This window comes from Salvelinus sp. IW2-2015, linkage group LG13 (genome assembly GCF_002910315.2).
Source record: "Salvelinus sp. IW2-2015 linkage group LG13, ASM291031v2, whole genome shotgun sequence".
NCBI classification, from domain to species: domain Eukaryota; kingdom Metazoa; phylum Chordata; class Actinopteri; order Salmoniformes; family Salmonidae; genus Salvelinus; species Salvelinus sp. IW2-2015.
In genome coordinates, this window is record NC_036853.1 from 41579328 (window position 1) to 41686053 (window position 106726).

General features: G+C 42.0%; 2 protein-coding genes and 1 pseudogene across 5 annotated transcripts in view; all 3 read right to left on the reverse strand.

Moving 5' to 3' along the window:
- The window catches only part of LOC111971491 (V-type proton ATPase 16 kDa proteolipid subunit c), a 21037-nt gene extending 15853 nt beyond the window's left edge, over positions 1 to 5184 (reverse strand). Inside the window, exon 1 of the mRNA XM_023998290.2 lies at positions 4961 to 5184. Coding sequence (XP_023854058.1) covers positions 4961 to 5033 — 73 coding nt within the window. The 5' untranslated portion in view covers positions 5034 to 5184. The remainder of the gene's footprint in view (positions 1 to 4960) is intronic.
- A 16308-nt stretch (positions 5185 to 21492) lies between these two features.
- Positions 21493 to 46292, reverse strand: LOC111971264 (exportin-6-like; annotated as a pseudogene).
- Positions 46293 to 64686: 18394 nt separating this feature from the next.
- On the reverse strand, positions 64687 to 106288 carry LOC111971492 (BTB/POZ domain-containing adapter for CUL3-mediated RhoA degradation protein 1-like). Of its 4 annotated transcripts, none has more exons than XM_070446282.1 (7): positions 106220 to 106288; positions 92051 to 92312; positions 91247 to 91416; positions 90871 to 90960; positions 90473 to 90525; positions 77628 to 77823; positions 64687 to 66279 (listed from the first exon to the last, which is right to left on the reverse strand). In XM_070446282.1, the coding sequence occupies exons 2-7, from the start codon at positions 92283 to 92285 to the stop codon at positions 66043 to 66045; spliced, it is 981 nt and encodes a 326-aa protein (XP_070302383.1). In that variant the 5' UTR covers positions 92286 to 92312; positions 106220 to 106288; the 3' UTR covers positions 64687 to 66042. The 4 variants fall into 4 exon arrangements, with proteins under 4 accessions (XP_070302383.1, XP_023854061.1, XP_023854060.1 ...); XM_023998293.2 differs by lacking the exon at positions 106220 to 106288 and adding an exon at positions 106101 to 106189; XM_023998292.2 differs by lacking the exon at positions 106220 to 106288 and adding an exon at positions 105971 to 106088.
- Between the last annotated feature and the right edge of the window lie 438 nt (positions 106289 to 106726).

Below are 106726 nucleotides of genomic sequence, written 5' to 3' on the forward strand. Positions count from 1 at the left end.
AGTTAAACTGTTACATATGCATGGATAATTAACAGATTAGCAGCAGCGTAAAACTGGGGGTGGGTTTGGGACAATGCAAATAGTCCCGGTAGCCATTTGATTAACTGTTCAAGAGTCTTTTGACTTGGGGTAGAAGCTGCATTACTTTTTTGACCAAGACTTGGTGCTCCAGTACCGCTTGCCGTGTGGTAGCAGAGAGAACAGTCTATGGCTATGGTGGCTGGAGTCCTTGGCAATTTTTTGGGCCTTCCTCTGACACCGCCTGGTATAGAGGTCCTGAATGGCAGGAAGCTTGACCCCAGTGATGTACTACACTTTGAAGTGCCTTGCGGTCGGAGGCCGAGCAGTTGCCATACCAGGCAGTGATGCAACCAGTCAGAATGCTCTCGATGGTGCAGCTTGAGAACCTTTGAGGATCTGAGGACCAATGCCAAATCTTTTCAGTCTCCTGAGGGGAATAGGTTTTGTCGTGCCCTCTTCACGACTGTGTTGGTGTGCTTGGACCATGTTAGTTTGTTGATGATGTGGACACCATGGAACTTGACGCTCTCATCCTGTTCCAGTACAGCCCCGTCGATGAGAATGGGGCGTGCTCGGTCCTTCTTTTCCTGTAGTCCACAATCATCTCCTTTGTCTTGATCACGTTGAGGAGAGGTTGTTGTCCTGGCACCACACGGCCAGGTCTCTGACCTCCTCCCTATAGGCTGTCTCGTTGTCAGTGATCAGGCTTACCACTGTTGTGTCACCTGCAACTTGTTGACAATGTTGGAGTCTTGCTTGGCCAATTGTAACAACACAACTGTACCTTTAAAAAAAAAAAAAATTTACCTTTATTTAACCAGGTAGGACGTTGAGAACAAGTTCTCATTTACAATTGCGACCTGGACAAGATAAAGCCAAGCAGTTCGACACATACAACAACACAGAGTAAAACAAACATACAGTCAATAATACAGTAGAAAATAAGTCTATATACAATGTGAGCAAATGAGGTGAGATAAGGGAGGTAAAGGCAAAAACAAAGGCCATGGTGGCGAAGTAAATACAATATAGCAAGTAAAACACTGGAATGGTAGATCTCCCGTCAATTTAATCCAAGATGGCGTAGCAGTCGGATGTGTCTTTGTCTTGTCTTGTCCCGTGTAAATAGTATTCGTATTTTTCGTATACATTTCGTATATATTTTAATTTCACTTTCCATCTAGAACTGAATATACATTCCTACATTCCGCCTCACCCAATGTGGTACGGACCTGCTATTTTTTTATACTTTAGAACCGTAACCCCAATCAGAAGCTAGCCAGATAACTAGCTAGTAGTCAGTTAGCCACTGCTGCGGTCTTCGCCCTTAACTCGGACACAGCCAGCTTCAATACCGGGCCAATACCTGCCAGTCTGCAAGCGCGATATCAACCCAGAGGCATATAGGACTGCTTTTCTCTACCACATCACCGGATTCCTGACGCAAGCTCTGGACAATTACACCGTATCATCACAGCTAGCTAGCTGCAACCGAGTGGCTACTACTGGCTAACACCTCTGTCCCGAAGCAAGCACCAGTTAGCCTTGAGCTAGCCTCGAGCTAGGCCCATCTGCCGGCTAGCCGAAGAGGTCTACCAGCGAATTCTTGGGCTACAATACCTCTTTGCCAATTGGACTGGACCTTTTTTTTGCCGACACAGACCCTGCCAATCCATCACACCTGGTCTAAATCAACTACAAGCTAATTTAGCCATTTTTTTGCCGCTGCTAGTAGCTTTTACCTTCTGCACAGACACCAGCCCTGTTATTAGCCTGATATACTCACCAATTTACCAGCATCGGACTTGCTCTCGACAACAACGCCGGATTCCTGCCGTAATCCCTGAGCCACTACTTCTGATCCTCACAGCTAGCTTGCAGCTAGCGCAGTTAGCGCCACTGCCACGAAGCTAGCACCAGTTAGCAAACACAATCCTACAATTCACAACCTCTCTTTCGCCATTCGCTTGGATTCTCTGGATTCTCTGTCGACACGACCACGTCTGAGCAGACCCCTCCGTCTGAGCAGACCACCCCCCGGGCTACTAACTTTAAACGCCGCGTGCTAGCTTAGTGGAGGCCTCCCTGCTCCATCTACGGCTGCCCCTGGACACTATGATCACTTGGCTACATAGCTGATGCATGCTTGACTGTCCATTAATTCACGGTACTCCATTCTGTTTATTTGTGTTTTTATCTGTCGGCTCTGTGCTTTAACTCAGGATCTGTGTGTAGTTAATCCGACCCTCTCTGCCTAGTCGTCGCCATTTTTACCTGTTGTTGCTGTGTTAGACTAGCACCCTGTTATTGCTGCTGTTATCTTACCTGTTGTTTTAGCTAGCTCTCCCAATCAAGACTGCAATCACTTATGCCTTATTGTATGTCTCTCTCAAATATCAATATGCCTTGCATACTGTGTGTCAGGCTAGTTATCATTATCATTGTTTTGGTTTGCAATGGACCCTGTAGTTCCACTCTCCGTACCTCTGATACCCCCTTTGTCCCACCCCCCACACATGCGGTGACCTCACCCATTGAGACCAGCATGTCCAGAGATACAACCTCTCTTATCATCACCCAGTGCCTGGCTTGCCTCCGCTGTCCCGCGCCCCTCCATACCCCTGTCTGCACATATGCCCAGAATCTATTCTACCACGCCCATAAATCTGCTCCTTTTATTCTTTGTCCCCAACGCTCTAGCGACCATTTTTGATAGCCTTTAGCCGCACCCTCATCCTACTACTCCTCTGTTCCTCGGGTGATGTGGAGGTAAACCCAGCCCTGCATGTCCCCAGTCACCCTCATTTGTTGACTTCTGTGATCGAAAAAGCCTTGGCCTCATGCATGTCAACATCAGAAGCCTCCTCCCTAAGTTTGCCTTACTCACCGCTTTAGCACACTCTGCCAATCCTGATGTCCTTGCCGTGTCCGAATCCTGGCTTAGGAAGGCCACCAAAAATTCTGAGATTTCCATACCAACTAAACACTTTCCTCAAGATAGAACTGCCAAAGGGGGAGGAGTTGCAATCTACTGCAGAGATAGCCTGCAAAGTTCTGTCATACTTTCCAGGTCTATGCCCAAACAGTTCGAACTTCTAATTTTAAAAATTAATCTCTCCAGAAATAAGTCTCTCACTGTTGCCGCCTGCTACCGACCCCCCTCAGCTCCCAGCTGTGCCCTGGACACCATCTGTGAATTGATCGCTCCCCATCTAGCTTCAGAGTTTGTTCTGTTAGGTGACCTAAACTGGGATATGCTTAACACCCCGGCAGTCCTACAATCAAGCTTGATGCCCTCAATCTCACACAAATCATCAAGGAACCCACCAGGTACAACCTAAATCCGTAAACATGGGCACCCTAATAGACATTATCCTGACCAACCTGCCCTCCAAATACACCTCTGCTGTCTTCAATCAAGATCTCAGCGATCACTGCCTCATTGCCTGTATCCGCCACGGGTCCGCGGTCAAACACCACCCTCATCACTGTCAAACGCTCCCTAAAACACTTCTGCGAGCAGGCCTTTCAATCGACCTGCCGGGTACCCTGGAAGGATATTGACTCATCCCGTCAGTTGAGGATGCCTGGTCATTCTTTAAATGTTACTTCCTCACCATATTAGACAAGCATGCTCCGTTCAAAAATGCAGAACCAAGAACAGATATAGCCCTTGGTTCACTCCAGACCTGACTGCCCTCGACCAGCACAAAAACATCCTGTGGCAAACTGCAATAGCATCGAAGAAGCCCCCGCGATATGTAGTCCGTCCCCTCGCCCCGACCCGGGCGCGAACCAGGGACCCTCTGCACACATCAACAACAGTCACCCACGAAGCATCGTTACTCATCGCTCCACAAAAGCCGCGGCCCTTGCAGAGCAAGGGGAACGACTACTTCAAGGTCTCAAAGCGAGTGACGTCACCGATTGAAACGCTATTAGCGCGCACCACCGCTAACTAGCTAGCCATTTCACATCGGTTACACAGTCACTTTACCTCTACCTACATGTTTATATTACCTCAATTACCTCGACAAACCGGTGCCCCCGCACATTGACTCTGTACCAGAACCCCCTATATATAGCCTGACTACTGTTATTTTATTGCTGCTCGCTACTGTCATTTGTTCTATTCCCCCCCCCCCCTTTTCTTAAAACTACATTGTTGGTTAAGGGCTTGTAAGAATTTCACTGTAAGGTCTACTACACCTGTTGTATCCGGCGCATGTGACAAATGAAATTTGATTTGACCTTATTTGTGAAACAATCTTCAAAATGTTTTGGTGCAATTCAGAAGGGTGATTGAGGACCTTATTACTGATGAATGTGTTTTTTTTATGACCATGTCCTTTCTGCTTGCATTTTGTATTTACATCGATGTGTGTAAGTTATGTAATTCTGGGCTCATCTGTAAAATAAAGGTTAAATAAAATWAAAATAACCATATTTGGTGGTGAATGGAAATGCAACCGGATGCTTCAGATGTATGGTGAAACATCTGGCTCATTGTTCTATCTGTGGTTGAGCAGCCCAGGTGAGAAAGCTGATTAGCAGATAGGCATCTTGTTGCTAGTCGACACGATTACCAACCATCGTTATTTAAAGTATCGAATTGGATGTCTCCAGTTAACACAGAAATACCTACATCAAACTGTATCAATAGAAATTGGCCAGCTTATTACGTCAATGGCAACGTCATCTGTTACGATGGAAATCTCCATTCCGAATACCTACCCCCTCACATGACAGGAATGATAGCCAGTTATCTAACAACCAACCGCATCCTCTTGGCTTTTTTGACTTGCCCGCTCCATATTCAACACAAAATTCCTTAGTAGTAGACATTTCGGCCGAGAGTAATACGACCCACACACCCCTTGTGATTGAACGAGGCATGAGACATATAACTGAACGAGGGTGTTGTGATAGTTAACGTTACCGCTGAAGACCATAGCCGCAGAGGCTCCCATCACTGCGAAGAACGGGGAGTATTCGGGACTTTCTGACGACATTCTTACGCGTTCAGGGAAAAGCGCACTAACGTTCTTTTTAAAACCGTCAACGTTTCTGTCGATTCTCAACACTCAATTGCAAGGCCCTTTCGTGCAGAACAGGAACGACACCCGAAAAAGCCACCTCTTCCCTGGTGTAGCGGTAGAAAATGGCGAAACGGGAAATGTCACATGATCAGTCCACTGGCCATGTCCCATTATGTCGATGTAGGGGTGTCCAAAATATCCTGTGTGTCATGTCCATTTCGTTCGCGTAGAATACAAGTGAGAATAATTTGTTGCCAAGAAAGGTAGAACTTGTTTGTATATAATTTAATCAAATAAATGAGATGATATCCCTAATTTTGTAGTCATAATGGTATGGTCCGCTGAAGGCTGTCTATGGTCGTCTATTCATGCTTGCCTGGTTGTGGGAGGGGATGTGCCGCTACCATAGGTTACTATGGAACGCCGTTTGGGTCTTTGCGTGTCAAAAAAAGATATGAAAGTGATGCAGAAGGTTACAATTGGTGGAATTATGCCATGTTTAGACTAGATAATGTTAAACACGGTTGAACAAATTATTGTATTTTCTTGATTTTATATAACAACATTTCAACCTCGTTTAGCATGATCTATTCAATTAGCTAGGTGTCATCAACTAAAATAACCCTAATTTATAAAGCAGTTCTTATTTGATTAATGGTGATTGGACCCATCTATGTGAAGCTAGCCACAATAGTGGACTTTACGGTTAGCCTTCAAAATAAAAGCATGTCATTGACAGTGATGCAAATTAATACAAATTTAATTATGCCATAATTGAATAGGTCATGCTAAACGAGGTAGAAATGTTGTTATATCAAATCAACAAAAGATAATCATTTGTTCATTTGACAAAAAGCTGTTGAAATCACACTGGATGTATTAGACTTTAGAATTGCATTGGGGGCATACGTATTTCACTGTACAGCCTAACCTATGGATTGTGGATCAATGACATAGGGTATCAGTCTACTCAGTGACACCCAGAGAAACATTAGTGTCATAGCTCTTATTGCAGGACTCTGAAACAACTGTGAATTGAGCCACATTTATTGTCAACCCATGTGTATTGAACACCATTCCAAAGGAAAAACAATACGGCATGGATGTTTTGGAGTCTGATAACTCTAACGAGGACGTTGGGGAAAAACATATTGGATATTGAGTAGACTCATACCCCAATTCATTGATCTCCAATCCTTAGGTAAAGCTGTACAGTGCAATATGAATGTCAATACACACAATAGGCTGACTGGGGAGGTGATTTCACACAGTCACAGTACCGAATTACAACACTAATATTTGTGTAAACTCTTCACAGTTGTGTTCTGTGGGTGTCACCGAGTAGACTGGTAACCCATTTCATTGCTTCACATTCCAACCTTGTTTAATATTATCTAGTCTAAATATGGCATAATTCCACCAATTGTAACCTTCTGCATCACTTTCAAATAGGTACTTTTCTTTTAAAGGCAAACTGCAAATTGCACCATTGTGCCTTATCCTTATTGTGGCTACTTCACAACACATAACCCGGTCCGGTCGAGCGTCACTAACRTAAACTCACCCCATTCCGTACAAATGTGCGCAACCGCAACATTCATACGAGGCTACAAAGAAAACTAATGGGACTGTAGCGACTGTGTTGACTTCAAAATCGGGGGTGTGAACTACGTTTCTATTCAAGCGTTGATTGACATGGTAATGGCTCTATAGTATTGGAGAAAAGTTGAAAAAAAGGACCCTCCGTTACATCGTGACGTGTCATGTCGTAACGTACAGCATGCATAAAGCAACTATTTCTGTCTTACAATCTCTCTCCRCCAGGTGTAGCACTTCTCTCATCGTTTAAAAACAAGAAATGGACAGTGACGGGGGTAAGGGGGATACCTTAGTCATTTTTTGTGATCATGCATGTGATCATGATTCTCAAAGCCGCTGTTTACTTCTAAGATCACTTTTGCACCGCCCTAAAAACCCGATTCAAATTCGACACAAACCTTCAAATAGGTATGTAATGACACATTATATAAACTCTTTATAGTGTTTTATTGACATTTTAGAGGCGATAAGGTGATAAGTTGGACAGATCGAGTGAAAAAAAGCAATTTTACCACACAACATCTCTCCTTCTCACTATCACGCATTAGTTTCGCTTCTCCACCCGCCATTTTTTTTAAAGTCCAGACGGAGCTCATTGCATTGTTGAATTATGCAGAAACGGGCAGCGTGGGGGTCATGTAATTGATTCTGTTGGAAAGGGGAGAAATTGTGCTTTACAATGGTATTGACATTACAGTTGATCTGGAAGTATTATGTTTTTGGGGCGCTAAAATAAGGTCAATTGTACGGACCAAGGCGATGTACAAAAGTGAGTGAGTTTTCGTTAGCTAGATTAAGCTAGCTGGTTGCTTATAACGTTAGCTTTGGGCAACAGGGTTGAGTAGCTAGCTAGCTATTTATTTTCATGAACTGAAGTTCAATTTCAATAGGCAAACAACAAGTGGCTACGTAGCTAATACTTACTCACAAGAATTCCTAAATCGTTGTTAAGGATAATGAAAATGACTGCAATTTCTACTGGTCATTGTTTTCAGGCTGGTTGTATTGGTGCTAGCTAGCTACCCCAGAAGTTGCGGTTGAACAAATAATGCCTTATTACCATCGCGGTACTGTAAACACATCGTTCGGGGCCAGTGTGTGCTTGTTTGCAGACTTTTTTTGTACAGCTTTGACAGTGCTACTGATAGTGGTTGCGCTTGGCTTACACGTGCAAATTMWTCACACACAACATTGTAATAGAATTGTGTTATTTGACATGTCAAATTAAAAGCTTATTTAAAACGTCAAATAGTGTAATTTGACGTGTATCTTTTTAGACACGTAAAGACCCAAACGGTGTTCCATAGGGTACGGTCCAAACACTTAAAAGACACCCTATATCCCTTCAGCCCTCAAATTAAGTGGACACTTCTGATGACGTATCATGACGTCTGACGAATATACACTTGCAGGCAAGGCGTGAGGGAGGAAGGAATTATTTTTAAATGGACCAGCCTTGGCAGGAAATTCGTCACTCGTTGATCCGGCCATTGATTGTGTTTTCAGCCACCGGTAGCTTTATATGCGCTACAGTCAATTATGAGTGCATTTCTACGTTTATTAAATATATAATTATTAATATACGCTTACTGTACGATAGCTAGCAAATTAATTAGCTAACTAACGTTAGCCTGCCTACCTGGAACTTCTGAAGAAGGAAAATGTTTTATTTCTACAATTTCCAAAAGATAACCAAACAAAAACATTTACTTTTTACGAGACGTGTTTGTGCCGTCATGTGCATYAGTAGTACAATTTCTAACTTATTTGCATTCGTTTTAACTAACACTTGTATGTTGACTTCTCCATTGATGTTGTTTTAAAGTTTTCGCTGACTTTTCTTAGCGGATGTACAATTGCCAAAAATTGAATTATGGGGAGTTTCAGGCCCTGGAGTGAACATAATTGTACATTCGCAAAGCCTACTAAAAACGAGGGCTGAGGGGTTTACGTTGCAAACTTCCCTTGCTTGGCTAATAATTTGGACCACCCACTAAGATGGCGACGGGGATTCCCCAAAGGGCATAAGGCGAGGGTAAGTGGACGAGGATGTGTCTTTTAAGTGTTTGGACCGAATAAATAATCTTGCTACATGGAGGAGTTTTTGGAAACATCGCATGCACAGTTTGAGCGACTTTAGGAAGTGATGTTGCAGGGTAGCTCAGTGCTGCCCCCTCTTATTGAGTATGTCAAGTTGAAGGCCGACCAAGGTAAGGCAGGCTGCCATTAGCAACAAAATTATAATTTTAAGAATATGTTTTTGTTTCAGTCTCCTCCATCTCCACTAACCGAAAGTAATTGAATGGATTTTTTTCCTATTAATAATGTAAAATCAACATCTGTACAGAAAGACTCATGTGAAGGCCAAATTACAGAGGAGGATCTTCTTGATGCAATTAAAGCCTTTAAATCTGGGAAAACTCCAGGGCTGGATGGCATACCAGTGGAAGTATGCCAAACTTTTTTTGATATACTCAGGAGGACTATTATTAGCATGTTTAAACCACTCCTATATACACGGTAGATTATCGGATATGCAACAAGAAGGTCTGATTTCATTATTACAGAAACAGGATCCAAGTTGTATATATAAAGATCCAGTCCATTAAAAAAATTAGAGGCCTCTTACACTTCAGTGTTGTGACGCAATAATTTGAATTAAAAAGGTATTGTCAGATATTATTCAGACAGGTTTTTTACATGGATGATACATTGGAGATAATATAAGACAAGTACTGGAAAAATAGAATACTATGAAATATCAGGGACACCAGGCGTGGTTTTCATAGCTGATTTTGAAAAGGCTTCTGATAAAGTACGACTGGAGTATATATATAAATGCCTAGAATATTTTGTCTGATAAATCTCTTATAAAATGGGTTAGTTATGTATAGTAAACCTAGGTGTAAAATAGTAAATCATGGCTACAGCTCAGAAAGTTTTAAACAGTCAAGAGGAGTAAAACAAGGTTGTCCACTATCGGCATATCTGTTAATTATCGCCATCGAAATGTTAGCTGTTAAAATTAGATCCAACAATAATATTAAGGGATTACAAATCCATGGCTTAAAAACAAAGGTGTCATTGTACGCTGATGATTTATGTTTTCTTTTAAATCCCTCCACAGTCAGAGGATCTAGATACTTTTGCTAACCTCTCTGGATTAAAACAAAATATTGATAAGTGTACTATTTTACGTATTGGATCACAAAAAAATTCTACTGTTACATTACCGTGTAGTTTACCAATAAAATGGTCTGACGGGGATGTGGACTTACTCGGTATACAAATCCCAAAAGAAAGAAATTATCTCACTCCAATACATTTTTATAGAAAGTTAGCAAAAATAGATAAGATCTTGCTACCATGGAAAGGAAAATACCTGTCTATTTGTGGAAAAATCACCCTGATTAACTCTTTAATCATATCACAGTTTACCTATTTGCTCATGGTTTTGCCTACACCTAGTGACCTGCTTTTTAAATTATATGAACAAAAAATATTAGATTTTATTTGGAAAGGCAAGCCAGACAAAATTAAAAGGGCCTATTTATATAACGAATATGAATTTGGAGGCCAGAAATGATTAAATATTAAAGCATTAGACCTCTCACTAAAGGCATCAGTCATACAAAAGTTATACTTAAATCCGAAATGGTTCTCTAGTAAATTGGTAGGAATGTCTCACCCCATGTTCAAGAATGGCCTTTTCCCCTTTATTCAGATTACAACTGCTCACTTTCGGTTGTTTGAAAACAAAATMATCTCCAAAATATAGTTATTTTTTAAACAAGCCTTAGAAAGTTGGTTGCAATTTCAGTTTAATCCACCTGAAAAGACAGAACAAATAACACAACAAATATTGTTGTTAAACTCAAATATACTAATTGATTAAAAAAAAGTATTTTTCTATAAAATGTTTAAAAAAAGGTATAATTCTTGTAAATTATATCATACATTTTACATTTAAGTCATTTAGCTGACGCTCTTATCCAGAGCGACTTACAATTTGGAAAGTTCATACATATTCATCCTGGTCCCCCCGTGGGGAATGAACCCACAACCCTGGCGTTGCAAGCGCCATGCTCTACCAACTGAGCCACACGGGACCGTCCTATCATAAATAGGATTGGTGGAGTTATGTCACACATGAAGCTAACACAGACATATGGAAATGTCTGCTCTACCTAAAATTACAACCAACTAATTGCAGCATTACCACAAAAATGGAAGAGGCAAGTAGAAGGAGGAAAAAGTAAGGAACTTGTCTGTAACCATGAATGGTTAAAGAAAATTGTGATAAATAAAAACATATACCAATTTCATTTAAGGACAGCTGTGCCATATAAATTGCAAAATAGTTGGGAAGAGATTTGCGATGTACCGATTACATGGCACATTGTTTATGAATTGACAAGCAAAACAACGCCGGATTCAAAACATCACATTTTTCAATATAAATTATTATACATTTACATTACATTTTAGTCATTTAGCAGACGCTCTTATCCAGAGCGACTTACAGTAGAGTGCATACATTTTTACATACTGAGACAAGGATATCCCTACCGGCCAAGAGTAAGAGCGACTTACAGTAGAGTGCATACATTTTATAACATTTTTTTTTTTTACATACTGAGACAAGGATATCCCTACCGGCCAAACCCTCCCTAACCCGGACGACGCTATGCCAATTGTGCGTCGCCCCACGGATCTCCCGGTTGCGGCCGGCTGCGACAGAGCCTGGGTGCGAACCCAGCCCAGCCTGGGCGCGAACCCAGAGACTCTGGTGGCGCAGCTAGCACTGCGATGCAGTGCCCTAGACCACTGCGCCACCCGGGAGACAAAGTTCTTGCTACCAATAGAATGTTATATATATGGGAGATACAATCTTCCCAGCTCTGCAGATTTTGCTGCGAGGAGGCAGAGTCATTAGATAATTTATTTTTATACTGTCCATATGTAGCTCGTTTATTTTCAGCAAACTTAACATGTGTAAATATTTGTATGAACATAACAAGATTCAACAATTAAGACATAAACTGAACAAGTTCCACAGACATATGACTAACAGAAATGGAATAATGCATCCCTGAACAAAGGGGGGTAAAAATCWAAAGTAACAGTCAGTATCTGGTGTGGCCACCAGCTGCATTAAGTACTGCAGTGCATCTCCTCCTCATGGACTGCACCAGATTTGCCAATTCTTGCTGTGAGATGTTACCCCACTCTTCCATCAAGGCACCTGCAAGTTTTTATTGCTATCTAACTGTACTGTTAGTTTTTCAATTTCCTTTGTTAATATGGACTCTTTTGATCTAAATTGCTTTTGTTTTATAGATGAGTACTGAATTGCATGGCCTCTAAAGGCACATTTAAAAGTGTCCCATACAAGAAGGGGATCTGATATACCTATGTTATGTCGGAAAAAGTCAGTTATAAATTATTCTGTCTTAGTTATAAACAAGTTATCATCCAGTAGGCTTTGATTAAATGTCCAATATCCTCGCCCATGTGGAAATTCTGTAAGAGTAATATATATGCCAATTATGTGATGATCCGACCGCATTCTGTCCCCTATCAACACTTTTTAAAAACTTTTGGTGCCAGAGAGAATGACATAAGAAAGTAATCAAGACGACTAGCTTGATTAAGCCTCCGCCGTGTCTATCTCAATAGGTCAGTGTATTTAAGCCTCCATATATCCACTAAATATATCCACATATCCACATTCATGATTTCCTTAAGTGCTTGAGGGTGATAGTTTATAGTGTGATTTCCTTTACGGTCCATAGAGGTATTTAAAATCGTATTAAAATCCCCCACCATAATAATAGTCTAGTGTTGCTTGTAGAGTTGATAAATTCTTATATATATTTTCATTATTTTGACCGTATAGGTTAATAAGCCATATCTATTTATTGTCCAATAACATATTTAAAATAATCCATCTACCTTGATGATCTGTTTGGACACCGATCTACTACTCTGAGACAAGCCCGAGCATAGCCCACGAAGATCTCCTCCACGGCACGAACCCGTGGGGTTCACCAACCCGGACAGGAAGATCACATCAGTGACTCAACCCACTCAAGTGACGCATGGAAGAGCACCAGTAAGCCAGTGACTCAGCCCCCTTAATAGCGTTAGAGGCAGAGAATCGCAGTGGAGCGAGGTGAACCGGCCAGGCAAGTCTGGTTCATCCTTGGGAGCAATTTCCAAACGCCTGAAGGTACCACGTTCATCTGTACAAACAATAGTATGCAAGTATAAACACCATGGGACCACCCAGCCGTCATACCGCTCAGGAAGGAGACGCCTTCTGTCTCCTAGAGATGAACGTACTTTGGTGCGAAAAGTGCAAATCGTTCAACAGCAAAGGACCTTGTGAAGATGCTGGAGGAAACGGGTACAAAAGTATCTATATCCACAGTAAAACGAGTCCTATATCGACATAACCTGAAAGGCTACTCAGCAAGGAAGAAGACACTGCTCCAAAACCGACATAAAAATGCAGTTGCAAAACCGACATTTGCACCTGCACATGGGGACAAAGATCGTACTTTTTGGAGAAATTATGTGGATACATTGAAGCAACATCTCAAGACATCAGTCAGGAAGTTAAAGCTTGGTCGCAAATGGGTTCTCCAAATGGACAATGACCCCAAGCATACTTCCAAAGTTATAATAATAGAAATGTTTCACAATGATGTCATTAGGCAGAGCAGGCAACAGACTGTCTCTTATACACATCTAGATGTGTATAAGAGAATGGTATTGCTGTTGTGATTAATTGTGTAGTTTTGGGTACCGGTAGTTAGGAGTACGGCAAACACCTTATTTCTTTTCTAGGAGACAGACTGTGAGTCAGTTAGGGTGATGAAAGGGAAAGAGCCAGGGAGAGAGACTTCAGAGGACAGTGTCACAGCCACGGCAGGACCAAGTGTCACCCTTGTTGCCAGCAGCACCAGTATAGGGGACAGTGGCACAGCATTGTCCAGTTACCACAGTGATGGCACAAAACCATATCAGCCACACCTACAATTTATAGAACCGCAAACTCTTGCCAACAGAGTGTTGACGTTTCAAGAGAGATGGTTTCGCGATTTTCCCTGGCTACATTATAATCCATCAATAAAAGGAGTGTTGTGTTTTCACTGTAGCCAAGGGTTTTCAAGCCAGCCATCTTTTGGCCAAAGGGCGGGTGCTGCCTTCATTAGTGCTGGATTAGGAACTGGAGAAAAGCCATTGTAAAATTCACAGCTCATCAAAACTGCCAAACCCACCGCCATTTTGTAACTGTAACAGCACACCAGCTAAATCTAATCAGTGCCCAGTTATCCAGCGTGTGGGGTAAACAGCAGAAATGACGAAAGCTACCTTGCACTGTATGAGAAAGCAACAACATTGATTGACTCCATTGAATCCATTGAGACACACTCAATACGATTTGCTGGCAAAGCAGTGGATCACTATAGGGCAGAATTTTTTTAAGTGTTGGATGGTGTGGAGGTTCAGTTTGGCAACCATTTTGACCAAGACAGTCTAAATGTCCTGCAAAAGTTGGAAAGAGCGCTTCTCAYGGGGGAGTTGGATGAGTCTCTAGAGCAGTACTCTGAGCTGAACATAGATTCTCTTTTAGTGCAGTTGCCTTACTTTTGCAACAAATACCCCTGTAGCAGCAGTGGAGAGGCAGCAGAGGTCCTCAGGAGGCTTCCAGTGGCTTCCAGCTTCCCGCACCTTGGGGTTGGTTGAGCAAGTTGAGGTGCTGATCAGAATTTTGTTTGTGGTACCAGTGTCTTCATGTGAGGTTGAGAGGAGTTTCAGTGCACTCCGTAGGTTAAAGACTTGGCTACGGGCTAGCATGGGCCAAGAGAGACTGAATGGCATAAATGTCTGTAATGTACATAAAGACAGGCTGGACAGTCTCGAGGGAAATATCTGCCAGCAATTTGGTGGATCCGTTGAAACCCGCAAACATACGTTTGGTTATTTTGTTCAATAGTGTGTATAGCAGTGGTTCTCAACCTTTTTTTGGGTACAGGAACTCCTGCATATTTTGAGGTAAGGCAGGTAAGGTTTTGAGTGGTCCTCAGGGACCTCCACCCCATCTATATTATGTTATTTTATAAAAAAAAATAGCATACTTTTGTGACATACTTGTCCATAGCTGCTGTTTGAAGAGTTGAGACACTGACTGAACGATAAAACAGTATTTCTGAAGGATATTTTGGTTGATTTATTTTGGTTATTCATTGAAGTAGTTATTTTGCTTTTAGAACTGTACTTATTTTGAGCTTTTTGTTCTTGTAAAGCTATTGTAGTAGATTCAGGCTAGTGGCACATATTTAATGACTATATAAATGTATCAGAAAAAGTTAAATAAAAGGTTAATTCAATATGGAGACCAACTTTGTGATGGTTCTCAATGGAGATTCTTTTAGATAAGATCACACCATGTTCATTGTATTTACGAAAACTGCACCCATACAGTGTACAGTACCATTGCCACCTACTGGCCTTTCTTGGTATTGCTGGTTGTAAATACAAATACCTGCATACATACTGGACTGATAAGGAACACTGCTATAACTATTTTTATTGGTAGTATTATAATGATTTAAACATTTGAACAAGTTGGGACAACCCTTCAGATAACTACTGTACCTATCAATTATCCAGTTGTAGTAATTATGGTTCCTCAATATATATTTAACATATTACGACGTAGGCTGTGTGTYACAGCACTACTTTTGGTGTCCCCCTCAGGAATTGCTCTAATCCCCTCCAAAGTTGATATCAGATTTTCGCCCCTGAGCTCGCCAGCTTGTAGTCCTAAAACCCAGAAGTGATTTACTTCTGGGTTTGTTCAGCCATTCCCATTCCTGTGGCGAAAATGAATGGGGAAAGAATAGGGTTTTGTGATTAATGTAGAAAATACGGTCTGTTAACACAGGTTTAGGAGATCTTATTCGTTTTGTTCTATGAGATTATAATGTATCAGTCAGTTAATATGACCTTTATTAATTATGAAGCCTTCATGTGCTTTATGTGCTTTTTTGAATTACATAAATACTCATTCAAAAAAAGTGACGTTAGATGATGAAGATTCTCTCCTAGACAAAATGTATGAGATCTCCTAAGCCTTATTTTTGCAGTTTATCTAAAAACCCAACAAAAACTCCATTAATTTTCCCATAGGCATTGTCCAAAAAACCATGATGGAGTTAGTGCCTACAAAAGATGCCATTGCTATTGCTCTCCTATGAGTCTGATTCTGACTTAGGAATGTATGCCTTTCCTACGTACGCACACCTTTCCTACGCACTTCTCAGTATTTGGTATTCAGACTTACCTTATTCAGTTGCATAAAATGCTCTGCAAGTGGCTACCTTGCGCTCTCTGAATACGTTTAATTCAACCGCTGAATACCCTCCCACTTGCTGGACAACAGATTTTCTCGCAGAGTTTATTCAATAGGGTTTTCAATACATTTATCTTAAGCCATCCCTTTAAATACGGTGTACCTTTAATTCGAATTTTGTCCACAGACTCAATAGAATACATAGAGAGAACAGGTTCAGAATATATATGGATCAATGAAAGAATGCCATCTATACTGAACAAAAATACAAACACAACATGTCAAGTTTTGGTCCAATGTTTCATGAGTTGAAATAAAAGATCCCAGAAGTTTTCCATGAGCAGAAAAAGCTTATTTCTCTAAAATGCTGTGCACAAATTTGTTTACGTCACTGTTGGTGAGCAATTCTCCTTTGCCAAGAGAATCCATCCCCCTGACAGGTGTGGAATATCAAGAAGCTGATTAAACAGCATGATAATTACACTGGTGCTCCTTGTGCTGGGGACAATAAAAGGCTACTCTAAAATGTGCAGTTCTGTCACACAACAAAATGCCACAGATGTCTCAAGTTTTGAGGAAGCGTGCAATTGGCATGCTGACTGCAGGAATGTTCACCAGAGCTGTTGCCAGAGAATTTAATGTTCATTTAATGTGAAATCCATAGATTAGGGTCTAATGAATTTATAAAAATTTAGTAATTTCCTTATATGAACTGTAACAGTAAAATCCTAGAAATTGTTGCATGTAGCATTTATATTTTTGTTTAGTATATTTATCTTATTCTTTGTTTCAGCACCAACTGGTAGATTTAAAAGTACTCAGATTTTGTCGATTATTTAGGCACATTTGGGTTAGGAAAGTATGTATGAATCATAAAAAAATAGGTTTGGTTTTTGCTGTATTCATCCTGAAAGTTTTCAATTTGAAGTTCAATTTCAATCCATGAAATTTTGGAAGTTGGAAAAGTGTACAATAGGGGTTGAACAATAGTCCTATAACTCTACACTAATTCTCATTAATCATGGAACTGTATGACAACGGCCCAGTAGTCGTGAACCATGCTCCATGTTTAACCTGCTATGTGCGGTCTGAGTTTCATAATGATTCAAATAGGCTACATGTCCCAAATTATTGCACAACGTTAGCCTAATTCAACCCACTAATGCAAGTGACCCTCAGGAACAATTTACATGAACGTGACAGAGGAAAGAAAGGTAAATGGAAAGGAATGATGCAAAATGTGAGTTACAAATTGAAGAAAACTAACACTAAAGTGACAGTTATACATGTACAGTGGGGAGAACAAGTATTTGATACACTGCCAATTTTGCAGGTTTTCCTACTTACAAAGCATGTAGAGGTCTGTAATTTTTATCATAGGTACACTTCAACTGTGAGAGGCGGAATCTTAAACAAAAATCCAGAAAATCACATTGTATGATTTTTAAGTAATTAATTTGCATTTTATTGCATGACATAAGTATTTGATACATCCGAAAAGCAGAACTTAATATTTGGTACAGAAGAAGCCTTTGTTTGCAATTACAGAGATCATACGTTTCCTGTAGTTCTTGACCAGGTTTGCACACACTGCCAGGGATTTTGGCCCACTCCTCCATACAGATCTTCTCCAGATCCTTCAGGTTTCGGGCTGTCGCTGGGCAATACGGACTTTCAGCTCCCTCCAAAGATTTTCTATTGGGTTCAGGTCTGGAGACTGGCTAGGCCACTCCAGGACCTTGAGATGCTTCTTACGGAGCCACTCCTTAGTTGCCCTGGCTGTGTGTTTCGGGTTGTTGTCATGCTGGAAGACCCAGCCACGACCCATCTTCAATGCTTTTACTGAGGGAAGGAGGTTGTTGGCCAAGATCTCGCGATACATGGCCCATCCACTCCCCTCAATACGGTGCAGTCGTCCTGTCCCCTTTGCAGAAAAGCATCCCCAAAGAATGATGTTTCCACGTCCAGGCTTCACGGTTGGGATGGTGTTCTTGGGTTGTACTCATCCTTCTTCTTCCTCCAAACACGGCGAGTGGAGTTTAGACCAAAAAGCTCTATTTTGTCTCATCAGACCACATGACCTTCTCCCATTCCTCCTCTGGATCATCCAGATGGTCATTGGCAATTTTCAGACGGCCTGGACATGCGCTGGCTTGAGCAGGGGGACCTTGCGTGCACTGCAGGATTTTAATCCATGACGCGTAGTGTGTTACTAATGGTTTACTTTGAGACTGTGGTCCCAGCTCTCTTCAGGTCATTGACCAGGTCCTGCCGTGTAGTCTTGGGCTAATCCCCACCTTCCTCATGATCATTGATGCCCACGAGTGAGATCTTGCATGGAGCCCCAGACCAGGGTGATTGACCGTCATCTTGAACTTCTTCCATTTTCTAATAATTGCGCCAACAGTTGTTGCCTTCTCACCAAGCTGCTTGCCTATTGTCCTGTAGCCCATCCCAGCCTTGTGCAGGTCTACAATTTTATCCCTGATGTCCTTACACAGCTCTCTGGTCTTGGCCATTGTGAGAGGTTGGAGTCTGTTTGATTGAGTGTGTGGACAGGTGTCTTTTTTACAGGTAACGAGTTCAAACAGGTGCAGTTAATACAGGTAATGAGTGGAGAACAGGAGGCTTCTTAAAACTAACAGGTCTGTGAGAGCCGGAATTCTTACTGGTGGGTAGATGGATCAAATACTTATGTCATGCAATAAAATGCAAATTAATTACTTAAAAATCATACAATGTGATTTTCTGGATTTTTGTTTTAGATTCCGTCTCTCACAGTTGAAGTGTACCTATGATAAAAATTACAGACCTCTACATGTTTTGTAAGTAGGAAAACCTGCAAAATTGGCAGTGTATCAAATACTTGTTCTCCCCACTGTATGTGGGTACTACTGACTCTGGCTCCTGATAGTGACTAATATTTAACATAATACAAATTGTAAAATAAAACTGAGAAAAGTCCAGGCATAGGCTATAATTAAAAAATTCTAACTCGGCAGATTCAGCCCTTGTGAGAGCAAAATTACAAGATTATGTTATAATACTGATATTGCATCAAATGGATGCAATGGAATAGGAATAGAATAGGGTTCTTAGAACGCGGTCTAAGAAACTGCATCTCAGTCCCTTGGTTTGAATCCAGGCTGAATCACATCCAGCCGTGATTGGGAGTCCCTTAGGGCGGCACACAATTGTCCCAGCGTCGTCCGGGTTTGGCCGGGGTAGGTCGTCACTGTAAATAAGAATTTGTTCTTAACTGACTTGCCTAGGTAAATAAAGGTTACATTTAAGAAAAAGTTTCCAAAATTAAGACACTCATCTGTGCGTGGTCTTCTGAATTGAGCCTCTGGGGCTTAATAATGCTGACAGTGGATTTATGATGCCTTTGGTGATAAAACCTAAAGAAACCATTCCATAGCATGAGTTAGTGTTTGTGTATTGGGAAATACCAGGGTTGAGATGGCTCGGGTTTGGATAATTATGAGAGGAACCTTGTTTTAGTGACCAGACCTTGGTTTCCACACAATGAGAACAGTCTTTACAGCAGATACTGTCTGCTGTGAATTATTCATTTATTTTATACGAATCCTAACCTTGTGACCCATTCCACACATCTGTTGTTTGCATTGTAGACTAAGGGTGTGTATTTTTGCTAAATAAGATCTTTGTATCCTTTGTGTCGGGGCTCTCAACAAATCATCTAAAGGGTGGTTCGTCGACCAGCCATTGTTATTGCAGAGCACTCACATCATGCACTTGTGTGTGTGGTGTGACATGCTTTCCTTATTAATAAGTGAATAAAGATTTAGTTTAAGTATAACTCTGACTTGTGTGATATGTTTGTCTCGCCTCATTTGATAATAAAGAAATAACCACCACACCCTACAGAAGACTATAGCTTGGGCTAGTGGCCTGGGTTCGAGACCTGCAACAAACTTATTTTATAATGATATTAACATATATTGCTAAGAATGTGAGAGTAGGGTGATTCCCGTAGCAGGTCTTAAACCCAGGCCACCAGCACCAATGATGAACACCCTAACCACTGTCCCAATAAAGGATATCTCTATAGGACATGTGCTTATTGGGCCAGTATAGTTAGGCCCTGTCCTGTCCAGAAGAAACCCTACCCCCTCATCCCTAGGCACTTGTGTAGATCTGAAACAACTTGATAGGTGGAAAGGCATCCGCATGCTTCCCAGCTGAAACAGTTCGTAAGAGTTTGCATATTTTATGACTACATTTTGTGATGTTTTTGTTTGTTTTGGACTTCGGTAAGGTTTTTTCGGCTGTTCGGGCACACATTTTTTCTCTCGAGGCAAGCCGAAGTTGGTAGCTGAAGTCTACGCCCCTTCATCAGTGATTGGTCAATTAAGTATTTGTTKTATTTCAACTAGTGACGACTGGTTTTCATGCACATTTTTCATTGAGGAATACTGCACCAAACATTAGTTTGATGTAAAAAAAAAAAAACGTCAAAATTAATGATAGATTTGAGTTAAATTAATTCTGACTATTTTGAGTAAGTGTATATTGGCTACGGCGTCTCAAAATGGACAAACAGTACTATTGTTGCTTATTTCTCATTTTTCAATCGAAGCTCTTGTAGCCCTTTCCTGCAGTTAAATGACCTAGTGGCCTCATGGGTGGAACGTTAATATTTTTCATAATTAAATAACATTATTTACAAAAAATGCCGAACATCCTGTGTTTCTATGTGAAACAGTTTTGTTATTTCAGTCTTCTGTGATGTATTTAAAGTGTAATATTGGGATGCAAACAAAAAAAATTGTACATTTTAACTCTATATCTGACATCCTACAGGTCTCTTCTTTTTTTAATAACTTATTTACATAAATCAAATCAATTATGAAAATAGTCAGATTAACCGATGCGTCCGGCCAAACCCGGATGACGCTGGGCTAATTGTGCGCCGCCCCATGATTCTCCCAATCACGGCCGGCTGCGACAGAGCCTAAACTCGAACCAGGAACTCTAGTGGTACAGCTAGTATGCAGTGCCTTAGACCACAGCGCCACTCGGGAGGCCCGAAGTTCTATTTGATGTTATGTCTGGCCTATCTATCTACCTATCTCACCCTATCGCAGTGCATTTATCTGTGAACATCAGACAATAAATGCATCTCTTTTATAGTCTAATCCCACAAGGCATATTTTTTAAAACACTGAAATAGACCATTATGACCTTAACTGCACTAGGTTAAACAGTGAAAATATCCATAGCCTAATAAAATATATTTTAGAGTTTTAGTCTGTCTATGTGCTCTTAGCCAACTTCTTTGTCGTTGCTTAGTCAGATGAACTAATCCTGAATTATTGGAGCACACATGGGGCCGGTATCCCAGACACAGATTAGGCCTAGTCCTGGACTAAAAAGCATTTTTAATGGAGAAACCGGAAACCAGGGTGGTATTGTCAGTTTCATAGTCAGTTCTGGAGAACCCCCTGTGAATGCAGGTTTTTTATTTCAACCTTATAATCATTGTACATTGCTTTCTTTTGAAGTCTACTTTACATTTGAAAGAAATGCAAAAACATTGACATTGCAAGATTCATCATAGTTTTTTTGTGCTATGACATTGTGACACTAAGTTAAAAAAAAAACTTTATTAATTAAGCATAGTTTATTCTGTTTCAGAATGGAATGATATGAAAGACAAGTTGAAAGTCTGTCTCCTTTGGAAATTAAAAACTGAAGGCAAGATCAATAAAAACGTACACGTTTGTTTTAAAAACTCAAAATCGAGTTGGAAAGTGCTGAATCCCAGCCTGGCCCTGGCTCAGACCGCTTCAGTCTGGATTTAAATTCAATAGAGGGGGTAGATAGGAGGGGAGCGGCCAGCACTGGTTTGGACAGACCCCAATGTTGAAAATCTGAGCTGTGTGGAGCGTGCCCATGGGTGATGTGCTATAGCTTGACAGTGCCCGTAGGGAGGCTGCTATTACACAATCTGTAATAACGCAGGTCGTTTACCAGTCTGTGCACACTCTGAGTGAAGGAGGGCAAGTCCTAGAGAGAGAGAGAGAGACACTGGTTACAAAGAAATCAAACATTTGAAGTCATGCAAACATTCAATGTACCGTAACATCCATTGGAACCATCCCACCAGTGTGTGCTAGTGTGTATATATTGGAAAAGAGCCAATGTAAATTGCATGTTGCATATGGGAGTTTGTTTATAAGCCCTCCCCCATTCCCAAATATGGGCCATGGGAAGTTTAGACATTTTGTTGTACATATGTAAAGTCACATGCACAACAGATTGTATAGTAATTAAACAATTATATCCTGTCATACTGTAAGCATCCAGTTCAAATGGGAAAATCTGAGATACAACGATGCTACCACAGTTTTCCACTCGTATTTCTCAGTCCAGAGTCTCTGATAATTCCAAGAGCACATAACCATATAATATTGGGCTAATACCCCACCACCACCTCTTTTACTATGAAATACAGTATACCAAACCCTACCCCAGACTCCCACTCTATAAACCCATTCCCATTAAGTCTCACCCGCTCCAGTTTAAAGTTGCGGCAGAGCACCGCCCGCTGGTTGGCGTCCACGCTCTGGCAGCCATTGAGAAACTCGGTCATGAAGGAGGAGTAGAAGGCATCAAAGTCCACGGAKGCCATGTTGTACACTGCCAGGGCGATCTCCTCTTGGAGCAGGTTGTGACTTTTGTGGAGGAGCACCTGTAGGAGCACGTTGATGAAATGAAACAGCATGGAGGTCCGGAACAGCCTCTGGAATAGATAGACAGAAAGAACAGCGTGGCCAAACACCAATGTTAGAATCATTCAATTTCAAATCAAATCAAAGTTTATTTGTCACGTGCGCCGAATACAACAGGTGTAGACCTTACAGTGAAATGCTTACTTACAGGCTCTAACCAACAATGCAAAAAAGGTATTAGCGTTAGATTTCCCTTCATTGGAACTAAGGGACCTCCTGCACCAAACTTTACAGTTGGCACTATGCATTGGGGCAGGTAGCGTTCTCCTAGCATCCGCCAAACCCAGATTTGTCCGGACTGTCAGATTGTGAAGTGTGATTCATCACTCCAAAGAACAAGTTTCCACTGCTCCAGAGTACAATGGCGGTGAGCTATACACCACTCCATCCGAAGCTTGGCTTTGCGCATGGTGATCTTAGGCTTGGGTACGGAAGCTCCCGACGAACAGTTCTTGTGCTGACGTTGCAGTTTCAGCACTCGGTGGTCCTGTTCTGTGAGCTTCAGCAGTCGGTGGTCCCGTTCTGTGAGCTTGTGTGGCCTACCACTTTGCAGCTGAGCTGTTGTTGCTCCTAGACATTTCCACTTCACAATAACAGCACCTACAATTGACCTGGGCAGCTCTAGCAGGGCAGAGATTTGACAAACTGAATTGTTGGAAAGGTGGTATTCTATGACATTGCGACGTTGCAAGTCACGGAGCTCTTTAGTAAGGCCATTCTACTGCCAATATTTGTCTATTGAGATTGCATGGCTGTGTGCTCGATTTTATACACCTGTCAGCAATGGGTGTGGCTGAAAAAGCCAAATCCACAAATTGGAAGGGGTGTCCACATACTTTTGTATATATAGTTGAGAATTAGATAGAAATAGAATAGTAATCATATTTTCATGATGACAACCATATGAGGTGAGGTTATTATTAAGATGGACCATTCAAATAAAGTGTCACAAAGAAGAGACAAAGGGTCATTTTGGAGCTAATGGTATGGCAGATAAGAGCTGAACTCACTCTATGGTAGAGCTTGTGCTTGCTGTTGAGGGACTCCAGATAAGAGAGGTTCTGCTTGAAGATGTGGATGTCCGTCTGCAGGAAAGACTGCCCAAAAGCCTGGAGGAACAAATTTGAGCCCATGTCAGGGAATTCTACGGCCCTGTCCAAAAACAACCCATAACCAATTCCCACTAGACACCGAAATAACTGGATAGTTATAATCCAGGGTTGGTTGGGGTCAATTCGAATTGAAGGCAGTTCATTCAGAAAGAGGAAAAACATTTGAAATAAATAGCTTCTACTTTTCAGATTATTGTGACGTCATTTAATTTGAAGTCATGGAGAAGTCATTGAATGACTTCAATTCGAATTGATCACAACCCTGTAAGGAATATGGTATTCGTTTTTTCAACAGAACATTGTACAAATGGCAGCAACATGCTGAATTGTGAGTACAACTTACATTTGAATATTAAAAAGTCAGCAGGCAAACCATGAATTGTGATAGCTCTAAAACCGAAAGGCCAGGAGGTGGAATTCTCTGATTATAAGCTAATTATATCATGTACATGAGGTAAAAAAAAATATATATATTATTAACTTGGCGTTGCAGTTTCGTTTAGACATTTTTGGAAATGTATTGACAAATTCACTAAAGCTTTCACTGGTGTAACGGATGTGAAATGGCTAGCTAGTTAGCGGGTACGCGCTAGTAGCGTTTCAATCAGTTACGTCACTTGCTCTGAAACCTAGATGTAGTGTTGCCCCTTGCTCTGCAAGGGCCGAGGCTTTTGTGGAGCGATGGGTAACGACGCTTCGTGGGTGTCAGTTGTTGATGTGTGCAGAGGGTCCCTGGTTCGCGCCCGTGTCGGGGCGAGGGGACGTACTAAAGTTATACTGTTACATTGATGCTGTTGACCCGGATCACTGGTTGCTGCGGAAAAGGAGGCTGTTGAAAGGGGGGTGAGTGTAACGGATGTGAAATGGCTAGCTAGTTAGCGGGTACGCGCTAGTAGCGTTTCAATTGCTCTGAAACCTAGATGTAGTGTTGCCGAGCGATGGGTAACGACGCTTCGTGGGTGTCAGTTGTTGATGTGTGCAGAGGGTCCCTGGTTCGCGCCCGTGTCGGGACCAGCCAGACTCATAACCATGTATTTAGCTTGCTAACGTTAGCTAGCTAAACGGTTAGCGTCATCGCTAGCATAACAGGCAAGCTAGCTAGCTTAATTCCTACCTTGCTTGCCATGGCATTGGCTATTAGCTACCTAATTTAACCAAGCAAACAAGACAACAGCTTTGATATGTAGCTAGCTTTCAATATGACATGGCCAGCTAAAATTCCTGCTAGCTAGCTTGTTTCAACTCTGATTTGCTAGCTAATGTTAGGAGGCGGCAGGTAGCCTAGTGGTTAGAGCGTTGGGCCAGTAACCGAAAGGTTGCTAGAATCTAATCCCCGAACTGACAAGGTAAAAATCTGTCATTCTGCCCCTGAACAAGGCAGTTAACCCACTGTTCCTAGGCCGTCATTGTAAATAAGAATTTGTTCTTAGCTGACTGTTATCATAAAAGTTTGTGTAGTGCAAAAATGAATGAAGGATCCAGCTATGGTGGTAATTCGTGTCATGTGTGACTACCGCAGTACTTTTCCATGTGCTATCTAACATCAACAAGCCCAGACGAGTTAGCTAAACATGGTGTCAGCATCCAGCATCCCCCCCTCTTCCAAACACACCTGCATGGCAGCACTAAACTGGGCCTCGTTCTCCATGGCCTCCTCAGCCGACCCCCTCTGCACGCTGGCTAGGAGAGAAGTCTTGAAGAAGTACCTCCAGTTATGGTGAAGCACCTGGTATAGCAGCTCAAACATCTCTGCCTTGACGTCTGGAGAAGAACGCTGTGGGACAGACAAAGAAATCACAATAGACCTTTATTATCCATTGTTGATCAGAAATTCGTATTTTTTGCTGACCCAGTGTCCAACACAATCGATCGATATACCACACACAGTGTATCTATTTTTTTTATTTATCAGTGTGTACAAACATGTGTGAATGAGAGAGTGCACTCTCACCTCAGCCACAATAGGGTAGACCTGCTCCATGCAGAGAGATATTATACTGGGTAAGAAGGGTTTGAAGGACTGGCCGGGCTCCTGAACCACCACCTGGAGAATTTTTAGGAACTTCTCCACCACTCGGCAGCCTGCGCTGCCCTCCTGCAAGATACTGGCTGCCAGCTGCTCCCTGGGACGGACACACACAAGAACGTAAAACAAGTTATAGCTTCTAAATGTGTAAAACTATCACAGGGATGTTGAGGACAGCCAGTCCTTGCGTCTACAGCGCTGTCTATTAATTTGAGAGGGGTTACATTTTTCTAGCCTCATCCCTCAGCTGTATATCAAAACATGTGACAGGGCTGCTGTTTTGTTTTTTTCCGAGTCCCAGATTGTAGCTTTAAAATGGTCACTATATTTGTATCTAAGCGTGTGTGTCCTACCTGGTGAACATGCTGAGGAAGGTGTGTATAATTTGTCCAGTGAAGAGCACACCCATCTGAACATGCAGGCCTTGAAACAGTGTGAAGAAGAAGCTCAGCATCTCATCTGTCACATCTTGAGGAGAGGGAGTGACGGCGGGAAAGACAGAATGTCAGAAAGAGTAACTCAGCTTTGGCATTATATCAAATCAATGACTAGAATGTTGAGTGAAAATTACGTTTGAAGTGATAGAGAAAATTAAATCTGAAATCTGCAAACTACAAGCTTAACTCCGTTGATCTACCGTACGTGCGTGCATGTGGGTGGAGTGGGATTTTTGGAGTAGAGGAGAGGACATCCTTTGGTAACATGACATCCTCGCCGTCCCACTCACATTCACAAGGGGCGATAATTTTGTATTTTAATTTTGTGAAAGCAAGAGAGTCACCTTCCCTTACTAGAAGTAGCTAGCTGGCAGCCTGGCTAGCAACATAGCAAGCTAGCTAGCTTTTTTAGCTTCCCATATCTCCATGTGAAATAATCAATGATTCATAATGAAAAAATATGCCGTGCCAAAGATTATTTTACTTGCCGGTGTAACCTAAAACATTATCCCACTTTGATATGCTGCTCGCGTATTAACTCCCATATCAGCTAAACATAGAACGTCATCATGTTTTGGTCACATAGTAAAAAAGCACATGGCTAGCTAGTTGGCTACAGCAGGTTCTACCATTTCGAAATAGCCAACCTTTTGGATGGATTCTTGTTGTTTGGTTTACTGTTTTAACAGCTGATGAAATTATATTTGGTTATCGATGCTAAATAGACTACTTTGATGGATAGCCTATACAAAAAGTATTCACCCCCTTTGGCGTTTTTCCTATTTTGTTGCATTAAAACCTGTAATTTAAATTTATTTTTATTTGAATTTCATGTAATGGACATACACAAAATAGTCCAAATTGGTGAAGTGTAATGAAAAAATAACTTGTTTCAAAAAATACTGGGAAAAAAACTGAAAAGTGGTGCATATTCACCTCCTTTGCTATGAAGCCCCTAAATAAGATCTGGTGCAACCAATTACCCTCAGAAGTCACATAATTAGTTAAAGTCCACCTGTGTGCAATCTAAGTGTCACATGATCTGTCACATGATCTCAGTATTTTTACACACCTGTTCTGAAAGGCCCCAGAGTCTGCAACACCACTAAGCAAGGGGAGCCACCAAGCAAGCGGCAACCATGATGACCAAGGAGCTCTCCAAACATGTCAGGGACAAAGTTGTGGAGAAGTACACATCAGGGTTGAGTTATAAAAAAATATCTGAAACTTTGAACATCCCATGGAGCACCATTAAATCCATTATTAAAAAAATGGAAAGAATATGGCACCACAACAAACCGGCCAAGAGACGGCCGCCCACCAAAACTCGCGGACCAGGCAGGGAGGGCATTAATCAGAGGTGCAACAAAGAGACCAAAGATAATCCTGAAGGAGCTGCAAAGCTCCACAGCGAAGATAGGAGTATCTGTCCATAGGACCACTTTAAGCCGCCCCAGAGCTGGGCTTTACGGAAGAGTGGCCAGAAAAAAAACATTGCTTAAAGTGTTCACCAAAAGGCATGTGGGAGACTCCCCAAACATTTGGAAGAAGGTACTTTGGTCAGATGAGACTGAAATTGAGCTTTTTGGCCATCAAGATAAACGCTATGTTTGGCGCAAACCCAACACCTCTCATCACCCCGAGTTCACCATTCCCACAGTGAAGCATTGTGGTGGCAGCATAATGCTGTGGGGATGTTTTTCCATCGGCAGGGACTGGGAAACAGGTCAGAATTGAAGGAATGATGGATGGCGCTAAATACAGGGAAATTCTTGAGGGAAACCTGTTTCAGTCTTCCAGAGATTTGAGACTGGGACGGAGGTTCGCCTTCCAGCAGGACAATGATCCTAAGCATACTGCTAAAGCAACACTCGAGTGGTTTATGGGGAAACATTTAAATGTTTTGGAATGGCCTAGTCAAAGCCCAGACCTCAATCCAGTTGAGAATCTGTGGTATGACTTAAAGATTGCTGTGCACCAGCGGAACCCATCCAACTTGAAGGAACTGGAGCAGTTTTACCTTGAAGAATGGGCAAAAATCCCAGTGGCTAGATGTGCCAAGCTTATAGAGACGTGCAGCTGTAATTGCAGCAAAATGTGGCTCTACAAAGTATTGACTTTGGGGGGGTGAATAGTCATGCATGCTCAAGTTCAGTTTTTTTTGTCTTATTTCTTGCATCTTCAAAGTGGTAGACATGTTGTGTAAATCAAATGATACAAACCCCCCAAAAATCTATTTTAATTCCAGGTTGTAAGGCAACAAAATAGGAAAAATGCCAAGGGGGTGAATACTTTCGCAAGCCACTGTATATCAGATGAAGGAAACAAGCGACAACACTGCCCCCATGGCAGCAGAAGGAATGATACAGCGTCTACATTTTCAGGTAGTAAAAAGGTATGAACACCAGAGTGTATCACAAGGACCCGACCCTTTAGTAGACAAAAAAACAACATTGCAACACGCCGAATCTTGCGAATGTGTAGAGTTTGTAGTAAGCATTAAATATCATTCATAAAAGGTGAATGTCATTGAAAATGTGAAATGTCACATTGTTAGAATGGTTGAAAAAACAGTTGCACACTGTGTGTACTTGCAAATAAACATTTTGCTAAGTGCAACGTTTTTGTCACATACATTGACCTTGCTCAGGCATATCACACGTCTAACGTTACATTGTAAAATTACTTGAAATGTACTGTGGCGATGGAGTTGAGATTTTCATTTAATGCCTGTAAAATCAGTGAATGGGTAATTGTAAAATTACAACACGTCAGCTCTCTAGTATGACTGAAACTATTGTGCTAAAACACAATGTTACTTCTTCTGACCTGGCTGCTGGATGAAGACAGGAAAGAGGCCCAAGGAAACTTGCACAGACTCCTGAAGACTCTGGTTGCATATCTGTCGGGATTTGGTGGATTCCTCTGAGATGCTGTCCACTATGTCCCTTAGCACAGGCAATGTCTGGTGCAGCACTGCTTTCGCTAAGAAAGAGGCATAGGGGGTAAGAAAGATGCTTGGGTTTATGCTATAAGGCCAAACGCATAATGTCTCTAGTGTCTCTTACTTACAATCAGTGCATTAAACTTCAGGGTGAGACTACTACATTACTCTGGTGTGTTGATTATTGTGCATTGTCCCTGTCAAAAAGGGCTTTACTCAGTCTGAATTTTACTCTGTAGTTTTTTTAGGAATGCCATGGTAGAGTGGTATTATAATGACAGAATTATTCCCTCAATTACCTTTAATCAAACTTCGTTTGCATGGAATTACACACAAAGTATTCAGACACCCTAACTTTTTCCACATTTTGTTATGTTAAAGCCTTAGGCCAGACAAAATTGATTCACTGCTTAACGGATTTCCCCCCCCAGAAAAGTGAGGCGAGCGAGCGAAAAAATAAATAATTCGCTGGATAAGGAAAAACAGTACTTTACCACATTGTCCTAGGCTATATGGACATGAACAATAGGCAAAATATTTAATTTAAGACTGATTTTCAGATTATTATTATTATTAATACACAAATTAACATTATTCACAGAATATTGCATTCTATTATACATCCTATCATATTAAAAAATTATTGGGAAAAAAAGTAATATGAATATATGATCAGTTCATTAATCTACTTAATTGTATAGCCTAATAATAAATCATTGTAATCGATTTAAAATGTTGATGCATAATGAGTTCATTACCTGAATGCATCTCTATAGCCTAGGCGTTAACAAAATATTCATACAAATATGATTAGGCCTCTCATTGACCCTCTTTCTACAAGGCCTAGTCTATCAAGTTAGGTCTGCCAAATTAATGTAGCATTGGAAAAAAATACATAAATCCAGCCATAGAGTATAACCTTTCATCATCTAAAATGTGTTTTGTTTATAACATACACAATAAGAAGCATCAATCTATATAGAGCAAGCRTGACTAAATTCAAGCCCATTAACTTTGCTCACCGCATCCTCCTTCGATTGTCTCGTCTGGCTGCCCCGAAAAAACCCCACCTGTTGATCTGCACGAAGTGTGTGCGTGCCACTGGCGATGTACTTTGCTGGACATGCTAGCTGTTCTCGGCGGCGCATCATCACTTCAAATGCATTCCGTCATGGCGTTATCGGTTGGCCTACTACTACTGGTAGTACCGGTAAAATGTTCTGAATCGCAAATCACCATACAGCTGACACTTCAACTTCATCAATCATTTTGACTTCAATTTGGTTGTCAAATACTATTAGCTTGCACTGCGTCTTTGCTGATGAATTCATTGATCTCTGGCCAACAATTACATTAGTCTATTAATCGCTTCTAATAGATCTGAAAACGATGCAATAACCATGAATTTAACCAACTGTTTGTTTATAATGAGGGATGTCCCACATTTAACCTTGACACATAAATAGTAGGAATTTGTGCTGGCTTCAGCCATGACCGCATGACAAAGAAATGAAACATCTGCACGTCGCCTGCATGTGCCAGCATGAACATGATCTGAGCGTGTGATCTGAGGCTGTTTGGTCTCTTGGGCATCAACTTTGGAAAGCCTCAAGGGAGAGCGGACAGTGCATTATAAACAAAGAGCAGCATATATTGGACAAAAATTAACACATCTGATTAATTTGTGGGTGTGGAGAAAAGAGAGGCGGGGCATCCGTTAAACAGTAATCAAACCTTGTCTGGCCTTATTCTAAAATTGATAAAATAAATGATCAATCTACACAATACCCCATAATGACAAAGTGAAAACAGATTTAGACATTTTTGAAAATGTATTACCAATAAAAAACTGAAATAACTTATTTTTCTAAGTATTCAGACCCTTTGCTATGAGACTCGAAATTGAGCTCAGGTGCATCCTGTTTCCATTGATCATCCTTGAGATGTTTCAACAACTTCGTTGGAGTCCACCTGTGGTAAATTCAATTGATTGGACATGATTTGTCTGGAAAAGGTCCCACAGTTGACAGTGCATGTCAGAGCAAAAACCAAGCCATGAGGTCGAAGGAATTGTCCGTAGAGCTCCGAGACAGGATTGTGTCAAGGAACAGATCTGGGGAAGTGTACCAAAACATTTCTGCAGCATTGAAGGTCACCAAGAACAGAGTGGCCACCAAGACTCTTCCTAGAGCTGGCCGCCCGGCCAAACTGAGCAATCGGGGGAGAAGGGCCTTAGTCAGGGAGATGACCAAGAACCCAATGGTCACTCAGTTCCTCTGTGGAGATAGGAAAACCTTCCACCAATCAGGCCTTTATGATAGAGTGGCCAGATGGAAGCCACTCTTCAGTAAAAGGCACATGACAGCCTGCTTGGAGTTTGTCAAAAGGCATTTAAGGACTCTCAGTCCATGAGCAACAAGATTCTCTGGTCTGATGAAACCAAGATTGAACTGTTGGCCTGAAAATAGCTGTGCAGCGTGTAGCTGTCCCCATCCAACCTGACAGAGCTGGAGAGGATCTGCAGAGAAGAATGGGAGAAACTCCCCAAATACAAGTGTGCCACGCTTGTAGCGTCATACCCAATAAGACTCAAGGCTGTAACCGCTGTCAAAGGTGCTTCAACAAAGTACTGAGTAAAGGGTCTGAATACTTATTTAAATGTAATATTTTTTTATGTGCAAAAAATTCTAAAATACGTTTTTGCTTTGTCATTATGGGGTATTGTGTGTAGATTGATGCGAAAAACCCAGCAATTGAATCCATTTTAGAATAAGGCTGTAACGTAACAAAATGTGGAGAAAGTCAAGGGGTTTGAATACTTTCTGAATGCACTGTAAACCATTTGGTACAAAGCAGTTACCAATTGAGTTGAAATAGGTAGGTTTGGGCAGTATCCAAATGTCCATACCGTTCATGTACATATCGGGGTATACGGTATTACCTGCAGTGCTCACAAGGGGCTCAATTTCGTTCCAAACATTATTTATTTTCGCTAACAAGGTACTAGCAAATTTCCATAGGGGACGCTAGCTAAATGCTAATAAGAGCAAACAAACATAAACTAAATGCAAGGACAGACAATCCAGCTAATAAAGTCACATAACTATCTCAAAAAGGCTACTCACACTTGATCCAGGTGGGAATTGATTGTCTCTGCTGTAACCAATAAGCTTAAACTTGAAAGCTAGCAAGTTAGCAAACCAAATGCATAGCTGGAGCCCTGAGCTGGAGAAAATGTATTTGGCACATCTTAGATAGTTAACTTAAGATATAAGATATGTAGCTTGCAAACATTAGTAGTGCATTTCAAGTGTAACTTGATCACCTCTCTTGTGCTGCTCAACAGTGGATCGTCACATCATGTTGGCACCATGTGGTCTTTATAAACATACTTCATATAATTTCTGTAAAAAAAGGCTTTTGGCGGTATTGAAAATCATACCGTCGGTACTTCAAAATACCCCGGTATACCGCCCATGCCTAGAAATAAGTACTAAAAAGTACCCATTGTCATCACATCTTTTCTCCCACATTATTTCTTAGTAAATACCAGCTGAAACAGGACTGTAGAAGGAAGCGATATCAAAACTACAGGAGACGTAAGGATGATAAATGGCATGATTCCCAACTGACTTCCAGGCCAATGATTCCCAACTGTCTTCCAGGCCAAGGCGGTGTGGTGGCTGGTTGGCGGCAGTGCCCCTCAGTAGGCAGTAGTGGCGGGTAAGGGCAGCCAGCAGGCTGGCGTGGCTACTGGAGCGGGTTTGCCACTGCTGCTCGCTCTCTGGCAGGTTAGACCAAGGCAGCATGTTGGACAGAGCCCTGCACACAAGCATGTGGGCCTGGAGGAGTGGAGACACACACATTAGACAGATTCCTCCACGCATAACCATACACACTCCAGCAGGTGTGACTATAGGTGGAGGGGGCAGATTAGATAGCGCACTAACGTGGGACACCCCAGAATCCGGACAGAGAAAAGTTTTATTACTTCTAATCAGGAAATAGATTAAGGCCGGGCATTGACGACAACCCGCGGTCGGATTGAATCTCGGTCCTAAGCCTCAAAATAACGTTGAAACCATAATGGCGCACTCTGACCTCTTGGGGGAGCCTGTGAGTCTGGGTCTCTGTGATGCAGTTGAAGATGTTCTGCACGGCGGGCAACGTGACCAGGAAAACAGGATGCACGGTGGTCGCTATGGACAGCATGAGATGGCATGCCGACAGCAGCAATTTTTCGGGTACCTAGAACAGAAAGACAGTTTGACAATGAAATAGGTAACACAAGGAATTGACAAAGTCTGCAAAGATTCTTAGTTGACTTGCTAAAATGATCTGATAACCAGTTTTTGGCCAATGAGAACACAAACATGCAAGCTCAGTTGGTTGGCATAAAAATGGAAACACTGGGTGTCATATCATACCAATTGCACAACATCAGCAACTAGGTAAGATTTAACACAGACATATTGTTACTACCACATACTGTGTGTGTGTGTGTGTGTGTGTACGGTTACTTTGGCAGTGATGAGTGGTGTGGTGGCATCCATGGTGGAGGTGACGAGGCTGATGAAGCGGCTCTGGTTGTGCCTTGGACCTCACTGTAGAATTGAGCCAGCCAGTGGGAGAAGGCCTGCAACGCCGCCAAGGACTGGGCATGGCTGGACACAAACACACATTAACAACTGACAATACAGTTATATTTGCCAAGAGAATCAAATGCTCTCTGACTATTTTCTTGTCACAAATTGTTGGTTTAATAAAAGGGGTGAATTCTGAAGTTGTGTCTACAGTGCCTTCAGAAAGTAGTCATACCCTTTGACTTATTCCACAATGTTGTGTTACAGCCTGAATTCAAAATTGATGAAATAGATTTTTTTCTCATCCATCTACACACAATACCCTATAATGACAAATTGAAAACATTTTTCGAAATGTTGGCACATTTATTGAAAATGAAATACAGAAATATCTCATTTACATAAGTATTCACACCCCTGAGTAAATACATGTTATAATCACCTTTGGAAGCGATCACAGCTGTGAGTCTTTCTGGGTAAGTCTCTAAGAGCTTTGCACACCTGGATTGTACAATATTTGCACATTATTCTTTTAAAAAGTCTTCAAGCTCTGTCAAGTTGGTTCTTGATCATTGCTAGACAGCCATTTTCAAGTCATACCATAGACTTTCAAGCCGATTTAAATCAAACCTGTAGCTAAGCCACTCAGGAACATTCAACGTTGTCTTGGTAAGCAACTCCAGCGTATATTTGACCTTGTGTTTTAGGTTATTGTCCTGCTGAAAGGTGAATTTATCTCCCAGTGTCTTTTGGAAATCAGACTGAAGGTTCTCTATTCCATTTATTTGCCCCAAACATAACGCTTTGTATTCAGGACATAAAGTTAATTTMTTTGCCACATTTTTTACTGTTTTACTTTAGTGCCTTATTGCAAACCAGATGCATGTTTGGGAATATTTGTATTCTGTACAGGCTTCCTCCTTTTCACACTATTGTGGAGTAACTACAATGTTGTTGAATCATCCTCAGTTTTATCCCTTCACAGTCATTAAAATCTGTAACTGTTTTAAAGTCACCATTGGCTTCATGGTGAAATCCCTGAGCTGTTTCCTTCCTCTCCAGCAACTGAGTTAGGAAAAACGCCTGTATCTTTGTAGTGAATGGGTGTATCCAAAGTGTAATGAATTACTTAACCATGCTCAAGGGATATTCAATGTGTGCTTTTTATTTTTTACCCATCTACCAATAGATGCCCTTCTTTGTAAGGCAATATAACCTCCCTAGTCTTTGTGGTTGAATCTGTGTTTGAAATTCACTGCTCGACTGAGGGACCTTACAGATAATTGTATATATGTGGGGTACAGAGATGAGGTAGCCATTCAAACATCACATTAATCTCTAATAGAGTGAGTCCAGGCAACTTATTATGTGACTTAAGGAAATGTTTACTCTTGATCTTATTTAGGCTTGCCATAACAAATGGGTTGAATACTTGACTCAAGACATTTCAGTGTTCCATTTGAAATTAATTTGTAAAAATTTCAAAAAACATAATTCCACTTTGACATTATGGGGTATTGTGTGTAGGCCAGTGACACAAAATCAACATTTTATCCATTTTCAATTCAGGCTGTAACAACAAAATGTGGAAAAGTCAAGGGATGTGAATACTTTCTGAAGGCACTGTAGACAGTGGCAGTAAACGGTTGACACTCACACGTCGATGAGGTCAGGCTTGGGCACGGCAGTCTCCAAGTCATACAGGCTGATCTGAGAGCCATATAATGTGACTTCCACCAACCTAGAAACACAAGTGCAGATGCAATCTGAATTATTTCTTTATCAAAATTATCACTTGTAATGCAAGACAGGATTTGATTTCAATTCAGGAAGTACTGCATTGTCAACTCCAAATCAAGACTTATGAAATCATCTTGCCACTTTTCAATAATTAACATAGAATAATTAAATCTCAAGTGTAAGTGGTCAGTCTGGGAAATACATAATTTCATTTTGGCCAAAAGCTCTTTTCTCCCTTTCTCGCTCTTCTTCACATATTGGAGGCCACCAAAGGGGTAGGCGCTAGGAACCAAAATGAAGGTAGACACTGATGTTTGACAGAAGCAAGTTCCATTTTAATTAAGCCAATTCAGGAATTAAACTGACATTTCAATGGAAGTGACTGAAAGAAGCAGTGTGGCACACTAACCTCTTCACCACCGCTAGGGCATCGCTGAAGCGTGCGGTGAAAACATCCCCAATGAAATACGCAGCCAGCCTCCCGACAGCCTGAAGTAGGGAGCTGAGGTCTCTGAGAGCGCAGTGCAGCCTCCGACAATCATTCTCTGCTGTGATGTTCAGTCTCTGACCTGCCACAAATAAAAAGTCGAGATTTTTTAATTTATTTAATTTCACCTTTATTTAACTAGACAAGTCAGTTAAGAACAAATTCTAAATTACAATGACAGCCTACCAAAAGGCCTCCTGCGGGGACGGGGGCTGGGATTAAAAAAAAAATATATAAATATAGGACTAAACACACATTATGACAAGCGAGACAACACAACACTACATAAAGAGAGACCTAAGACAACAACATAGCAAGGCAGCAACACATGACAACACGGCATGGTAGCAACACAACATGGTAGCAGCACAAAACATTGTACAAAGATTATTGGGCACAGACAACAGCACAAAGGGCAAGAAGGTAGAGACAACAATACATCACACAAAGCAGCCACAACTGTCAGTAAGAGTGTCCATGAATGAGTCTTTGAATGAAGAGATTGAGATAAAACTGTCCAGTTTGAGTGTTTGTTGCAGCTCGTTCCAGTCGCTAGTTGCAGCGAACTGAAAAGAGGAGCGACCCAGGGATGTGTGCGCTTTGGGGACCTTTAACAGAATGTGACTGGCAGAACGGATGTTGTATGTGGAGGATGAGGGCTGCAGTAGATATCTCAGATAGGGGGGAGTGAGGCCTAAGAGGGTTCTATAAATAAGCATCAACCAGTGGGTCTTGCGACAGGTATACAGAGATGACCAGTTTACAGAGGAGTATAGAGTGCAGTGATGTGTCCTATAAGGAGTATTGGTGGCAAATCTGATGGCCGAATGGTAAAGAACATCTAGCCACTTGAGAGCACCCTTACCTGCCGATCTATAAATTATGTCTCCGTAATCTAGCATGTGTAGGATGGTCATCTGAATCAGGGTTAGTTTGGCAGCTGGGGTGAAAGAGGAGCGATTACGATAGAGGAAACCAAGAGTAGATTTAACTTTAGCCTGCAGCTTTGATATGTGCTGAGAGAAGGACAGTACCATCTAGCCATACTCCCAAGTACTTGTATGATGTGACTACCTCAAACTCTAAACCCTCAGAGGTAGTAATCCCACCTGTGAGGAGAGGGGTATTCTTCTTTCCAAACCACATGACCTTTGTTTTGGAGGTGTTCAGAACAAGGTTAAGGGCAGAGAAAGCTTTGTTGTAGAGTGTTTAACACAAAATCCGGGGAGGGGCCAGCTGAGTACAAGAATGTATCGTCTGCATATAAATGGATGAGAGCTTCCTACTGCCTGAGCTGTGTTGTTGATGTAAATTGAGAAGAGCATGGGGCCTAGGATCGAGCCTTGGGGTACTCCCTTGGTGACAGGCAGTGGCTGAGACAGCAGATTTTCTGACTTCATACACTTTGAGAGATAGTTAGCAAACCAAGCCAAAGACCCCTCAGAGACACCAATACTCCTTAGCCGGCCCACAAGGATGGAATGGTCTACCATATCAAAAGCTTTGGCCAGGTCAATAAACATAGCAGCACAATATTGCTTTGAATCAAGGGCAATGGTGACATCATTGAGGACCTTTAAGGTTGCAGTGACACATCCATAACCTGAGCGGAAACCAGATTGCATACCCGAGAGAATACTATAGACATCAAGAAAGCCAGACAGTTGATTATTGCCAAGTTTTTCCAACACTTTAGATAAACAGGGCGAAATAGGTCTATAACAGTTAGGATCAGCTTGATCTCCCACTTTAAATAAAGGACGAACCGTGGCTGCCTTCCAAGCAAGGTTGGAGATAGGCTTGGCGATGATAGGGGCAGCAACCTTAAAGAAGAAATGGTCTAAACCATCTGACCCAGATGGTTTTTGGGGGTCATGTTTAAGGAGTTCCTTTAGCACCTCAGACTCAGTGACTGCCTGCATGGAGAAACTTTGTAGTGGGGCAAGGGAAAAGGAGGGAGACGCATCGGGGATAATCGCATTGGAAGGGGTGGGAGATTAGACAATTTTGGACGGGCAAGGAGGCATGGCTGAGTCTTAATGACTTAATGAAGTGGTGATTAAAGAGCTCAGCCATGTGCTTCTTGTCAGTAACAACCACATCATCAACATTAAGGGATATGGGCAGCTGTAGGGAGGGTGGTTTATTCTCCAGCTCTTTAACCGTTTTCCAGAACTTCTTGGGGCTAGAGATGAGGATAAGCACATGCTCAATTCATGAAATAACCTTTTAAATGACCATCTAGTTTTTTTTAAACAGTCCACGACATGCATTGCATGCTGTTCAGAAGTCTTTTCCAGTACTTTTTCATGTCTTAAAATGAAAGGCAAACAACCCCTAGCCCCTGCCCCCTGAGAGAACTGGTTAGGTGTTAGAAAAATGGCCCAGCCTATGAGAGCAACTACCATATCACTTAGACCTATCCAATTCCTTAAAATCTACACCTGTACCAATGAGATAGGCACTAAAAGTTGTTTCTGGATACCACAATTATGATTTTCYCCCTACAGATCCTCTACATTTTTAAGATGTCTTGATTGTGTACATCTTCACACCCTAGAGCTAATACTTGGTGGAAGCACCTTTTGTAGCCAGCCAGCTGTGAATAATTTTTAATAAGATTCTACCAACTGCACAACTCTTAGGGCATCATACACTCAGTGGACAGTTTATTAGGTACATCACCCGTTCACATAAATGGTTTTCTCCTACAGACAGTGAGTCACGTGGCTTGCTATATAAAGCAGGCAGACAGGCATTTAGGCATTCAGTTACTGTTCAATGTAACATTAAAATGAGCAAAACTAGTGACCTAAGCTACTTGAAGCTTGGTATGATCTTCTGTGCCAGGCACGCTGGTTCCAGTACCTTAGAAAGGGCCGGCCTCCTGGGCTTTTCACGCACAAGTGTCTAGGGTTTACAGAGAATGGTGACATACAAAAAAACAGCTCATTGATGAGAGCTCGAAGGAGAATGGAAACAATCATGCAAGCTAACAGGCGGGCCACAAACAGGCAAATAATGGCACAGTACAACGTTGGGATGCAGAATGGCATCTTAGAATGCAAAACGCGTTGGTCCTCGTCACAGATGGGCTATTATTGCAGATGACCACACCGGGTTACAATGATATCAGCTAAAAACAAGAAGAAGCGGTGCCAGTGGCCACGCGATCACCAACACTGAACAATTTAAGAGTGTAAAAACATTGCTTGGTCCGACGAATCCTGGTTTCTGTTGCTGATGGAAGAGTCAGGATTTGGCGAAAGCAGCATGCGTCCATGGCCCCATCCTGCCTGGTGTCAATGGTACAGGCTGTTTTATTAACATTTATTTAATCAGGGGAACACAACTGAGATCAGAGTCTCATTTTCAATAGTGCCCTGAGACCATAAAGTAAAATATTTAAAAAACTATAACAAGATACAATAACAATGTAATGGTGTGGGGATTGTTTTCCTGGCACACGTTCGGTCCCTTCATAGCAATTGAGCAACGTTTGAATGCAAAACCTTGTAGAATCCATTCCCCAAAGAATTCAGGCTATTCTGGAGGCAAAGCGGTTCTGACCCATTACTAGATGGCCACTGAGTGGTATAATTGCCCAAGCTCAGTACAGTCGTGGCCAAAAGTTTTGAGAATGACACAAATATTAATTTTCAAAGTCTGCTGCCTCAGTTTGTATGATGGCAATTTGCATATACTCCAGGATGTTATGAAGAGTGATCAGATGAATTGCAATTAATTGCAGAGTCCCTCTTTGCCATGCAAATGAACTGAACCCCCAAAAAAACATTTCCACTGCATTTCAGCCCTGCCACAAAAGGACCAGCTGACATCATGTCAGTGATTCTATCGTTAACACAGGTGTGAGTGTTGACGAGGACAAGGCTGGAGATCACTCTGTCATGCTGATTGAGTTCGAATAACAGACTAGAAGCTTCAAAAGGAGAGTGGTGTTTGGAATCATTGTTCTTCCTCTGTTAGCCATGGTTACCTGCAAGGAAACACGTGCCGTCATCATTGCTTTGCACAAAAAGGGCTTCACAGGCAAGGATATTGCTGCCTGTAAGATTGCACCTAAATCAACCATTTATCGGATCATCAAGAACTTCAAGGAGAGCGGTTCAATTATTGTGAAGAAGGCTTCAGGGCGCCCAAGAAAGTCCAGCAAGTGCCAGGACCGTCTCCTAAAGTTGATTCAGCTGCGGGGATCGGGGCACCACCAGTACAGAGCTTGCTCAGGAATGGCAGCAGGCAGGTGTGAGTGCATTTGCACGCACAGTGAGGCGAAGACTTTTGGAGTATGGCCTGGTGTCAAGAAGGGCAGCAAAGAAGCCACTTCCTTGAATAAAGAATGGTACCAACACATCCTCCGAGAGCAACTTCTCCCAACCATCCAGGAACAGTTTGTTGAAGAACAATGCGTTTTCCAGCATGATGGAGCACCTTGCCATAAGGCAAAAGTGATAACTAAGTGGCTTGGGGAACAAAACATCGATATTTTGGGTCCATGGCCAGGAAACTCCCCAGACCTTAATCCCATTGAGAACTTGTGGTCAATCCTCAAGAGGCGGGTGGACAAACAAAAACACACAAATTCTGACAAACTCCAAGCATTGATTATGCAAGAATGGGCTGCCATCAGTCAGGATGTGGCCCAGAAGTTAATTGACAGCATGCCAGGGCGGACTGCAGAGGTCTTGAAAAAGAAGGGTCAACACTGCAAATATTGACTCTGCATCAACACTTATGAAATGCTTGTAATTATACTTCAGTATTCCATAGTAACATCTGACAAAAACATCTAAAGAGTCTGAAGCAGCAAACTTTGTGGAAATTAATATTTGTGTCATTCTCAAAACTTTTGGCCACGACTACATTTGGTTGGGAATCATTGATGGAGAGCAATATTCAAACCTGGTCTCTGATTATGAAGAACATTTTTGTCAGGAATGAGAATGGACCTCTCAACACCTCTAAAAAAGCCTTTCTGGCAAATTATTCTGGTGTGTCTTTGGCATTCAGTTTTCTGAAAACCTAGTCTCGCATTTCCTTATCTCAAAAATCACGTCGTCGTCACGCCTCCCTTGGAGGTCATGTAGAATGTTTTATTGCAAAAACAGTTTGAACGGTCTACTGGCTCCCAGTGGCAAGATTTTGATTGGATGTTACATTTTAATAATCCCCCCCACACGCCATTAGAATAAAAAAAAGATATATACATTTAACCTTTATTTAACTCGGCAAGTCAAGCATTTCGCAACACCCGCAATAACATCTGCTAAATATGTGTAAGTGACGAATAAAATTAGATTTTTTATTTGATATTTACTGAAATCGAAACACATTCTAAACTGCTCTTGAAAAAAAAACGTTTTGCCTCGTCTCCATTCGTTAGGCTGCTGGCTAACGTTATGCTTTGCTATCAGGATAATTTTTTTTGCATAATAATAATAATGCCCATGATTTCGTTTTGGTAAGAACACAAAAAAACTGAGGCAGTGCGAGAACCTATTCAAGAAAGTAAATACATTTTAAAAATGTAAGCGGGCTACAGTAGGCGCCTTTGTAGGCTAACTCAACTAAGCTGCTAGCGAGCTAACTTTACACTGTTTTGCTAGCTAAGTAAATTAAATCAGCTAGCTAACTTCCTTTTAGCTAGCTATCTTGATGTAATTAATAGTAAAATAAAAACAGTCTCCAAATGCATTTGTAAATAACAGCCATGAAAAGGGGTGAAATTGCAGCTCCAGCTCTCAGTAAAAGGAGTGTAGGATACGGCATAGCGCAGGTAATTTTGTGGGAGGACATTATGAAAAGATTCTCCAGTTTGAGTCCCTAGAGGGTAAAACTTTGAGAATGAAGAGATAATAGCAACATCTGATTTGAGTATAATGAAGCCTGTGTCTTTGTGATGTTTTCTGTCATCAGATATGGAAAGCTGTGAAAGCCTGTTTCCAAATGAAGATAGCACTCCTAATGAATGTCGCAAGAGACTAAGGGTATATCTTATATGCCATGGGTTATATAGTGCCTTGAGAAGAAATTCATACCCATTGACTTATTCCACATTTTGTTGTGTTACAGCCCAAATTCAAAATGGTTTAAATATATTTATTTTCCTCTCACTCATCTACACAAAATACCCCATAATGACAAAGTGAAAACATGTTTTTAGAAATATTTGCAAGTTAATTGAAAATGAAATAAATACATCTCATTTACATAAGGGTATATTTGAACACCCAAGTCAACACGTTAGAATTACCTTTGGCAGTGTTTACAGCTGTAAGTCTTTCTGGGTATGTCTCTAAGGGCTTTGCACACTTGAATTGTACAATATTTGAACAAACAAATTATCCAAGCTCTGTCAAGTTGGTTGTTGATCATTCCTAAACAGCCATAATCAAGAGGAAGACCAGGGACCATAGCTTTAAGCAGATTTCTTTTTATCATAAAAAAATCCTTAGTCCTTGTCGATGACAAGCATACCGATAACATGACGCAGCCACCACCATGCTTGAAAATATGAAGAGTGGTACTCAGTGATGTGTTGGATATGCCCCAAACTTAATGTTCTGTATAAAGGACATTAAATAATTTTTTTGCAGTTTTACTTTAGTGCCTCATTGCAAACAGGATGTATGTTTTGGAATATATTGTATTCTGTATAGGCTTCCTATAGGCTTGGAATATATTGTATTCTGTATAGGCTTCCTTCTTTTCACTTTTTTCTTTAACTAACTAAAATGTTCTAATTTTGGTCATTTTTCCTCTGTCCCGGTAAATTCCACCAGATGGCGAATGGATTCTTATTGCAAATGTACAAAACATCACCAATCATGACATGGCCATTTCTCCTAAACAAAAAATACTTTGAAGACGAAACTTGGTGAGCATAGGTTTGGCCTAATGGGCTGTTAGCCCAGAAACAAGATGGCGTCAAGGCCTCAACGCTTTTTGAGTTAAGGCAATTTTTCAAGGATTAAAGGTCAACAATGAAAATAGAGCGCTAATTTGACCGCTTCACGTCAAAGTACATGAACCTACAGTGTCAGGAAAAAAAAGAACCAGCCATTTATCTATCGTACTTTACGAGAAATCGCACAATGTATAATTGGTAATGGTCAAAGAAATGTGTTTTTTTCCCCMAARAAAGTTACAGATCCAGTTGCGGCATGTTCAGACGAATCCGTTAAAGTGGGTTTCGGAGCTCTACGTGATTTCTGTGATTTTCTGAAATAACACACTCATTCAACCCTCTGTAAATAAGTCAGTTCTTAACCTCTAACGAGCCTCTACCCCGGGTCCGGGAGCACCCCCCATCCCCCCACACACTGATTAGCATAGCTAGCATAGCTTCACAAGTAGATAGTAGCATCTAAATATCATTAAATCACAAGTCCAAGACACCAGATGAAAATAAACAGATCTTGTGAATAAAGCCACCATTTCAGATTTTAAAATGTTTTACAGGGAAGACAAAATATGTAAATCTATTAGCTAAACACGTTAGCAAAATACACCACTATTCTAACTCCATCAGTTTCTTACTCCTTCAGGTGCTATCACCAATTCGGCTCAACTAAGATATTGATATCCACTAACCAAGAAAAAACCTCTTCAGATGACAGTCTGATAAACATATTCATGGTATAGGATAGTTTTTGTTAGAAAAAGTGCATATTTCAGGTAGAAATCACAGTTTAAAATTGCACCGACCATCACAAATCGACTAGAATTACTAGATAGAGCAACGTGTATGACCAATTTACTCATCATAAAACATTTCATAAAAATAGACAAAGCATAGCAATGGAAAGACCCAGTTCTTGTGATTTCAGACCATATTTCAGATTTTCTAAGCGTTTTTTCAGCGAAAACACAATAAATCGATAAGTTAGCATACCACATGTGCAAACGTTACCAGAGCATCGATTCCAGCCAAAGAGCGCTATAACGTAATCACCGCCAAAATATATTAATTTTTTCACTAACCTTCTCAGAATTCTTCCGATGACACTCCTGTAACATCATTTAACAATATACATATACAGTTTGTTCGAAAAGGTGCATATTTAGCCATACAAAACCGTGGTTACACAATAAAAATACTAGGAAATCAAGCCTCAATATGTCTGACGTCATCTATCAGAGTGATCTAAGTTTAATTAAAGCTAATCATATACTTGACTAAAAAAATACAGGGTTGACAGCAATCGAAAGACAAATTAGTTCTTAATGCAACCGCTGATTTACATTTTTAAAAATTATCCTTACTTTTCAATACAGGGTTGGCCAAGTGAAGCTATACCAAACAAAATGGCGAAATATGCGGTTAAAATATTTCGACAGAAACACGATTTATCATATTAAATATTGCTTACTTTGAGCTGTTCTTCCATCAGATTCTTGGGCAATGTATCCTTTCTATGTTATAAACGTCTTTTGGTCGATAGATGTCCTCTGTCCTTCGAATATCCACTAACGATCGAACGGGACCCCAAAACGTGTCCAAACTTTCAGAGTGCACAACAAAGAAATTCCTCAAAATCGCACTAAACGGATATAAATTGCTATAAAACGGTTCAAATTAACTACATTATGATGTTTTTAAACAACTATAACGACTGAAAACATGACCGGAGAAATATTGCTGGTTAGACAACGATTTGGAACGAGGCAAGTCCGATGGCCTTCACGCTTCAGGCGCACGACGAGAAAGGGCGGTCCCTAAACATTTTGTGGTTTTATAATGGCTGGGATTGTGCAATAGATTTCATTCAAAACGTGATGACGTACAGACACCCAGAGGAAGACGTAGGCAGTGTCGGTTTCTTCATAGCATTCACTGTCGCCTTAAAAACAGACCCCAGATCAGGGGTAAAAATTTCTGAAATCTGAACCCTGTCATGAAAAGTGCTGTAGAAATTGTTCTGTGTACCACTCAGAGACAAAATTCCAACTTCTATAGAAAACTAGAAGGTGTTTTCTATCCAATAATAACAATAATATGCATATTGTACGATCAAGAATTTAGCACGAGGCAGTTTAATTTGGAGACCCAAATATGCTAATGCGGAACAGCACCCCCTATAGTTGCAAGAAGTTAACGTAAAGACTTAAAACTCAGTATTCTGTAAGCGGCTACCCCACGGAGGATATGTGTTCACTTTCAGATTCCTGTGTCAACTGGTAGTGCCTTAAATTGTGGTCATAGGGGCTGTTTCGAAGGGTTAAAAAAATAACATCTTTCCAAACTTCATATGTGTGATTAGGCAACCCTCATGAACTGTAAATCAGTCATTTCTCCCAACATTTCTCCCCAAATGGCATGCAATGGCATTACCATAATCTCTAGGCTGTGCCGAGTTCAACGAGATGCCCCGCTTGACAGTAGCTCGCTCGGTCTGAGCGTAGCGACCGTGATTAAAAAGTAGGCCCATAATGAAGCCTGGCCCTAAATCTCAAGTGCTTTTGGGTGACAGTGAGAGAACCGTTAGGGTTAGAAGCACAATTCGGCCTCAGGAACGTTCCTTGAAGTCCTCCCGATCTGTGCAAGCCTAACCTTGACTGTGTGGCATTAACCCTTAACAGTGAAAAGAAGGTGTTTACATCAAACAGTTTGCAATGACTTCTCTCCCCATAGGAATACATTGCCTGCTCCCCTAAATTCAACCTTAAGCCTATATGGGTCATGAATGCCTTATGAACCTGTCTTTGATGACAATTCATCAGGCCACTATGAGGTCTACCTGTGTTGATTCTACCGGTGTTGATTCGTTGTGCAGACCACACCAACCTCTGGAGAGCCTTGAGGTTGCAGGGGGTGCAGTTGCTGTACCAGGTGGTGATACAGCCCGACAGGACGCTTTCAATTGTGCATCTGTAAAAATTTGTGAGGGTTTTAGGTGCAGGCCAAATGTCTTTAGCCTCCTGAGGTTGAAGATGCTCTGTTGCGCCTTCTTCACCACACTGTCTGTGTGGGTGGTCCATTTCAGTTTGTCAGTGATGTGTACACCAATGACTTTGAAACTTTCCACCTTCTCCACTGTGGTCCCGTCGATGTAGATAGGGGGGGTGCACCCTCTGCCGTTTCCTGAAGGCCACGCTCATCTCCTTTGTTCTGTTGACCTTGAGTGAGAGCCCTCACCTCCTCCCGGTAGGCTGTCTTGTCATCGTTGGTAATCAAGCCTACTACTGTTGTGTCGTCTGCAAACTTGATGATTGACTTGAAGAAGTGTTTGGCCACGCAGTCATGGGGAGTACAGGAGGGGGCTGAGCACGCACCCTTGTAGGGCCCCAGTGTTGAGGATCAGCGGAGTGGAGGTAATGTTTCCTACCTTCACCACCTGGGGGTGGCCCATCAGGAAGTCCAGGACCCAGTTGCACAGGGCGGGGTTCAGACCCAGGGCCTCTAATGAGGAGCTAGGAGGGTACTATGGTGTTGAATGCTGAGCTATAGTCTATAAAACAACATTCTTACAGATGGGATAGGGCAGTGTGCAGAGTGATGGCGATTGCATTGTCTGTGGATCTATTGGGGCGGTGAGCAAATTGAAGTGGGTCAAGGGTGGCAGGTAAGGTAGAGGTGATATGATCCATTCTAGTCTCTCAAAGCACTTCATGATGACAGAATTGAGTGCTACAGGGGGATAGTCATTAAGTTACCTTTGCCCTCTTGGGTACAGGAACAATGTGGTGGCCATCTTGATGTGGGATAGGGAGAGATTGAATATGCCTGTGGCTGGTTTTCCTTTTGTAGTCCGTGATTGTCTGTAGTCCCTGCCACATACGTCTCGTGTCTGAGCCATTGAATTGTAACTCCACTTTCTCTCTATACTGACGTTTAGCTTGTTTGATTGCCTTGCGGAGTGAATAACTACACTGTTATTATTCTGCCATATTACCAGCTGCCTTGCCATGGTTAAATGCGGTGGTTCGCCCTTTCAGTTTCGCACGAGTGTTACCATCTATCCACGGTTTCTGGTTAGGGTAGGTTTTAATAGTCACAGTGGGTACTACATTTCCTATACACCTGTGACCTCAGTCACCGTATCCGTGTATGCATCTAGATTGTTTTCGCAAGCTACCCGGAACATATCCCAGTCCACGTGATAAAAACAATCCTGAGGAGTGGATTCCGATTGAATAGTACAAAGCACGGGCACTTCCTGTTTGAGTTTCTGCCTATAGGACGGGAGGAGCAAGATGGAGTCGTGGTCAGAATTTCCGAAAGGATGGCGGGGGAGGGCCTTGTAAGCATTCCGGAAGTTTGAATAGGTCAACATTCACAAGACCGCAGGGCCAGACAGATTACTAGGACGTGTGCTCCGAGCATGAGCGGACCAACTAGCAAATGTCTTCACTGACATTTTCAACCTCTACCTGACAGAGTCTGTAATACCTACAGTACATGTTTCAAGCAGACCCTGTATCGAAGGCGGCGAAGATAACCTGCCTAAATGACTACCGCCCAGTAGCACTCACGTCGGTAGCCATGAAGTATTCTGAAAGGCTGGTCATGGGTCACAACACCATCATCCCGGAAACCCTAGACCCACTCCAATTCGCATACCGCCCCAACAGATCCACAGATGACGCAATCTCAATTGCACTCCACACTGCCCTTTCCCACCTGGACAAAAGGAACACCTGTGTGAAAATGCTGTTCATTGACTACAGCTCAGCATTCAACAACAGTGCCCACAATGCTCATCACTAAGCTAAGAACACTGGGACTAAACACCTTCCTCTGCAACTGGATCCTGAACTTCCTGACAGGACGCCCTCAGGTGGTAAGGGTAGGCAACAGCACATCTGCCAGGCAGATTCAACCCGGGGTTGCGTGCTTAGTCCCCTCCTGTACTCCCTGTTCACCCACGACTGCGTGGTGAAGCATGACTCCAACACCATCATTAAGTTTGCTGACGACACAGCGGTGGTAGGCCTGATCAGTGTGGTGCCAGGACAACAACCTCTCCCTCAATGTGAGCAAGACAAAGATGCTGATCGTGGACTACAGGAAAAGGAGGACGCCGAACACGCTCCATTCACATCGACAGGGCTATAGTGGAGCGGGTTGAGAGCTTCAAATTCGTTGCTGTCCACATCACCAACGAACTCTTGGTCCAAACACACCAAGACAGTTATGAAGAGGGCACGACAACACCTTTCCCCCTCAGGAGACTGAAAAGATTTGGCATGGGTCCACAGATCCTCAAAAGGTTCTACAGCTGCACTATCGAGAGCATCCTGATCGGTTGCATCACTGCCTGGTACGGAAACTGCTCGGCATCCGACCGTAAGGTGCTACAGAGTGTAGTGCGTACGACCCAGTAAATCACTGGGGCCAAGCTTCCTGCCATCCAGGACCTATATACTAGGCGGTGTCAGAGGAAGGCCCAAAAAATTGTCAAAGACTCCAGTCACCCAAGTCAGACTTATCTCTACTACCGCACGGTAAGCTGTACTGGAGCGCCAAGTCTAGTTCCAAAAGGCTCCTTAATAGCTTCTACCCCAAACCACAAGACTCCTGAACAATTAATCAAATGCCCCCCAAATGCCCCCTGTTTTTACACTGCTGCTACTCACTGTTTATTATCTATGCATAGTCACTTCACCCCTACCTACATGTATAAATTACTTCGACTAACTTGTACCCCCGCACATTGACTCGTTATTGTGTTACTTTTTATTTAAAAAATTACTTTCGTTTATTTAGTAAATATTTTCTGAACTATATTTCTTGAACTGCATTGTCGGTTAAGGGCTTGTAAGTAAGCATTTCACAGTAAGGTCTACACCGGTTGTATTCGGCACATGTGACAATTTGATTTGATAATTACTCAGGTGCACCTTGTGCTGGGGACAATAAAAGGCCACTAAAATATGCAGTTGACACACAACACAATGCCACAGATGTCATCAAGTTGAGGGAGAATGCAATTGGCATGCTGAATACAGCAATGTCCACCAGAGCTGAATTGAATGTTAATTTCTCTACCATAATCGCCTCCAACGTCGTTTATGAGATTTTAGCAGCATGTCCAACCGGACACAAAACCGCAGACCACGTGTATGGCGTCATGTGGGCGAGAAGTTTGCTGATGTCAATGTTGTGAACAGAATGCCTCATGGTGGCAGTGGGGTTATGGTATGGGCAGGCATAAGCTACAGACAACGAACTCAATTGCATTTTATCAATGGCAATTTGAATGCACAAAAATACAGTGACCAATCCTGAGGCCCGTGGTGAGGCTCATTTACAGATGCATATCTGTATTCCCAGTCATGTGAAAGCCATAGATTAGGGCCTAATGATTTTTTTTTTAATTGACTGATTTCCCCTTATGTAACTCAGTACAATCAATGAAATATTCAAACCCCTTGGCGTATTCTAAAATGTATTAAATAAATGCTCCTCAGTCTACACACAATACCCCATAATGACAAAATGAACAGGTTTTTAGAATTTTTTGAAAATGAAAAATGAAATACCTTATTTACATAAGTATTCAGATCCTTGGCTGTTAGACTCAAAATTGAGCTCAGGTGCATCCTGTTTTCATTGATCATCCTTGAGATGTTTCTAAAACTTGATTGTAGTCTACCTGTGGTAAATTCAATTAATTGGATATGATTTGAAAAGGCACACACCAGTCTATATAAGGTCCCACAATTGACAGTGCATCTCAGAGCAAAAACCAAGCCATGAGGCCGAATACATTTTCCATAGAGCGCCGAGACAGGACTGTGTCGAGGCACAGATCTAGGGAAGGGTACCAAAAAAATTTATGCAGCATTGAAGGTCCCCAAGAACACAGTGGCCTCCATCATTCTTAAATGAGAGAAGTTTGGAACCACCAAGACTCTTCCTAGAGATAGCCGCCCGGACACACTGAGCTATCAGGGGAGAAGGGCCTTGGTCAGGGAGGTGACCAAGAACCCAATGGTCACTCTGATAGAGCTCCAGAGTTCCTCTGTGGTGATGGGAGATCCTTCCAGAAGGACAACCATCTCTGCAGCACTCTACCAATTATGCCTATATGTGGCCAGACGGAAGCTACTCCTCAGTAACATGACAGCCCGCTAGGTGCCTTTTGGCAAACTCCAAAAGGACTCTCAGACTATGAGAAGCAAGATTCTCTGGTCTGATGAAACCAAGATTGAACTCTTTGGCCTGAATGCCAAGCATCAGGTCTGGAGGAAACATGGCACCATCTCTACGATGAAGCATTGTGGTGGCAGCATCATGCTGTGGGGATGTTTTTCAGCGGCAGGGTCAGGATCGAGGGAAAGATGAATGGAGTGAAGTACAGAGAGATCCTTGATGAAAATCTGCTCCAAAGCGCTCAGGATCTCAGGTTGGGGCGAAGGTTCACCTCCCAACAGGACAACGGCCGTGAAAAGATCGAGCTCTGATTTTATAGCTTCAGAGGACATGCGGTGTAAAAGAGCCATGTTGCTTGTTCTTTTAGAAAATACTTCTGAGTATTCTTTTTGCTGTTTTTGGTCCAGACCTCCTCACTTTACCTTGTCTTTGACTTAAGTGAGTTTTGAGTTTCTTTTAACGGTTAACCTCCGCTTTTTAGGGGCTGGCCTGCGCCTTATACCCGGAGGTCTCTTTTTTGGTCTTCGAGACAACAGCATAAGCCCCGAGCCTTCTTGATGCTCGGCATCTGATGACGCCCTTCTGGTCATAGCATTGGATACAACCTCACTTACAATATTTTTTAGCCGCTGGTTTTAAATGTGGTTTGGCTATGCTGAGGCCTCTCTTCATAAATGGTAAAACCATCCTAAAGAGGTTACGAAATATGCCTCTTATCCCCGAACCGTACATGGTCGGGGATCCATGATAGCTGGGCAATCCATTACCCACTTGATCAACATAGTATGAGACATAGCGGTTAGGGTAGAGATGGTGGTTGTGTTCCATAACTATTTCAATTTATTTCTATTATGTTTATAAAATATATTTAATACTAATAAAATATGAAATATGTAGAGAGGTTTTGGTGGGTCTAAAGTGGAGTTTTACAATCGTTTTACCATAAGTAAATTCGATATTTTCCGTTCTGATCCGTTTTAAGCTCAACCAGAATGTTTTCAATATATTTCTTGCTTACAGGTACATAGTGTGGCTTGTCATGGTTAACAGTGACTACATCACCATCCTTTCCCTCTATATGAACTGTTCTCAAGAGGGGCACATAACTGTCTCCTACCCTTTGATAGGATATGATGTCGGTATACACAAATATGTTGTAAAACCCTGCATGTATATCCGCAGGGAATGGGAATAATTTCTCTCTCACATACGTCCATTTATTGGAACTCATCCCCAACATGTCAACTAAATTACCGCTGGTCTTTATACCCCTATCAGCAGCCCCTGAGATTCGTACACGTTTATGAATAGGGTTGTAGTTCAAGAGTATTTCCATATTGTTCAGGGTTAGGAGTTTGTTCAACTCCGAGATGATTCTGTCGACAGTTCTATAGAACCCTTTTTTAAGCATTATAAGTTTCGGGGGTTCCGATATCCTTTTGCAATAACAATCACGGTCCTTATCCTTGATATTATATCAACTATGGGGGTATGTAATCTCGCTGAGAACTACTTCCCGGGCCTCTGATAACTTTATAGGCTTTGGAAAATTGGTTGTAAAATTCGAACTTTGGTTATTCATATATATATATACACACACACTGCTCAAAAAAATAAAGGGAACACTTAAACAACACAATGTAACTCCAAGTCAATCACACTTCTGTGAAATCAAACTGTCCACTTAGGAAGCAACACTGATTGACAATAAATTTAGCAAAAAAACACCAAACGCGCTCTCATTCACGCGCTTGGAAACACTACAGCCAAAATGGGAGCCACCTAGAAAAACTACAATTTCTGGCAAATTTTTCCAAAAACCAGCCTGAACCTCTTTCTAAAGACTGTTGACATCTAGTGGAATCCCTAGGAACTGCAATCGGGCACGATTTCGCCCTATTATAAAAGTGCCAGCCATAGAAATCAGTGGTAGGATGATTTTTTTTGGGGGGGGGGGGTTGTCCTCGGGTTTCGCCTGCCATTTCAGTTCTGTTATACTCACAGGCATTATTTTAACAGTTTTAGAAACTTTAGAGTGTTTTCTATCCAAATCTTAATCAAATTATATGCATATCCTAGCTTCTGGGCCTGAGTAGCAGGTATTTGACTTTGGGCACGCTTTTCATCCGGACGTCAAAATACCGCCCCCTATCACTAGGAGGTTAACTTGTAGACAGGGGGTATACGTGGTAGACATTTGGTAACTGTGAACAACTTGTCGCTGTAACCTTGCTCATTTGTTTGTCGAAAACACCCCTCAACTTGGATATACGTACCAAGTCCCCCACTATGAATTTAAAATCAATTTTTCTCTTACGGCAAAGGGGGAACAGATTTTTAAAGACTTGAAAAGAGTTTTCAGAAGAGACCTCGGAGGGCTTCATCCATATACTCTTATGGTAGCTGTAGTTGTAACCCTTTACTAAATCTTGAACAATATCGACATATCTATGTGTGTTGTGAGCTGTAAAGTATTTCCAAATCCTCTCCTTCAAAGTTCTGTGAAAGCGTTCAACTGAAGCGTTCAAATCCGAACTTGTAGCAAAATATACGATATTGTGCTTCTTCATGAGTTTCTGAAAAGTATTATAAAAAAATGATTTTCCGCCATCAGTCTGCACTTTCTTGGGGGCTCCTCCTTCCTTCAAGACAGCGTCAAAGGCCCGGGTCACCTGTGCCCCACTTATTTAAGACCCTTACAAATTCTATTTTAGAGAAAATATCTATAACCGTTAGCATGTAGCGATTTCCATCATTTTTATCTGCAAGGGCCTGCATGTCACATAGATCTGCCTGAAACTGGGACAAGGGATGTTTTCGCACAGGTTTATGCAGTGTAAGCATCCTGCTCTGCTAGCCATTCATTCACTTGAGCAGCGCCTAACCTGCTACCTGTTTCTTTGGCTATAGCCAGGCTAAGACCCTGGGTTAGAGGGGGTATAATAAATGTTTTTCAACATCTGCCCCGCTGTCCTTCTTGCCTCTCTGATGTACAATAACGTTAATGAGCCCCTTTCAAATAACGAGAACATTTCATTTTCATTTTTGCAAACATTAAGTATTACGTATACAGACAATTCAGGATACATAGCAGGATACTAGTCCCCATTTTCTCAACGACCCATGCATGCAACACCTTGTTTATTTGGTTTACATTTACAGGCTTGTGTCGCTGAATTTTTTTAAACACACACATCCGTTAAATAAGTATATAAATCAACAAATATGATACGTTACAATTAAACCGGGTGTTTCAAACAAATAAAGTAAAATCTTAGATGTTTTTTCTAGTTCTTCAGAATCAGCCACAAGACGGGATACCAGTTGTGTCCATTGTAGACTCTCGCCCGTATGTCGCACATGATTTGCTCCATTTTTAGCACACGCTCTGCATTAGCCCATGTATTGTGGGTTGTGTAGAACGATACATTGTTCAATTTATTTTCAATAATTTGCTGCATAACATTTGTAAGTTCTCTCAAAATATTTGATTTATTTATTCTCTAACATCGTATGCATATAGTTACCCATTGCTTTACATCTAAATAAAAGATATGTATTGTTAGTCGCTCTCTTGGGGTTTATTGAGCCAGAAAGTCACCACATCAGCCACCAAAGCTTCCTTGTATTTGTTGTCGTCCACCAGTGTGTACCGGATTTCTTTGAATTTCTCGTGGATGTAGATCGCCTCCTTCAGTTCATGTAGGAAAGCCTCGGTTACCCAGTAAACTCTGGGAATAGATGGCACAAGACCCATAGATTCCAGGGCTCTGACCATGGAAGGTATAAACCGGCTGAACCTCAGTCTTTTTACCAGCTCCTCAAAATGGTTGAAGAAGTAGTACCGTGGTGGGTCGTATAAACACGGATGTCGTCGTTGGCTGGGGTGATTGATCTCACAACCGATGCATTTTTCTCTTATATACTCTCCAATCACCACGTCTAAAAGTGCGGCTACAGAGGCCTTGATGGTGTCCACAAAAATAGTACTGACCACCCCATCAAACACATCCTCAGGCAGTGTACATGTAGGGGGTGTCGGGGGGCTTGCCTGGGGGGAGAAGAATGGAGGGCTGTGAGGCATAGAGTCCTTAGGGTCTGGTACCCATGACGTATCGGAGTCCTGGTATGGTATATGAATATACATGGTATATGCCGAAATGAAGAACCGGAGGCTTTAAGGGCACTCTTTTTATTGTTGAACCAGTCCTTTGCTATCGGGGCGTGGTTAATGTAGCAGACGCGTACTTAGTTTTCTTCGGGGCCTGACCCTTCTGAGGATGATCCTTCTTGAGGTTCCTTTGAATCATAATCCTTAGGATCCGTATATATCATGCACTTCCTTAGCCGAACAAAGCTCTGCCATTGTTGGCTCTGTACAAAAAGATCATCCACTAACTCTAACATTTTCAATTCCATTAGATCCCAACTTTTAAAAGGAATACGTATACGCAACCTAAAATCCCCAGTCAGGCCACCATCCATGTTGTTGCCATTGTAGATTTCCTTGTTGCTGATATGGAACTCCACGCACCCACATGGAAGTCCTTCTTTGTATTTTCACTCCTGAGGAGTCATGGGCACCTTCCCAATGGGTCTCGTAGCCCGTGAAGAAGCTATACCCCTTTGTGATAATTCTCAGTTCTGGACACACCACCTTGCGAAACACCTGCCAGTCTTCAAGCCTGTAGTCCACTCCTAAAGTCTGGTCTGTATATTCTTCTCCTTCGGTTACGGTATAGAGTTTCACTCTACAGGCCGGGTAATCAAAAAGATAACCCCATTGCTGTCCATTAGCTGTCCATTAGCTGTCCATTAGACATCATCACTTGATCTTTCAGCGCAGTTGCGGGCGGTATTTGGGTTCTATGCATATTTAGAAAGCGCTTTTTTGGCGCATCGTATATGGATGCTTTATACTCTGACCTTTATGTTTCAACCGAGGTCCTGCTTCCGTTGTTACGGTCATCACGGGTGTGTCACTGATCACAAAATTCATGTTTCATTTCTTTAGTGGTTTATCGTGGTCGCTTGTGGTGTTCTGGGGTATATTTATAATGCGTCTGCCCCCCCAATACCCCCGGACATTCCTGTTTCATAGACAACAGCCCTAAGGTCACTACAACAGGGTGGGGGCCATACTCTTTGAAATGTTCAAACACATCCCCAGGTTCTACGAGGTCCCTACACATCAATCATCATGACAGCTTCAAAGGAACAGATGCACTATATGCATAAGTTCACGCAGAAACAAGCGAGGCACCTAGAAGAGCCAGTATTCCAGGGCAGATTGAGATGCAGGTTGGGTGTGATGAAGGTAGTAGAATGGGGGAGAACAAGAATGGTAGGAGACATGAGGAAGGTTGTTACATCTGTGACAACAGTAATCAATTGCACAGACAAATGACAATCTAAGAAGATAAAGATCATAGTGGAGCTTGGGATTACAGGACTGACATGGGAATATGTACAGGATGACCTCAATAAGATTGAGAATCAGTCCAGCCAGGAATCATGTATTGGTTAATTTGCATTATGGTGTTAATCCTACAATGGAATGCCAGAAGTTTGATGGCTAATGGGCAAACAGTTTATTGAGGAGTTACCAGCCAAACCTGATGTGATATGTCTCCAGGAGACATGACTAAAACCTTCTCTAGCTTTTGTATTACAAGGTTAAGTTGTAGTCCGTAGAGATAGGGTGGCAAGGGGAGGAGGAGAGTGTGCTACCTTTGTAAAGCGGGGGATCCCATATAGGTGTGTGGGAGAGGAACAGGAGTATGTAGTGGTAGAGGTGTGATTTGGAGTAGGATATACAGTAATGGTGAACTTTTACAACCTGTGTAAGAGACTGGAGTTGCTGGCCCTTGGGAATGTAGAAGGTTAAGATAGGAGATGGGTAATGTGGTGTGGGGATTTTAATGCTCATCGTACGCTCTGGGGAGGGTTACGGACTGATGTAAACAGATAAGTGTTGGAGGAACTAGTGGATGAGAAAGGACTTGTGAGTCTTAATGACAGTCGGGGAATCAGGATTGACCCAGTAACTGGAAATTAATCTGCTCTAGATCTTAGTTTGATTTCAAGATCAATGACAGGCAGATGTAGTTGGGAGGTTTCTACAGGGGTAGTGATCACTATCCTATCATGAGTACTGTAGGATTGAGGGAGGAAAAATAAGTAGGAAATGTATATTTGGCAAAGCAGAGTGGGGTCAGATTCAGGAGTTGAGTGAACAGGAGCTGTCTCAGGTAGATCTTAATTCAGATATAGAAACAGTCAATTAGGGAATAAGAGGAGCAAGAGCGGGAGAAAGAGTAACGCAGTCCCCTGGTGAAGTGAAGAGTGTAGAGAAGCAGTGAAAAGTAGGAACAGTGCTTTCAGAATGTTGAAAAGGTCCAATAATTACCAGCACCTGATGCAGTATAAATAAGCACAAGCAGTAGTAAGTAGGATCATTAGGACAGCTAAGAGGGAGTATTGGCACCGGTTTTGTGGAAACATAGGCAGCACCACTCCTGTGGGAGAGGTATGGGGGATGATTAAGAGGATGAGTTGGTTCAGAAGACGTTGGGATCTCCCTGTGCTGAAAAGTGGTGAGATTGTTGTAGTGAGAGATATGGAGAAGGCAGAGATGTTAGCCCAGGCATTTGTGAAGGTGCACAGCTCAAATAATCTGACAGAAGAGGGGCAGCGTGGGAGAGAGAGGGTCAGAGGAGAACATCCGGAGGTCCTGGATACGAGAGCGATGGGGGATACATTGAATGACCCTTTTACGTTGGTTGAGATGAAGAAAGCATTAGCTAAAGCTGGGGTCACATCACCTGGGAAGGATGAGATGTGTTACATCATGATGGCTCATCTCAGAGACACTGCAATGGGGAAAGTAGAAGAGAGGGATACATATTACCAATGCAGCCAGAAGAAGTGATTAGTGAAGTAGAGCAGTGGTCCTTCAGGTGGGGCTTCAAGTTCAGTTGAGAAAACACAGACTTTTTTGTGTTGGAAGGTTGGGGAGGAAATATTCTTGAAGTTGTACAGAAGGAATCTGGAGTGGGTAGAAGGGTTTAGKTTCCTGGGGTCTGGTTTGACACTTGAATGACATGGGAAGAGCATATAAACAGAGTAGTTGTCAAAGGAAAGAAAATATTAAATGTGATGCGTTGCTTGTCAGGAATTGAGTGGGGGGGCAGATAGAATGGCGTTGAAAATGATATATATAGTGCTGTTAAATTCATCATTGGATTATGGAAGCATGCATATGGATCATCCAGGTCCAAGCCCTAAGAATATGTTGTGGAGCACTCAGGACCTCCCCGGTGGCAGCGATGCAGGTAGAGTTGGGAGAGATAACGTTAAAGTTAAGAACACAACAGCTAGCCATGACATATTGAGTAAATTTACAAGGACATAAGTTTACACATCCTACAAAAAAGGTGCTCTGAATAAAAGCTTTGCGTGGATAGGCAATTGCATAGTGAGAGAGATGGGGTTGTTTGGTAGGGAGTTTAGCCCCTCTGGTTCTTCCTGCTATCCCACCTTGGTGTCTCCCTCAACCAGTGATGGATCTAGGGTTGCTTGAGAGGGTAAGAGATGTTGAGGAAGGAGTAGATTCAGTTGTAAGTGAACATTTAAGGACACAATACTATGCTTTCTTTAATATATTCACAGATGGATCTAATGATCCTAAAACAAGGAGGACAGGAGCAGCTTTTAGTGTTCCTGAGTTTAAGGTGGCAGTGACGAAAAGAGCAACGGATCATTTATCTGTTTACACAATGGAGTTGCTGGCCATACTATTGGCTGCAGAGGGGTGGAGATGAGGCCAGACAGGGTAGTCATCTGCTCTGACTCCTGTGCAGCACTGATGAGCTTAAATTGTTGTGTGTCTCAGAGCAGACAGGATGTATTGTATGGGGTTTTGCAGTGTTTGTATAGGGTGAAAGATGGGGGTATTTGTGATGTTCCTCTGGGTACCAGCTCATGTGGGAGTAGAGGGGAATGAGGAAGTGGAAGTTATTGCCAAGCAGGTTCCTAAACATCCTAATGTTGAGATCAAATTGTCAATCAGTAAAGCAGAAGCCAAGGGATGAATAAGAACAGTGGTTAAAAATAATTGGCAAGCGTTGTGGAACAGGGAGAGAAAGGGAAGACACCTGTATAAGATCCAGGAAAGGGTGGGGGCAGGGAGGTCCTCAGGCCGAGAGAGAAGGGAGGAAAGTGTAGTCACAAAGCTAAGACTGGGACACACAAGACATTGAAAGTGGTGGGGAAACATCCGACTGGGAGGTGTGATCACTGTCAGGAGAAGATGGAGACAGTGGAACATGTCCTATTTCAGTGCCAGAAATATGTGAGAGAAAGGGAGCGATTGTTAGATGTTAGATTTGAGGAGTAACGGGGTTGAAGAGCCAGGATTAAGTGAACTGCTGGGGAAATCTTCAGGGGATGTAGTATTCTGTATTTAGTTTCCAGAGAGACAAGATTACAGGGTAGGATTTAGACCTTCACTGTCTCTGGTCCACACTCCAGTCCAGTTGGTGGCGGTAATGCACCTTAAAGTTGGTTGCCAACCGCCATATAACATCCATAAGGACAGCTTCCTTCACAAGAGCTCTGCTCCACAAAGTATGAAAGCGCTGACTTCTGCAGAGGCCGTATCGCTGTAAGTGCTGCACGGCCAATACATACGTATGAATGACCATGCATCGCCTTTTAAGAACGAGTCATTATGAAAAACTAAACATGACTTTTCAGTCTGTAAAAAGAGTCGTTCATAAATAACGACTCATTTGTCAACTGCATCACTAAACGAAGAGTTTATGGGTATTGTGATTGAGGCAGTCGGTAATTAATGAGCGTTTTAAGCGCAACTTTAGATGGTTTAGGGACAGCTCGAGATTTAACAATACTCCTAAGAAGGTTCTAATTATGAACTTAGGTTTTGGGAAACCGGGCCCTGGGCGTTAGAAAGGAGACATGCAAGCCAACAACCACGCACAAGCGGTTATGGTATGTCAAAATGTTGCCAGAAGGTAGCCGGAATGTACATGCATGATTTGACTTTGTCTAAAGAAACTGCAAAAGGGAGTTCACCTCAGGTCAGGACAATCATGGAGTTGTTCAGAAACGAACCTCCGAATCTGAGGTTCTTCCGCTAACACCATTTGTTAGCTAGATAATGTTGCTGCTTGCTTTCCCCCCTCCTTCAGATTTCTTTCCCTCCAGGATTTCACGACATTTTTGCGATTTCTGCGGCCAAAAATGCTTAATTTTTGCAGCAACTTTTCTGAAATTCTGCGGTGTTTTTTTCACATTAATTTCATAAAGTAATAAGTCATGTGTTCAGTTTTAGGACGATTTTAAAGCAGAATACATCATACAAAAACAATTAAACATAAAGTGCTCCATTTGTTTATTTTCCTGAACAAACAGCTGTCATAATCCACACTCCATCAGGCTTGGGGGCTTGCTATCAATACGAGATGCACCTCCCACTCTCTCAAAAAACAAATAGATTCAAAGCTGATCAATCGCTTTCAATTTGAGGATCGATATTTCTTTCGCATGAATTGTCTTAAATACTTTCTCTGAAAGGGTCGTAAGGGAGAACACGTAGAAAGTGTTGTTGATATGTACTTTAAAAAAAGTATTACAATTTTTTTTTTTCGTGATCTTGTGAAGTTTAAAACGGCAAAGCGGACAAATTGCACTCAGTGCTTTGAGCAGCGCTCTCAATAGACAGACTGGGGAGAGCAGAGTGCCGGCCACCCTACTAAAGCCAAGGTTAGCGGAGTCAGTTTGAGTAGAACGCCACTCACCTTGATTCTTTCAACGCTTGCCACAGTCGTCCCTGCTACCACTTCAGTCATGGTGATCTGCCGCTGCTGTGGGAACTGTTCTGACATTCTCAAATGCTTTGCTGATTCGCAGTGACTGTTGATTGTCGACTCTCTCTTGTTTTCAAAAACATTTGGAAATTGTTTCGCACGGCCTTTAATGAGATTGAGTTCTGTTTATTGACCTGACTGTCAGCCGTCAACAATCACCCATCTTCGCACGTCAATACGCTGACAGCCAGGGGGAAAAACTTTGTTGACGTGTGGTTGGATTGGGCAATTTTCCAAGGTAACAGTGCAGTAATTGGTCAAAATTACGAACCCGCTTTTGATTGGACCCTTTTATGCGCTAAAAGTGCGGGGATTGGTCAATTGCGAGCTCTCGCGTAATATGCGCTGATTGGTTGATTTTGCATTGAATTATGCCATCGTGGAATCCTGGAGGGACTGAGATTTGGCACGACATTGCGTAATGACGCAACTAGCTACGTGTTACTTGCTATGTTTGTGTCATGTGGGTTTTAAGACGACTGGGAACTCGCAAAAAACAAGGGCAAATCATGACATCAGTGATTTTTCAGGGTGGCGCTCTGGAATTCCGAGTTGGATGACTGCATATATACATAATGACTTGTAATGTTTTTCTTCTTTTGGAACTTATGAGTGTAATGTTTACTGTTCATTTTTTATTTAAAGCAAGTGAAATAAACAATGTTAACATATGTTTTCCATGCCAATAAAGCCCCTTGAATTGAACATAAAGATTTTTCCCGAGTTCTCAGTTGTCTTGAATGCACGGAAGTTGAAGTCTTTCTTCTACGCCTGCTATGTTAGGTTCATCATTAGTTAACACAGCCACAAGTATGGCTAAACCCCACCTCTACATTGTTTTCTTAAAATTTGATTTTAAACTTATACAGTGCATGATTTAGGCAGGAGCTCATAGAAGCAGCACCACAACATTTCTCCTGCTTTAGCTTCTGTTCCTATTATAGAATCTTAGCAAAAGTATTGTGGAGCCCCTTCACCTAAACAGTACCGCCACCCAAAATGAGTACCTGCAACAATTTCAGTCCAAGTCAAGCATTGACCTAAAATGTACACACTGCTAACCTTAAATACCAAAACGCTAGCCAATTATGACTTTGTTTTCTAGTATAAGGGGCATCTCAATAGTATTTTTATTTTTATTTAACTAGGCAAGTCAGTTAATGACGACCTACTGGGGAACAGCGGAAACAGGCAGAATGACAGATTTTTACCTTGTCAGCTCGCGGATTCGATCCAGCAACCTTTTGGTTACTAGCCCAACGCTTTCCAATTTCTTTACCATTAATGCAGGTGAATGACAATGGCGACATTTCACTTGGGGCGGCTGGTAGCCTACCTGCTTTAATGGAAAATAAATTGGAAAGGTGAAAACAAATTCATTGGTCCATTTGAAAAGATTAAGAGGACAGGAAAAGTGGGATTTTCCTCTCAATCCTACACACAACACCAAGATGCAGGCTTTAGACTTTTATTGAGAATGTTGATGGTCCATAAAATATCTAAAAACCCCAGACAGTTACAATATCAAAGTACATTTGATGAAAAAAAATATGGTTTGCGCATCTTGGCAGACATTATGAGACGGTTTTCTAGACCCAGATTAAGCCCCTAGTCCTGAATTAAAAAACATTCTTTGCAAATGCGTTTTATTCTAGGACTGCCCCAAGCATTTTTTTTTATAGGATTAGGATGTGAGATTTACATGCCAGATGACATGCTTCTATGGGTTAACAAGTGTCCAATAATAACCATTGTGACATAAAAACACTTCCCAGGTTCAGATCACTTCCTACATTTCACATGTAAAAAAAAAGATTCTCCCCCCTTTTTTTTTGATCATGGACTTAATTTTATCCGGCGCCGAAACGAGATGTTCCTTGGAAAATATGCAGTATTTTGTTTTTTTATGTGTTATTTCTTACATCGGTACCCCAGGTAATCTTAGGTTTCATTACATACAGTCGGGAGGAACTACTGAATATACGATTAACGTCAACTCATCATCGTTCCTACCAGGAATATGACTTTCCCAAACGATCCAGTGTTTTGCCTTCACCCAATACAATGGATCTGATCCCAGCCGCGACCCTGTGCGACGCCGTAAAAGGGCAACGAGGCGGTCTCCTGGTCAGGCTTCGGAGACGGGCACATCGCGCTCCACTCCCTAGCATACTACTCGCCAATGTCCAGTCTCTTGACAATAAGGTTGATGAAATCCGAGCACGGGTAGCATTCCAGAGACATCAGGGATTGCAACGTGCTCTGCTTCACGGAAACATGGCTAACTCAAGAGACGCTAACGGAGTCGGTGCAGCCAGCTGGTTTCTTCATGCATCGCGCCGACAGAAACAAACATCTTTCTGTAAGAAGAGGGCGGGGGGTATGCCTTATGATTAACGAGACGTGGTGATCATCATAACAACACACAGGAACTCAAGTCATTCTGTTCACCTGATCTAGAACTCCTCACAATCAAATGTCGACCGCATTATCTACCAAGGGAATTCTCTCGATCATAATCACAGCCGTATATATCCCCCAAGCAGACACATCGATGGCCCTGAACGAACTTTATCTGACTCTTTGAAACTGAAACCACACACCCTGAGGCTGCATTCATCGTAGCTGGGGATTTTAACAAGGCTAATCTAAAAACAAAACTCCCTAAATTCTATCAGCATATCGATTGTGCTACCAGGCTGGAAAAACCCTAGATCATTGTTATACTAATTTCCGCGACGCATATAAGCCCTCCCCCGCCCCCTTTTGGAAAAGCTGACCACGACTCCATTTTGTTGATTCAGCCTACAAACAGAAACTAAAACAACAAGCTCCCGCGCTCAGGTCTGTCAACGCTGGTCCGACCAATCTGATTCCACGCTTCAAGACTGCTTCGATCACGCGGATTGGAATATGTTCCGCATTGCGTCCAACAACAATATTGACGAATATGCTGATTCGGTGAGCGAGTCATTAGGAAGTGCATTGACGATGTCGTACCACAGCAACGATTAAAACATTCCCAAACCAGAAACCGTGGATTGACGGCAGCATTCGCGTGAAACTGAAAGCGCGAACCACTCTTTTAACCAGGGCAAGGTGACCGGAAGCATGACCGAATACAAACAGTGTAGCTATCTCTCCGCAAGGCAATCAAACAGGCTAAGTCCCATACAGAGACAAAATCGAGTCGCAATTCAACAGCTCAGACACAAGAGGTATGTGGCAGGGTCTACAGTCAATCACGGATTACAAAAAGAAAACCAGCCCCGTCGCGGACCAGGATGTCTTGCTCCAGACAGGCTAAACAACTTTTTGCCCGCTTTGAGACAAACTAGTCCACTGACACGCCCCCTACCAAAACCTGCGGGCTCTCCTTCACTGCAGCCGAGGTGAGTAGAAACATTTAAACGTGTTAACCCTCGCAAGGCTGCAGCCCAGACGGCATTCCCAGCCGCGTCCTCAGAGCATGCGCAGACCAGCTGGCTGGTGTGTTTACGGACATATTCAATCAATCCTTATCCAGTCTGCTGTTCCCACATGCTTCAAGAGGGCCACCATTGTTCCTGTTCCCAAGAAAGCTAAGGAACTGAGCAAACGACTACCCCCGTACACTCACTTCCGTCATCATGAATGCTTTGAGAGACTAGTCAAGGACCATATCACCTCCACCCTACCGGACACCCTAGACCCACTCCAATTTGCTTACCGACCCAATAGGTCACAGACGACGCAATCGCAACCACACCGCACACTGCCCTAACCCATCTGGACAAGAGGAATACCCATGTGAGAATGCTGTTCATCGATTACAGCTCAGCATTTAACACCATAGTACCCTCCAAACTCGTCATCAAGCTCGAGACCCTGGTCTCGACCCGCCCTGTCAACTGGGTCCTGGACTTCCTGACGGGCCGCCCCCAGGTGGTGGAGGTAGTAACAACATCTCCACCCTGCTGATCTCAAGGGAGCACCCCCTATCCACATCGACGGGTCAGTAGTGGAGAAGGTGGAAAGTTTTAAGTTCCTCGGTGTACACATCACGGACAAACTGAATTGGTCCACCCACACAGACAGCGTCGTGAAGAAGCGCAGCAGCGCCTCTTCAACCTCAGGAGGCTGAAGAAATTCGGCTTGTCACCAAAAGCACTCACAAACTTCTACAGATGCACAATCGAGAGCATCCTGTCGGCTGTATCACCGCTGGTACGGCAACTGCTCCACCACAACCGTAAGGCTCTCCAGAGGGTAGTGAGGTCTGCAGAACGCATCACCGGGGCAAACTACCTGCCCTCCAGGACACCTACACCACCCGATGTCACAGGAAGGCCATAAAGATCATCAAGGACAACAACCACCCAAGCCACTGCCTGTTCACCCCGCTATCATCCAGAAGGCGAGGTCAGTACAGGTGCATCAAAGCAGGGACCGAGAGACTGAAAAACAGCTTCTATCTCAAGGCCATCAGACTGTTAAACAGCCACCACTAACATTTAGCGGCCGCTGCCAACATACTGACTAACTCCAGCCACTTTAAAATGGGAATTGATGGAAATTATGTAAAAATGTACCACTAGCCACTTTAACAATGCCACTTAATATAATGTTTACATACCCTACATTACCCATCTCATATGTATATACTGTACTCTATATCATCTGCTGCATCTTGCCATCTTTATGTAATACATGTACCACTAGCCACTTTAAACTATGCCACTTTATGTTTACATGCCCTACAGTACTCATCTCATATGTATATACCGTACTCTATACCATCTACTGCATCTTGCCTATGCCGTTCTGTACCACCACTCATTCATATATCTTATGTACATATTCTTTATCCCTTTACACTTGTGTGTGTATAAGGTAGTAGTTGTGGAATTGTTAGGTTAGATTACTTGTTGGTTATTACTGCATTGTCGGAACTAGAAGCACAAGCATTTCGCTACACTCGCATTAACATCTGCTAACCATGTGTATGTGACWAATAAAATTTGATTTGATTTGATTTGATTTAATAAACATGCTTTTTAGAGAGCCAAATAAAGCCTGATTTCACCACCAGACCCAACATGAAATCCTGTTTCAATTAGGCACGGTAGCATCATGGACAAAAAAAATTATAATAATTGTTTGCAAGTGAATGTGTCAACATGAACTCACATGGCTGTTAAACGTAACATTGCCTCAACATATTGGATGAGCATGGCATCAAGTGTCGGTCCAGAAAGTGATCTGTGCGTGAACTGGTCAAAACAAATCAGATCAGCACCTCAACACTCACAATCCCCACCAACATCTATACAGAATAAATAAATAATTTATTTAAAGTTAAAAGGAAAAATTTACATTCTAAAATAAATTAAAAATTGAGACAAACATACAACAGTAATCAATTCAAAAGGAATAAACATCCAGCAGATGCTCAGCAGTCACACTTCCTCTAATCTACTACCAACACCCCATTCCACACTCCCTGTTCCCTTTTAGTGCAGAGTTAAAGTACCTTATTTGAAACAGCGAACCCCTCCATTTTCCAGTCACACTACCACCATCCAAACCGGGTCAGGAGATAGCCCCAACTAGCCCTTAGGTATTTGCAGACCTATGCGGGGGTCAATTCTCTCTACCCTTCTCCCCCAAGTGTGCATGTTAATTAGTGTAATAGTCCCACTTTTGGGTTAAGGGTTGTTTTCCCGATTGGGCAGAAAAAATTATAATCTCAGTCTTTGGTAATATAGGTAGTATAATCTCAAAGTCCCACACCTCCTTCCTTATATAAGAACCTATCCTACCCCACCCCTACTAAACATCCACCCTAACCTCCAGGCAAACACCCCGCTGCCAAACATGTATCTTTACCCTGCTGCTAACTCCCTCTCTTCATCCTCTCCTTAACCCCACAGTTCATTATTTTTTCTCAGTCCTTATACACAGTCTGTTGGCCGTGTCCTCTCTCATCATGCATGATGTGCCTCCTCACGTGAATCCTCCTCACCCTTCGGTCCCCTGCACTGGCCCCCTCCTCCTCTGATTGGCTGGCCACCAGCGAAGATGACTCCAAAAGGGCCACGCCTCCCGGGCCAGAACCACGCCCATTCTCATAGATGAGGATGTTGAGCGTCTCCTCAAAGATGCGGGCTTCAGGAAACTCCACCTGACAGTGAGTAGGAAGAGCAAGACACAGGGAGGGAAAGAAGAGGTAGCATACCATTGTAGAATTCTGTATTTAAGTGCCTTTGGAAAAGTGTTCAAACATTTTGTTGCATTACAGCCTTGTTCTAAAATGGATTAAATTGTTAAACCTCAAATCTACACACAATACCCCATAATGACAAAGCAAAAACAGGTTGACATTTTTGCTAATTTATAAAAAATAAAACTGAAGTAACACATTTACATAAGTATTCAGACCCTTTACTCAGTACATTCTTGAAGCACCTTTGGCAGCGATTACAGCATCAAGTCTTCTTGGATATGACGCTACAAGTTTGGCACAGCTGTATTTGGGGAGTTTCTCCCATTCTTCTCTGTAGATCCTCTCAAGCTCTATCAGGTTGGATGGGGAGCGTTGCTGCACAGCTATTTTCAGGTCTCTCCAGAGATGTTCGATCGGGTTCAAGTCCGGGCTCTGGCTGGGCCACTCAAGGACATTAAGAGACTTGTCCCGAAGCTACTCCTGCATTGTCTTAGCTCCGTGCTTAGGGTCATTGTCCTGTTGGAAGGTGAACCTTTGCCCCAGTCTGAGGTCCTGAGCAGGTTTTCATCAAGGATCTCTCTATACTTTGCTTCGTTCATCTTTCCCTCGATCCTGACTAGTCTCCCAGTCCCTGCCGCTGAAAAACATCCCCACAGGATGATGCTGCCACCACCATGCTTTACCGTAGGAATGGTGCCAGGTTTCCTCTCGACGTGACGTTTGGCATTCAGGCCAAAGAGTTAAATCTTGGTTTCATAAGACCAGAGAATCTTGTTTCTCATGGTCTGAGTCTTTAGGTGCCTTTTGGCAAACTCCAAGCGGGCTGTCATGTGCCTTTTACTGAGGAGTGGCTTCAGTCTGGCCACTCTACCATAAAGGCCTGCTTGGTGGAGTGTGGCAGAGATCATTGTCCTTTTGGTAGGTTCTCCCATCTCCACAGAGGAACTCTAGAGCTCTGTCAGAATGACCGTCGGGTTCTTGGTCACCTCCCTGACCAAGGCCCGTCTCCCCCGATTGCTCAGTTTGGCCGGGCGGCCAGCTCTAGGAAGAGTCTTGGTGGTTCCAAACTACTTCCATTTAAGAATGATGGAGGCCACTTGTGTTCTTGGGGACCTTCAATTCTGCAGAAATTGTATGGTACCCTTCCCCAGATCTCTGCCTTGACACAATGCTGTCTCGGAACTCTACGGACAATTCCTGCGACCTCATGACTTGGTTTTTGCTCTGACATGCACTGTAAACTATAGGACCTTATATAGACAGGTGTGTGCCTTTCCAAATCATATCCAATCAATTGAATTTACCACAGGTAGACTACAATCAAGTTTTAGAAACATCTCAAGGATGATCAATGGAAACAGGATGCACCTGAGCTCAATTTCAAATCTCATAGTCAAGGGTCTTAATACTTATGTAAAAGAGGCATCTGTTTTTAATACATGTTTTCGCTTTGTCATTATGGGGTATTGTGTGTATATCCATTTTGGAATAAGGCTGTAACGTAACAAAATGTGACTCCACACCTGGATTCGGCCTTATGTGTCAAAACTTGAATTTCTGTTTGACATCGGATAAAAGTAGAGACTCAGAGCTACAAAATGGTATATCATACATGGCATTTGAGGAACAATGGTAAATTAATTCTACTTTGAAAGTTGATACACTTGTAAACTCACTTTTTAATGTTTTGGAATCTAGAGTGCTCTCCTTTGTCTACACCCATTCAGCATTGTTCACACCCTCTTAAGCCAGCCCCATCTCTTTAAGGATTCACATGAGGTCATGTGCTAAAGACTAAAGGTGGTAGTAGCCTACAATAAGAAAAAATTCCAAGTGAACAGAAAGTGTCCAGATAAAAATATTTTATATTAGACGACGCTTACCCAGATACACTTGTCTAAACTGATGGGTCATGTGAAAGAAATGCTATAACCCCCCAGCCACAACCAGTGGTGGAAAAGTACTAAATTGTCATACTTGAGTAAAAGTATAAATAATTTCAAATTCCTTGTAAAAACATGTATTGACGGATAGCCAGGGGCACAATGTACTTAAACCTCTTATGGCTTAAATCCCGTTAACGGGATCGATATGACAACAGCCAGTGAAAGTGCAGGGCGCCAAATTCAAACAACAGAAATCTCATAATTAAAATTCCTCAAACATACAAATATTTTACACCATTTTAAAGATAAACGTGTTGTTAATCCCACCAGTGTCAAATTTCAAAAAGGCTTTACGACGAAAGCACACCAAACGATTATGTTAGTTCAGAGCCAAGTCACAGAAAAACACAGCCATTTTTCCAGCCAAAGAGAGGAGTCACAAAAAGCAGAAAGAGATAAAATTAATGACTAACCTTTGATGATCTTCATCAGATGACACTCATAGGACTGCATGTTACCCAATACATGTATGTTTTGTTCGATAAAGTTCATATTTATATCCCAAAATCTCAGTTTACATTGGTGCGTTACGTTCAGTAATGTTTTGCTTCCAAAACATCCAGTGATTTTGCAGAGCCACAACAATTTACAGAAATACTCATCATAAATGTTGATGAAAATACAAGTGTTATGCATGGAACTTTAGATAAACTTCTCCTTAATGCAACCGCTGTGTCAGATTTCAAAAAAGCTTTACCGAAAAAGCACACCATGCAATATTCTGAGTACGGCGCTCAGACACAAAACAAGCCATACAGATATCCGCCAGGTTGTGGAGTGAACAGAAGTCAGAAATAGCATTATAAATATTCACTTACTTTTGATGATCTTCATCAGAATGCACTCACAGGAATCCCAGTTCCACAATGTTTGTTTTGTTCGATAAAGTCCATCATTTATGTCCAAATACCTCCTTTTTGTTCGCACGTTTAGTTCCCAAATCCAAATTCACGACGCGCAAGCCAGATGAAAAGTCAAAAAATTCCATTACAGTTCGTAGAAATATGTCAAACGATGTATAGAATCAATCTTTAGGATGTTTTTAAATAAATATTTATATAAATATTGAATGTTTCAACCGGAGATTTATTTTGTCTTTAGAAATGCAATGGAACGCGGCTACCTCTCACGGGAGCACGCCTGAATGAGCTCATGGCACTCTGGCAGACCTCTCACTCAATCAGCTCTCATTCTCCCCCACTTCACAGTAGAAGCCTCAAACAAGGTTCTAAAGACTTGACATCTAGTGGAAGCCTTAGGAAGTGCAATCGGACCAAATTTACACTGTATCTTGGATGGGCAAAGAGTTGAAAAACTACAACCCTCAGATTTCCCACTTCCTGGTTGGATTTTTTCTCAGGTTATTGCCTGCCATATGAGTTCTGTTATACTCACAGACATCATTCAAACAGTTTTAAAAACTTCAGAGTGTTTTCTATGCATATCTTAGCCTATGGGCCTGAGTAGCAGGCAGTTTACTCTGGGCACCTTATTCATCCAAGCTACTCAATACTGCCCCCAAGCCATAAGAAGTTATTAAGTATCAAAAGTAAAAATATAAGCCATTTCAACTTTCTTATATTAAACAAACCAGAGTGCACAATTCTATTTTTTTATTGATGGATAGCCAGCACTCAGACATAATTTACAAACGAAGCATTTGTGTTTAGTGAGTCTGCCAGATCAGAGGCAGTGTGGATGACCAGGGATGTTCTCTTGAGAAGTGTTTGAATTGACAATTTTCCTGTCAAAATGTAATGAGTACTTTTGGGTGTCAAGGAAAATGTATTAGTAAAAAGTACATTATTTTCTTTATGACTGTAGTGAAGTAAAAGTTGCCAAAAATATAATGTACAGATACCACAAAAAACAACTTAAGTAAAAATACTTCAAAGTACTACTTAAGTACTGTACACCACTGCCCAAATGCCTTCAGACCAGTAAATTAGCATACTTTATATACTGTTACACATGCACTTATCACGTAGTATTCTATACATAAGTTAAGGCCATACAACCTGAGTTGAAACCTGAGTGAGGTACACATGTACAGTACATAAAGAGATGCATGCGCCATATATTTAAGTGGTGGACACTTGATACGGTCACATGATATTGTTGTGGTTTGTCACAAAATCATGTTACGACCACACATATCAATATTCATTTTATATATCAATATATACAATATAGCTGTGTGCTAGTAGTTTAGACAGACTGGTCGGTCCATTCAACATGTCAATACCTCTCATAAATAAAAGTAGTGATGAAGTCAATCTCTCCTCCACTTTCAGGCAGGAGAGATTGACATGCATTCACTCACTCCAGAGAACGCGTTTCCACTGGTCCAGAGTCCAATGGCGGTGAGCTTTACACCAATCCAGCCGACGCTTGGCATTGCGCATGGTGATCTTAAGCTTATGTGCAGCTGCTTGGCCATGGAAACCCATTTCATGAAGCTCCCGACAAACAGTTATTCTGCTGACGTTGCTTCCAGAGGCAGTTTGGAACTCGGTAGTGAGTGTTGTATTTATTATGGATCCCCATTAGCTGCTGCCTGCGGTCTGGCAGAATTAAGGCATTTATAAAATGTTAAAAACATTCAAATACATTCATTACAGAATTCATAACACACTAAGTGTGTGCCCCCAGGCCGATACTCCACTACAACATATCTACAACACAAAATCAATGTGTACGTGTGTGTATAGTGCATATGTTATCATGTGTGTGTATGCATGTGTCACTTCACAGTCCCCGCTGTTCCATAAGGTGTATTTTCACTTGCTTTTTAAATCTGATTCTACTGCTTGTATCAGTTACCTGATGTGGAATAGAGTTCCATGTAGTCATGGCTCTATGTAGTACTGTGCGCCTCCCATAGTCTGTTCTGGACTTGGGGACTGTGAAGAGACCTCTGGTGGCATGTCCTGTGGGGTATGCATGGGTGTCCGAGCTGTGTGCTAGTATTTAAAAAAACAGACAGCTCGGTACCTTCAGCTTGTCAACCCCTCTTACGAAAACAAGTAATGATGTCAATGTCTCTTCCACTTTGAGCCATGAGGGATTGGCATGCATGTCATTAATGTTAGCTCTCAGTGTACTTTTAAGGGCCAGCCATGCTGCCCTGTCTGAGCCAACTGCAATTTCCCCAAGTCCCTCTTTGTGGCACCTGACCACACTACTTAACAGTAGTCCATGTGCAACAAAACCAGGGCCTGTAGGACCTGCCTTGTTGATAGTGTTAAGAATGCAGAGCAGCGCCTTATTATGGACAGACTTCTCCCCATCTTAGCTACTGTGGTATCGATATGTTTTGACCATGACAGTTTACAATCCAGGGTAATTCCAAGCAGTTTAGTCACCTCAACTTGCTTGATTTCCACATTATTCATTACAAGATATGAGGTTGAGGTTTAGGGTTTAGTATTTGCCCAAATACAATGCTTTTAGTTTTGGAAATATTTAGGACTAACTTATTCCTTGCTACTCATTCCAAAACTGCAGCTCTTTGTTAAGTGTTGCAGTCACTGTAGTAGCTGACGTGTATAGTGTTGAGTCATCCGCATACATAAACACACTGGCCTTGCTCAAAGCCAGTGGCATGTTGTTAGTAAAGCAAGGGGCCTAAAGAGCTACCCTGGGGAATTCCTGCTTCTACCTGGATTATGTTTGAGAGGCTTCCATTAAAGAACACCCTCTGTGTTCTGTTAAACAAGTAACTCTTTATCCACATTATAGCAGGGGGTGTAAAGTCATAACACATATGTTTTTCCAGCAGCAGACTATGATAGATAATGTCAAAAGCTGCACTGAAGTCTAACAAGACAGCTAACAAGCCCCCACAATAATTTTATCATCAATTTCTCTCAGCCAATTATCAGTCATTTGTGTTAGTACTGTGCTTGTTGAGTGTCCTCTATATGCATGCTGAAAGTCTGTTGTCAATTTGTTTACTGTGAAATAGCATTGTATCTGGTCAAACACAATTTTTTCCAGAAGTTTACTAAGGGTTGGTAACAGGCTGATTGGTCGGGTATTTGAGCCAGTAAAGGGGGCTTTACTACTCTTGGGTAGCGGAATGACTTTAGCTTCCCTCCAGGCCTGAGGGCACACGCTCTCTAGTAGGCTTAAATTGAAAATGTGGCAAATAAGAGGGGCAATATCGTCCGCCATTATCCTCAGTAATTTTCCATCCAGAATTTCAGACCCCAGTGGCTTGTCATTGTTGATAACAATTTTTCACCTCTTCCACAATTCTTGTCTTTCATAATCTGGTCAGATATACTTGGATGTGTAGTGTCAGTGTAGGTTGCTGGCATGTCATTCCTAAGTTTGTTTATCTTGCTAATGAAAAAGTAATTAAAGTAGTTGGCAATATCAGTGGGTTTTGTGATTAATGAGCCATCTGATTCAATGAATGAAGGAGCAGAGTTGGCTTTTTCCCCCAAAATGTAATTTAAGGTACTCCAAAGCTTTTTACTATCATTCATGTTTGTTTCATAGTATAGTTTATTTTTATTTATCTTAGTCACATGAGTTCTTAATTTTCTGTACGTTTGCCAATCAGTTGGGCTGCCAGACTTATTTGCCATACCTTTTGCCTCATCCCTCTCGACCATAACATTTTTCAATTCCTCATCAAATTTATTTAACAGTTTTTACAGTCATTTTCTTAAATGGGTGCGTGCTGATTAGTAACTGGAATAAGCAATTTCATAAGTGTCAAGTGCAGTGTCTGATTGCTCCTCATGACAACACAGACCAGCAAATATTCTTTACATCTTAAACATATGAATCACTACAAAACTTATTGTATGACTTATACACGATATATTAGGCCCAGCCTTTGGAACTTTAGTTTTCCTAGATATGGCTATTATATTGTGATTAGGGTTGCAATTTTGGGGAATATTCAGAGGTGGAAACGTACCGTGGGAATTAACAGGAATATATGGGAATTAATGGGAATATGGGAAATAACGGAAATATATGCAAATGAATATTAATACCATTTAAATGCTTATCTTTTTTGCATTGGATATATTTACCATATCATATGGAGACAGAAACATAAACCTTTACCTTATCATAAGTAGACATAATTGCAAATTATTAAAACCTTCCAATAGAAATATAACTATTTAGTTACGAATTGAACTTTAATTAAAATTAGTTGACTCTTCACATGGAATGATTTCACTGAACAACAAAAGGGATTATTGAATGATCCCCAATGATCCATCGCATCTCCTAAAAACATTTGACATACATCTGTAAAATTATAGTCTAGAAACTAAAGCTTTGGTTGTCTTCCTCTCAGGCTTCCATGTCTTCTCCCTGGACCTCCTCAATGTCCACCTCTTGAACATTAGACTCTGAGGCCTCATCTTCACTGTTACTTTCCAACCTTGTTGAGGATAGCTCGTTGTCAGGCTCAAAAAGCCTCAAATTTGCCCAGATGGCCACCAATTTTTCAACCCTTGTATTGGTCAGCCTGTTGCATGCTTTGGTGTGTCTGTTCCCAAACAAGGACCAGTTGCGCTCTGAGGCGGCTGATGTTGGTGGGATTTAGAGGATGATGGTGGCAACAGGGGAAAGAGCCCCAGACCCACAAAGCCCCTTCCACCAGGTGGCCGATGAGATATGTTGGCACGATTGCCATATTGCATCTCCATCCCAAAGCCCTTGCTTGGAAGTGTACTTCGTCAGACTGCCAAGACTGCCTTGCCCTCATCCAGGCCAAGGTGGCGAGACACGGTAGTGATGACACCATAGGCCTAGTTGATCTCTGCCCCAGACAGGGTTCTCTTGCCAGCATACTTGGGGTCCAACATGTACGCTGCAGCGTGTATGGACTTCAGGCAGAAGTCTTTACACTTTTTGATGTATTTGCAGTTTCCTCTGGTGGGAGCAACAGTGAAGTGGGCAGTACAGATTTCTTCTCTTACATCTGCAAGMAGATTCTGAACATCAGACAGGATGGCATTGTCTCCCTCAATCCGTGCAATGGCTACTGCTATAGGATTCAGGAGTTTCAGGTTGCTTACCACTCTCTCCCAAAATACATCATCCAGGAGGATCCTCTCGATGGGGCTGACCATATCGGGAGACTGTGATATGGCCATTTCTTGGAGAGACTCCTTCCCCTCCAGGAGAGTGTCAAACATGACGACAACACCACCCCAATGGGTGTTGCTGGGCAGCTTCAATGCGGCGCTCTTATTCTTCTCACTTTGCTTGGTGAGGTAGATTGCTGCTATAACTTTATGACCCTTCACATACCTAACCATTTCCTTGGCTCTCTTGTAGAGTGCATCCATTGTTTTCAGTGCCATGATGTCCTCGAGGAGCAGATTCAATGCATGAGCAGCACAGCCAATGGGTGTGAAGGTAGGACTCCTCCACTTTAGACCAAGCAGCATTGTCTGTCACCAGTGCAAATACCTTCTGTGGTCCAAGGTCATTGATGACTGCCTTCAGCTCATCTGCAATGTAGAGACCGGTGTATCTGTTGTCCCTTGTCTGTGCTCTTGTAGAAGACTGGTTGAGGGGTGAAGATGTAGTTAATAATTCCTTGCCCACGAACATTCAACCACCCATCAGAGATGATTGCAATACAGTCTGCTTTCTCTATGATTTGCTTGACCTTCACTTGAACTCTGCATCCAGCAAATTAGTAGATAAAGCATGTCTGGTTGGAGGGGTGTATGCTGGGCGAAGAACATTCAGAAATCTCTTCCAATACACATTGCCTGTGAGCATCAGAGGTGAACCAGTTGCATACACAGCTCGAGCAAGACATTTATCAGCATTTCTCTGACTACGTTCCTCCATTGAGTCAAAAAAAACTTCTGATTCCAGGAGGACCATGAGCTGTTGCTATCGATAAGGTGTCTCGATTCATAATTTTATCCTCGAATAGAAGTAGAGGGACTTTTGTCAGAGGTTGCTTGTTGTGAGAGCTGAGGGAACTTCATGCACTTGGCCAGATGATTCTGCATCTTTGTTACATTCTTCACAAATGATTTGGCACAGTATTTGCAAATGTACACAGCTTTTCTTTCTATATTAGCTGCAGTGAAATATCTCCACACATCAGATAGAACTTACCAGAAAGCATGTAGTCCTTGGCTCAAAAGGATCACATTAGTGTACAAGATCTTGAGAATCAGCTGTACATGTGATGGAATAATGCACTGTGCATGCAGAGGGTTGCAATTCCATTGAATTGGGGATAGTTTAACCAAAATATGCCACAAGACCTAGAATTGCCTTGTGTGTCCCACAAAAAAGGTAGTGTTATAAGCTAACTTTTTAAAAATTAATTTAAGCAAAATTCCCAGGCTTAACTTCACATGGAAAAATTTCTGGAAATTTACCGGAAAGTTTCCGACCCTTTGCAACCCTAATCGTGATCACTACATTCTATGGATTTGGATACTGCTTTAAAGCAAATTTCTGCTGCATTAGTAAAGATGTGATCAATACATGTTGATGATTTCATTCCTGTGCTGTTTGTAAATACCCTGGTAGCTTGACTGACAACCTGAACTAGGTTGCAGGCACTGGTTACAGTTTGAAGATTTTTCTTGGGTGGGCAGCTTCACCCAGAAAATATACTTCTCTGTTGATATCACATACATTATCAAGCATTTCACACATATTATCCAGATACTGACTGTTAGCACTTGGTGGTCTACAGCAGCTTACCACAAGATTGGGCTTTAGGTGAGGCAGATGAACCTGTAGCCATATTACTGCAACACTATTTAACATTAGATCGTCTCTAAGCTTTACAGGAATGTGGTTCTGATTATAGACCACAACACTCTGTCTTTTCGGTAGATGTTATAACCATGTATTGCTACCACTGTATCATCAAATGTATTATCTAAGTGAGTTTCAGAGATATTCAGAATATGAATGTATTGAGTAGCTTGGATGAAAGGTACACAGAGGTGCCCAGAGTAAACGGCCTGCTCCTCAGTCATAGTTGCTAATATATGTATATTATTATTAGTATTGGATAGAAAACACTCTGACGTTTCTAAAACTGTTTGAATTATGTCTGAGTATAACAGAACTCATATGGCAGGCAAAAATCTGAGAAGTTCCACTTCCTGTTTGGATTTTTTCTGAGGCTGCTAGATTGTCAACCAAGCTCCCATTGAAATTACAGCGAGATATGGATGAGTTTTCACTTCCTACGGCTTCCACTAGATGTCAACAGTCAATAGAACTTTGTCTGATGACTCTAATGTGAAGGGGGGCCGAAGGAGACAGGAATGATTCACCACTGCCATGAGGTGACCACGCATTGAACACGCGCGTTCATGTGAGAGGCAGCTCCGTTCCATCGCTCAACTGAAGTCAATGTAATTTTCCAGTTGGAATGTTATTCAAGATGTATGTTAACAACATTCTAAAGATTGATTCAGTACATCGTTTGACATGTTTCTACTGACTGTTACGGAACTTTTGGACATTTCGTCACGTTATAGTGGACGCGCTTTGTGACTTTGGAATTGTTTACCAAACGCGCTAACCAAAGTAGCTAATTGGACATAAATAACAGACATTATCGAACAAATCAAGCATTTATTGTGGACCTGGGATTCATAGGACTGCATTCTGATGAAGTTCATCAAAGGTAAGGAAACATTTATCATGTATTTTCTGGTTTCTGTTGACTCCAACATGGCGGCTAATTTGACTACGTTCTGAGCGCCGTCTCAGATTATTGCATGGTTTGCTTTTTCCGTAAAGTTATTTTGAAATCTGACACAGCGGTTGCATTAAGGAGAGGTATATCTATAATTCCATGTGTATATGGAAGTATTATCATCTACATTTATGATGAGTTTTTCTGTTGAATTGATGTGGCTACGCAAAATCACTGGATGTTTTTGGAACTAGTGAATGTAACACGCCAATGTAAACTCAGATTCTTTGATATAAATATGAACTTGTTCAAACAAAACATACATGTATTGTGTAACATGAAGTCCTTTGAGTGTCATCTGATGAAGATCATCAAAGGTTAGTGATTCATTTTATCTCTATTTCTGCTTTTTGTGACTCCTCTCTTTGGCTGGAAAAATTGCTGTGTTTGTCTGTGATTTTGCGGTGACCTAACATAATCGTTTGTGGTGCTTTCGCTGAAAAGCCTATTTGTAATCGGACATTTTGGTGGTATTAACAACAAGATTACCTTTAAAATGATATAAGACACATGTATGTTTGAGGAATTTTAATTATGAGATTTCTGTTGTTTGAATTTGGCGCCCTGCACTTTCACTGGCTGTTGTCATATCGATCCCGTTAGCGTGATTGCAGTTATAAGTTAACTGGGCTTACCTTGGTCTGTTTCTTCTCAGTGGCGTAGACAATGGATGTGCAGCACACCTCAGCGATCTTGCGTCCCTCACCGTAGAAGGACCAGCAGCAGATCTCGTCCCCGAGCACGTCCTTGACAAACAGGACGCGCCCGTTGAAGCGCAGCCCCAGTTTATCAAACAGCTCAATGTTTTTCAACAGGTTGTCGTCCGAGTTACTGAAGGAGAGGGAAAAGCAAGGCTTAGGGTCAATCCCAAAGACACAGCACCATTGTCGACATGCAGAGAGCGTGATATCCTGACTTGAGAAGCATCATCCCTTGGCAACAATGCCTGACATGCATGAAACCCTGAAATCTCAAATTGAAATATTTGGTTTTACATTTCTAAAAAGTAGGCAGTAAGTAATGTAACTTTTTTGTTGCTTAGCTTAATTGTGGCAGTGCTTGCTAAAATAGTGACTTTGGGCATGGAATCACCTATTAAGTCAACAGCAGCTATAACATGATGACTTATTGGATATACCTAACCTCCTGGGCAATGTTCCCTCTAAGCTGCGCGCATGTGACCACGCAACTCCCTCAGGACTTCCGCGCAGAGGAAATGCAAGATTGAGTCAGTAATTTTGATGTAGCAGGTCGTTCAATAATCTGCTGTCGAAGTATGTGCTTTTGAGATCAAAGAGCAGATTTTACAGACCTCACCTTGCACATTTGTTGATATCCCTTCCTATTTAGCAAGTTACAAGCCCAGTTATAGCATTTCTTTGGTCAGAAATGGGAGAGTGATTGCTTCCTATCAAAGCACAAAACCTGAACATTTCTTGCTATCTTTCAAAAGAGAGTTTGGTAAGAGCTTTGATTGCTCTTAAGACAGTGTTGTATTTTGAGACTGGCTTTTTTTCTTGCATATTCAAGCCTATAGGCAGAGGGTAGCCTACATTTTTGTCTGGTTATTGTAATAAATTAATTGTATTTTGTAGTTTCTTGCATCATACACAATAGCCTACAACGCAATTTCCAGTCACCTATTATACCCATGGTGTTTACAGAACTTTTTTGTTTTGTTTGGACAAGTGACTTGGGCTTTAGGACAAGTAATATCAAGCCCTGCATAATGTTTTTTTAGAGTCTCATGGAATGTAGGCCTACGTTGAACACATAGTAGGCTACAATAGGCTATATATCCCCAAAAATCTATAGCCATTTCCATGCGAAAATGTTATGATAGGATTTGCATAGTTTTTCTTGTCAGGCCACTGATAGGCCTATTAGACTCAAATAGCCACAGTAGCCTACTTGGCCAGAGTCTAAAACTGCAACTGGTGTTTTTAAATCACCGATGAAGGATTTTGAGACTGATTCCCTGACCTGTCAATGTTTTTAATTTGCTGTTTTATGATTTTGTTATACTCTTGTGAATTCTATGGTTTTTACTAGATTACTTGTAGTTTTGCATGTTGTCTCTCTGTAATTGTGTAATGACTTGGTGCTGCCTATCTTGGTCAGGACGCTCTTGAAAAAGAGATTTCAAATCTCAATGAGCCCTTCCTGGTTAAATAAAGGTTAATTAAAAAATAAAATAAAGCGGGTAGAGTTGAATTTCAAAGTAAACGTGTGCCGGAAGTTGCACAGAATGCTCAGTGTTCAAGTTTCCGATCCCAAGACCTGAAATTTGCTCAGTGTCTGAAAAATTGAGGGAACATTGTTCCTGAATATCAACAGTACCTGGTGTGCTAACCAAATAGGGCTATCTTCTGTATAACACCCCTACCTTATCACAACTGATTTGCTCAAACGCATTAAGAAGGAAAGAAATTCCACAAATTAACAAGGCACACCTATTAATTGAAATGCATTCCAGGTGACTACCTCATGAAGCTGGTTGAGAGAATGCCAAGAGTGTGCAAAGCTGTCATCAAGGCAAAGGGTGGCTACTATGAAGAATCTCAAATATAAAATATATTTTGATTTGTTTAACACTTTTTTGGTTACTACATGATTCCATGTGTTATTTCATAGATTTGATGTCTTCACTATTATTCTACAATGTAGTCAAAATAAAGAAAAACCCTTGAATGAGTAGGTGTCCTCCCCAAAAATGGTGCTTGTTTTGCATGTTATTTTGGCATTAATACGTGTCACATATCAGTTCACAAACAAGGTAAAAAAAATCTTTGAGTTAATAAAGCCGCATACAAACACGGTCTATTTTTTGCATTCTTGAGTAAGCAAGCTCCAAAATGCAGGTGTTTCAGCCTACCTCAGTGCTTTCTGTGGTGGTGGGGTAGCCAGCGGAAAATACAAAAGAGTAGGGGTTGGTAATGTTCTCTATTTGCGCCTTGATTGGCTCAGAGTTCTGTCACTCATGAGGACACTATGTCACCGAAAATTCAAGCACCTTGGGTGCTGCCATAGAGTTACATTAGAAGTGCCCATCCAAGAAGGCACGTTATATCTACAGTAGCTTTGATTGGACTGATCATGTCAACATCATACTTTCAAAATCTTAGCTAGCAAGTCAACAATCTATTGGTAAATTATTTTTAATCCTTGTCATATGAAGATAAATAATGAAGATAAATTATAGATAAAAAGTATCGGTGCTCATTGGCCATTGCACATAAACATTACACAACAAGTTGAAAATCACAAATTCAACAATGAGTGGTTTGGAAGGAATCAGTGGCTGACTGCAAGTGTTGCAAAGCAATCACTAGCCTGCTATTCAGTGGAGTGTGTGTGTGGTCCAAGTCTGGGTTCAAGGGTCTCTTTTTCAAGCTAAAAAGGATAAACATTCAACATTGGCCATGCTGTCAATCCAGCATGACTTCTGCCATGCTCAAAACTGGAATCACGGAGATCTCAGACTGCCCTCCCCTCCACCAGCCTCTAGCTGACTTGCCGGTGAACCAGTCTACCTCTAGTGAATTTAAATGTGATGTACTAGATGCCTTGCTTAAGATTGATGTAAAACAAAACTCCATGCTTGATCCATTTTTGCAGCAGCTCTACCCCCGATTGCGGAATCATTAACTCATAATGTGGAGACCCTTGTGACTTAATTATCTCCGTCTTTCTAAACTTTATTGCCTAGCTAAATGATTAGAACCATTGATTAATTCTCAGCTAAGACCTTTCTTATCTTTGAAATGTACACCAGTCGGGTTTTAGACCAGGTCATAGCACTCTCTCTGCGGCATCCTTAGTTACATGTATAAATGATGTGGGTAACGGTATAGATAAAAGGAAACATTGTGCTGGCCTCTTCATTGATCTGTCACTACTATCACTCGCTACTGTTGATCACTCACTGCTAATTCCGAGGCTTTCCTCAATTGGCCGAGACAAGGCTTGTTAAAAATTACTTGAAAGATGGAACTCAAATGTGTATCTACTGATGGTGTTAAATCTGGACATAACGAAAGGTGTCCCGCAGGGGTCGATTCTGGGTCTGAACTTTATACTGTTTACATGAACAATACTGACTTTTCTGTTAAAATAAATTGACCTGCACTTGTATGCTGCACCGATGACACTGTTGTGTATGCCATTGCCTCCACGATGTCACAGGAAGGCCATAAAGATCATCAAGGACAACAACCACCCGAGCCACTGCCTGTTCAACCCGCTATCATCCAGAAGGCGAGGTCAGTACAGGTGCATCAAAGCAGGGACCGAGATACTGAAAAACAGCTTCTATCTCAAGGCCATCAGACTGTTAAACAGCCACCACTAACATCAAGTGGCTGCTGCCAACATACTGACTCAACTCCAGCTCACTTTAATAATGGAAATTGATAAAAATTTTATCACTAGCCACTTTAAACAATGCCACTTTTCTATGTTTACATACCCTACATTACTCATCTCATATGTATATACCTGTCTCTTATACACATCTAGATGTGTATAAGAGACAGGTTATATACTGTACTCTATATCATCTACTGCATCTTGCCATCTTTATGTAATACATGTATCACTAGCCACTTTAAACTATGCCACTTTATATAATGTTTACATATCTTACATTACTCATCTCATATGTATATACTGTACTCTATACCATCCACTGCATCTTGCCTAAGCCGTTCTATACCATCACCATCACTCATTCATATATCTTTATGTACATATTCTTTATCCCTTTACACTTGTGTGTATAAGGTAGTAGTTGTGGAATTGTTAGGTTAGATTACTTGTTGGTTATTACTGCATTGTCGGAACTAGAAGCACAAGCATTTCGCTACACTCGCATTAACATCTGCTAACCATGTGTATGTGACAAATAAAATTTGATTTGATCAGGCCCTATCGGAACAACAGTATGCTTTCACTGTATTACAGAAAAACTGGCCTGAAATTAGTATTGAATACATGTAAAACTAAGTACAGGTTGATCTCTAGACTGCATAAAATGAACTGATGATTTAAGCATATGTACTTCGGATGGTGCCAATATTTGTATTATGTATTTATTATAGATGCCCATTAGCTGCTGCCAAAGCAGTAGCTACTCTTCTTGGGGTCCAACAAAATTAAGACAGTTTATACAATTTTAAAAACATTACAATACAGTCACAGATTTCACAACACACTGTGTGCCCTCAGGCCCCTACTCCACCACCACATATCTACAGTACTAAATCCATATGGATGTATAGTGCGTATGTTATCGTGTGTGTGTATGCATGTGTCTGTGCCAATGTTTGTGTTGCTTCACAGTCCCCGCTGATCCATAAAGGTGTTTTTTAACATGTTATTTAAATAAATGTCACTGCTTGAGTAGGTTACTTAATGTGGAATAGAGTTCCATGTAGTCATGGCTCTGTAGTACTGTGTGCCTCCCATAGTCTGTTCTGGATTTGGAGACTGTGAAGAGACCTCTTGTGGCATGTCTGGTAGGGTATGCATGGGTGTCCGAGCTGTGTGCCAGTAGTTTAGACAGACAGCTCGGTGCGTTCAACATGTCAATACCTCTCATAAATAAAAGTAGTGATGAAGTTGTCATGACGTTGCCCTCTTTGGGTACAGCGAGCATCAACCCCCTCTCTCTGCCTCCTACAACCAGGCTGCTGTGGTCAGAGAGGTCTTACATTCCTAGGGAAGATCCTCATGGCCACACAGTATAGAGACAGAGTGAGTTTTCATAGAGAACAAAGGAATTTCTTCCACCTCACAGAACTTGAGGTCCGAACAACATTTACATTCCGGAGAAGGTATAAAGGATCGGTGAAGAATCCAGCTACGAACTGGTCCGTTTGTTACAACTTGGGGAAAGTCATGGGAGACGGTGCGGCCACATTACCATAACGCTGTTTATATAATAGCCTCAGATATGAGGTTTACATCTAATTGTTGTATAAGATGAATGAGGATGATACTGTTTGTAAAATTGTGTAATGTGATTTTGGACTGTTTAATGAAGGAAACTTCAATTCCCTTTTGAGTTGAACTAAATCAGAGGACCGCCCATGAGCCCAGTTAGGGTCGGGCATCCTGGGACAGGCCCTTTTCTGCAACTTCCGAATAAATCCCCCACTCGGGTTTTCTATCACCAGACCATGTTTCTCTCAATCACGAGAGGACAAAGGTTGCAGACCAGCTTACCTCAATAACGAGAGGGCCAAGGTTTGAGACCAGACTGCTGAATCTTTTAACCATCCCTCGTGGTTAAACTCTTAGACTATCGATACCGACAGAATAAGAACAAGTCTTTGATATTAATTACTAGTCTGCAGCTAGGAATTCGGTATCATTGAACGCGAAGAACGACAACCGCCGAAACACCTATCCATAACGACATGAATGAATGTCACTCTGAACAATCCACTCTAACCACGACAGAGAGAGAGAGAGGATGGAAACTCTCCAACAGAAACAAACTTTTCAGTAGAGATCCCGACGACACACTGAGCGTAAATATATATATTGATTGCAATTGTTCCCGAATGAGTGAGCGTTCATGTGCAAAGGATTAGCATTTCAATTGTTATAATTATCAACTCTGTAGCGACTTCTCATCTGACCCCCACTCCCCTTTTGTCTAACAAGCCGCCATGTCGGTTTAGCCCACTAGGGCACATTCCCCTATCATTTCTTGTAACCATATTTACTTTGTTTGTTTGTTTATGCATTTCTGTGAATTACTTAGTTAGTAAATAAATGATTTAAGACAATTGATGTATGGATGACTCATAGTGAAGACTGGGTTCGTGCAGATAACCAACAATTTACGACGTTTGGAATGAGACTAACGTGAGGTAAAATAAATAATTCATTCATTCAGATATGAAAATATCTGAAAAGTTATATTAGGAAAATTATAACTTTGTAATCTGAATATTTTCCTTGGTGCCCCGACTTCCTAGTTAATTACAGTAATCACATAATACTAATTACAGAGAATCTTTGATAGAAAAACTAAGTTTTCATTTAATGATAGTAAAGACACGACAAAGTCAATCTCTCCTCCACGTTCAGCCAGGAGAGATTGCATATTATTAATATTAGCTCTTTGTGTACATCCAAGGGCCAGCCGTGCTGCCCTGGTCTGAGCCAATTGCAATTTTCCTAAGTCCTTTTTTGTGGCACCTGACCACACGACTGAACAGTAGTCAAGGTGTGACAAAACTAGGACCTGTAGGACCTGCCTTGTTGATAGTGTCATTAAGGCAGAACAACGCTTTATTATAGACAGACTTCTCCCCATCTTAGCTACTACTGCATGTGTTGACCATGACAGTTTACAATCTAGTGTTACTCCAAGCAGTTTAGTCATCTCAAACTGCTCAATTTCCACATGATTTTTTACAAGAATTAGTTGAGGTTTAGGGTTTAATGAGTGTTTTGTTCCAAATACAATGCTTAAAGTTTTAGAAATATTTAGGGCTAACTTATTAGTTGCCACCAACTCTGAAACTAACTGCAGCTCTTTGTTGAGTGTTGCAATCATTTCAGTCGCTGGAATAGCTGACGTGTATAGTGTTGAGCCATCCGCATACATAGACACTCTGATTTTACTCAAAGTCTGTGGCATGTCGTTAGTAAAAATGTAAAAAAGCAAGGGGCCTAAACAGCTATCCTGGGGCATTCCTGATTCTAACTGGATTATATTTGAGAGGCTTCCATTTAAGAACACCCTCATTGTTCTGTTAGACAAGTGACTCTTTATCTCCGTTATAGCAGGGTGTGTAAAGCCATAACAAATACGTTTTTCCAGCAGCAGACTATGATCGATAATGTCAAAAGCTGCACTGAAGTCTAACAAGACAGCCCCCACAATCATTTTATCATCAATTTCTCTCAGCCAATCATCAGTCATTTGTGTAAGTGCTGTGCTTGTTGAGTGTCCTTCCCTATAAGCATGCTGAAATTCTGTTGTCGATTTGTTTACTGTGAAATAGCATTGTATCTGGTAAAACACATTTTTCCCAGAAGTTTACTAAACAGGCTGATTGGTTGGCTATTTGAGACATTAAAGGGGGCTTTACTATTCTTGGGTAGCGGAATGACTTTAGCTTCCTTCCAGGCCTGAGGGCACAAGCTCTCTAGTAGGCTTAAATTGAAGATGTGGCAAATAGGAGTGGCAATATCGTCTGCTATTATCCTCAGTAATTCTCCACCCAGGTTGTAAGATCCCGGTGGCTTGTCATCAGTAGATGACGGCTCAAGATGGCGTAGCAGTGCAGACATGGTTTGTCGTCCTCTCGTGTACTTTTCGTATATATTTCAATTTATTTTCAATCTCTTTTCCACTTTTAAATTAAATATACCTTCCGGTAACCTGCCTCACCCAATGTGACACGGATCCGCTATTTTTTTAGACCTCATAGCCAGAACCTCCATCAGAAGCTAGCCAGCTAATTAGCTACTAGCTATTCAGCCATTGTTAGCCACTACTAGCGACCTTTCCTTCTGCACAGACACCAGACGTTTTTTTTTGCCTGGATAATACTTGCCAGCATCGGACTGTTTTCTCCACTACAACACCGGATTCCTGCCGTAAACCCTGGACCATTACTCCTGATCATCACAGCTAGCTAGCTGCCACCGAGTGACCCAGCCCCTAAGCTAGCACTGAGCCAGGCCCACCTCCCGGCCTACTCTGTGATCACCCGGCTACTCAGCCGCTATGGGTCCGCGGTCAAACGACCACCCCTCATCACTGTCAAACGCTCCCTAAAACACTTCTGCGAGCCGGCCTTTCTAATCGACCTGGCCCAGGTATCCTGGAAGGATATTGACCTCATCCCGTCAGTCGAGAATGCCTGGTCGTTCTTTAAAAGTAATTTCCCCACCATCTTCAATAAGCATGCCCCTTTCAAAAAATGTAGAACAAAGAACAGCTATAGCCCTTGGTTCACTCCAGACCTGACTGCCCTCGACCAGCACAAAAACATCCTGTGGCGGACTGCACTAGCATCGAATAGTCCCCGCGATATGCAATTTTTCAGGGAAATCAAGAACCAATATACGCAGTCAGTCAGGAAAGCAAAGTCTAGCTTTTTCAAACAGAAATTTGCATCCTGTAGCTCTAACTACAAAAATCTTTGGGACACTAAAGTCCATGGAGAATAAAAAAACCTCCTCCCAGCTGCCCACTGCACTGAGGCTAGGTAACACTGTCAACACCGATAAATCCATAATAATCGAGAATTTCAATAAGCATTTTTCTACGGCTGGCCATGCTTTCCTCCTGGCTACCCCAACCCCAGCCAACAGCCCCGCACCCCTCTCAGCTACTTGCCCAAGCCTAACCACCTTCTCCATCACCCAAATCCAGAGCTGCAAAACCTGGACCCGTACAAATCAGCCGGGTACGACAATCTGGACCCTCTCTTTCTAAAAATATCAGCCACCACTGTTGCAACCCCTATTACCAGTCTGTTCAACCTCTCTTTTGTATCATCCGAGATCCCTAAAGATTGGAAAGCTGCCACGGTCATCCCCCTCTTCAAAGGGGGTGACATTCTAGACCCAAACTGTTATAGACCTATATCCATCCTGCCCTGCCTTTCTTAAGTCTTCGAAAGCCAAGTTAATAAACAGATCACTGACCATTTTGAATCCCACCGTACCTTCTCCGCTGTGCAATCCGGTTTCCGAGCTGGTCAACGGGTGCACCTCAGCCACGCTCAAGGTACTAAACGATATCATAACCGCCATCGATAAAAGACAGTACTGTGCAGCCTTCTTCATCGACCTGGCCAAGGCTTTCCACTCTGTCAATCACCGTATTCTTATTGGCAGACTCAATAGCCTTGGTTTCTCAAATGACTGCCTCGCCTGGTTCACCAACTACTTCTCAGACAGAGTTCAGTGTGTCAAATCGGAGGGCCTGTTGTCCGGACCGTTGGCAGTCTATGGGGGTGCCACAGGGTTCAATTCTCGGGCCGAATCTTTTCTCTGTATATATCAACGATGTCGCTCTTGCTGCGGGTGATTCCCTGATCCACCTCTACGCAGACGACACCATTCTGTATACACCTGGCCCTTCTTTGGACACTGTGCTAACTAACCTCCAAACAAGCTTCAATGCCATACAACACTCCTTCCGTGGCCTCCAACTGCTCTTAAACACTAGTAAAACTAAATGCATGCTTTTCAACCGTTCGCTGCCCGCACCCGCCCGCCCGACTAGCATCACTACTCTGGACGGTTCTGACTTAGCATATGTGGACAACTACAAATACCTAGGTGTCTGGCTAGACTGTAAACTCTCCTTCCAGACTCATATCAAACATCTCCAATCCAAAATAAAATCTAGAATCGGCTTCCTATTTCTCAACAAAGCCTCCTTCACTCACGCCGCCAAACATACCCTCGTAAAACTGACTATCCTACCGATCCTCGACTTCGGCGATGTCCTTTACAAAATAGCTTCCGATACTCAACTTAGCAAACTGGATGCAGTCTATCACAGTGCCATCCGCTTTGTTACCAAAGCGCCTTATACCACCCACCACTGCGACCTGTATGCTCTAGTCGGCTGGCCCTCGCGACATATTCGTCGCCAGACCCACTGGCTCCAGGTCATCTATAAGTCTATGCTAGGTAAAGCTCCGCCTTATCTCAGCTCACTGGTCACGATAACAACACCCACCCGTAGCACGCTCTCCAGCAGGTATATCTCACTGGTCATCCCCAAAGCCAACACCTGCTTTGGCCGCCTTTCCTTCCAGTTCTCTGCTGCCAATGACTGGAACGAATTGCAAAAATCGCTGAAGTTGGAGACTTATATTTCCCTCACTAACTTGAAACATCAGCTATCTAAGCCGCTACCTGATCGCTGCTGCTGTACATAGCCCATCTGTAAATAGCCCACCCAATCTACCTACCTCATCCCCATATTGTTTTTATTTACTTTTCTGCTCTTTTGCACACCCGTATTTCTACTTGCACATCATCATCTGCTCATCTATCACTCCAGTGTTAATTTGCTAAACTATAATTACTTCGCTACTATGGCCTATTTATTGTCTTACCTCCTCACGCCATTTGCACACACTCTATATAGACTTTCTTTTTTCCTATTGTGTTATTGACTGGACGCTTGTTTATTCCATGTGTAACTCTGTGTTGTTGTTTGTGTTGCACTGCTTTGCTTTATCTTGGCCAGGTCGCAGTTGTAAATGAGAACTTGTTCTCAACTAGCTTACCTGGTTAAATAAAAAATAATAATAATTGTTGATAGACAAAAATATTTTTTTCACCTCTTCCACACTGACTTTAAGGAATTCAAAAGTACAATTCTTGTCTTTCATAATTTGGTCCGATATACTTGGATGTGTAGTGTCAGCGTTTGTTGCTGCCATGTCACCAAAGTTATTAAAAGTAGTTTGCAATATCAGGGAGCTTTTGTGATGAATGAGCAATCTGATTCAATGAATGAAGGAGCCGGGCAGGCTTTTTCCCAAAAAATGTAATTTAAGGTGCCCCAAAGCTTTTTACTATCATTCTATATATAATTTATCTGTTTCATAGTGTAGTTTCTTTTTTATTTAGTTTAGTCACATGATTTCTTAAATTGCAGTACGTTTTCCAATCAGTTGGGCTGCCAAACTTAATTACTATACCTTTTGCCTCATCCCTCTCAACCATACAATTTTTTAATTCCTCATCAATCCAAGGGGATTTAACAGTTTTTACAGTCATTTTAATGGGTGCGTGCTTATTAGTAACTGGAATAAGTCGTTTGATAAATGCGTCAAGTGCAGCGTCTGGTTATTATTTACATCATCAACATATGAATCACTACAAAACTTAGTGTATGACCTCTTATACACTATATTAGGCCCAGCTTTTAGAACTTTTTGTTTTCCTAGATAYGGCTATTAGATTGTGATCACTACATCCTATGGATTTGGATACTGCTTTAAAGCAAATATATGCAGTAAAGATGTGATCAACACATGTTGATTACTTAATTCCTGTGTTGTTTGTAACTACCCTGGTAGGTTGACTGACAACATTGATCCAGGTTGCAGGCACTGGTTACAGTTTTACGTTTTTTCCTTAGTGGGCAGCTTGATGATAGCCAGTTAATATTTAAAATAACCCAGAAAATATACTTCTCGGTTACTTCTCACATTATCCAGATACTGACTGTTAACACTTGATGGTCTATAGCAGCTTCCCACAAGAATGGGCTTTAGGTGATCGTGTCCCTGCTTACAAATATCTGGGCATCTGGATAGGTGAAAAGCTGTCTTTTAAAAAGCCTATGAGTTAATTAAGAAGCTGAGAATACAAATGGGCATCTATAGAAAGCTGATTCAGTAAAAGTTCCTATCGATCGTAGACTATGGGGACATCTATATGAATACAGCTGCCACTTTAATAAAGCCATGCAGATGCAGTATATAATAGCGCACTGCGCTTTATTACGGCCGACAGTTTTAGTACACATCACTGCATTCTCTACCAGAAAGTTGTTTGGCCCTCTTTGATGTCACGTAGGTTGAATCATTGCTATGTTTTCACTTATAAAAGCTCTTTTACAAAACTCCTGGTTATGAATTTTATGTATATTGACTAAATTATGTATACATTTAAAGTAATGATAGGACTATATCTAACAGAATTCTACCCTGTCTCTGTATAATGATGAAGAATGTTTGTCCATAAGAAAGAGGGACTGTTCGCAGGCAAGGAACTGTGGCAGACAACTTGTGACCACTGTGAAACTGATAACAGGGAAGGAAGTCTCCCCACCCAGGGAGGGGAGAAACCTTGGGCTTGTAGTAGATTGTATAACAGGTGGCAGGATGGGATAAGCAATGTATGAGTCGGAGAAGACTTGTGAACTATATTGTCATTGTCTGAGAGGAGGGACATTTATGATGAAATGAGAGGTATGAGATGATAAGCAGAGCTCTCGTAAATAAACGTTGCTGACTATTGTAGACTGGCCTCTGTCTTTCATTTCAACAAGAAACTTACAAATTATTGCTAGCAGACTGAGTAGTTTAATTAATGTTCAGTTTATGAACATTGAGAACATAATTCTCTTAACACCCCCACTGTACCAAACATCATTACTAAACTTTAGACATGAGTTACCACACCTGGGTCTCAGGGATGGCTAACTCCAGAAATTCCTTTGGTCTCTACTGAGTTAGGTAAATCAGCTTTTAGTTTTCTTGCACCTTATTTGTGGAACAATTTTCAAAATGTTCTTAAATTTGATGTTTTGGAGCCTAGGGCAATTAAGAAAGCTGATTGATGACCTTATTACTGATTGTGTTTGTTTTTATGACAGTGTTTTCTTTCTGCTTGCATTTTGATATGTGTATTTTCTGTAATTCAGGTCTCATCTGTAAAAGAGACCGTGGTCTCAGAAAATGTTAAATTTAAAAATTACCTGGTGTACGAATACTTGTTGTTCCCTCTGTTGTTCTGTAGTTTTACTACAGGCTGTGGGAGACAGGAAACATTAGAACAGTAGCAAATATTTAGCATTTTTAGTTAATTTATTTGGAAAAGTTGAGCTGATGAAAAATGTTGGGGGTCCACTTTAATAATAATACTTTTTGTTTGTATAGTGCTTTTCGGAATACTCAGACACTTTATAAAAAGGCAATAACAAATCTAAACTCACTTGGACTTAAAAATCAGTATGAGAGCTAAAGCTAAGCAATGATACCAGAGCTAAGGTCAGAGATCAAAGTAAGCATTTAAAGTCAAACCAGTCTGCCATCCATAATAGACAGCCTTCCTACCTATGCCTGTCCTCCCTCCCTCCCATCCACCCTCTTTCACCTTCCTGCAGGTGGTTATCATTCTCTGCTCTTCTTTGGTTGAGGTAATCATGGGAATGCGGCATATCCCCTCATAGACATTCCTTTGTTTCTGTGGGACATCAAAGGCATTTGATTCAAATGAACATCTGACTCTGACACTTTGGGCTGTGTATTCAACACACAAACATTGGGATCCAATGTAAGTATTGGAGATTATATGTGCATAATAGTTGTTTGACTCGCATACAGTATATTGCACTTTGAGCTAAACTTATAAGTCTTATCAAAGGCTTTCAAAGACAAACACAAAGAGCGAAGGACATTTAATATTGCTGACACTCAGCTCAGTGCTTTTCACACAATGATCATTTGCTGTGGGTCAGTCTAGGTCTTACCTCCATGGCAGACATGCAGTGCTGGACTAGTCCTTGGACCCTGTAGTACTGAGCTTCCTTCAGAACTTCCTCCAGCTCTCTGTGGGACTCCGGAAGCGGTACCGAGCCGTCCCGCATAAAGTTCAGCACCAAGCCAAAATGGCGACCACACCTGTCCAACACTACCCAGCCTAAGAGAGAGGAAGAATATTCAGAAGGAGTGAGCACTGATAGGCGAGAATCAATCTCATCTAAATGTATTTTTCCCCCCATGTGTCGATTGCTTTAGTAATTCTGAGGATATGGAGAAAACAAAAAGATTAATAAGCCACATCCCATCACACGCTGCAAAGGGGAGTAAATGGTTTGTTTAAAAAAAATGGTGCGCATCGTTATTCAATCTTCGAGGTATGTTTGCACCTATGTGGTGGGTGCGAACTAATCAATATAGGTGTGACCATTTGAAATATCAAATCCAGTGCAGCAGCACACCGCACAAAATTGCCCTCTGAGCCATCATAAATTACAACATTCAACTGGTCGTTCAGTACAGTACTGTTTCCATTAAATTGCATGTTGCACACCGTTATGTCCTGCTGAACACAGCCCAGTGTTTTCAATCCGTTCTTTTGGCTCCCTTAGGACTACATGTTTTCTTCCAGCATTAGCACACCTGATTCACAACCTTGGTGACCATTAGTTGACTAGTTGTATCAAGTGTGGTAGTGCTGGACTGGAACAAAAATGTGCAAGCCTGCATGATCCTAGAATAACATATTTGGAAACACTGGCATAGATAAATAATACACAAAGGTCCATACTTACCCTCCGAATCTATGGTGACCTCTGCTCCTCCATTGCACATGCTCCTTAGTAGGCTGTCCTCTTTGCTCAGGGTCTGTACCGTGGTGTAATGCAGGGAGCCCCCAACATTCAGCTTTACATATTTACTCCCCGCCAGACCCCCTCCAACCCCCTTCTCCTCGCTGCCCCGGCCAGGGGACTGGGTGGCAGGGACGGATGCAGCTGCCACACTCCCTGCGGAAGCCTCAGCAGACATCAGGCTTGCTTGCAGTTACAGAAGTTCCTGATTTAAAAACAGGAGACCTCAGTTGGGGGATGTGATTTCAATTGAATTATCAAAAACAAATACAACTGTCAACATACAACAAAAATGAGGTGGATGTTAGAGGTGTAACGGTACACGGGGACCTCTGTTAGGACCACACTGTGAACCCGAATGAATACATAAATTGTTTTAATTCCAAATGAAAACACTAGGCCTATAGGCTATGCCTACGTTGAGTTGTAGGCCTATTAAATCTAAGCTAAGAAAATGTTCAAGCTATTCCGTAAAAAAAAAGAGCCTACGATTACGTTGTAATCAAAATTTGCATCTTAATTGATGCATTTCAAACTGTCCTTTTGTGAGGCGCAGCCGGAAACTAGTGGTGGAAGGGTCTACAGACAATTATGGACTACAAAGGAAAAACAAGTCAAGTCGCAGTCCCCAAAGTCTTGCTTTTGAACAAGCTAAACACCTTCTTCGTCCACTTTGAGGATAACAGTGCCACCGACGCGGCACAATACCAAGAACTGTGGGCTCTCCTTCTCCATGGCCGACGTGAATAAGACATTTAAGCATTTACGGACATATTCAATCTCTCCCTATCCCAGTCTGCTGTCCCCATATGCTTCAAGATGTCCACCATTGTTCCTGTACCCAAGAAAGCAAAAGTAACTGAACTAAATGACTATCACCCCGTAGCACTCACTTCTGTCATCATGAAGTGCTTTGAGACTAGTGAAGGATCATATCACCTCTACCTTACCTGACACCCTAGACCCACTTCAAATTCCTTACCGCCCCAATAGATCTACAGACGATGCAATCGTCATCACACTGCCCTATCCCATCTGGACAAGAGGAAAACCTATATAAGAATGCTGTTTATTGACTATAACAACTCAGCATTCAAAAACATAGTACCCTCCAAACGCATCATTAAGCTCGAGGCCCTGAGTTGAACCCCGCCCTGTGCAACTGGGTCCTGTACTTCCTGATAGGCCACTGATCCTCAACACCGGGGACCCACAAGGATGCGTGCTCAGCCCCCTCCTGTATTCCCTGTTCACCCATGACTGTGTGTCCACGCACACCTCCAACTCAATCACCAAGTTTGCAGACAACAACAGTAGTAGGCCTGATTACCAACGATGACGAGACAGCCTGCAGGGAGGAGGTGAGGGCCCTGGGATTGTGGTGCCAGGAAAATAACCTCTCAATGTCAACAAAACAAAGGAGCTGATTGTGGACTTCAGGAAGCGGCAGAGGGAGCACCCCCCTATCCACATCGACGGGACTGCAGTGAAGAAGGTGGAAAGCTTCAAGTTCCTCGGGGGAAACATCACTGACAAACTGAAATGGTCCACCCACACTGACAGTGTGGTGAAGAAGGTGCAACAGCGCCTCTTCAACCTCAGGAGGCTGAAGAAATTTGGCTTGGCACCTAAAGCCTTCACAACCTTTAACAGATGCACAATTGAGAGCATCCTGTCGGGCTGTATCACCGCCCGGTACGGCAACTGCACTGCCCGCAACTGCAGGGCTCTCCAGAGGGTGGTGCGGTCTGCCCAACGCATCACCGGGGGCAAATTACTTGCCCTCCAAACACCTACAGCACCCGATGTCACAGGAAGGCCAAAAAGTTCATCAAGGACAACAACCGCCCGAGCCACTGCCTGTTCACCCCGAGTCCGAGAGACTGAAAAACAGCTTCTATCTCAAAGCCATCACTAGCACATTAGAGGCTGCTGCCCTATATACATAGACTTCAAAACATTGGTCACTTCAATAATGGAACACTAGTACCTTTAATGATGTTTACATATTTTGCATTACTCATCTCATATGCTCTGGCTGGGCCACTCAATGACATTCAGAGACTTGTCCCGAAGCCACTCCTGCATTGTCTTGGCTGTGTGCTTAGGGTCATTGTCCTGTTGGAAGGTGAACCTTCGCCCCAGTCTGAGGTCCTGAGCGCTCTGGAGCAGGTTTTCATTAAGGATCTTAAGGATCTCCGTACCTGTTCATCTTTCCCTCGATCCAGACTCGATCAAAACATCCCAAAAGCATGATGCTGCCACCATCATGCTTCACCGTAGGGATGGTGCCAGGTTTCCTCCAGACATGACGCTTGGCATTCAGGCCAAAGAGTTCAATCTTGGTTTCATTAGACCAGAGAATCTTGAGTCTCACGGGCTGTCGTGTGCCTTTTACTGAGGAGTGGCTTCCGTCTGGCCACTCTACCATAAAGGCCTGATTGGTGTAGTGCTGCAGAGATGGTTGTCCTTCTGGAAGGTTCTCCCATCTCCACAGAGTAACCATCGGGTTCTTGGTCACCTCCCTGACCAAGGCCCTTCTCCCGATTGCTCAGTTTGGCGGCCAGCTCTAGGAAGAGTCTTGGTGGTTCCAAACTTCTTGCATTTAAGAATGATGGAGAAAACTGTATTCTTGGGGACCTTCAATGCTGCAGAAATGTTTTTCTACCCTTCCTCAGATCTGTGCCTCAACACAATCCTGTCTCGGAGCTCTACGGACAATTCCTTTGACCTCATGGTTTGGTTTTTGCTCTGACATGCACTGTCAACTGTGGGACCTTATATAGACAGGTGTGTACCTTTCCAAATCATGTCCAATCAATTGAATTTACTACAGATGGACTCCAATCAAGTTGTGGAAACATCTCAAAGATGACCAATGGAAACAGGATGCACCTGAGCTCAATTTCGAGTCTCATAGCAAAGGGTCTGAATACATATACATACACACATGCTTCCCAAAATGTCTAAAAACCTGTTTTCACTTTGTCAATATGGGGTATTGTGTAGATCGATGAGGAACATAATTTTTTTTAATCCATTTTAGAATACGGCTGTAACAAAATGTTACGATCCTAACGATATGTTTGTTCAACATTTTGGCAGGTATCTAGCTCCACATTCATACATAATAGATACCATTTACCAGACATTTTTATCCAAAGTGACTTACAGGGCTGCTTGCATACATTTTATGTATGGGTGGCCCCGGGAAGCGAACCCACAACCCTGGCGGTGCAAGCGCCATGCTCTACCAACTGAGTCATACAGGACCATACTCCAGCTCCTCATGAAAGTGAATTTATTCTAGACACAGATTTAGATGAAGGTAGGCTAATTCGCTTGCCTCATGTATTGTTTCTTTTGAGGAGCAAAACTTCTCCCGACATTTATGCCACAACACTTGAACAATCAAAATAAACAATCTACATTTGTCTTTTTATTTTGTTATGATCTGTCACTCAGTAAACATGTCTGGGCGAGAATAAATAATAACAGCAAGCAAGCATGGGCTTGGATCACAACAGACGTCGTCAGCAATGGAATAATTATACGAACAAAGTAGGCCTACTAAACAACGCCAAGTACAGACAAAAACAACAATATGGCCTCAGCTAAGTCGACAGGAAACAACTAAACTGACCAAAAATATAAACGCAACATGCAACTATTTTTTTTATTTGAATGAGTTACAGTTCATAAGTCAATTWAAAAAATGCATTATGCACTAATCTATGGATTTCACATGACTGGGAATACAGATATGCCTCGGGTTGGTCACAGATATATATTTTTTAAAGGTAGGGGCGTGGATCAGAAAACCAGTCAGTATCTGGTGTGACCACCATTTGCCTCATGCAGCGCGACACATCTCCTTCGCATAGAGTTGATCAGGCTGTTGACTGTGGTAGTTATTGGCAGTAGAAAGGCCTTACTGAAGAGCTCAGTGACTTTCAATGTGTCATAGGATGCCACCTTTCCAACAAGTCAGTTCGTCACATTTCTGCCCTACTAGAGCTGCCCCGGTCAACTGTAAGTGATTTTATTGTGAAGTGGAAATGTCTAGGAGCAACAACGGCTCAGCCGCGAAGTGGTAGGCCACACAAGCTCAAACAGGACAGCCAAGTGCTGAAGTGTGTAGCGCAAAATAAATCACCTGTCCTCGGTAGGGCTGACCCCAATTAGTCGAGTGGTCGATTGTTTGGTCGTTATGCTGTTGGTCGACCGAGATTGTTTTAGTCGAGCAGTAACAAATAAATAAATAAAATCATATACAGTGGGSAGAACAAGTATTTGATACACTGCCGATTTTGCAGGTTTTCCTACTTACAAAGCATGTAGAGGTCTGTAATTTKTATCATAGGTACACTTCAACTATGAGAGATGGAATCTAAAACAAAAATCCAGAAAATCACTATTGTATGATTTTAAGTAAAATTAATTTGCATATTGTACAACATACGTATTTGATACATCAGAAAAGCAAACTTAAATTTGGTACAAAACCTTTGTTCGCAATTACAGAGATCATACGTTTCCTGTAGTTCTTGACTAGGTTTGCACACACTGCAGCAGTGATTTGGCCTACTCTCCCTACAGATCTTCTCCAGAATTCCTTCAGGTTTCGGGCTGTCGCTCGGGCAATTACGGACTTTCAGCTCCCTCCAAAGATTCTTCCTTGGGTCAGGTCTGGAGACTGCTAGGCCACTCCCAGGACCTTGAGATGTTCTTACGGACCACTCCTTAGTTGCCATGGCTGTGTGCTTCGTGTCGTTGTCATGCGGAAGACCCAGCCCACGACCCCATCTTCAATGCTCTTACTGAGGGAAGGAGGTTGTTGGCCAAGATCTCGCGATAATGGCCCCATCCATCGTCCCCTCAATACGTGCAGTCGTCTGTCCCCTTTGCAAAAAGCATCCCAAAGAACTGATGTTCCCACCTCCATGCTTCACGGTTGGGATGTGTTCTGTGGGTTGTACTCATCCTTCTTCTTCCTCCAAACAGCGGCGAGTGGAGTTAGACCAAAAAGCTCTATTTTTGTCTCATCAGACCACATGACCTTCTCCCATTCCTCCTCTGGATCATCCAGATGGTCATTGGCAAACTTCAGACGGGCCTGGACATGCACTGGCTTAAGCAGGGGACCTTGCGTGTGCGCTGCAGATTTTAATCCATGACGGCGTATGTGTTACTAATGGTTTTCTTTGAGACTGTGTCCAGCTCTCTGTCAGGTCATTGACCAGGTCCTGCCGTGTATTCTGGCTGATCCCTCACCTTCCTCATTGATCATTGATGCCCACGAGGTGAAATCTTGCATGAGCCCCAGACCGAGGGTGATTGACCGTCATCTTGAAACTTCTTCCATTTTCTAATAATTTCGCCAACAGTTGTTTCCTTCTCACCAAGCTGTGTTGCCTATTGTCCTGTAGCCCATCCCCAGCCTTGTGCAGGTCTACAATTTTATCCCTGATGTCCTTACACAGCTCTCTGGTCTTGGCTATTGTGGAGAGGTTGGAATCTGTTTGATTGAGGTGTGGGACAGGTGTCTTTTATACAGTAACGAGTTCAAACAGGTGCAGTTAATACAGGTAATGAGTGGAGAACAGGAGGGCTTCTTAAAGAAAAACTAACATCTGTGAGAGCCGGAATTCTTACTGGTTGGTAGGTGATCAAATACTTATGTCATGCAATAAAATGCAAATTAATTATTTAAAAATCATACAATGTGATTTTCTGGATTTTTGTTTTAGATTCCGTCTCTCACAGTTGAAGTGTACCTATGATAAAAATGACAGACCTCTACATGCTTTGTAAGTAGGAAAACCTGCAAAATCGGCAGTGTATCAAATACTTGTTCTCCCCACTGTATATGTCCATCTCAGTGAACTAATCAACTGCGGAGGCCTAGACTAAAAGCCAATTTATGTTTGATTCTAAAATGTGGTCGGAGGCTCCATATGGAGGGTTGGACGCAATTGCGGAGCCTCTAGAGGCATGCAGAGGCCAAATCGAGCTCTGTACCGCATCACCATGCACCTCCCAAATGTTGTAGCAATGCGGAGTGCTCTGTATAGCTCAGCATTGGTAGGTGGGGGCAGTACATCCTGTATAAACACAAACTCACTTCCTTGACAACAGCTCTGCACTGCTCCGAGAAGCAAAAGTATGAATGCCCTGACTTCTGCTGAGGCCGTATCACYGTAAAAAGCCAATGCAGACGTCGGATTGACCATGCGCCCAGATGCACAATGCACTTCTCTCCAGAATGCACTCTCTCCCACCAATTTGTGCACATTCATTGTTTCATAATTTAAATTGTATTCATTGTTTGAGTTTGATTGTTAGTGTATATCAATTCCCCATTACCTATATCACCAGTAGTACACTTACTGTTAATTGCTATAATTTCTAATATACAATGTTTGCTACTTTGGTTAGAGTCATTTATTTTACTGCGTTAAATATTATTATTCCATTCCTGTTCTTATTGCCGGAGTGGACACATAGGTTGTGCACTCTGCAAACAATGCTACACTTGTGAGAAACAAGTTTTAGTTTACTAAATTCCATTTACAAGTTCTGTCAATTTAGTCATTGTCTTTTGTTTGGAGTGCTCCTGTCAATGTTGAGTAAGGACACGCATGCATAGAAGTAGGCCTATAGGCTACCTGGCCTGCGCACAAACTTAGGCATATAAAATGTGCCCATTTGGGGATCTGATAGTATTTGTGAGTGGCTTAACGCACCACTAACGACCTGTGGAGCTTCTCAAAGTAATGTTTTCTTCACCTCAAACAGCAAGCAAACAAAGTCTGTTTTTACCTAAATTGAGAATTACAATAGAAGCTGTTTTTCAGTCTGTCAATGCCATCAGGCTGTTAAACAGCCATTACTAACAGAGTGGCTGCTGCCAACATACAGACTCAAATCCCTTGCCACTTTAATAAATGGATTAAATAATGGTATCACTAGTCACTTTAAATAACGCCACTTTAATAATGTCTACATATCCTACATTACGCATCTCATATGTATTTACTCTGTTCTATACCATCTACTGCATCTTGCCTATGCCGCACGGCCATCGCTCATCCATATATTTATATGTATATATTCTTATTCAACCCTTACATTTGTGTGTATAAGGTAGTCATTGTGAATTTGTTAGATTACTTGTTAGATATTACTGCTCTGTCGGAACTAGCACAAGCATTTCACTACACTCGCATTAACATCTGCTAACCATGTGTATGTGACCAATAAAATTTGATTTGATTTAGTTCCTCAATATGTTTGAAAAATCTTTCCAGCTCTCTCCCTTTCGAAAACCACTCAGCTTGAAAGGAAAAAATGACATGCTCCGATCCAGTGTAAACGTCATGAAATAGGCTTCTTATCAGTGCTCGACTTGGACTGAAAAAGGTTCCGGTACTCATTTTGGGTGCTGGTACTGTTTATATTTACGTGCAGGAGATCCACAATACTTTTGATCTAATATTCTATAAGAGGAACAGGAGCTCAAGCAGTAACAAATGTGAATATTTTATACAATGTTGCAAGTTCGCCAGCGCAAGCTTTTGGCAGGACACAAGTTAATAGTCGATAAGTTCGTTGCAGACAGGCCATGTGTAGCCAATGCGATTTATAGGATTTTTTTTAATATATTATATTATAGGATATTATAGGATATTTTCTACCTGCAGGCTACAATGTTTTTATTTGTTGTCTTTATGTAAGCTATTTTTACATAGTTGGCAATGGCAATAGAAGTTACTTTTTAGGATTGCATCATTTTGATCTAGATTTCGATTAACCACATGACAATGATTAAGATATGAAGACGTTATTATAAATTAAACTAAACTGTTTCACGAAAATGTGCATATGAAAACCATAACTGGCACGCAGATCGGTAGAAATGGTAAGATAAATTGGCATTCCACATGAGAAAGGTTGCAGACTCCTTGTGTAGCCCATTACCGGCAACTTTAGGAGAGAAATGGCTGAATCTGCAAAAGCCAGCAGGAGCAGGAGAATAGTTGGGTCAGATTAAGATTTTTTTCCTTCTGGTTATCTCGATCTCTGATGCCCTTTTGAGGCATCAAACCCTAAGCTTAAAGCATCAGACAAGCTCAATGCACATAGTTGATTTTATTAAAACACGTAGGGTGTCTACATATGTGACCCGATTCAGGAAACTAGGCGTATGTCGCAAGTCACGACTTCACAGGAGAGCTGTTTGAACGTAAAATGTATTTTTATCAAAATGCAACGTCATGAGTTGTGATTAAGGTCCATTGTTTAGCTAGCTACATGTCTTAACAAAAGACCACTAATTTTGATAAAGTATTTGCCTTTCAAGTTAGTGTACTGTTAGCTAGCTAGCTAACGTTAGCTGGCTGGCTCACTAACTGACGTTACGTCATGCGTTGGGATTCATTGTTTACCTAGCTAGCGATCTAGCTACATTTCTTAACAAAATACTYTCATTTTAGTGTGCCAGAGAGCAGAAAAACTGATTAATTTTTTAATGCTTAACACTCGTTGAATATGTCCGGTGTCAGTAAATGTTGGCAACAAAGCGTAATTAAATTGTTGCCAGCAGCACAGTTACAGTCACCAACGCTCTGGATAACATGAAAACTGCCTAACCAGCTCTGCTTGGGGGAGTTAAATTGTCAGAGTGGGGTCCGTTCTCTCATTATGTGTCTGGAAGTAGCTAGCCAATGTTAGCTAGTTAGCTGCTAGTTAGCTTGGGTGATTGACTGCTGTTGTGAGGTCAGAGCTTTCAGATCAACCCTACTTATTGGCCAGAGCATCCAGGGGGCGCTCTGAATGCGAAACGCTCTGAATTTACGAACGGTCAATCTGACTGCACAGATTGCAGTCACCAACGCTCTGGATAACATAACAGCCTAACCAGCTCTACGATGGCAAGTAATGTTCAGTGAGCTGTTCTCTCTCTCTCTCTTAGATGTCTGTAAGTAGCTGGCAAGTTTAGTACAGAACGCACGGATCAACCCTTAAAGAGATGGGTGGGGCTAAGGCTTAAGAGGGTGTGAACAATGCTGAATGGGTGTAGACAAAGAAGGGCTCTCCAATAGTAGTACTAAAACATTGAAAGACAGTTTTCAAAAGTTTACAAGTTGATCAACATTCAAAGCAGAATTACTTTCCCATTGTTTCCTCAAATGCAATGTATGATATAGCATTTTGTAGTAGTTTACTTTTATTCAATGTAAAAAAACAGAAATTCAAATGTTGCGACATATGACAGAATCCAGGTGGTGAGTCACATATTGAAAACTACACATTTAAAAATTGAGAAATCACCTTTCGGGCGACCAACATTTATTTTTTGAGTCGGGAGCAGCCTTGGTCCTCGGTTGCAACACTCACTACCGAGTTACAAACGGCCTCTGGAAGCAACGTCAGCACATAACTGTTCGTCAGGAGCTTCATGAAATGGGTCTCCATGACCGAGCAGCCGCACACAAGTCTAAGATCGCCATGCGTAATGCCGAGCGTCGGCTGGAGTGGTGTAAAGCTCACCGCCATTGGACTCTCCAGCAGTGGAAACATTCTCTGGAGTGATGAATCACGCTTCACCATCTGGCAGTCAGACGGACGAATCTCGGTTTGACGGATGCCAGGAAACGCTACCTTCCCCAATGCAAAGTGACAACTGTAAAGTTTGATGGAGGAGGAACAATGGTCTGGGGCTGTCTTTCATGGTTCGGGCTAGGCCCCTTACTTCCAGTGAAGAGAGAACTTAACACTACAGCATACAATGACATTCTAGACGATTCTGAAGCTCCCAACTTTGTGGCAACAGTTCGGGGAAGGCCCTTTCTTATTTCAGCATGACAATGCCCAGTGCATAAAGCGAGCGCCATACAGAAATGGTTTGTCGAGATCCATWTGGAAGAACTTTACTGGCTTGCACAGAGCACTGACCTCAGCCCCATTGAAAACCATTGGGATGAACTAGAACGCCGACTGCGAGCCAGGCCTAATCGCTAAACATCCGTGACCAACATCACTAATGCTGGTGGCTAAATGGAAGCAAGTCCCYGCAGCAATGTTCCAACATCTAGTGGAAAGTCTTCCCAGAAGAGCGGAGGCTGTCATAGCAGCAAAGTGGGGGGACCAACTCCATATTAATCCCCATGATTTTGGAATGAGATGTTGGACAAGCAGGTGTCCACATACTTTTGGTCATGTAGTGTATATAGAAGGACATTCCATTATTTAAACAGTTCAGACCAGTAGCTAGCTATGCTGAAACCTGCCATCTAGTAGGGACTTTTTTTTAATCTCAAAATTAAAATATTGAGAAGTATATGTGATTAATTAGACACGGCAAAATTATTCAATGTACAAAAGGAGTGTACAAAACATTAGGAACCGCTTCCTAATATTGGGTTGCCCCCCCCTTTCGCCCTTCAGAACAGCCAGACCAGCCAGCCCAATTCGTCAGGGCATGGACTCTACAAGGTGTCGAAAGCAATCCCAGGGATACTGGTCCATGTTGTGGTCACGCTCTCTGTAGCCGATGTGAGCAAGACCTTTAAACAGGTCAACATTCACAAGACCACGGGGCCAGACGGATTACCAGGATGTGTACTCAGAGCATGCGCAAACCAACTGGCAAGTGTCTTCACTGACATTTTCAACCGGACCAGGTCAACATTCACAAGACCACGGGGCCAGACGGATTACCAGGATGTGTACTCAGAGCATGCGCAAACCAACTGGCAAGTGTCTTCACTGACATTTTCAACCTGTCCCTGATGGAGTCTGAAATATCTACATGTTTCAAGCAGACCACCATAGTCCCTGTGCCTAAGAAAGTGAAGGTAACCTGCCTAAATGACTACCGCCCCGTAGCACTCACGTTGGTAGCCATGAAGTGCTTTGAAAGTCTGGTCATGGCTCACGTCAACACTATCATCCCGGAAACCATAGACCCACTCCAATTCGCATACCGCCCCAACAGATCCACAGATGACGCAATATCAAATGCACTCCACACTGCCCTTTCCCACCTGGACAAAAGGAACACCTATGTGAGAATGCTGTTCATTGACTACAGCTCAGCGTTCAACACCATAGTGCACACAAAGCTCATCACTAAGCTAAAGACCCTGGGGCTGAACACCTCCCTCTGCAATTAGATCCTGGACTTCCTGACGGGCCACCCCCAGGTGGTAAGGGTAGGCAACAACATCTGCCACACTGATGCTCAACACGGAGACCCCTCAGTGGTGCATGCTTAGTCCCCTCCTATACTCCCCGTTCACCCACGACTGCGTGACCAAGCACGACTCCAACACTATCATTAAGTTTGCGGACGACACAACGGTGGTAGGCCTGATCACCGACAACGATGAGACTATAGGGAGGTCAGAGACCTGGCAGTGTGGTATCAGGACAACAWCCTCTCCCTCAATGTGAGCCAGACAAAGGAGATGATCATGGACTACATAAAAAGGAACCATTCTTAATACACACAGGAAACTGTTGACCGTGAAAAACCCAGCAACATTGCAGTTCTTGACACCCTTAAACCAGAGCTCCCGTTCAAAGGCACTTAAATCTTTTGTCTTGCCAATTCACCCTCTGAATGGCACACACATACAAAATCCATGTCTCAAATCTTTTTTTAACCTGTCTCCTCCCCTACCCTGATTGAAGTGGATTTAACAGGTGCCCTCAATAAGGGATCATAGTTTTCACCTGCATTCAACTGGTCAGTCTGTCATGGAAAAAGTAGCTCTTCCTAATGATTTGTACACTCAGTTTAGATTGTAGAAGGCGTCTACAAATCCTCATCTAAACAACCATGTAGATAGGGTATTCTAAGTTTCCGTGTGGCCTTTGAATAGTGTAAGTTTAAACATCTCTACACGCCAAACGCTCCCTGTTCTATTGATTACAGCGTGATATTGATGGAAGTGATTAACAAAAAAAGTGTTGCATTACACTTACCGCTTTGGTGACCCACTTGAATCAAAATGCAACACTTCAAAATGTAGCTAGCCGTCTTCTACAAATTGTCCTCTAATCAGTGATGTACACATTATTCCCATATTTCGTGTGATTTTTGACCGGTGTTAGTTTTAACAGGACGTGCATATTTCTGCATATTGGTTATTGATGCAGACATTTTAAAACTGTTTTAACATTGGGCTATATCAATATGTCTAGTCAACAGGAAGCAGAGACACTGTCATTTTCAATTTAAATTTTAAGATTAGAACTTTTGCCTTGTGACTGGCACAGCGGTCTAATGCTTTGAACACACCTACAGCGTCATTGCATTTTGGTACACCAGAATTACATTAATTTCCAATAAAACGCTGAGTTTGCCTTGCAGYATTGCGTTGCAGAGGCAGTTGCGGTGCATACGTTGGATTTATTGAACCTATGCATCAAATTGTATGCGTAGACTGCTTGACAGAAATGGTAGAAGGTGRATGTTTAACTTTTGTTGCATACATATCCAGATGCTGGGTACTATTTTGCACAATGACACTGTCGGTGTGTTCGAAGTATAAGAGAAAAGTGTTTTATTTATTTAAAAGGAATGTAACTTTTAACATTAAACTTTAGATATTGTAAGAATTATTCTTTACAAGGCTAGAGTCCTCTTACACCGTTTAAGCTAGAAACGTCTTCCAAACTTTAAAATGTGTAGAATGGTCTGGAATAGTGTGCTTGCATACAACTTTGATAGATTTTATAACTTTTGGTCCTCCATCCACTTTCATGGGATTTCCTCCGCATTCTGAAGGTCCCATTGTGACATCACTCCTAACTTCTATTCACCATATATAATGTTACTTTTAACACATATCAGCTACTTTGACCACTTTCCCAACAACTTGGACAAAATGAGAGTGCATGAAACCTTCCTCTACTCTATTTAAAATCTCAAATCAGAACACAATTACTCTCTGGTACCGACCAAAACTGGCAATTGAGTGGACACAAAATATTTTAAAAAGGTGAAGCAAGTCACAATTTTTCTTCATGTTAAATTATAATCTACAGTAGTTTCCAATGATATTGTATCTACTTAAATGAGGTAAAACTGCTGGATGAGTACATAAACGTGCTGTGATTGATTTATTTGGACGATTTAGCTACCAGAAATCAACTAAACGTGTTTGCCAGTATCATTTCCAGGTGAAATGGGTATCAACGTTAGCTAGTTAGTTTTCCAGACACTGCAAGACAGCTTGCCAGACACATTAAAGACAGCTAACCCGCTAACGTTGGCTAGCAACGTAGCTCACTACAATCACACAAGCTAACTTACTGGTTAGTAGTGGCTTACTAGCTACATTCACTAAAGTTAGTTTCAAGCTACCGTACCGTCTCTGATTGGATGCTAAAGACAAGCCTTTCAAGCTACCGTACCGTCTCYGATTGGATGCTAAAGGAAAGTCGTTAGCTACTCACCAGGCTAGCTAACGTTAGCGGTTAACTGTTGTGGTGGTTCCAAATCTCCAATGCTATTAAAATGTTAATTTAAAACAACGTCAACGGAACAAGAAAACACTTAACTAGGTTGCTAGCTAATTGTATGAATCAGGGAAATACTGTGGTTAGTTAGGACGGGGTCATTTTTACATGTTTAGCTTGCTTGACAAGACTAGCTTCTTATTCGATTAGGTTTAATGGCCGTTGGCATCCACTAAATGTTGCATTACCGCCACCTACTAGACTGGAGTACCATTATACTTAGCTTGAAAAAAAAATACATAAGTAAACAAATAGCCTACCATCACAAAATAATATACAATTATAAAAAAATAACACCACCCTACTCCACTATTTAAATATATTTAGTCCTACCTCAGGGCAACAACCTGAAAGGATGGGACACCACCACTTAACACATCCTGTAACTCTTCTGATGTCAAGTCTTGCACACCCTAATACCTCTCTGCAGCTGCCACCACAACCTCAATTTTCTGCGACTTACGTTCCATCCCTGCAGTACAGTTGATAACCATTGCTATACACGCAAAAAAATCCAATCTTACTGAAACATATATCACTTGTTGACCTATCCTTCTGAACTGGTACAGATCTACTACTCACACCACTCCTCTCAGGATCCCTCCCCTTGACCCATCTTCCTCTACTACTTTCTTCACTGCCTCAGCATATGACAACTTCTGCACTACTCTAACCCTGGAAACGTCAACCTGCCTCTTTCGCACGGGTGATATCTGATCCCCAGCCCCATGGGAACTCCTACAATTAACACATACCACTACTTTCCCCAATGCTACACATTCCTTTGTCTCATGCTCTTCTGCACACTTCTCACACCTGGAACCTCCCTCATACACACTGCTGCCACATGCCCATAAGCTAGACACCTGTAACAACGTAATGTACAGTGGCAAGAAAAATAATGTGAACCCTTTGGAATTACCTGGATTTCTGCATAAATTGGTCATCAAATTCGATCTGATCTTCATCTAAGTCACAAAATTTCATTACCAATTTATGCAGAAATCCAGGTATTTCCAAAAGGTTCACATACTTTTTCTTGCCACTGTATTCGGCACAAAAGCTTGTACAGAATAACTAATATATTCT

Bases quoted from the DNA above. Each gene is read 5' to 3' on its own strand.
- LOC111971492 (XM_070446282.1), bottom strand. From the start codon at position 92,285: ATGTCTGCTGAGGCTTCCGCAGGGAGTGTGGCAGCTGCATCCGTCCCT. The intron at 90,961-91,246 runs GTAAGACCTAGA...GATGTCCCACAG, and splicing joins ACTGCATGTCTGCCATGGAG to AAACAAAGGAATGTCTATGA. The intron at 77,824-90,472 runs GTAATTTTTAAA...CCTCTCCTTCAG, and splicing joins AACAAGTATTCGTACACCAG to TAACTCGGACGACAACCTGT.